Source organism: Pseudocercospora fijiensis, assembly GCF_000340215.1.
Source record: "Pseudocercospora fijiensis CIRAD86 unplaced genomic scaffold MYCFIscaffold_7, whole genome shotgun sequence".
Classification (NCBI taxonomy): domain Eukaryota; kingdom Fungi; phylum Ascomycota; class Dothideomycetes; order Mycosphaerellales; family Mycosphaerellaceae; genus Pseudocercospora; species Pseudocercospora fijiensis.
Window position 1 is genome coordinate 3,277,263 of NW_006921538.1, and position 108,446 is coordinate 3,385,708.

The 108,446-nt window shown below is 45.3% G+C and overlaps 18 protein-coding genes and 1 pseudogene across 19 annotated transcripts; 12 read left to right on the top strand and 7 right to left on the bottom strand.

Moving 5' to 3' along the window:
- Positions 1–36,205: 36,205 nt before the first annotated feature.
- Positions 36,206–37,870, top strand: MYCFIDRAFT_216226 (uncharacterized protein; the record flags this gene model as incomplete). Its single annotated transcript, XM_007931177.1, has 1 exon — positions 36,206–37,870. The coding sequence occupies one exon, from the start codon at positions 36,206–36,208 to the stop codon at positions 37,739–37,741; it is 1,536 nt and encodes a 511-aa protein (XP_007929368.1). The 3' UTR covers positions 37,742–37,870.
- An 18-nt stretch (positions 37,871–37,888) lies between these two features.
- MYCFIDRAFT_32005 (uncharacterized protein) lies at positions 37,889–39,219 on the bottom strand (the record flags this gene model as incomplete). Its single annotated transcript, XM_007930618.1, has 3 exons — positions 37,889–38,293; positions 38,381–38,599; positions 38,650–39,219. Coding segments are annotated over 3 exons (1,194 nt in total), but the record flags the coding sequence as incomplete, so codon positions are not given.
- A 774-nt stretch (positions 39,220–39,993) lies between these two features.
- MYCFIDRAFT_198667 (uncharacterized protein) lies at positions 39,994–44,247 on the top strand (the record flags this gene model as incomplete). The annotated part of the gene is made up of 1 exon (XM_007931178.1): positions 39,994–44,247. The coding sequence occupies one exon, from the start codon at positions 39,994–39,996 to the stop codon at positions 44,245–44,247; it is 4,254 nt and encodes a 1,417-aa protein (XP_007929369.1).
- Positions 44,248–44,415: 168 nt separating this feature from the next.
- On the top strand, positions 44,416–44,980 carry MYCFIDRAFT_177382 (uncharacterized protein; the record flags this gene model as incomplete). Its single annotated transcript, XM_007931179.1, has 4 exons — positions 44,416–44,421; positions 44,467–44,474; positions 44,504–44,833; positions 44,860–44,980. 4 exons carry the CDS (start codon positions 44,416–44,418, stop codon positions 44,978–44,980), a joined length of 465 nt encoding a protein of 154 aa, XP_007929370.1.
- A 10,756-nt stretch (positions 44,981–55,736) lies between these two features.
- On the top strand, positions 55,737–56,632 carry MYCFIDRAFT_110389 (uncharacterized protein; the record flags this gene model as incomplete). The annotated part of the gene is made up of 2 exons (XM_007931180.1): positions 55,737–56,012; positions 56,072–56,632. Coding segments are annotated over 2 exons (837 nt in total), but the record flags the coding sequence as incomplete, so codon positions are not given.
- On the bottom strand, positions 56,090–58,001 carry MYCFIDRAFT_204587 (uncharacterized protein; the record flags this gene model as incomplete). Its single annotated transcript, XM_007931181.1, has 2 exons — positions 56,090–57,188; positions 57,238–58,001. 2 exons carry the CDS (start codon positions 57,999–58,001, stop codon positions 56,843–56,845), a joined length of 1,110 nt encoding a protein of 369 aa, XP_007929372.1. The 3' UTR covers positions 56,090–56,842.
- Positions 58,002–59,459: 1,458 nt separating this feature from the next.
- MYCFIDRAFT_111933 (uncharacterized protein) lies at positions 59,460–60,194 on the bottom strand (the record flags this gene model as incomplete). Its single annotated transcript, XM_007931182.2, has 2 exons — positions 59,460–59,695; positions 59,894–60,194. Coding segments are annotated over 2 exons (537 nt in total), but the record flags the coding sequence as incomplete, so codon positions are not given.
- On the top strand, positions 59,947–61,153 carry MYCFIDRAFT_216230 (uncharacterized protein; the record flags this gene model as incomplete). The annotated part of the gene is made up of 3 exons (XM_007931183.1): positions 59,947–60,701; positions 60,818–60,969; positions 61,039–61,153. The coding sequence occupies exons 1-3, from the start codon at positions 60,627–60,629 to the stop codon at positions 61,151–61,153; spliced, it is 342 nt and encodes a 113-aa protein (XP_007929374.1). The 5' UTR covers positions 59,947–60,626.
- A 2,451-nt stretch (positions 61,154–63,604) lies between these two features.
- Positions 63,605–65,008, top strand: MYCFIDRAFT_189971 (uncharacterized protein; the record flags this gene model as incomplete). Its single annotated transcript, XM_007931184.1, has 1 exon — positions 63,605–65,008. The coding sequence occupies one exon, from the start codon at positions 63,605–63,607 to the stop codon at positions 65,006–65,008; it is 1,404 nt and encodes a 467-aa protein (XP_007929375.1).
- Positions 65,009–65,435: 427 nt separating this feature from the next.
- Positions 65,436–66,221, top strand: MYCFIDRAFT_78184 (uncharacterized protein; the record flags this gene model as incomplete). The annotated part of the gene is made up of 2 exons (XM_007930758.1): positions 65,436–65,502; positions 65,764–66,221. 2 exons carry the CDS (start codon positions 65,436–65,438, stop codon positions 66,219–66,221), a joined length of 525 nt encoding a protein of 174 aa, XP_007928949.1.
- Positions 66,222–67,788: 1,567 nt separating this feature from the next.
- On the top strand, positions 67,789–71,151 carry MYCFIDRAFT_198674 (uncharacterized protein; the record flags this gene model as incomplete). Its single annotated transcript, XM_007931185.1, has 1 exon — positions 67,789–71,151. The coding sequence occupies one exon, from the start codon at positions 67,789–67,791 to the stop codon at positions 71,149–71,151; it is 3,363 nt and encodes a 1,120-aa protein (XP_007929376.1).
- Positions 71,152–72,908: 1,757 nt separating this feature from the next.
- On the top strand, positions 72,909–73,660 carry MYCFIDRAFT_183555 (uncharacterized protein). Its single transcript, XM_007931186.1, has one exon. The coding sequence runs from the start codon at positions 73,253–73,255 to the stop codon at positions 73,502–73,504; it is 252 nt and encodes an 83-aa protein (XP_007929377.1). The 5' UTR covers positions 72,909–73,252; the 3' UTR covers positions 73,505–73,660.
- A 399-nt stretch (positions 73,661–74,059) lies between these two features.
- On the top strand, positions 74,060–75,362 carry MYCFIDRAFT_156204 (uncharacterized protein). The gene is made up of 2 exons (XM_007931187.1): positions 74,060–74,122; positions 74,178–75,362. Exon 2 carries the CDS (start codon positions 74,433–74,435, stop codon positions 75,072–75,074), a length of 642 nt encoding a protein of 213 aa, XP_007929378.1. The 5' UTR covers positions 74,060–74,122; positions 74,178–74,432; the 3' UTR covers positions 75,075–75,362.
- An 872-nt stretch (positions 75,363–76,234) lies between these two features.
- Positions 76,235–76,331, top strand: MYCFIDRAFT_t56 (annotated as a pseudogene). Its single transcript has one exon. The product of its transcript is annotated as a tRNA-OTHER (tRNA).
- Positions 76,332–77,323: 992 nt separating this feature from the next.
- Positions 77,324–77,494, bottom strand: MYCFIDRAFT_123708 (uncharacterized protein; the record flags this gene model as incomplete). The annotated part of the gene is made up of 1 exon (XM_007931188.1): positions 77,324–77,494. A coding segment is annotated over one exon (171 nt), but the record flags the coding sequence as incomplete, so codon positions are not given.
- Positions 77,495–77,740: 246 nt separating this feature from the next.
- Positions 77,741–79,180, bottom strand: MYCFIDRAFT_141534 (uncharacterized protein; the record flags this gene model as incomplete). The annotated part of the gene is made up of 1 exon (XM_007931189.1): positions 77,741–79,180. A coding segment is annotated over one exon (1,440 nt), but the record flags the coding sequence as incomplete, so codon positions are not given.
- Positions 79,181–93,328: 14,148 nt separating this feature from the next.
- Positions 93,329–93,822, bottom strand: MYCFIDRAFT_198677 (uncharacterized protein; the record flags this gene model as incomplete). The annotated part of the gene is made up of 2 exons (XM_007931190.1): positions 93,329–93,575; positions 93,632–93,822. 2 exons carry the CDS (start codon positions 93,820–93,822, stop codon positions 93,329–93,331), a joined length of 438 nt encoding a protein of 145 aa, XP_007929381.1.
- Positions 93,823–94,173: 351 nt separating this feature from the next.
- MYCFIDRAFT_78190 (uncharacterized protein) lies at positions 94,174–95,451 on the top strand (the record flags this gene model as incomplete). Its single annotated transcript, XM_007930759.1, has 1 exon — positions 94,174–95,451. The coding sequence occupies one exon, from the start codon at positions 94,174–94,176 to the stop codon at positions 95,449–95,451; it is 1,278 nt and encodes a 425-aa protein (XP_007928950.1).
- Positions 95,376–96,181, bottom strand: MYCFIDRAFT_212062 (uncharacterized protein). The gene is made up of 3 exons (XM_007931191.1): positions 95,884–96,181; positions 95,742–95,835; positions 95,376–95,684 (listed from the first exon to the last, which is right to left on the bottom strand). Exons 1-3 carry the CDS (start codon positions 95,977–95,979, stop codon positions 95,614–95,616), a joined length of 261 nt encoding a protein of 86 aa, XP_007929382.1. The 5' UTR covers positions 95,980–96,181; the 3' UTR covers positions 95,376–95,613.
- Positions 96,182–108,446: the final 12,265 nt, after the last annotated feature.

Here is a 108,446-nt window from a genome sequence, read left to right on the forward strand (position 1 = left end):
TAACCTCTTCTTTCTTCCTCCTATCTAGCTTTTAGGAAGGATGTTCCTTTCCTCGGTAAAGGTTGTTAGCCTTTTAGCGACAATTTTTTCTAGTACCTTGCCTATTATGTTAAGTAGGGCTATTAGTCTATAGGCCTTGAGCTGTATATAGTCTTCCTTCTAGGGCTTCCTTAGCACTACTGTTAGGGACTTCCTAAATGGTCTTAGGTAGTGTCCTAGTGCTAGGCTTTATAAGAAGATATTAGCTAGTACTAGGGCTAGCTCCTTCCTGTATACTTTTAGGAGTTTGTTATAGATCTTGTCTTCTCCTAGTGCCTTGTTACCTGGAATTTTCCTTAGGATCCTTTTAATAGTTTCGGGTTTGACCTAGGTGTCTCTTAGTATGCCTAGTAGTAGAGTCTCTTGTTCTTTCTCCTTTATATCTAATAGGTCTGCTTGTACTTTTCTATAGAAGAAGTATTAGCCTAGGGCTCTTGCTTTCCCTTCTATTATAGTCTGCATTTGTCCTTATTAGTCTATAATGTCCGGGAATTGTAGTAGTATGTCCTTATCCTATTTAGGTCTCCTTGCCTATTTGGCTATCCTCTATATCTCCTCTAGTTTCTTTATAATTATTCCTATTATAGATCTCTATTCTTATATCTTGTCTTTCTTAATCTAGATCTTCTTTTCCTAGTAGGCTTTGTTATAGTTGTCCTATGCTTCCTAGGTATAGGTTTATATCTACTGCCTCCTAGCCTTCCTTACTACTTTAACCTTCCTTATACACTCGCTAGTCTAGTATAGTTGCTAGTATAGTGAATGTTTCTTTGCTAGGGTATACTTTCTAGCTACCTGTTTTAGGATTCCTATTAGTTCTTCTACTGCCTTATTAATGTCTTCTAGCCTTAGTAGGTGCTTTGTTAAGAGTTCCTCTAGTTTTAGGTCCCTTTTTAGTTCCTCCCTAATCCTGCCCTATTAGGCACCTTTCTAGTTAAGCTTCTCCTCTAGTTCCCTTTCCTAATTAGCTTAGATATTTAGCTTAATCTGTACCGGGAAGTAGTCTAATAATTCTTCTAGTTCCTAGTTGACCCTGCATCTTGTAATCCTGTTCCTAATCTAATGTAATGCAAAGTATAGGTCTAGTATGCTACTGCTTCCTCTTGCCTCCTAAGTAATTAGTCCCTTTAGGGTAACAATTTCTATTCCTTCCCTCTCTAATATATTAATTAGTCTTCCTACTAGGAAGTAGTAAGCTAGGGTAAAGTCTAAGCCCTAGAGGGGGTAGCAGAGGTTGAAATCCCTAAGTAGGATTTAGTAGGTGTTCCCCTAGATAACTCTAGGTAGTCTTTCTAGGGTTTTCAGTTAGGTACTGCTTCTTAAGTCTAGTAGTAGGTTGTATATGCAGTAGACTTAGAGTGTACCTTAGGATGTCTCTACTTAAACTAATGTTAGGTCCCTATCCTCCTATAGTATAGCCTACTAGGTTTCTGTATCTATCTCCTTGCTAATATAGATATATATCCTTAGGGCTCCCTAGTTGTAGATAATTAGGTAGTATCTTAGGTCTTTAACTGTTGCTAGTCTCTTTATATATAGGTTGAGCTAGGGCTCTTAGATTGCAATAATATAATGTTCTTTTAGGTTTAGTGCTTAAAGGAAGCTCCTCTATACCTTGTCTTTGCTCTTATTAACATTGTACTATATAATGTTTAGTAATGTTGCAATGTTTATTAGGTTTTATCTATATTATTTCCCTATAAGTTTTCCTTTAGTCTTCCCTTACTTTAGACTAGCATTTAACTGAGCTTTGTCTGCCCTGCTTCCTTCCCTACAATGTTAAGGTATCTTAGTCTCCCTAGATACTAGTAACTCTCTTGTACTAGTAAGGCCCTAAATATAAACCTATTATCTTGTCTAGACCTCTTTTATAGCACTTAGCTAGGTTGCTTCTACACCTAGCTGCCCTAGCTTATTATATATCTTTTTAGTGTATTGATTCTAGCTTCCTTTGCCTTCCTAGCTGCCTGTATTCTTACTAGACATTCCTTCGCCTAAGAGGGGTGTCTTTTAGTATAGCATATATATCTTGCTTCTCCCTTATATGCTTTACATTCTTTAACCTAGTAATCCCCTATATAATAGGAGCAGGTATTAGTTGTCTTTGTATACTTAGCTGCTAAGTGTCTATAGTGTTGACATTTAAAGCACTACATTATCCTATAGTTGCTTCTATATATCTCTGTTTCTAGTCTTTTAAAGTCCTAGAACAACCCCTAGTCTAGTACTATATTGGCTTGCTCTGCACTCTCTACCTAGATAATTAGGGAAGACTACTTCTTAGTCTCTTCGATTTTCCTTTTAATCTATACCACTTTTGTAATCTTTAGGCCTAGGTATATAGCTTGGTTTTGTCTCTATAGGCTCTTAATGTCCTATTCTTCCTTAAAGCTTCTTATTATACTATAGGCTATAATTATAAATTGCTGTTAGGAGACCTTTACTGTTTTCCCTATCTTAGTTGTCTATTCTTTTTATGTTTCTAGCTTCTTTTTGTCCTGCTCTTGTGCTATAAACAGCTTAATTACCCCTTTACCTTCGTTCCTAGCCCTAATTACCTCTTTAACTGTAATTCTTTCTACAATCTCTTTCCCTATAAGTCCTTAGATTTCCTTTTGCTCCTATAGGTCCGTAATGTAGACTCTAACTACTATCCTCGGGGGTTTTAGCGCCTCCTAACTAGCTACTGCTGCCTAGGTGCGGTAGTTTAGGCTTGTCTCCTATTGTTTCTTCGTAATCTTTGCTGCGACTATATTAGCTACCTTTGTAATTACGTAGCTTACCTAGCTATAGATTGCTTTCAGTCCTCTAAGGAGTTCTAAGATTATTATCCTGTATGCCCTCTTAGGGGTTCTTCTATCTTCCGCCTTTAGTACCTCCTCTGCCCTAGTATATAGTGCTTTCTATTCGTCCTCCCTTCCTTCTTAACTGTCTTCCCTTCGTCTCTAATTGTTCGCTGCCATTTTTTACGCACGGTATAGACAAGATATATAAGTCTTTATTATATATAAGGATAGCGTAGTTAGAGTTAGATATTGTGTTAGAAGGTAAGGTTTGATATAGTTACATAATCGGTAGTTGTGCGTTCAATTTAGCGCGGACTAAGCAGCCTACTAGACCTACTAGGTTAGCAGCAATAGAGGTTAAGACTAGAATAAAGACCGGCTACGAGGGCGCGGCCTTTAGAAGGGAAGCGTGTATTAGGACTAAAGAGGTTATACGTAATTGGTATATAACCGGGCTCGAGTAAAGCTAGGGTCTTAATGCCTTAGGTAGGGCTTAGCGCCTAGCAATAGGCTAACTTGCCTGCCTTCCTCCCTCTCCTCCTAGCTCCTTATCGAATACTACTCGTACCTACTACTACCCTATCTACCTGCTAATATACCCTTCTTATAAGGAGCTAGGAGGAGAGGGAGGAAGGTAGGTAAGTTAGCCTATTACTAAGCGCCAAGCCCTGCCTAAGGTACTAAGACCCTAGCTTTACTTAGCCTAGTTACATGCTAATTACGTGTAGCCTCTTTAGCCCTAATATACGCTTCCCTTCTAAAGCCCGCGCCCTCGTAGCCTGTCTATATTCTACGACCTCTATTGCCGCTAACTTAGCAAGTCTAATAAGCTGCTTAGCCCGCGCTAAATTGAACACTTAACTACCTAATTATATAACTATATCAAACCTTACCTCTAAACAACACAATGTACAACTCTAACTGCGCTATCTCTATATATAATAAACTATAAAGTAATATATATCTATAAGAATTAAAGGCCTTCGACTAATTATAATACGAGCGCGTCTTCCCTACTATAATAGGTAGACGTACGAGGTATTGTAGCACTGCCTCCGTTCTAAGTAATGTCGTATTAAGTTCTTTACGTCTACTCTTAAAAGACCTAGTAATATCCGCTTCCGAGGGTTGTCCGCTTCCGAGGGTTTGTTCTTGTTATTACGAGGGCTATTATTTACTTTTTAGAAAAAACACAGCTCGTCTAGTTTCTATAGGTAAAGGCTATTATAAGTGCAGTAGTTAAGGTTCGCCTCGCTTAAATAGTTAGAAAGATCGAGGAGTAACCTATTATCTACAAGATCGACCCTAGCTAGCTTAGCTCTATAGTTTTGCCCTTAGTTAGTCTATTAGTCGCTTAATCTTTTAGGCGGCTTAAGGTTTTAACTTAGCCTTAAAGTTTTAATTAAAGTTTTAATTAAGGTACCTTAGGCTCGTAGTATAGGTAAGGTTGTATCTATAGACGTAGTAATAATAGCAAGTAATGTCGACAATAGCGGCGCTAGTCGTCTTAGCGCTAACTTTACCTTGCTTTCGATTTCCTTCTTCGACTAATAATACACTCTGCAATACCGTTACTAATATAGCCGCGCCGGCCGTGTCGCCCTTTAGTACGAGCGTAACGCTGTCGTTACTGTTATTATTACTAGCACTATTCGCCTACGCGCGTACGCGCGCCTCTATCGACCGCCTAGGCCTTAGGGTCCTAATAGGACGTAGAAACAAGAGAGGCGCTAAGAGGAGGGCCTTATAGGGTACGCTAGTAAAGAGGTAGATTCCTTAAAAGAGCAGGCGATTAGTTGATAGTTATAGTGCGCTCGTTGGTACTCGTTGCGCGTTCGTTATCGTAGTATAGTCTTATTGTCCTTTACTAACAATTGCTTGCCTCTAATTAGTTAGCTTAATAGCACCCCGGGGGTAGCATTGTCCCTAGGCCCTAGTAGTAACATTATAGCCTCTTAGCCTTCTTCTTATCCTTCACACTGGTCTAATACTCGTCTAACAACTCAGTTATATCCTTAAAAGAGTCTTTAGCCTCCTACGAGTCCTATTTAGGTAAATAGCCTTACTATCTTAGAAGGTACTCTTTCTTGCCTTGTCTAGTCCGATGCTTTAGTATACGCTCTATAGACTACAGTTCTTCACTATTAGCTAAGACTTCTTCTAACTTAGTAGGCGCTTTATCGCCTTCGCGCTAGTAGTATAGTTTAAGGAGGGATACGTAGAAGGTGTTATAGATAGTGTAATAAGGTAGGAGCTATAACTAATAGGCCTATACGGAGGAGCCCTTAACTTCTCGAATACGGAATAGGCTAATGTATCTTAGTGCGAGCTTGGGCCTTATTTTACTATTAGGTAATAGGTGTTTGCGGATGCGGAGGTTCTTAGTACTTAGTATAACTATATCGCCTTATTTAAAGGTTATTAGCGTATAGTGCTTGTCGTAGTAGGTCTTTTAGTACTCTTAAGCCTTTGTCAACCTCTCGGCTATCTTAGTATAGATTTCTCGCATCTTCTAAACCCTCTTAATAGCCGCTAGTGTTTCGGGTACTTAACGCGCTTCCCTTTCCTTACGCTCGGCCTCGAGCGATAGTAGGTCTTGTAGCATAGCAGCATTCTAGCCCATTATAGCTATATATAGTAACACCTTAGTCGATAAGTAGATACTGTTATTGTATACGAATTCAGCTAGTTATAGGAGGTTAACCTAGTCGTTAGGGTTCTCGTTAATGTAACTGCGTAGGTACTGCTATAGGGTAGTATTCTACCTCTCTATTTAACCGTTAGTCTATAGATAGAAGGCTGTTAATAGCCGATGCTTTAGTCTTAGCTACAAGCAAATCTCGCTCTAATAGTAAGATATTAGTATCGATCTACGATCGGACACGATCCCCTTAGGGGTTCCCTAATAGGTATAGAAGATATTAGTCTACAGCGCCTCTGCTATATTAATAGCAGTCTAATCCTTACGCGCCGGGATGTATCGAGCGCCTTTAGTAAATCGATCTACTATAATAAGGATAGCATTATATACGTCCTTACTGCCCCTACGCCTAGCAGGTAGAAGGCCTATAATAAAGTCTATTATTAGCTTAGTAAATGGCTTCTTTAGAACAGGGAGCGAAGACAACTCGCCGAACGGCAAGTGCTTCGGTGCTTTAACTCGCTAGTATACTACACAGGTCTGTATATACTCCTTTATATGCCGCTTACTATTTAGCTAGTAGTATATACGCGATAGTAACTCGTACGACCTCTCTATACTATAGTAACTAGCGAGCTTACTATTATAGTGCCTCTTTAAAAGCTCTTATCTAATCGATTGTTTAGCAGGGACATAGTATCTGCCCTTAAACTTTAAATAACCTTTATCGTCGATCGACTAATTACTCTTACTAGATCGAGTCGTTCGCCTACTTACAAGCCTATTAATGCGCTCGATAGTAAAGGCGTCCCTCTACTAAGCACGTAACAGCTTATCTATAAACGATTAACTATCCCTATTTGCAAGGTTATTTAATAGCACCCTCGCTATCGAACGAGGTACGTATTATATGCATCTAATAGCACTAGTAGCCGGAACTACTACAACCTCTTCTATAGTGCTATCGCTATATAGGCTATTACTATAGATAGCAATGTCTTCAATCGAGTTATTATAGCTCGAGCGATCTACGTCCTTTCTTTTAACGTATACTAGAAGAACGACAACTCCGCTATAGTATTTGTTGCCGCCGCGGGGTCCGGAAGTCCGCTTATCCTGCGCTTGCTTATTAACAATACGGGCTATAGCAATCTTATACTATAGGGTTGGAAACAAAGAATTAATGTATTAGGTCTCGCTGTCGTAATTAGGTCGCCTCGATAGGCTATTAGTAGGGTTACTTACGCCTAGCCGGTATAATATATTAAAATCAAACCCGGCGAGGTAGACGGCCTATCTAGCCTATCGACCTATAACCCTAGTAACCTTAGTAATACTACAGAGGTTGTTATAGTCTATATAGACCTAAATTGTATACTAAGTACTATCGAGATAGTAGCGCCAATACTTGAAGGCTTCTACGATTGCTAAGAGCTCTTACTCGTAGGTCTTATATCGACGTTCTATATCGATTATCTTTCGTAAAAAGAAGGCAATCGGGTACTAGTAATAGTCATCATCTGATTGCTATAATATAATACCCGATATAGCGAACTGTAAAGCGTTAGTCTCAATTCGGATCTGCTTGCTTAGTACGAAATAGTGCAATAAGGGGACATTAGTAAAGCGTTACTTTAGGCCGTTAAAAGCGGCTTGTGCTCTATTAGTCCATTTGAACTCTCTAGTTAGGTTGGCCTTGGTTTTAGTAAGCTTAGTTAGGGGCATTATATACCGTAAATAGCCCTTAATAAAGCGGCGGTAGAAATTAGCGAAGCCGAGGAACGATTAAAGTTCCTTAATAGACGTAGGAATAGGCCATTTAGTAATGGTTTTAATCCGATTAGGATTAGCCTTAATACCCTTAGTTAATACGAGGAAGCTAAGGAATAATACCTCTTTAGTAGCAAAGGTGCATTTAGAAGGCTTGCAATACAAGCTATAGGCTCGTAGGCGATCGAGTACCTTGCGGACTGTAGCCTAGTACTCCGCAATATTAGGGGAGTATATATAAACTAGGATTTTATCTAGGTAGACTATATAGAGGTGATCTAATAGGCCCGAAAGGGCCCGATTGATATAGGACTAGAATATTGCAGGGGCGTTAGCTAAGCCGAATAGTATAACTAAGTACTCGAAATAGCTATAACGAGTGCAAAAGGCTGTTTTCTATTTATCGCCCTTACGGATACGGATGCGATAGTATACATCCTTAATATCTAATATAGTATAGTAGTAAGCGCTAGAAAGGCGATCGAGGGTCTCGTTAATAAGCGGAAGTAGATAGCGGTCTTTAATAGTAACAGCATTAAGCCTACGATAGTCGATATATAGGCGTAGGCTACTATCCTTCTTTAGTACGAACAGGATAGGTGTACTAGCAGGGCTGTTACTATACCGAATTCGACTATTAGCTAGGTTTTCCTCTAGGTACTTACGTAGTATAGCAAGCTCTCGCTTACTAAGGTTGTAGAGGGGGCTAAAAGGAACCTCTTTGCCCTCTATAATGTTAATCTTATAATCCGTCTCCTTAAATATAGGCAATGTTAATGCTAGGTAGTGTTTAAATACATTAATATAGGTTTCTCGAATAGGCACTAGTATACGAGAGAGCTAATTAGGGTCTATGCTATTAGGGGGTATAGGTTTATCGTTATCTCTACCGAGAAGATTAGCTATCGGATTAGCTAAGGCAGGTATTAGGTTGCTAATAAACAGGACCCTAATATCGTTAGGGCACTCGCTAATATCAATATATTTAATATCCTCTTTCCTAGCGATTCTAAATCGCTACTTCTAGAGGCCTAGGTCTATAGCTATAGCGTAGTACTTAAGAACAGGGTTACTAATAACAATATCGGATAGGAGGCTGTCTATGTCTACTACGTAGGCAGTAAAGTCTAGCAGGCGCTCATTTCCGAGGTCGTCCTTTAGAGCTATAGGAATATAGTAGGCCCTATAGGTTAAGTGCCGAGCGTTATTAAACTAAGCAAGGGTTGGTAGGTTAGTCCTCGGCAGTTGTCGAAGGTCTAATTGCTTAGCTAGGCGATAGCTAATAAGGGCACTAACTGAATTTCCTAGATCTAGCATAACCTTAGTTTAATTAGTAGGTGCCCTTCGTATCCTATATAAGGTAGGAGCGTATTATAGCTAGCACAATATCGATAGTCTTACGCCGTATAAGGCTAACAGTTAGTGCGGCGCTTACTCTTTTTTCGACTAATTAAAAGAGCCGACTAGGGTAGCATTAGCGGCTAAAAGGTGTTTCTTATACTTAGCGGAAGCACGGTCAATTCGGGCCTAGTCCTTAGGTTTGTCGCATTAGCCTAGTAGATAGCTAGTGCTATTACAATTAAAGCACTTCAATCCGGTTAGTAGACTGCCGTAGCTATTGTTATTGTTAGCAGAGCGGTTAGCATTATAGGGATACGAGCCCCTTCTACGGCCCCTATCGCGGCCTCCTCTATATAGCCGCCGGCTACGGCCTCTTCTACGGTTATTGTTACTGTTCCTACTGTTAGTATTGTTGTCCTAGTAGGAACCTTAGTTTCCTCCGCGGCTACGGTTGCTACAGTTAGTACTAGCTAGTCGGATCCTCGATTCTAGTCGTTATTAGAGCTAAATAGCCCGTTCGGCTATTTCCACTTCGACTATAAATTAAATGCGTATCTAATTAGCTTATTCGAATATACGGCGACGGTCCAATTCGAGGATAAGTTCCTATCTAAGCTTAGGGCGTATTTCCGAGATCTATATAGAATTAGTCTTAGGCGGAAGGTCGTCTTTAAGGGTTTTCAAATAGGCTTTAAATAAGCGAGCCGATTGATTAGTCTTCTATTTAGCTCGAAGATACAGGTCCTAAGCATATTGTTACCTTAGTATAGGGTTTCTAAGGGTATCTAGTATAATAGTTTTGTAGGTCTGCTACTAAATAGCGGTCTAATCGTTAAGGGAGTTAAAATAGTTATCCTATATACGCTTTAGGTCGCTATTGATATACTGTATAGCGTATACGACTAAGGAATAGTCGTCTAGTAGCGCTCTTAGTGCGTTGCGCTAGTTGAGTTTATAGTTACGAATATAGTCGTTATACTGCTTCCGACTAGAGCTATTAAATACGGTGCAGTCCTTAAGTTTAGCATCCTTCTTTTAGATAGGTAGTAAAGAAGGTCCTGCTGTTAGCTTAGCAGTAGTTGTTAGAGATTCCTAGAGGCGGCGAATCTCGAGAAGATTATCCTTTAGCTGTTATTCTTAACGCAAGGCAGTAAGCCTGTTTTAAGTAGCTTCTTGAAGTCTCGCTACTAGTTAGGGACTAAAGGCTAGCTAGCTATATCGTCGATTAACAATATTGTTAAGAATATCGTTAACGGGCAACGATAGGTTATCCCCTTCGATTATAGGTTCTTTAGCAGGCCCTCTAGTAGGCTCTTTAGTAGGCACCTTAGCAGGAGGCACTTTAGTAGGCGCTTTAGCAGGCACTTTAGTAGGCACTGTGCTACTAGCGTTGTCGTTACTAGCGCTGCTAGCGGCAGTACGGTTGTTGTTTCGTAATAAGCCGGCTATTATAATAGGGGGTAACACTAATAATATATTGTTAGCCCCTAAGATGCGGATATAGCGGAATTAGTAGATATTAGTCTAGTACAATTGACTTAGTGTAATAGGTCGTATAGAAGGCCTTGCTTAATAATTGGTACGGTTGTTTCGATAGAATAGTACGTATAGGTCCTATTCTTCGGGCGCAATATAGTTAGATTAGTCTTGTTCGTAGCTATACCGCTAAAAGCTTGAAATAAGAACTATCTAGCTGCTGCCCTTAAAGGGTAGATCGAATACTATATAAGAAGGGTATATTAGCAGGTAGATAGGGTAGTAGTAGGTATAGGTAGTATTCGATAAGGAGCTAGGAGGAGAGGGAGGAAGGCAGGCAAGTTAGCCTATTGCTAAGCGCTAAGCCCTGCCTAAGGCACTAAGACCCTAGCTTTACTTAGCCTAGTTACATGCCAATTACGTATAGCCTCTTTAGCCCTAACAGTTTCTACTTCGACTATAAATTAAATGCGTGTTAGGTTAGCCTATTTAAACACACGGCGGCGGTCTAATTTAAGGACTAGTTCCTATCTTAGTTTAGGTCGTATCTTAGATATCTAGATAGAGTCGGTTTTAGGTAGCAAATCGTCCTCTAGGGTCTTTAGATAGGCCTCGAAGGATCGAGAGGTTTAGTCGGCCTTTTGTTTAGTACGTAGGTATTAGTCTTAGGCGTATTGTTGCCTTAGTATAGGGTTTCTAAGGGTATCTAGTATAATAGTCTTATAGGTTTTCTACTAAATAGCGGTCTAATCGTTAAGGGAGTCGAAATAGTTATCCTACGTGCGCTTTAGGTCGCTATTAATGTACTATATAGCATAGACAACTAAGGAATAGTTATCTAGTAGCGCTCTCGGTGCATTGCGCTAGTTGAGCTTACAGTTACGAATATAGTTATTATATTGCTTCCGACTAGAGCTATTAAACACGGTGCAGTCCTTAAGTTTAGTATCCTTCTTCTAGACTAGGACTAATAGTAAGGAAGGCCCTACTATCGGCTTAGTGTTAGTTGTTAGGGCCTCCTAAAGGCGGCGGATTTTAAGGAGGTTCTCCTTTAGCTATTGTTCTTAGCGTAGAGCAGCGAGCCTATTCTAGGTAGCTTCTTAGAGTCTCGCTACTAGCTAGGGGCTAAAGGCCGGTTAGCTATATCGTCGATTAACAATATTGTTAAGAATATCGTTAATAGGCAATTCTAGATTATCGCCTAGAACTATAGGTTCTTCGGTAGGCCTAGTAGTAGGCTCTTTAGTAGGAGGCACTTTAGCAGGTGCTTTAGTAGGCACTTTAGTAGGCACTTTAGCAGGTACTATGCTACTAGCGTTGTCGTTGCTAGCGCTGCTAGCGGCAGCACGGTTGTTATTGCTTCGTAATAAACCGGCTATTATAATAAGGGGTAACACTAATAATATATTATAGGCCCCTAAGATGCGGATGTAGCGGAATTAGTAGGTATCGGTCTAGTATGCTTAACTTAGTGTAATAGGCCGTATAGAAGGCCTTGCTTAATAATTAGTACGGTTGTTTCGATAGAATAGTACGTATAGGTCCCGTTCTTCGGGCGTAATATAGTTAAATCGATAGTTTTCGTAGCTATACCGCTAAAAGCTTGAAATAAGGACTATCTAGCTACTATCCTTAAAGGGTAGATCGAATACTATATAAGAAGGGTTATATTAGCAGGTAGATAGGGTAGTAGTAGGTATAGGTAGTATTCGATAAGGAACTAGGAGGAGAGGGAGGAAGGCAGGCAAGTTAGCCTATTACTAAGCGCCAAGCCCTGCCTAAGGCACTAAGACCCTAGCTTTACTTGGCCTAGTTATATACCAATCACATATAGCCTCTAACATTATAATAGACAACTTTAGAAGCTACGACTTCTTCGAGTTTGTCGACTTCGCTCGTAGATACCGCATTCTAATCTTTATACTATTACTATACACCTCTTATTTCCTATAGCCGCTAGATATAGTCTTATTCTAGGTCTATAAGCATTACTACCGGAAGGCCGTTATTGAATACACAAGGCTCGGAATAGGCGAATTTAGCGTCGCTTAGTTTATAGACGCTATCGATAGTATCCGGCGGAAGACCTTTAAGAATAGCAATATTCGGTTAGCCTTTAGGAAGACCGGTATTGCCCCTATTAACGCATAGCGAGCCCTCGACTTTCTCCGTAACGAGTACGGCACGTATATAGTCTAGTACGTAGAGCGTAAGGCGGTAGAGAAAGCAGACCTTCTTGTAAGGGATCTTAATAGCATCTATAATAGCGTAGAAACCGGTCGGCTCTTCGAGTTCTCGCATTTACTAGAATTGCCGCCTCTAGTCGATATAGACCTATTTAACCCTACGCTTACTATTCGTACTGCAAAGCGATAGATTGATGCCCTTAATAAGCGACTTACGAGGCATAGACCGCCTTTATCTCTAATATAAGGCCTTCTCGAAGGAGTTACGAGCTTAGTACTATTCTATGCTAACTAGGGCGCTTAGGCGTTGTATAACCTCTCGGAGATAGAGATTGCTATAGAGGCGAGGAAGGCACGCAAGGCTAATAATAGCAAGCAATAGAAGATAGGCATCGCTTATACGTATAAGGTTTATACTCGAGTCGCCTATCGAGAGCTTACTACTATTAAGAAGGCTTAGAAGTTAGTAGATAATAAGGCCTATAAGATACGGAAGTAATAGAAGTCCTATTATAAGCGATAACGGAAGGAGCTCGGTACGATAATAAGTAGAAGGGCACGTATAGAAGACAGGAAGCGGCCCCTTCTTAAGCGTACTATTTAGTTACTAACTGAGCCATTTCTATTACTTCTAATAGGTATTTATAAGACTAGACCGCTCGCTAGTTGCTACAAGCAGAGGCCGATTAAGAAGGTATATTAGATTAAGAAGCGTAAGCAATAGCTAGTTTAATATAAGTTAGTTAGCCGCTATCTTCCTAACGACCTTAAAGACCGAGCGCCGCTAAAGGTCTTCAAACTAGCAAATCTATAGTATAACACTAAGTCTATTAGTAACCCCTTCCCCTATTTTACTGCCGCTATACCTTCGAGGCTACTACGTGCCCTTCGTGTCCTATACAAGGCAGGGACGTATTATAGCTAGCACAATGTCGATAGTCTTACGCCGTACGAGGCTAACAGTTGGTACGGCGCTTACTCTTTTTTCGAAGGACCGACAGGGGTAGTATTAGCGGCTAAAAGGTGCTTACGGTGCTTAGCGGCAGTACGGTCGATTCGGGCCTAGTCCTTAGGTTTGTCGCATTAGCCTAGTAGATAGCTAGTGCTATTACAATTAAAGCACTTTAATCCGGTCGGGAGATTATTGCTATAGCTGTTATTGCTACTATTGTTAGTTAAGCGATTAGTACTATAGGGATACGAGCCCCTTCTACGGCCCCTATTACGGCCTCCTCTATATAGCCGCCGGCTACGGCTTCTTCTACGGTCGTTGTTACTATTCCTATTGTTAGCGTTGTTGTCTTAGTAGGAACCTTGATTTCCTCCGCGGCTACGGTTGCTACGGTTGCTAGTAGGTCGGATCCTTAATTCTAGTCGTTACTAGAGCTAGACAGCTCGTTTAGCAGTTTCGACTTCGACTATAAATTGAATGCGTATAAGATTGGCCTGTTTAAATACACGGCGGCGGTCTAATTTAAGGACTAATTCCTATCTCAATTTAGGGCGTATTTCGGAGATCTAGATAGAATTAGTTTTAGTCGGGAGGTCGTCTTCGAGGGTCTTTAAATAGGCCTTAAATAAGCGAGCCGATTGATTAGTCTTTTGTTTAGCTCGAAGGTACTAGTCCTAAGCGTGTTGTTGCCTTAGTATAGGGTTTCTAAGGGTGTCTAGCATAATGGTTTTGTAGGTCTACTACTGAACAGCAGTCTAGTTATTAAGGGAGTCAAAATAGTTATCCTAGGTGCGTTTTGGGTCGCCGTCAATGTACTGTATAGCATAAACGACTAGTAAATAGTTATTTAGTAGAGCCCTTAGTGCGTTTCGTTAGTTAAGCTTACAGTTACGAATATAGTCGTTGTATTGCTTTCGACTAGAGCTATTAAACACGGTGTAGTCCTTGAGTTTAGCATCCTTCTTCTAGACTAGGACTAATAGTGAGGAAGGTCCTGCTATCGACTTAGTGTTAGTTGTTAGGGCCTCCTAAAGGCGGCGAATTTCGAGGAGGTTATCCTTTAGCTATTGTTCTTAACGTAGGGCAGTAAGCCTGTTTTAGGTGGCTTCTTAAAGTCTCTCTACTAGTTAAGGACTAAAGGCTAGTTAGCTATATCGTCGATTAACAATGTTGTTAAGAATATCGTTAATAGGCAATTCTAGATTATTACCTAGAATTATAGGTTCTTCTTTAACAGGCTCTCCGGTAGGCTCTTTAGCAGGAGGCACCTTAGTAGGCACTTTAGCGGGAACTGTACTACTAGCGTTGTTATTGCTAGCGCTGCTAGCGGCAGCACGGTTATTGTTTCGTAATAAACCGGCTATTATAAGGGGCGACACTAATAATATATTATTAGCCCCTAAGATGCGGATATAGCGGAATTAGTAGATATCGGCTTAGTATGCTTAACTTAGAGTAATAGGCCGTATAGAAGGCCTTGCTTAATAATTAGTACGGTTGTTTCGATAGAATAGTACGTATAGGTCCCGTTCTTCGGGCGTAATATAGTTAGATTAGTCTTGTTCGTAGCTATACCGCTAAAAGCTTAAAATAAGGACTATCTAGCTACTACCCTTAAAGGGTGGATCGAATACTATATAAGAAGGGTATATTAGTAGGTAGATAGGGTAGTAGTAGGTCCAACCCGTATTCGATAAGAAGCTAGGAGGAGAGGGAGGAAGGTAGGCAATTTAGCCGATTGCTAGGCGCTAAGCCCTGCCTAAGGCATTAAGACCCTAGCTTTACTCGAGCCCGGTTACATACCAATTACGTATAACCTCTTTAGTCCTAACACTTTTTATCGAATACTACCTGTACCTACTACTACCCTATCTACCTACTAATATACCCTTCTTATAGAAACGGCTAAACGAGCTATTTAACTCTAATAGAGACTAGAATCGAGGATCCGACTAACTAGTACTAGCTATAGCAACCGTAGAGCCTATAGGGGAAACTAAGGAAGTACTCCCTAAACGAACACTACTAATAATAGAAACAGCAACGACTACTAACGTAGAAGAGGTAGGGGCCGATACCGCGGTAGAAACCCCTAGCGAGGAAGAGGACAAGGAAGGGGCTTATTTCCCTATACCCCTAATCGTTTATCTAGTTCTAGCACTAATTCGAGCGGACCTAGCAGTGCCCTAACTAGATACAAGTGCTTCAATTGTGACAGCACTACTTATTTACTAGGCTAGTATAATAGACCTCGAGACTAGGCCCGAGTCGACCGTACTACCGCTAAGTACCGAAAGTACCTCTTAGTAGCTAACGCTACCCCTATAGGCCAACCTTCGAAAAAAGAGTAAGCGCCGCACTAACTGTTAGCCTTGTACGGCGTAAGACTATCGACATTGTACTAGCTATTACGCGTACCTGTCTTATATCTAGGCACGACGCTAACTATAAAGCTAAGGTTATACTAGATCTAGGAAATTCAGTTAGCGCCCTTATTAGCTATCGCCTAGCTAAGCAATTAGACCTTCGACAATTGCCTAGGACTAACCTGCTAACCCTTGCTTAGTTTAATAACGCTCGGCACTTAACCTATAGAGCCTACTATATTTATATAGTCCTAAGAGATAACCTCGGCAACGAGCGCCTACTAGACTTTACTGCCTACGTAGTAGATATAGACAACCTATATAGGGGAGCTACTATTGTTATTAGCAACCCTGTCCTTAAGCACTATACTGTCGTTATAGACTTAGGCAGTTAACAATAGCGATTTAGAATCGCTAGGAAAGAGGACATTAAACACATTAATGTTAGCGAGTGCCCTAACGATATTAGGGTCCTATTTATTAGCAACCTGACCCTAGCTAACCTAATAGTCGACCTATTAGGGGATAACGATAAACCTGTACCCCCTAATAGCATAGATCCTAATTAGCTCGCTCGCATACCCTAGACTATTAGGGAGACCTATATCGAGGTGTTTAAACACTATCTAGTATCGACATTGCCTATATTTAAAGAGACGGATTATAAGATTGATATTATAGAGGGCAAAGAGGTCCCTTTTAGACCCCTCTACAACCTTAGTAAACGAGAGCTTGCTGTATTACGTAAGTACCTAGAAGAAAACCTAGCTAATAGCCGGATACGGTATAGTAATAGCCCTGCTAGTGCCCCTATCCTGTTTGTACTAAAGAAGGATAGTAGCCTACGTCTCTATATCGATTATCGTAGGCTTAATACTATTACTATTAAAGATCGCTATCTACTTCCTCTTATTAATAAGACCCTCGATCGCCTTTCTAGTGCCTACTACTATACTACATTAGACATTAAGGACGCCTATTACCGTATCCGTATTCGTAAGGGCGATAAATAGAAGACAGCCTTTCGCACTCGCTATAGCTATTTCGAGTACTTAGTTATACTATTTAGGCTAGCTAATGCCCCTACTATATTCTAGTCCTATATTAATTAGGCCCTATTAGGCCTATTAGATCACCTCTATATAGTTTACCTAGATAACATCCTAGTTTATATATACTTACCTAATATTGCAGAACACTAGGCTGTAGTACGAAAGGTCCTCGACCGCCTACGGGCCTATAGCCTGTATTATAAGCCTTCTAAATGCACCTTTGCTACTAAGGAGGTGTCCTTCCTTAGCTTCCTCGTATTAACTAAGGGTGTTAAGGCTAATCCTAATCGGATCAAAACTATTACTAAATAGCCTATTCCTACGTTAATTAAGGAGCTGCAGTTATTCCTCGGCTTCGCTAATTTCTATCGTCGCTTTATTAAGGGCTATTTACGGCATGTAATGCCCCTAACTGAACTTACTAAAACTAAGGCTAACCTATCTAGAGAGTTTAAATAGACTAACAGAACACAAGCCGCTTTTAACGGTCTAAAGCAACGCTTTACTAAAGTCCCCTTGCTATACTATTTCGTACTAAGTAAACCAATTCGCATTGAGACTAACGCTTCGCAGTTTGCTGTTTTAGCTATTATGTCTTAGCAGTCTAACAAAGACTATTATTAGCACCCGATTGCCTTCTTCTTAAGGAAGATAATTGATATAGAACGTCGCTACGAGACCTACGAGCAAGAGCTCTTAGCTATTGTCGAGGCCTTTAAGCACTAGCGCTATTATCTCGATAGTGCCTAGTATACTATTTAGGTCTATACGGACTATAACAACCTCCGTAGGATTACGAAGGTTACTAGGGTTATAGGTCGATAGGCTAGATAGGCCGTCTACCTCGCTAGGTTTGATTTTAATGTATTATATCGGCTAGGCGTAAGCAACCCTGCTAATAGCCTATCGAGGCGACCTAATTACGACGGCGAAACCCAATCTATTAATTCGTTATTTCTAACCCTATAGTACAAGATTGCTATAGACCTCGTAGTAAGGCAAGCGTAGGATAAGCGGCTTACCGGACTCCGCGACGGCTTGAAGCATATTAATGCTCTTACTATATTAATAGTGCGTATTAAGGACACAGATAGGAGAAGTTATAATAACTCCCTAGTCGATATCGCTATATATAGTAACAGCGATGGCACTACTGTAGTTAATCCGGCTGCTAGTGCTACTAGATGTATATAGTACGTACTACGCAAGATAGCGAGGGTACTATTAAGCGAACTTGCAGACGGGGATAGCCGAGCGTTTATAGATAAGCTGTTACGTGCTTAGCAAAGGGACGCCTTTGCTACGGCTCGTATAGATTAGCTTAGAAGTAGCCGCAAGACTAGATCTAGCAAGAATTAGTCGATTAATGCTAATAGCCATTTGCGCTATAAGGGTAGGCTCTATATCCCTACCGAGCATTCGATCCGATAAGAGCTTCTTAAGCGACACTATAATAGTAAGCTTGCCGGTTACTATAGTATAGAGAGGTCGCACGAGCTACTATCGCGTATATACTACTAGCTAAATAGTAAGCGGGACATAAAGGACTACGTAAACATATATACTATGTGTTAACGCGTTAAAGCACCTAAGTACTTACTATTCGGGGAGTTGTCTTTACTTCCTATTCTAAAGAAACTATTTGCAGAACTTATAATAGACTTTATTATAGGCCTTCCTCCCGCTAAGCGCAGGGGTAGTAAGGACGTATACGATGCTATCCTTGTTGTAGTAGATCGGTTTACTAAAGGCGCTCGTTATATCCCTGCTCGGAAGGATTAGACTTCTATTAATATAGTAGAAGCGCTATAGAACAACACCTTCTATACCTATTAGGGGACCCCTAAGGGGATAGTTTCCGACCGAGGCTCGACATTTATATCTTACTATTAGAGTGAGATATGCCTATAGCTAAGACTTAAGCATCGGCTATCTACAGCCTTCTATCTATAGACAGATAGCTAAACCGAGAGGCAGAATGCTACCCTATAGCAGTACCTACGCAGTTATATTAACGAGAACCCTAACGACTAGGTTAACCTCCTATAGCTAGCTAAATTCGTATATAATAACAGTGTCTACTTATTAACTAAGGTGTTACTATATATAGCTATAATAGGCTAGAACGTAGCTATGCTATAAGACCCCCTATCGCTCGAGGCCGAGTATAAGGAAAGGGAAGCGGGTCAACCTAAAACACTAGCGGCTATTAAGAGGGTTCAAAAGATACGAGAAATCTATACTAAGATAGCTAAGAAGCTAATAAAGGCTTAAGAGTACTAAAAGACCTACTACGATAAGCGTTATATACCGATAACCTTTAAGCAAGGCGATATAGTTATGCTTAGTACAAAGAACCTCCGTATCCGCAAACACCTATTACCCGATAGCAAAACACGCCCCAAACTAGCACTACGGTTTATTAGCCTATTCCGAATCCGAGAACCGAAGGGCAATAGCTAGGCCTATTAGTTATAGCTTCTACCCTATATTGGCTAGTAACCGGCCCTATACACCTAGGCTGAGTTTTGAGCCTATATAAGAGGCCTCCTTCTGCATTATAGATAGAGCACTAACCTCGTACAGTACATTGTTTATATCACACTTCTACAATGCCTATGTTGTAGGGCTCTAGTCTTCAGCCTAAGCAACCGTCTTGTTATCCTATTATGCTAAACATAGCTGCCTATATTGCTATAGGTTATGTTACCCTTAGTAGCCTATACTATTACTGTAGGTAGTAGTAGTGGTTTTGGTTTCCGTCCTTTATTAGAGCCGAAGGTAGGGCTATCTCTTTATATCTAATAGGTTCGGGTATATTGAAGGTGGTCTCTAGGCACGAATAGCTATAACTAAAGCGAGGGCACGATAAGAGCCTACGGTACGGACGATACCGAAGTATCTTAAGGGGCTATTACGACAAGTAGAGAAACCTCTTAACGAGGGCATCGCTTTAACCCCGAAAAGCTGCAAACCCTTAGGACTATTACAGCTTAGGGCCTAGTCTATAGCTATAGCTAGCTTCTAAGGACTCGGCTCCGGGTCGAAGACCTATTTAGCACCGCTTGCTCGAGATAAGCCCCGCCTAAGAAGGAGATAGACTAATCACCTATCGGCCTTGCTTAGTTTGCTAAGACTATTAATTAATAGCAAATACGGATTGTAGGTCGGATAGCCGGGGAGTCCCCTGTTAATCGGGTAGGGCGTCCCTAGATTCGCAGCCTCGCTTAGATAGTGCTTAGCCTTCTACTAGAAAAAGAAGGCTACCGCCCCCCTATCTAGCTAAAGGAGATACGAGCTAGTTTCTAGGATCTAGGTGTAAATAGAGATTGCAGTCTCTCCCTCCGAGCGGCTTTTGCCTAAAATCTACTAAACTAAGCTCCTAGAGGTAGTTAGGCGACCCCTAGGAGGCTAAATCCTAATACTACCCCGGGGGTAACACTAGGAGAAACAGCCTAATATACCACTCTCTCGTATAGCAACATTACAACAAACTAAACAGACCAAAGTCACTAAAAATACATTCATATAGCATTCTATTTCAACTTTATATAGCATTCTATTTCAACCATTTTAACTATTTCATAATAATCGAATAAGCTCTAGCTCTAGCGAAAACGAATATCGAGAATTAGCGGAATCCTCTAAATCCGAAAACGCCCCTAATCCTATTAACGAAGAAATCAGGCGGCGACTAGTTAATATAAGTAAGCCTCCTACGCCCTCTACGCTAGAGGCGCTCTATACTATCCTTATAAAAATGATAGAGAAGCAAACTAAGCTTCTCCGTTAAAACAAGCGTCGCCCGCTAGAGCTAGGGAGTAGGGCAAATCCCCTGTTCGAAGGGTAGAACGCTATAGTACATATTAAGCGCTTTAAGGAAGGCTTAGTTAATTACGAGCTCGACAGAGAATCCGACTAGTACAAGATTCGGTCCTTTACGAGGACCACCTCCTCTAAGCTTTACCGAACCCTTAAAACCCTAGTTAGCTACCTAGAAAAGGACGACAAGTCTAATACTAACTAGGAGACCTTTAAGATAGCCTTTATAAGGGAGTATCGGGAGCGCGATAGCCGTCGCATTAAAGGCAGTCGTGCGTAGCTCGAGTCCCTCTGCTTAGTAAGGCGTACTAAGGATAACGACCTAAAGGGGTATGTCCGCGAGTTTGTCGAGTTAGCGGATAGCATCGAATAGAGTAACCTCGAAAACTCTTAGAGAATAAGGCTACTCCTCTAGGGGTTGCCGTAGCCTATAGCTTAGCGTATCTTCCGTCGCTATAAGCTTAGCGAGGCCGATCCTAAGAGCTTTAGGAAGTACAAAGAGGTCCTAGTGTATATTAAGGCCGACATTAATAGCGTAGCCGATGCGAGGAAGTTTATCTACGGCGAAGACCGGAATAACCTAGCGCAGGTTAGGAAAGAAGCCTTAGTAAGTAAGGGACCTAAGTTCCTTCCTAAATCGCAAAGTGGTCCTAAGACCGTAACTCCTACTATTACTAAGCACTCTTAGGATGTCGCGGACTTAGCTAAATCCCTAGCCTAGCTAAACCTAAATGCGAAAGCATTATAGCGAGTTAGGGAGGTTATTAATGCTACTATACTAGGCGAAGTACTACTAGTCTACTAGGTTTTAGATCCCAACTACCCTAAAGCCCCTTTAGTAGATGTCTACGCTATGCGGAAGATCTATTCTAACTTAGATAGCAAGTGCTAGATATATAGCGGGTTCAAACATGTCTAATCGTCCTACCCTATCTAGAAAGAGCTTCTTAAAAGGAAGCTTATTATGCAAGTAAATAGCCGATTCTACTATATAGACACCGGCGACAAGATTGATTTCGAATGGGATCGGAGAGCCCCGAAGCTGCCTTAGCTAAAGACCCTTCTAGAAAAGAAGTACGGCGGCAAGATCGAGTTTAAGGACACTAGGAACAGTACCCTCGCCGCTATTACTAAACGAGAAACTTAGAAGGTTAGGGCAAAACAGGTTAAGGAGCGAAGCAGTAACGGTACTACTAAGCCTATTAAAGTTAACTTTGTTTCTTAGGATCCGGACGCAGTTACTAATGTTTACGCGGTTACTAAGAACAGTATAGATGTCTACGCTGCTATACGGTCTTAGACCTAGTCCTAAAGCAAGGGCAAGAGCCCTTAGAACCCCACTCGCCCTAGTGCGGCAGCCTCTACTAGGATACTAAAGAACAAGGCGGCCGACAAGGCTAAGTAATAGCGAGAGTCAACCGCTAAAACTAAGACTCTCTAAACAGCTACGGACCGCGCTGCCCGATCTAGCACCGCACCTAGCACCGCACCTAGTACCGCCCCTAGCACCCTATCTATAGAAAGCCCAGTCGTCCTAGAGACTCTAGAGGTCGACATAGAGGATGTTACTACCGATATTAGTAGTACCCTAGGCTTAGCTAACCTACCTACCTACAAACGGAAGTTATCCGACCTAAAGAGCTTTCGCTTTAATAGGTATATGAAAAAGTATAGTACTAGCCTAGCTAACTCCTTAGACACAAAGGTAAACGCTCTCTTCTAGGCTTTATAGTTTCTAGACCTTAAGTCTAACGTATCTATAGGTAAGCTACTAGTATACGGTTTGCCTACTAACCTGTTCTAGAGCCGAATCCCTAACGATGCTACCTTTATAAAAGACCTCGCTATCCTCCGACGGAAACAGGGACGAGAAGACTATATCGACGTCTCTTCCCTATAGTTCCTTCCTAAATTTTTAGGTGCCTAAGAGTTAGTAGAAGGCGAATCGGTAACCTACGAGAACCAAGATACTATCGATAATGCTAACGAAGAGGGAGTTAAGGAGATAGGCCGAGGGGATAGTAATAATCCCGACCCTACTCCAGTTTCAGTCTCTATTAAGGCTATCCGGTTTACTAGCTAATAAATCGGTCGAGTAGGACCTCCTCGACCTAAGGAACTTTATTCCATCCCTAATAATATAGACCTTTCCGTAGTTACCCGTTCCTTCGCCGTCGTTCCCGCTATCTATATTTAGGTTACTATCGGGAGCTATAGTTAATAGATGCTAGCAATGCTTGATAATAGTTCGGAGTCACTTATTATAAGTAAGCGTTAGGCTAAACAACTTAGGCTGCCGATAAATAGAGACATTTCCCTCGGCATATAGGGAGTAAATAGGGAGGTTGCGCTAGTAGGTGCTTGCTATAATATTATAGTAGACGCTTTCGGTATATGCTTTTCCTTTACCTTCTAGATTGCCGCCGACCTAAATACGCTAATCATTCTAGGTCGGCTATAGTCTCGCATAACTCGTAGTATCTAGCGCAACTGCGACGATGGCTCCTAAGAGGGAACTATCGCTAACTAGAAGGGCAACCGAGTCGTATTTACTAGTTATGTCGGCAATACTAGCTACAAGTCCTACGAGGATATCCTTGCTGCTTCTAGACGGTCTTCGGGAAACGCTACGGCGCGGTTATAAGACCGGCAATCTGCGCTATAAGTTAGTATAGCTTAAATAGGTTATTTCTAGAAGTGCGCCGCTCCGTACGTTAAGGCAAGTTTCTAGGTTCTGCACTAAGAAGACAAGTGCTCGAAGCGATAGCGAGTATAACACAACGACTACCTATACCTGCTATATAAGTCAAGGTAATAATGCTATCTTATACATCGTCGCCGGAGGCATTACTACCGGACGCGGGTCTACCCGAACTAACTAATCAGAGCGCGAGTCTAATACTACCCCGGGGGTATTATTACGAATCCAACGTTTTCGCCGGCGTTATAAATTAGGACTACTAGCTGTATACCTATCGACTTAAGGAAACTTCTAAAGAAGTTTACGCGCTGTTTTGTTGCGCCAATCTCTAAGCCTAGCGACAAAGGGAGCGAGCTCGGATTCGACAATCGATTAGTATATATACCCTATATAAGAGGGTAGCTAACAAGATCAAGCCTATAAAGGGTAGCGTATACATTACCGATAGGTCCAATCCTAGCGGGAATCCTAACTAGCGACAAAAGTGCCTTAATTGGGAGGCGACACTACTACCTAGGGATAGTCCGTACGATTAGAAATATATTACAAAAAAGTTCTCTACTATCCCTAGGGAGTTAAGGCTAATAGAGGAGAGGCTTGCGAAAATCAAACCTAGCATCGAGCTTTCGGATCGTAAGCTAGATTTGCTATACGAGCTTCTATACAATCGCGAGGCCGTGTTAGCATATAACTTTACTTACCTAGGCAGAATAAACCCGGAGGTTGCCCCTCCGTAGAGGATCCGAACGATCGAATATAAGCCTTAGGCCTACCTAGGTTTCAAGCTAAACCTAAGCCTGCGAGGTATAGTTAAGGACATAATACGACAGCGTATAAAGGCTAGCACCTTAGAACCTTCCTATGCCTCGTATCGTAATCTATACTTCCTAGTTCAAAAGAAAACAGCTCCTAGGGAACCAAAGAAGTACCGTCTGATTAACGCTGTATAAAAGTTTAACGCAGTTACGATTAGAGATACTAACCTCCCTCCGGAGACTAATAGGTTCTCGGAAGCTTTTACTAACTGTGTTGTAGCCTTACTAGTTGATGTTTTCTCGGGCTACGACTAGATCCCTCTCTACCCTAATAGCCGCGACCTTACTAGTTTCGAGACACCTCTTAGGCTATATAGACAAACTACCCTTCCCTAAGGGGCAACCAACTCTATAGCCTAGTTCGTTCGTATTATAAACTAAGTCCTCGCGGCCTATATCTCCTATATAGCGATACCTTTCCTCGACGATATCGGCATTAAGGGCCCTAAAACCAGGTACGACAATAAAGAAGTAGAGCCTAGCATCCGTAGGTTCTTTCTCGAATATATTTAGAACCTCGATAGTGTCCTCTACGACCTAGAGCGAGCTAACCTAACGGTGTATAGGGAAAAGCTTTAGCTCCTATACAAACGAATAAATATTGTCGGGTTTGTAACTAATAAGAACGGCCGCCATCCTAATAATATACGGGTCCTAAAGATAGTGTCCTAGCCGGATCCTACCTGTTAGAAGGATGTCCGAACCTGGCTTAGAGTAGTCTCCTACTTCCGTATCTAGGTCGAGAACTTTGCATTAGTATATAAGCCCTTATACGCCTTGCTTAAGAAGGATACTAAGTTCGAATAGACCTCCGTTTACTAAGCGGCTAAGGACGCGGTAACTAAGGCGCTCGTTAGTGTACCTGCCCTAATATCTATTAACTACTTAGAGGGTATAGGTTTAATAATTGTTGCTGTCGACTCGAGCGGGGAAGGCTATAGCGAGATACTAATGCAGTATAACCGTAAGGAGCTATCCTTGCGTTATCCTATTAGGTACGACTCCGGACTATAGAAACCGATCGAGGCCCGATACGATACTAGCAAGCGAGAATGCCTTAGAGTCTATAAGGCTCTTAAGAAGTTCTAACTATAGCTCTTTAGGGTATTCTTTCGTCTAGAAATCGATGCTTAGACGCTAGTCTATTAGCTTAACCGTATAGCCTCCGACCTACTAAACTCTGCGATAGCTCGGTAGGTTGCCTAGATCTATTTGTTTGACTTCGACGTCTTCTACGTTCCTAGCAAGAAGCATACTAGACCGGATAGCCTTTCTAGAAGGCCCGCTATAGAAGAGGACATCGCCGAGATAATAGAAGAAGAGGATGTCGATGCGGTAATTAACCGCACCTTCTTCGCTGCCTTCTGTATTAATGCTATGCTAGCGATTACTAGGCCTACTGCTAACGACTAACCTAGCGACTAACCTAGTAACTAGCCCGACGAGAGCCCTACTGCTAACGGTAACGACTAGACTAAAGCTAAGGCGGATAAACTAGAGAGGGATAATATCCTTAATAGGGTCTACTCCGACGACTCCTATTATATCGCCTACTTCCTAACCTATACGAGGAAAGCGCCTAGCCTATTAAAGAGTTAATACCGTCGGGTTATTCGCTATTCTCGACGATTCCTAGTTAAAGATCGAGTCCTTTAGCGATAAGCGATAGTTAATATACCTCTCTAGCGTGTTATTAACGACCTAGCAGCCCGACAAGAGATCCTTCGTTCCGTTTACGATAAGCTCGGCTACCGGGCGGCGGAGGGCACCTTCGATGTCCTTCGTCGGCGCTACTAGTAGGATAGCGTATAGGCTAATGTCTCCCGCTACTATAAGAGCTGTCCTAAGTGCAATTTTAGGAATAGCTACCGACGTCTAGGGGAACTGCGTATTCCTACTACCTAGTTAGTCGGAGAACGATAGTATAGCGATAGGGTCTATCTTAGTCGTAATAATAGCTTATATGTTATTCGGGAGGGTCTTTCTCGATAGCTAGAGGCCTATCATTTCTACAAGGGCTACGGCGCTATTAATGCTCGTAATATAGCTACCTTCCTGTTTAAAGATCTGTTTTGCCGCTAGGGAACACCTTACGAGATTATCTTAGACAACGCTACGAACAATATAGCTAAAGAAGTTTAAGTACTACTTGTTTCGTATAGGGCGAAAAACGTTCGCATCTCCCCGTACTATCCCTAGTCGAATGCTATTGTTGAACGTAGCTATCGGTCTTTAATTGATGCCCTATCTAAGATGACTAATAGAGGGGATAGGTCGGTTCCTATCTCTACCCGGGTCCCGGCCCTTCTCTAGGCGGATCGAACTACTATTGTCGATACGACTAGACTTACGCTAGTAGAGCTTATAATTAGGAGGGACGCCGTTCTTCCTATTAAGTTATCCTATCGCACGTATAGCGTTTACGATTAGGGGTCTGTTCGTACTAAAGCGGATCTCCTTGCCCTACGCGCTAAGGCTCTTAAGGATATAACTACTACTTCTTAAGAGGGACTTGCTCGACAACGGCGCCTTCGTAAAGAGGCTAAGTAGTATTTTAATAACTATAATACTGTTAATTAGGAGCCTCTAAAGGTTAGCGATATAGTTCTCCTATACCGGTCCGAGTTAGAGTATAGTTACTCTTATAAGCTAGCCTTTAAATAGAAAGGGCCTTATAGAGTATAGGAGGTCCTTTACGATAGTTCTACGTACCGACTTTAGGAACTTGATAGTGCCACTTTAAAGCACTCGCACCCCCGGGCTAATCTAAAGAAGGTCGTCGAGTTAAGAGAGCCTACCCGTTCTCCCCCGACCGAGGAGGAAGTTAATGCCTCTATAGGCCCTCTACCGACCTTAGATGCCTATCGAGAGGAGGATCCTACCGCGATTATAGATCCTATTCTACCCGACAACTATACGCATCCCTAGATATATCTTAGTAAGCTATTAGGAATAACTTATAAACAAAGGGAGGGTTATATACGTGTCAATTGCGCGTAGAGTATTTCCGATGTTGATTCCGATAGTAAACTAGACTTCTAGCTATCTAACTCTAACTCCGAGGAGGAGCTCGACTAGTCTAGCGACGAAGACCGCCTAGAATTATAGCTAGATCCCGAGACTAAATGATTGCTTGTCTTTCCCTGCCTCTACTGCGTTGTTTTCCTTGCCTTCTCCGCGCTATTAATATAGTACCGCCCTATAGCTTTAGTCCTTACTACTTATTCCTACGGATATTAATGCTTATAGTTGCTACCCTCTTTTGCTTTTACTTTGTCTATTGTGTTGCTCTTTTGCCCTCGAGATATTGCTGTAACTTTATTCCTTTGCTCTTGTTTTTCCTTAGATAGAACTATACGAGGCGTATTTTCCTAATAATACCCCGGGGGTAGTATTAGGAAGATGGCCGAACCTAACCCCTCTACCCTTTTAGGACTACTTCCCTCTAGATTCCTAGACTCTAGCAACCTTCCTCAAGTGACAACGACAATAAGATACTCTACTAGAGACTGTTCCTGCCCTAATTAGCACTAGTTACGTAGGATACTAAGAAAGGGAGGTTCCCTATCCCTCTCCCTTCCTAGCTCTTAGATAGACATAGCAACCTAGGCCTATAGCCTCTAAGAATAGGGACTTTAGGCTATCAAGCTTAGTATTTAGAAGAAGGAAGAAGGTAAACGCACAGACCACCCTTACGTGCTTACTAATATAAAAGGTGATGCTACATCTACAACGGCAGTACTATAAGCTAATACACCGACGAATTAGCTGCGCTAGGCCTAGGCGACTTGCTTCTCGCTACCGAGCATCTCTAGAGAAAAAGCTAATACTACCCCGGGGGTGTTATTAGTCCCGCTAGCTTTACTACTATAGATTTCTGCTAAGGACTCGAACTAACTGGTTACATTTCGAGTACGCGAGAATCTACGATAGCTAAAGGTTAACAAAGGCGCGTAGTCGCTACTAGCAATTAGCTAGATCGATTGTTAAACTTTAGCCTACCCTAACAACAAAGAAGTCTCGTATATAGCTTTACTTTTATATATAGCCGTTATCCGTTTGCTTTACTAGCGCGGAATATACGGACTACGTTACCTTCGCACTATATTTAAAGCGAGCTCCCTAAGCTCCTTCTTCTACTCGGTTACTAACTAGCTCGCTACCGCCTAAAACCCCCCTTCTATCTAAACCCTTTAATTATTATTATTAAGCAACGAACACACTTTGCAAACGCGTTTCTAAACCGCCTCGGTCGACTATGTCTTCCGGCGCCCCGAATCCGCTAGGCGCTAGTAGTAGCAACGACCTACCCGCCCCTATTAACCTAAGCCTAGCCGCCCTAGTTCCGATCGAAGCCCTATCCGACAGCGCCTTAGCTACTGCAACTAGCCTCGAGCACTGCTTCTAGATCGTTACCGCCCTTAAAGACCCTTAAGAGAAGATCTAGAACGCTCGTACCCTACTACGCGTTATTAATAGGAACATTAAGAAGGCTACTATCTTAGTTGCGTACGGTATAAACAACTTACGTTAGTCTATCGGTAAGCGTATCTTTAAGCGCGAGGTTCTTAACGATATAGATATTAAACAAGCCTTTCCTATCGTCTATAGCCTCGAGACTGCCGGTACCTAGATTCGTTTGCGCTTTAAGACCCTCGACTAGGCCTTTAAACACTAGGGAGGACTAAGCAGTCTTCCTAAGAGCCTTATTAACTTCGCCTACGGTAGATAAGAGCGTACTAAGTAGGTCTCTTCGTTCGTTAATAAGTACAAGGTCCGTCGTTAAGGCGCCGAGCATCTTTCTCGCACTATAATCTATCGTATGTCTACCGCTAGCAAGAAGGTAGGCAAGCAGTTGCTTAACTTATCCTTTACGCTTAACGACTTTACGACAGCCTACTAGAAGAAGTACTACGATGCGATTGTCTAGGTCGATCTTAACGTATAGACAACTAAGGACCTACTAAAGGAGAAGGGCTGTCGCATTAATAGTATAGGCTTTATTGTTAAAGGTTAAGAGGCGCCTATCGTTAATGTTCTTAAACGTAAGGCTCTTTGCCTAGAAACGGAGGCCGATACGGCTACTAGTCTCGCGCTCGCTACGGAGATATAGGCTAAGGATCGTCGCTCGACCCGTAACTATAAGGTCCCTTAAGAAGTTTAAGACGAGCGCGCTAAGGCCGAAGCAGCGCGTAAGAAGGCATTATATGCTCGCTAGGCCCTCCGTAAGGCTACTAAGAAATACAGCGCTCCTTCTAGTACCGACTATAGTACTAACTATAGTACTGACTATAGTAACTCGGATGTTAATATGCTAGATACACTACTAGAAGATGTCTCCTCCGAAGGCTCCTTTAGCGAGCGTAGAAATAGAGGCTTCTCGCTAATCCTGTTAACTAAGAACATTTGCGGTTCTTGTAAGGGCGACTCTATCGCGCACCTTATTACCGACATCGATATAGTTCCTAAAGCCGCAATAGGCGAAGCCCCTACCGCCCTCTCTATTTGTTAATAGCTCGACGACCTTAGCAAGCTAGGAGAAGAGCCGTTCTCTATATATACCAACTATATTAAGAAGGCCGCTAAGGTCTGTAGTCTCTATGCTAGTGCTAAGGCGAGTGTCCTCGTCGGTCGCCTATTAAAGATTAGTCGCGAGGTTCCTAATTAAGACGCCTTCGCTGCCCTTAAGGCTAATTAGGCCTATGCTAACTAGTTTCCTAGACGCCCTATTGCCGCCCCGACATCTCTAGGACTCTACGCGTTCAACCCTACTAGTACTATTACTCGCGCCCTTACGCTAACGGATCGCTAGAGCAAGTTCGTTACCGGCATTCTTAGCTAAGGCACCTCCTTCGATCGCTTTCGCTAGACTAGCAATGCTATCTTCCCTTAAGTCTTTAGTTAGTTATAAGAGCCTCGTAGAGCATATCTTCCTTTCCTTATCGACCTAATGTAGGAAGAGTTTGAGATATACCTTTAGTATATACGTAACATGCCTAAGTCTAAGCAAGAAGGCCGCAATGCCCTTTAAACTTATAGTATAAGCAACTAAATCGTCCGCTAGTACCCTACCCTATAGCTCTTAGCTGTCGCCCTTCGACCTAATTACGTATACGAGCTTATCTCCGTCCCTAAGCCTACTAAGTTCTTTAAGGTTAGCGGTACTTACGAAAACTATCCTTCTAAGGAGTCTACTCGTCTCGGACAAGATATAGTTAAGCTCGCAGCTAGCGAGGGTGCTAGTTACCTACGCATTAAGGTCTGTCTTATATCTAAGGATGAGACTAGCTGCTCTACTATTATCGAAGGTATGTATTAGCCCGAGGTCTTTGCGAACTAGGTTGAGAAGCTTAAGGCTCGTAGCCTAGTCCTACTAAGCAAGATCGGTAAGCTTACTAATAAGCACCTTACCGACGACGACCTCGACTATATATTCGATAGTTAGCCTAATAGTAAGGGGCGCAAGGCGGAGTAGATCCTTAACCTTCTAAAGGAGTACGAGGTCTCTGTTTAGATGCCGCACCTACTATATAGTAATCTAAAGACCGAGAGTAACCGTATATTAATTAACCTAGGCTACTCTCGCGTTATTAATAGCACTAAGGTTAAGGGTTACGAGAACTTAACAGTCTCCTAGGTTGCTAAAGCGTACCGCAATCTAACCGCCCTCCCGGCCTCTAACTCCTTCGTACTATTCGCTTTCCCTACGGCGATCTTAGTCGAAGGCCTCGGCTATATCTCCGACGCTCTAGTTAGTAGGATTCCTTAGTTAAGTTACGTTGTTTAGAACGAAGTTAAACAGATCCTCTAGCTTAATAACGAGGGACTTAAGGAATATCTATATAATTAGGAGAATGCTGCGACGGAAAAGGCTATTAACCTCCTCGTTAATTAAGCTTTCTATAAGGGATAGTACTTCGGTGCTAATAGCTTTAACGCATACGGAGGAGATTTCGAGAGCCGACTAGCAGATAAGGTTATTGCTAGTAAGGATTACGGTGTATTAAAGCAGCAGTAAGTTAGCGTAGTAGATTAGATGCTTAGGAAGTTGATTTTGTATATTAATAGAATCTAGGAACAATGCTACCCTAGGGGTGTTATTGCGGAGTCTCTAAAAGATGGCCTTAGCTAAGATGCCTAAGGTTACTATATAACTGTTTGTTTTAAGCGCGCAATGTGAAGCGTATCTAGTTAGATACGAAGAAAGGGAGGGATATTAGCTAGTAACCGGCCCTACACACCTAGGCTAAGTTTTGAGCCTATATAAGAGGCCTCCTTCTATATTATAGATAGAGCACTAACCTCGTATAGCACATTGTTTATATTACACTTCTACAATGCCTATGTTGCAGGGCTCTAGTCTTTAGCCTAAGTAACCGTCTTATTATCCTATTATACTAAACATAGCTGCCTATATTGCTATAGGTCATATTACCCTTAGTGGCCTATACTATTACTGCAGGTAGTAGTAGTGGTTTTAGTTTCCGTCCTTTATCTATTATACTATCTATAACACCTTCTATATATCCCTCCTTAAACTATACTACTAGCGCGAAGGCGATAAAGCGCCTGCTAAGTTAGAAGAAGTCTTAGCCGATAGCAAAGAGCTATAGTCTATAGAACGTATCCTATAGTACTGGACTAGGAAAGGCAAGAAGGAGTACCTATTAAGATAGCAAGGCTATTTACCTAAATAGGACTCGTAGGAAGCTAAAGGTTCCTTTAAGGATATAGCTAAGCTATTAGACGAGTATTAGACTAGCGTAAAGAATAAGAAGAAGGCTAAAAGCTCGTAATATTACTAAGGCTTAGGATTAATGCTATCCCCGGGGTGCTATTAGCTAACTAATTAGAGGCAAGCAATTGTTAGCAATAAGAGACAATAGGACTATACTACTATAGAATCCACCTCTTTACTAGCGCACCCTATAGGTCCCCCTCTTATTCCTTCCTTCTAACGAGGCCTCGAAGCCTAGGCGATCGGCGAAGGCGGCGCGCGCGTAAACGGATAGTGTTAGTAATAATAATAATGCCAACGGCGTTACGCTCGTACTAAATAGCGACACGGCCGGCGCGGCTATATTAGTAACAGTATTACGGAGTGTATTGCTATTTGAGAGAGGAAGGGTATAGCTATATTAGTAACGGTGTCGCCGAGTTGTTATTAGTTAAAGAAGGAAATTAGAAGCAAGGTAAAGTTAGCGCTAAGACGACTAGCGCCGCCGTTATTAATATATCAGAGTCTAGAGGTGCAGGCTGAGGCTTAGCGCTAAGACTTACGTGACTTCTAGCCTATAAGTGCGCCCGAGATCTGTGCTTATTAAGCGCGGATACTTCCGATCTTTTGTCGCGGCGTAAGACGCTAGTAAACGGGCGCACTAGTGCAGCGGTCTGACACAGTATCCGCGCTTAACGGTCTACAGGTTCAACGGTCGCGCGTTCGATTCTCGGCGAGTCGGCGCACGCTTATTGGCCGACTAGGCTGATCCTCGGTAGACGCGGCTTCGGAGGCGCCTGATTGCCTCAGGCGCGCGACTCTGCTGCAGGCGCACCTGCCTTGGAGGGGTCGACTTATAGGCAGTTGAAAAAACGTCGCTACACCGTCGTGTGTGCAAGTTCAGATTGCGACAGTTGTTTGATTGGCTGCCTCGAGTGTGGGGTATGCCAAGGCGTTGCCTGGCTGCATGTTCGGGTGCGGGGTATGCCAAGAAGACGTTCGTTGCCCGGCTGCATGTGAGGGTGCGGGGTATAACGTCATAGGCTGCGGGGGCCGCAGCCAAGAAGAGGGAAGCGCGTATTAGAGTCCAGAGGTGTAGGCTGAGGCTTAGCGCCAAGACTCACGTGACTTCTAGCCTATAAGTGCGCCCGAGATCTGTGCTCATTAAGCGCGGATACTTCCGATCTTTTGTCGCGGCGTAAGACGCTAGTAAACGGGCGCACTAGTGCAGCGGTCTGACATAATATTACCTGCTCGCTACTATTGTTAACCTTACCTGCACTACGAGCCTAAAGCACTACACTAACTAAGTTAAAAGATTGAACCTGTTAAAGGTTTAATCAAAACTTTAAGACTAAGTTAAAATATTAAGGCTTAAAAGACTAAGTTAATAGACTAACTAAGGGCAAAACTATAGAGCTAAGCTAGCCGAGGTCGATCTTGCGGACAATAGGTTACTCCTCGATCTATCTAACCCTTTAAGCGAGGCGAACCTCTACTACTGCACTTATAATAGCCTTTACCTATAGAAACTAGACGAGCTGTGTTTTTTAAAAGATAAGATAAGATTGACAATTAAAGGCTACTAAACCTAACCAATTAGGGCTAGTAAAACTACGATAGTAAATAATAGTCCTCGTAATAATAAGAACAACCCTCGGAACGGACAAACCCTCGGAGCGGACATTTCTAGGTCTTTTAAGAGTAGACGCAAAGAACTTAGTACGACATTACTTAGAACGGAGGTAGTGCTATAATACCTCGTACGTCTACCTATTATAGTAGGGAAGACGCGCTCGTATTATAATTAGTCGATAGCCCTCAATTCTTATAGCTTTATATCCCTTTACTTTATTATATATAAGGATAGCGTAGTCGGAGTTAAACATTGTATTGTATTAGAAGTGAGGTTTAATATAGTTATATAATTAGGTAGTTAAGTGTTTAATTTAGCGCGGCTAAGCAGCTTATTAGACTTGCTAAGTTAGTAGTAATAGAGGTCGAGATTAGAATATAGATAGGCTACGAGGGCGCGGCCTTTAGAAGGGAAGCGTATATTAGAGGCTATATGTAATTGGCATGTAACTAGGCTAAGTGAAGCTAGGGTCTTAGTGCCTTAGGCAGGGCTTAGCGCTTAGCAATAGGCTAACTTGCCTGCCTTCCTCCCTCTCCTCCTAGTTCCTTATCGAATACTACTTATACCTACTACTACCCTATCTACCTGCTAACATAACCCTTCTTACATATAAGCAGGCGATATTGTGTCTTATCTATAGGCTTCGTAAGCCTCTCGAAGTGCTAGATCTAGTAGAAGGCCCTATCGTCGTTTAAATAACTAGACTTAGTTACTCTAACTAGATAGTGCGCTAGCAATTTATTAAACTATGCTTCTAGTAAGACCTTGCCTTGTGCTAGAAGCATTAGCTTAATGTATCGTCTATAAGCGTTAACGGCTTCTACTAAAGTTATATGCTTCCGATAGGTGTTAGTTATAGCCTATAAGCGGCGCTTTAGGTCTATTATAACTACCTATTCTATGCCTCTAATTCTAATCTAGAAGCTAGTCTCGTCTATATTCTAGCAGTTATCGAGAGTAATCTTATAGGTCTATATTAAGCTATATAGCTTCTTAAACTAAGCACCGATAAACTAAGGGTCGTATACTTCCTTCCGTACTACTTCGATATTCTTCCGCTTAATCTCTTTAACCCTATTCTTCTACATTTATCTCTTATGCTATATCTTACTTAATAGCTTAAATAAAGCCTGTTTATTATCTAGGAGGCCTCTTCGTATAATTAACTCGGCGGTAGCGCGGATTAGTAATATAGGAAGGCTTAGGTCTATCTGTTCTCGAGAACGGTAGTATTCGAGAAAAGCGAAGCTTTAAAATAGATTAAGTCGAGCGTATAAAGCGGTACGGTTACTACGGCTACTATAGCTATTATAGCGGTAGTAGAGGCGAGAATATATATCTTTATATCGGTTATCGCGGTACTATACCTTTAGGTCGACGAGTGCTTAGTAGGTGCGCTTATATACTTGTATTTTAGTCAATTCGATCGCGACTCGGGCGTCTTTATAACGATTCTCGGTAGTAGATTTTTGCTAGGGCTATATAACGCGTTTCTTCGACTTTCGCTTTCCTAATAGCATTGTAATAGTATTAAATAATTTATTTAATGCAGTATATGTAAATTTACGGATAGGTGATAGGTTTAGAAGATAGTTTACGAATAGGTATAGACCGCTCGCTTCGCGAGCGGCATGTGACTCCACCAAAGCCGCGGATATATGCTCTCATCAACATGTCACGTTTCAGTTCAGTCCTGTTTGAAGCAAGGAGTGCCAAGTCACGCATGTGGAATTTTGTGTCGGCCTTTTTGCATGCACCATTCACTATACTACATGATGTTTCGTCACACGTTTTGAAGATGTGATGGTCGTCGCGGATCGGGATGGATGTTTGTGCCTTTCTTAGAAGGTTGTTTGTCACGAGGCATCTCTCATCATGAGAGGCAGCATTATTATTACCATTCTGAATACTCAGAGGTCGCTGGCCAAAATTCGAGGCTTCCCTTCCCGGTCCGAAGAAAAAGAAAACGGTGGATTGAACTCACTGCAGGGCAGGGCAGGGCGTTCTGTCCTCCACCTCCATATGACTGCAGTGCAGGGAGAAACACTACACTGACACTGACACATTAGCTCGGTTTCACATGGAAGCACTGCATGCCTTCTTCCCGCAGCACATTGGTTCGCCCTCATCAGCTTCAAACTCCGTCGATCGTGTCGGCCCGGCGTTTTGGACACGGCACGACCGGATCTACCTTCGACACTACGACGCTTTCCTGCAGTGATATCACGTCCGCACCTCACACCCCTACCGTTGGGTGTACTGTAGCAGATATGATGATGTCGTGTCGTGCCTCCTCCTCCCCCCCTTCTGCTGCTGTACAACGTCTCCGCTTGATTCCTTCTTCCACGATATTTGTTTGCACAGAAACCGAGCTGGGCTCGGTTGTGTTGGAGAGAACGACTGCGGCCGCTTTCTTGTTTTTATCGTCGATACTAAGGTACTCCTGCAGGCTGGTCTGTTTTCTGCAGCTTTTCAAGTCCCACGTCAGCCCAGTGGACCTGATTTCCGGATTGCACAGCTCTTTGCATGCTGAAGGAGCTGCACCTTCGCTTATCTATTTTCGAACCTCGAAGCTTGCTTTCATCGCGCGGGCCGCGCATGCAACATTCACGACAACGAACGAAGATGCCAATTTCGACTTTTCGAGCGGTTATTGTTGTAGCATAAGTTTCTGCTGCCTTGCTGGATGTATAAGCCAAAGTTGCCGAAGATGAGAGATCGACGGAATACCAATTTGTCAATTTCTTCGACAGATTCCACCAATTCTGCGGTGTCTTCTAGATCTGCAAGAGACAGTCTCAATGAGAAGCGTCACTCCAGCCCGCCGCCGCCGCCGCCGCATTCTCCGACCTTGCCTGCTCCTGTGATAAGCAGAATCAAAGCACAGCCAGTATGGAGGCGATCAATGGCGCTCAGGCTGGTATTGTTGGGTTGTGCTGTGTTCTTGCTGTGGCGCAACATCTTTGGGCGGCCATGGGCGGAGACTCGAGTGGAAAGGCCAGTCGAGCAGACCGAGGGTCAGACAGAATGGGTTGCTGGTAACGATCTGCCTGGCGAACCTACAGCATTAGTGGTGACCGACCCGACTGGCAACGAAAAATGGACGATATCCATACCTCACAACTGGACATTTCCTCTGCCGAGCCGGTACTACAAGGATATGTGCTCTCAAGGCAATGCGTTGAGGAACAGCATGAACGTCGATCGAGGGCGAACGGGAAGCAGCCACTGGTGGCGTAAGTCCGCATATTTCTCAAAAGATCAAACATTCCTGGATGTGACCGATGCAGAGGATGTCGGCGCTCTTCCGAGATCAAAGGAGATCACCTCTAATGTCTGCGAGCGAAGCATGACGTTCGTCCTGGAGTCTGACGACGCCAGCTTCGGGCAGACTTTGCTGAGACTCTGGCTGACTTACGGATTGGCCAGGGAGGAAGGTAGAAGCTTCTTTCTGGATGACTCGAGATGGGCATGGGGAAGATATACCTCATACTTCGTTCCCATTGCGAAGCCGGCATGCTCCCGTCCTCCGGCGCACCACGTTGTACCTTGTCCGCACAGCGCGAAGCACCTAGTCGTCTCCTCGGCGACAATTCCATGGACATTTGGCTCCCCATTCCAGAAAGAATTTCAAGGTCACCATAAGCATGGACTCACTTCCCAGCGGCGCATTTTCGAGCTTATACGTACAGGGTACGAGAGCCTGTTTCATTTGACGGGTGAAGACGCCCTATACGCCGACTCGCGGATCGCCAAGTTCAAAGACGACGCTGAGCGGTCGAATGGTCTGCTTGTCGGTGTGCAAATCCGGCGCGGCGACCTGCATCCTTACGAATACCAATATAAAGGAGACTACCTACCTCTCGAGCGGTATGCAGATGCTGCACGATCCTGGCTGCAATCCCAACGAGGCGCCTCATCTGACATCGGAAGGAATTCGCCTGCGGACCTCGCCAGATCGTCTTTGGTGTTGGCTTCTGACGATCCAGATATTCTCGAAGATCCAGAACTACTCCAAGCTGCCTCGCCACTTGTGATCCAAAAGGCACAGACTCGGATCCAGCTCGCTACCAAGGCGACTCTCGACCTGACATCACCTGTGCGACCTCCGCGGGAGCCAGGTTCAGCGTACGTGAAGCACATGGACGAGAATACCGGTTGGGAAGGTGGCTTCTACCGCGCGTTGTTCTTCTCGTTGGGCGGTGCCAAAGCCGGCGATAACAAGACGCTGCCTGAACAAGCTCTTCGGTTGCGAAACTTGGTTGGTAGAGCATATTTGTTGGACTTGGCAGTGCTCGGCGAGAGTGACGGCGTGGTCTGCGCAGTCAGCAGCGCCACCTGTCGTGCATTGGCGGTAATGATGGGCTGGAATGCCTTGGTCGAAGGAAGATTTGTCAATGTGGACGACCATCGGACTTGGTCCTGGGACAGCCAGAGATAGAGGGGCTTGATTCCTCGCAAGCGATGTCCAGCGCCCGCTCGACTGGACGTTCGTACACTTTTCCTGATTAGCATAGCGGCTGGCGTCACACAAGATACCCCTTGATAATGAATTGTCTTTTTTTGTGAGAGTGCCGGTGCATAGTGTTCAATCTTTCCAACGTTGCCACAATTCTGGAATTCTAGCGCTGGCTGTCTTGCTGATACACATGGCAGGATCTACTTCTTTGATGCCGTCTACGCCAATCATGCCGAGTGCAGCGAGCCCAAGGCAACTGTGATATAGATCTGGCAAATCGCCAGGAAACTTGCCGAAGCCGCCCAGGGCTGGATGCTGTGTCTTACCCAGCAAATATCGCTTCAGTGCAATGTGATTGAAAAGTCGAGGTTGATCCATCATGAAGAACGACGCGCCTGCCCACCACGCGTAGCAAGTGTCTGCAGCCTTGTTCATGCGGCCGTTCATGCCCGCTTCCTGTGGCTCTGGGCCAAACGGCGCAGTTGGTATCGACTTGTCAGGACTCTGGTGAAGTTCGCCAGCCATGGGATCAGGCTCCACGCTGCCTTTGGGCACACCATCTTGATGTGGAGCATCTTCAGGCACTTCTGCTTCGGGCCCATCTGTGGCCGCAGCATCGACATCGACTTCATCCTCAGGTTCTTCCATGTCGGTCTGTCTTTCCACAAGCCAGCGGATTGTCATGTTTGGATCGCTAGGGCCATGGTGCCTGCTCTTGTCCAGACTTGCTGTTGCTGGGGTCTGCAATCGGTTTACAAAGTTCAGTGCTCCAAGGGCGCAGAACTCGTAGCCGGCGTGCGGCTCGTGGAAAGGTTGATCTGCTATGCCACCATCATATGACTGTGAATTGTATTAGCGACATGTCTGGCCTCGTACATTCAAGCTCCCACCTCGGCCAAAGTGATGCATCGAACAAGCGCGTCAATATCAATGTCATCAATCATCGCATGATCAATCTTCAGCGGCCCTTCCGTGTCGCCTCGGAGGATGTAGCGGATGCCTGCTGCACAATAGCCAAAGCGAGGGTCCATGCCGCCTTCCACATTACCGTCTACCAGAGTCTCCCCGAATGAGCCATCGTCACGCTGCATCTTCTGGATCCATTCTAGAGTCTTCCTGCGCTTCACACGCTCGAGATCATCTCCGCTGGCCAACAAAGCGGAAAGGGCAAAATAGGTGGCAGGCACATTGGCCGGATCCCACTTGGCATTGGATCCATTCCGCAATGCACCAAAGTCGGTGCCGGGCCACATGCGAAAGCCACCATCAGGATGCTGGCAGTGGTAGATCCAGTTGATATAATCGTTCCGTTCTTGCTCGTGCGCGACGACCGTCCACGAGTCAAGAAGGTCCAGTGCCGACAGGATGAAGAAAGCGAGATACATGCGATTGCTCTCGTTGCCCGTGTAGTGATGTGGCAGGTATGTCTTCAAACATCGCGTCCAGTATGCCACATGCCTCGCCTGCGCTTCCAGAGTCAGCAAGCATGTTTCCGCGAGATGGCGTCAGAGATTCACCTTGGCCAGCACAGGCTCGGGCTCGGCAGACACACCGTCGCCCATGGCAGCGAGCAGAGCGGAGGCGAAGGCTTGGCAGATCCATGCACATGCGATGTGCTTGCAGCAACGCCGCCTCCCAAACGCCGTCGCCGTCGCCGTCGCCGTGGCCGTGGTGACCTCGCAGGTGGATTGTGCTTGGTCCTCACCAAAGTCTCCGCCACCAGGAGAACACAGCGTAAGTCCGAGATGAATTTAGAGTTTCGCTTGCGGCCCTTATCGATAGAGAGCCGCCATGTGCTGCCTCGCCTATCAACCATCGCTCCATCTCCACCACCACCACCACACTTCAACCCATCTTTCTCTCGTTACACCTTTTCCTTCGCCAAAGCGTCGCTCGCCAGACGTCCGACGATGGCGCCTCGACGAGAGCATGTTGTGACAACCGTCTTCTCCACTCAGGTCCAGTCTCACGACCACAGGTCCATCCTGGTCGAGGCCGGAGCCTTCACCCCAACGCGCTGGTTTCTCGAGCATGGCGCGCGACCCAACAAGAATCAGGAAGAGGACGGCGAGCCGCCAAAGAAGCGACGAAAGGTTCAGCCAATAGAACCCCCGACACCGGTTGCTGAAGAAGTTCCACTGTTCGATGTCGCCATCGATCTGCACTTTCCAGAATCTGTCAATTCAAAATCGGCCTCACCTTCCACTGTACGCGAAGATGTCGACTTTGAGGGAATGCCCAGCCTTCCTGTGGCACTATATGGCATCGAGACGGATCGGGAGGGCACGAGGCTGAGGCTTAGTCTGCCCCAAGGCAGGAAACCGGTCTTGCTCATCGAGTGCGGCGAGGTCCCGGAGAAGGTTCTCGCATTATTGCGCAGCATTGCTCTACCCGTTCAGCCGAGAGCCACCACATCCAGACAACAAGATCGACCGGCGTCTCTGACCTCATGCTCTCTCACTCGCTCGGCCGGACCCACCTTCACTGTGGTGCGTCTGCATGCATCTCTGAAATGGCGATCTGGGTTCTCTGCCTTCCCAGCTGGAGCTCCTGTCGGCGCTGCACGTGTCTATCCAGACTATCAGATACTACTTGACGCATATCCGGACGCCGAGCGAGAAGCCTTCGACCACAGTCAGCCATTTACCCCGCAAGATTTTTACGAAGGTGTCCACGCACCTTCCAAGGACGTAGATACACCCGAGCACCTGTATCGGGACGTTCTGGAGTCAGATCTGTATCCATTTCAGAAGCGAGCTGTGACTTGGATGCTGAATCGTGAGAGCGTTGGGCCTTCGCGTGACGTCTCACCGTTCACAGATGCGGGCATTCAGGCTAAAGATGATCCAATGCCAGACACGAGATTCTTCCACCGAGTTATGGATGCTAGCGGTCAAGAATGCTGGGTGAACCATCTTCAAGGCGTTGTGAGCCGCATGCCTCCCCAGGATGGCGCTGCCAGACTTTCGGGCGGCTTGCTGGCTGAGGAAATGGGTCTCGGAAAGACAGTCGAGCTCATGGCACTTGTTGCCCTGAATACGCGACCAAGAATGTCTCCTGGCATGGTCTTTGATCGGAACTCGGGCACCAAGATCTCTCCATCGAAGGCCACCCTAATCGTGACCCCGAGCTCTTTGACTCAGCAGTGGAAGTCGGAACTTGAGCGCCATGCTCCCGACCTCAACATCTTTCATTATGAAGGCATTTCTACGGGTCACGGCAAGAAGAAAGATCGATCGGACGCGACAGTGATCCGAGAGCTCTGCGAGGAATACGATGTGGTCATCACGACATATCAGGTCTTGGGGCGGGAAATTCACTTTGCTGAAGATCCTCCTGATCGAGCTATGCGGCACGCAAGGAAGCACGAACGGAAGCGCAGCCCGCTAGTGCAGATTGAATGGTGGAGAGTGGTTCTTGACGAAGCCCAAATGGTAGAGAGTGGTGTCACAGCGGCTGCACGTGTCGCCTGTCGCTTACCACGAGTTCATTCCTGGGCAGTCTCTGGCACTCCGCTTCGCAAAGACGTCCAAGATCTACTTGGTCTACTGATCTTCCTGCGCTACGAACCATTCGCCAACAACGGGAAATTGTGGAGTCATCTAATCACCAATCATCGGCATCACTTTCGAAAGATATTCGGCGAGATTGCCCTTCGACACACAAAGGCACAAATCAGAGACGAGCTTCAACTGCCTCCGCAGAAGCGTGTAGTTGTCACTGTGCCTTTCTCCGTCATCGAACATCAGAACTATACCGAACTCTTCGATCAAATGTGCGAAGAGATTGGCCTGAACAAGAGTGGTGAGCCGATACGAGGTGATTGGGATCCGAGCGATCCTCGTACAACTGAAGCCATGCGCTCATGGCTAGTACGCTTAAGGCAGACCTGCTTGCATCCGCAAGTGGGTGGCAAGAACAGAAGAGCCCTGGGAAGAGGCACGAATCCGCTGCGTACGGTTGCGCAAGTGCTGGAACTTATGATCGAGCAGAACGAGACCAGTCTGCGTACGGAGGAGCGGACTCTGGCTGCTTCATCACTTCAACGTGCACACATACTCGGCAACAATCAGGCAGATCAGAATCGCTCACATCAGGCCCTGGAGATATACAATGCCGTGTTGTCCGACAGCGAGAAGTTGGTGCAAGAGGCGAGGTCACGTCTAGCAGCCGCAAAAGCTGCCGATCCTGGTGCCTCCAGTGACACCGAGAATGAAGACTCTGCTACTGAATCTACGCCTTTGATTGGCCGTCTGAAGAGCAATTTACGCACGGCATTGCAGGTGCAACATCAGGCCGCATTCTACGCTGCCACTTCGTACTATCAGATCAAAAGCAACGAAAGCTTGACAAAGGCAGATTCTGACGAGTTCAAGCAGCTTGAAGCGAAAGAGGTAGAACTGTACGAAACGGCCAAGATCATGCGAAAAGAATTGATGCGGGAGACATTTCGCAAGGCGGAAAGCTTCATGCGAAGACTCCGAGATCTCGACGCCGGGAACGTGAAGAAGTTCACTCAGCTGCCAAAAGTCACGGACCTACCAAGCACAGGCGGCATCGAGAGCAGACGTATTGTGGAGAAGAGCGACGAACTGTTTGATGTCATTCGAGAACAGGTCGCCGTGCTGAAAGAATGGCGAGCCAAGATGACTGACTTCCTGATCAAGCCATTGGTCGACACAGACGATGGCCTCGTTGAAATCACCGGTGACGAATACGAAGACTCTACGAAACAGCAAGATGAGCTCTACGTCTACTTCGATGCCTTTAAAGCTGTGCATGCCGATCTCAACGCTCTTATCACGAACGAGAGAACCTCGCTCATTGATCACGAAGTTAAGGAGGCTGTCAAGAGAGCGGAGTGGGTGCTTGATCCAGACCTACCCGTGGAGCAGAAGCCGGAAGAGGTCCATGCACCCCAACTGAAACTCGACCTCTACACCATCCGGAACAAGCTCAGAAGTCGCAGGAACATGGTCGGCTCGATACGTTCTCTCATTCAGGAGGCTCGCTCACTGGAGGTAACATCGCAATTCGGCGGCGGCTCTCGGTTGGCGACCGAAGGAGTGTTGATCCAAGGCCACATCGATGCGCTCCAAGCCGTCTTCTCTGCTTATACCAAGGCCCTCGCTGGTCTTGACAAAGAGCTGCAGCTCTTTCGCACGACACAAAACCAGCGAGTGGAATTTTACAAGCAGCTGCAGGATCTGTCGGACTCGGTCGCGCCATACAAGGACGAACTAGACACTAATCTTGATCAAGATGCGCTAGGCGTTGCAATGCAAAAGGAAGAGCAGTCCTCGAGCAAGCTTCAGCAGCTTCAGATGAAAGGACGTTTCCTGATTAACTTGAGGGAGGAGGACAGTGGGCAATCTGGACCAAGGACCTGTATCATCTGCATTTCCACTTTCGAACGCGGCGTACTCACGATCTGTGGCCATACCTTCTGCAAGGAATGTCTCCAACAATGGTTTCAACAAAAGCGGTGCTGTCCCACTTGCAAGCGCAAGCTTGGTGCTCACGATCTTCACGACATCACATTCAAGCCGCAGGAAATCCGTCTCCAGGAGGAGTCGGCCCAAGCCTCATCCCCGCAGTCACCTGGAAACACTGCTGCACCATCGACGAAATCCATCTACAGTGACGTGGACTCTCGTCTCATGGATGAGATCAAGTCGATTGACCTACCCACATCATATGGCACCAAGATCGATACCCTGGGAAGGCATCTTCACTGGATTCGCGACAATGATCCGGGCGCCAAGTCCATCATTTTCAGTCAGTATCGTGAATTTTTGGACGTGCTGGGAGGTGCGCTGAGAGATTTCAAGATCGGCTTCGCTCGCCTCGGCCGCTCCGGTGCTGTCGAAAAGTTCCGCAATGATGCCAGCATCGACTGCCTTCTTTTGGACGCGAAGACAGACTCCTCTGGCCTCACACTTGTCAACGCCACTCACGTCTTTGTATGTGAGCCTCTCATCCAGACAGCCGTGGAGCTTCAAGCCATTGCGCGTGTTCACCGAATTGGACAGACTAGGCCAACCACTGTGTGGATGTATCTCATCAATGACACAGTGGAGGAAGCAATCTATGAGACATCAGTGGCTCGCCGACTTGCTCACGTGCAGTCTCGCGAGCAAAGGCAGCGAGAGAGTCAGAAGAGCAGATCAGCGACACCAGCGCCGCTGCAGGAGAACGCGATAGATGCTGCAAACTCGGAAGAATTGCAATCGGCGCCGCTCACCAAGCTACTGGTTGCAGGAAAAAGCGGCGGAGAGATGGTGGCGAATGACGACCTCTGGCAGTGCCTCTTTGGCAAGGCGCAAAAGCTCACTCACAGTGCTGCAGCGCGACAGGAAATTGGTCGGCATCTACGAGCAGAGGCAGCAGAAGCGCGAGCTGGCGCCCAGGCACCAGCGCCAGGTCCAGATTCGAATGAGGCCGAGCGAGAAGCTTTACAGATCGTGAGAAGACACGAGGAATTGTGACGATGTTCGCGCATTTGCATCTGGGCGCCACATTTGATACATGTATAGCTTTGCGGTTTTGTGCATGATGACGGAATGGGTCCTAGACTAATACATAAGATGCTAGATGTCGATGGCACTGCTCTTGCACTGCCATTCTGATTGATGACAAGCTTCCGAAGTTATCAGATGCTCGTATACAATATAGTCTTCAGGCGTCTAGTTGGTTGTTGATCAAAGGCCTGTGTGTGGAAGTCCGGATCCGGATCTGCACCAGGATGGGAGCCTCATCTGTGCGGGCCGGTGGAGCCGAAGATGAGCGAGCAATCCGAGGCGAGGCGAGGCGACGGCATGCTTTTTCCTTTCTTTCATCTCAGCCTTCATTATTCACACAGATACAGCATATGGCATGTGCAGAGACGCAGCCTTGCCAACCTTCTGCCACCGGAAACACGTGTGAAACCACTCCGAGTCCCATCACGGTGTTGCCTCACATCCACCAACCAGACCTCCCTCGCCAACACTCACCTACGATGCAAAAGCAGACGAACAAAGCTCCAAACTCACAATTCCAGATCGCGATTCAGGCACCCTCCTCATCAGATGTGTGAGGATGGAATTGCGCAATGCCAGGCCGGTTGCAAGAAACCTAATAATAAAGTTGTATCCATTATCATCAGGCTTTGTATACTTGCCACCGATTATGGCGGTTATAGAAGCCGCTATAATCTCGAGCGATTATGGTCCACTATAACCGGTTGTTGCTAGACGATTATAGGTTATTGGTATCTACATTTTAAACCTCCGCGGCACCTACGGCTCGGCGCTATTGCCTTCCTTCTCTTTTGCCTTAGGCCTTGTAGTATAAGTCGCATATAGTATACAGTAGATAGTAAGTAATTAATAGCGGTATAGAGCGGTATAGAGGTAATCGTCGTACGAATTCGGAGGGAGAAGTAGTACTCGTTTAGAGGGTAGTTTACCGTATAAATATCGACTCTAAGAAGCAGTTAGTCTCTCGCGTTATTTAGTCTATATAACTATAGTATTATAAGGCACTAATACGTCTACTTCTTAGCTAAAGACGCCTACTGCTAGGCCTCGTAAACGAGCTGCAACTAGTACTGCTCCGGCTACTACTATAAAGGACAATAAGTAGGCTCGGACTATACTATAGTACTAGACTTTAGAGCAGAATAAGTACTTTCTTAAGCAGTTAATCGAGCTAAGGAAGGTTAGAAGAGGCACCGAAGCTAATAACTTTAAGATCGACGACTTAAGGCCTCTCGCTAACCTATTAAACTAGAAGTTTAGTACTAATCGCAATACCGACGCCTTAAAGAATAGATAGTCGACAATTAAGCGAGATTAGAGTATATAGATTGCTTATTTAAAGCATATTAGTAGGTAGAATAGTATGCCGCTAATAGCCGAGTCGGACGTAGAAGACGTCTATTTCGAAAAGAACCCGAAGTATGCTCCCTTCCGCGACGAATTGCTAGAGTATTATAAGTTAATAGACGAGTTAATTAGCTAAGATATAGCTATAGGCGACAATGTAGCTACCGTAGAAGAGTTAGCGGAAAGTAGTACGAGTAAGGAGTCGGAGGTTAATAAGGGTATAGGCGAGCTCGGTAAGGCTATTATAAGGCCGTTTACTAAGGAATAGCTACTAGTTCTGCGAGCGGCGAAGGTACAAGATAAGTATTAAAAGAAGATACAGAAGGAGGCCGATCGTATCTATAAAAAACAGGACGAGGCGAGTAAGGCGAATGCTAATACTACGAGGTCGATATAGAAGGCATTCGAGCCGCTAGTACTAATAGTAGCGGAGGTTGTAAAGGAAGGAAAGGAAGATCGGATTGCGGCGAGGAAATTAGCTAAAGAACAGCGTATCGAGCGGATTGCTACTACTAGCGCTACTGCTAACGCCGGCACTACTATTAGTAAGGTTACGAAGCGCCTATTAGATAAGAAGACATAGGAGAAGATAGACATACTAATAGCAAACCGTATACTATTAGTCCGCGAGTATACGAAGAAGAATAGTAAATACGACTATACTAAAGTCGCTCGTAGTATAAACTAGGCGCAGTTCGAGGAGTATTTCCTTACTATATTAACGGATCTACGGTCTAACGATTAGCAAAATAGATATCTGCAGGGTTTAGACGGTGGATATATACTAATAGGGTATAGATAATATATTATTGTTATTAAGAAGGATTAGAAATAGCAGAAGAAGCTATAGAAGTTGTATTATATTAAACGTTATATATATAGGTTCTAGGTGTTAGGACGACTTTTCGATGTAAATGCACGCTAACGTCTATACTATTAATTTGTATAAAGGTGTTGTTAATTTTTACTAGCAAATATTAGTTACGTATAGGCGTTTATATATATAAGAAAACGATATCCTATTAACTCGAACTCTAACAATGCTAAGACTAAGCGATTTATACCCTACTAGCATTTCGATAGGAGCGATAGTAAAGTCCGAATATAACGCCTCGAACGTAGAAACAGCGCTCCTTACTAAATTCCTTACTAAAAACAGGTCCCCGCTATTTACCTTTGCATCTAGCGACTACCTCTACCCTCTACTATATTCTTCGCTATACTCTAACCGGTGCTTCTTGCTTCTGCGCCCTTATATTAAGACCTGTCCTTATTTAATACGCATTATAGTCCGCAAATATCTACTACGCTATCCTATCGCGAAAGTCTGCGTAGCATTCGTCGTTAATAGCCTCGTTGCCGTGCTTCTCGTTGTCTAGATAGACCTCCGCCGTTATATTAGCGTCCCTCGCCGCATTTAATTTAGCTTTAGTAGGCACTAAATATAGCTCCTTCGAGAGCGGTTGTCGGCTATCGGAAATGATAAAATTATAGATAATAGTATAGGCGATAATAAAGCGGTTTTGCTAAGCTATCGACTAGCTGTTTAGCCTATATTTAATAATCTTAAACCGGCGGTTTAAGACACTAAATACCCTCTCGATACAGTTGCGAAGCTAAGCGTAGCGGAGGTTAAATAACTCCTTATAATTCTCGGGTCTTGCTTCTGCCTTACCCTGCTCTCGGAGGTAATATCTCGTCCTTTAGTATAGTATAAGAAGGCGTAGATCTTTGAAGGAATAACTACCGTCGGCGAGGTAGAAGTATCTATCTAGTACCTCGAAATCTAACTAATAGGCCTTCCTTAATATAGTGCTATCGGTCGCTAAGCCCTCGTAACCTAGTATAATAAATAGGAAGCGTAAGGACGAGTTGCAAGCAGCTATTACATTCTAAGCGATAAATCCCTTCCGATACCGCTATAGATTAGCATTAATCTTCCGTAGACTAGTAATTAACAACGTACTATTAAGGGCGCCTATAACACCCTTAAAGTATAGCTAAAACTTGCTACTATCCTTACCTTCCGCCTACGCCGGTTTCTTAGTATAATCTAGAAGCTTTATCTACCGCTTAGCAATACGATATACGTACTTCGAAACCTCTCGTACGATATACGCCGCTATATCTCTTAAGACACCGATGTTACGGATCTGATTGGTTAGAGTCCTTACATAATCTTAGAGCGACGCTAAGACTAGTAGGCTAAGCTGTCGCTCTATCTTACTAGGAGCGATAGGAGCGGTCGAGAGCGATAGCGTCGCTTACGTCGCTTACGACTATAGACAAGATGTCTCCTTTATATTTAGGAACGCCGGAATGCCCTTATAGCTCGAGGCGTTTAACTTATATTACCTACTCACTGATTGGAATTACCTTTGTACCAATTATTCTGTCTCTGCCTCCCGCTTATATTAGCCTCTCTAAAGAAGCCTCGGCTTACACGTAATAAGAAGTTACCTAACGATCTGTCGCGAGTAACCGTAACACTTTAAACGCCCTTAGGATAAGTGCCTTATTACAAGTCGGAAGGGGAACTCCCGCCCCTAGCGAGACAGGCAGTACTCGACGTACTACCTCTAGTGCTAGCAATACACTCGGAACCTATACCGGAAACGATTCTCTTAAGATCGGAAAGCTAGACTTTTATTACGGCGACCGAGACAAATTCGATACCTGGGTTAGCTAGATAGATATGTATTTCATGTTTAACTAGGTTCAAGATAACTTAAAGCTAGTCTTCGCAACGACGTTTATACGAGGTAGGGCTTAGTATTAGGTTAAACCATTTCTTAGGACCTATCTAGATAGCAACGGGACCGACAATTCGGATGGAATCTTCGCAAGCTACGAAAATCTTAAGCGTACGATAAAGAAGGTCTTTAGATCTTCTAACGAAGTTGCTACCGCAGTTAGGGTTATCTAACATTTAACTTAGAAGGGGTTATATACCGATTACGCCGCTAAATTTCAGGAATACGCCTAACTTACGGATTAGGACGACGAAGCTCTTATAACAATGTATCGGCGAGGTCTTAAGGACAACGTTAAAGACGAGCTTATACGCGACGGTAGAAAAATAGATGATATAGGAACATTAGTTAAGGTTACGATCGATCTCGACGATAGGCTCTACGAACGAGCTTTAGAACGACGTTACGATTCTAAGACTTCTAGAAAAGCTAGTTATACTCCTAGATACGATAATAGACGAAACTACAGTACCTACGATAAACCAAAAGGGAACAACTACTACGGTGCGCAACTAATAGAGCTAAACGCTACCTAGAAGGGTCGAGTAATTAAAGGAAGAAAAGGCAAGAGTTCGCCTAAGAAAGTAGGAAGATTGACTTACTATACGTATAGCAAGGAAGGCTATATAGTACGGAACTGCCGCGGCAAGAATATAGTGCGACGCGAACAGTTCAATATAATATAACGAAAGGACTCGGGCAGAGAAGGCTACCGAATAGTAGTAGAGCTATACTCTATTAATAACGCGCCGAGGACCTACGTAGAGGTCGTAAAGGAAGAGCTACGACAAATCTATATAATAGCACGACGACAAGAACCCGTATATAGAGCCCTTTACTAGAGATTCTGTTACGACGACTAATACCAAATTCATTATTCTGCTAAAGTAGAAGTAGGATTTTTCCCTTAGATTAGGCGACTCGTACGAGAAGATGCGAAATCCTAGTTAGAAGAAGAAACGATTAATGAATCTTACTTAAATGCCGACGATAAAGAAAACCGAGATCCGGAAGCTTTATTCCCTCCCGGGGAGGAGTTAGGAGCTATCCTAGAAGTACCGGAGTCCCCTTAGTAAGAGGAGGAACAGCAAGAAGATTTAGAAGGAAGTCTAGATACCGAGGAAGAAACTACGAATAAAGAAAGTAAAGACGAATTCGGGATTAACGACGATACGATCCTTACGTTTATAATAGATGCACCTATAGCAGCGCGAACAATCGCCTTGCATCTAGTACGTAAATACGAGGAAATGTTTCTAAAGGTTAACGGACAACGGAAGGTCGATCCTATCCAATTTGATTATTTCTAGATAAGCTTACGGGCAAAATTCTAGAATTACCCCCGGATACCTATAGACTATGCGTACTATAACTTTATTACGGAGCGAGTACCGATAGGAAGTATAATTACGCCCTACGGATACGTCCTACCCGACGAAAGGACGATTATTACTCAAGATATACGTTAGACGGTCTAGCGATTAAATTAGCAATACCGAAAGGCTATAGCAGCGTAGGGACAAGATATATGCAACGATACCCTCGAGGAAAAATTATATGCCGAAGAAGCACGAACGGCAGGACTACGGATCCGTAACTAGTTAGAATAACGTTAGGCTACTAATCAGTCGGGAAACGGACTAACTCTCTAGATTAGAGCGTTCTAAGAGAGTTCCTTAATACCGAAAGCGCTTAAGCATTAATAGCAGTCTTCCGCATAAAAGTTATCGTTAACGGGCACCCGACGAGTGTATTAATAGATTCCGGAGCGAGCGGGAACTTTGCCTCCGAATTATTCGTTAAAAGCCGAGGGATCGCAACCCGAAGTAGAAGAGAAGGAGCGTATAAACTTATAGTAGTAGATAGGTTACCGCTACCTAGCGTAGAACGAGAAACGATACCGTTACTACTAGCTATCTAATAGCACTACGAGGAGATTGTCTTAGATGTTACTAATATAGCTAGTTATAATATTGTATTAGGTATACCTTAGTTGAGAAAGTATAACCTAGTCGTAGACTAGAGAAAAGGAGTACTTATATTTAAGGAATGCGACTGTATAATCGGCATTCAACCTATATAGCGGCAGCGTTCGTAGGTAGATGAGATTGACAAACGTAAGGCGATTCGTAAGACGTTTACGTCGATAGGAATTACGGAGAACCGTATTCAACCCGGATCGACACTACCGTTAGGTTAGGAGGGTTACAATAATAATTACGGGAAGGATAGAAGTTATACGCTATCGAAGAATAAAGCTAGAATCTCGGACCTAGACATTCCTAAAGAGTATACTAAGTAGAAGCGACTCTTTAAAGAGGAGAGAGGCAAGGCAGCCTTACCTAAACACCAACTATAGGATCATAAAATACACTTACAGCCTAGGAAAGAGCCTCTATAGGGACCCTTATACGCAATGTCTAAGAAAGAGCTCAAAACCCTAGACAAGTAGCTGAAAGAGAAATTAGAAAAAGGCTAGATACGGAAGTCGACATCCTCGGCAGCCTTACTAGTAATATTCGTTCCGAAAGCCGGATTAGACGAAGGACGGCTAGTAGTCGATTTTAGACGACTTAACGACATCACAATTAAGAATCGGTACCTACTACCGAACATCGAAGAAATGCAAGACCGATTAACTAGATTAGACTAGTATACGAAGATTAACCTACGCGATGCGTTTTACGCAATACGTATAGTAGCTAGATACGAGTGGATGACAGCATTCCGAACAAGATATAGGCTTTACGAATTCTTAGTTATGCCTATAGGACTTACAAATGCCCTAGCGTTATATTAAGACCTTGTAAACGAAGTCCTCCGAGACCTTCTAGATGTATACGTTATCGTATATATAGACGATATCTTAGTCTATACTAAAGGAGCTCTCGCGGACTATATACGAATAGTGTAGGACGTCTTTGAACGATTTACTCAAGTAGGATTTAAGACTGCACCTAAGAAATGCGAATTCTATAAGAAGGAAGTTAAATTCCTAGGATTTATTATTAGCACTATAGGAATTAGGATCGATCTAGAAAAAACCAAGTCAATACAGGAATAGCCAACGCCTATATACGTTAAAGACGTACAATCATTCCTAGGATTAGCTAACTATAATAGGAAATTCATCGAGGGCTATTCTAAGACAGCGGCACCCCTTACGGAGCTTATAAAGAAAGACAAGAAATGGAACTAGAGCACGAAGGAAGACGAAGCGTTTAGGCAGCTAAAGAAGCAATGCGTTTCTGCGCTAACGCTACGATTATTCGATAGGAGTAAGGCGGTCTAGATAGAAATAGACGCGTCGGATAGGGCTATAGGAGCATACCTTATATAGGAGTATAACGGGAAACGACACCCGGTAGCCTATTACTCGAGAAAGATGTTACCCGCGGAACAGAACTACGACATCTATAATAAGGAGCTACTTATAATAGTTGTATTACTACAATACTAGCGAGTATACGCGGAAGGAGCACTAAGTCTTACGATTCTTTCTAATTATAAGAATCTGACTTACTTTACTACGACTAAAGTACTAACCCGAAGACAGGCCCGCTAGTCGGAACTACTAGGGCAGTATAAGTTCGAAATCCGCTATACCCTAGGACGCGAGAACGGACGAGCCGACGCACTAAGCCGCCGTAGCGACTATATAGAGGGTCACGAACTAGTACAGTAGCAGATATTAAAAGCAAACTAAGACGGAAGCCTTAGTGCTAATATAAAAGAATTCAACTACATTATACGAGTTCTTTAGGATATAGAAGAACAGTTCCCAATCGAATATAGGAAATACTAAGTACCTAAGGAACGAGTTACGGAGTGTATACGACAACACTACGACGGACTAGAAAATAGACACCCTAGAGTTTCAAAAACAATAGAACTAGTCAAGCGAAGCTTCGGATTCCCATATATGCGATAACGAGTCCTAGAATATATTAAGAAATGTCCACAATGCTAGCGTAATAAGGCTAATAGACACGCTAGATATAGACATATCCAATTTAGGACGCTACTAGATAAGCTATAGGACGAAGTTACAATAGACTTTATTACGAAGCTACCGAAGTCTAAGGATCCGGTTACAGGATATAGCTACGATATAATACTTGTTATAGTCGATAGGCTTACGAAATACGCACACTTCATTCCTACTAACGAAGCAAGTACGGTAGAGCAACTCGGATACCTCGTACTAGATAGACTTGTACGATACTACGGATTTCTAAAGACCTATATTACGGACAGAGATAAGCTCTTTACGTCAAACTACTAGAAGACGCTTACAGCGACGCTTGGAATTAAGTATAAGCTATTAACGGCATACCATCTATAGACAGACGGCTAAACGGAAGTTAAGAATCAGGCCTTAGAGGTATACTTACGGTACTACGTCAATTACGTACAAAACAATTAGGCATCGCTATTGCCTATAGCACAACTTGTACTAAACAACCAACAATCTAAGACTACGAAAGAGACACTATTCTTCGCTAATTTTAGGAAACATCCGCAGCTGTTCGGGGAATAGTATTTATAGCATCTATACGCGGATAAAGCGATAGTCGCTTTAGAAGACTTAAAGTAGGTATATAAGGAATTGCAAAGGGCAATTGCCGAGTCTCAAGAAAAGATTACGGGGCTATATAATGCTAAACGAAAAATAGCACCTTAGCTAAAGAAGGGGGATAAGGTCTACCTCCTAACAAAGAATCTAAAAACCCGGAGATCGACTAAGAAACTAGATTACGTTAAAGTCGGGCCATTTTTGATTAATAAGCCTAAAGGACTAGTTAATTACCGACTCAAACTACCGGACGACGCGAAAATCTACCTAGTATTCTATATCTCTATACTGGAACCTATAGACGCCGAAACACCGTATTAAGAAACATTTCACTTCTAACCTAAGGAAGAAAACGAGTTTAAAGTCGAGAAAATCCTAGATTAGTAAGGTTAGAAATACCTTATCAAATGGAAAGGATACCTACATTTAGAAAACACCTAGGAACTAAAAGAAAACCTACAGAACTATTAGTAGATAATCAAAAAATTTTAAAACCGAACAAAAAGGAAATAACTAGTGTAGGAATTGAACCTACGACCTCTTAGACCCTATCGATTATAGCGCCTTAGAGTTCTCAACGACCTAGGGCAGTGTAGCTCGAGGAGCGGGGACTCTAATAGCGTACCTAGCAACTATGTCTTTTATAGCTAAGAATTATACTACTAGACCAACTAGCTAGAAGATAAAATAGATAGGAAATATTGAAAATATATACCTTTAAGACACTAGACTCTCGGCACTCCTACTAGGAATTTTAGAGGTAGGCTAGGACGTCCTATCTAGACGACTCCAGTTATAAGGCGACATCTATAATCGGCTATCTAGGGGAAACGGCTCGTTAGCAGGTAACGAGAATATTATCGGCTCTATAGGCGAAGAGCCTAGCTCTCTTTCGAGCTCCTCCGCCTATTGAATAGAGGCTTCCTCTACCTTAAGAGCTTATACCTCCCGATCTTCCTTTATACGTAGCGACTTGCGTAAGCGACGGACCTTTACGCGATGCTCGAAAAGCTTCCGCGTAAGGAGGTCTTCCTCCTCTTCGGCCGCTTCGAGATCTTTAGCTATCTTTAGGCGCGCCTTCCGGATTTTTTTATACTCTATACGAGTAACTTGTATATTATAGGACTAGCCGTATAGGGCGCACTCGGAGCAGCGGCCGGAACGGAGATCGACTTTGTAGGATTTATCGGCCTATTCGTAATAAAAGCAGCGGATCGGCATTTCGAGGCAATCGGTAAGGATGTTATTTGCGATATTTTCCTTACGCTAACGAGAAGATAAGTCCTTTAATAACTTTAGTATAGCAAAGAAGTTAGAATTAGAAAGTTCCGGAATAAGGGACTATCCCGCTTAAGGAGGGGGATAGTGTTACGGATCTAATTGGTTAGAGTCCTTATATAATCTTAGAGCGACGCTAAGACTAGTAGGCTAAGCTATCGCTCTATCTTACTAAGAGCGATAGGAGCGGTCGAGAGCGATAGCGTCGCTTACGTCGCTTACGACTATAGACAAGATGTCTCCTTTGTATTTAGGAACGCCGGAATGCCCTTATAGCTCGAGGCGTTCAACTTATGTTACCTACTTACTGATTGGAATTACCTTTATACCAATTATTCTGTCTCTGCCTCCCGCTTATATTAGCCTCTCTAAAGAAGCCTCGGCTTGCACGTAATAAGAAGTCACCTAACGATCTGTCGCGAGTAACCGTAACAACCGAAGTCGTTAGCTAACTCTAAGTAGGTGCTATTATAGCTAATATATACGAGAAATATAACTACTCTTGCCTCTACTAAATACTTCTTAGACTTTAATCTACCGTATTCCTTTAATTCCTCGATTAACGATAGCAATACCGGTTACCTAAGGCGCGTTCTTTCTAGACAATATCGTAACGGTCTATTTAATACCTTAAACACCTCTTTCTCGAATTTATTGCGCTCTATCTAAGTCGTCGCGCGGCCGCTCGGTCGATAGTGCTCGCGCCTTCGAAATCGCGGTATCTCTTCGAGGAAGAATAGCGGCACTACTAAGACCGCCGCTACTGCTAGAACGACCGCTAATAATCGTTCTATCGTTAACTATACCCTTATAATCGCTATACTATTAGAAATACGGCTTTAAAAGAGGTAGATATAGCGGCGGCGCGCTAGAAGTCTACTTAGCGTACGGATAGCTACAAAACTACCTCGAGAGCCGGTTTTGCAGATCTTGCTATATATAGCAATATATCAGCGAGAGCGAGACACCTACGATTATAAACAACGGTTACAAGCGGACAATATTGGTTGTTAAGAGTTAGCGATAATCGGTTATACAACTACAGTGGATAACCGCCATAATCGGTGGCAAGCATACGCGGCCTCAATCACACTTTATGCTTTCGTACTCCAACCCCTGGTTCTTGCATTTACGAAATACGAAGCATGACGAGCTGGCCGACCGGCCGCAGATGTCATCACAAACAACAGGAACAGGAACGTGTCGCGCCTGTTCTTCCTTCTCTGCTAAGTTACGGACAGTATCATCATCATTCTCCTTGGAAATGGCCATGACATCTCTTTCTTGTTGATATTATTGATGCCTGATAACTAGCTGAAACTGGGATGTTCCTCGAACCTCCAGGTCTAGACGCTGCAGGACATTATTGTTGCGCCATTCCAACTTCAAAATAGCCCTTCTCTTCTCATCACACACCCATCCTCCCTCCTCCCCCCCATTCATGCGTAATCATCAGCAGAAGACGCATGTCCGAGCCATCGAGCAGCACTGCTACTCAACGCTATTCTCCTCCTTTCGCGACACTCACAGACGACGACCACTCGGCATGGATTGTGATTGCTGCTTCACTGGCGTTGGCGCTGACTCTGGCATTTGCCGGCATTCGCATCTTCATTCGCAAAATCATCAGTCCTGGCGTTGGGCTGGATGACGCGTTGCTGGCGGTCGCGACCGTGTTCAGCGTTGTGGAGGCGTCCCTCGTACTCGGAGCATGTCGTGTGGGGTTTGGAAAGTCGGAGGTCTCGCTGTCTGTTGATGATTTGAACACGGTACAACAGGTGAGTAAGGTTTACTTGACGTGCATACGGTTGAACGGTGACTGAAGTGTATTCACAAGCTATCCTATGCTGCGACACTCTTCTTTGCCCTCGGCGTTGGACTCTCCAAGGCCTCCGTCGCTGCGTTTCTGCTTCGGATCGCACCTTTCAATCCCTACAGGAACACCGTCAAAGTCATCTTCGCTCTCATATCAGTCTGGACATTAACCCTGGTGTTCGTACTGTCGTTCAGATGCGGCTTGGACCGACCGTGGCGCGTGAGCACCGCCAGCTGCAGTGATGCAATTCTTCTTCGATGGGAGATCCTCGATGCATTTGGTTGTCTATTCGAGCTTGCCATGGTCGCTATCCCCATCTGGCTCGTCTGGGGTGTTTCTGCACTGAGCTGGAGTCACAAAGCAGTCGTGGTGGTCATGTTCGCTTTTCGCCTCCCAGTCATTCTCTTCACTGTCCTCCGCCTGCTGAGCTATCCGGATGCCAAACGATGGGATCCGAACCTCCTTGAGGCTGAATTCGTTTCGTGGAGTCAGGCAGAGCTGTGTTATTCGCTGATAGCATCTACCATCTTGGTCATGCGGCCTTTCATCACCAACTTTGTCACCCATGACGGCGGAAGCGGGAAGGCTGCTCCGCGGAGAGAAGAACAGGCCCATCTGATGCTACCAATGATGTTCGGAAGCGTCTCAACTCCTCCGCGATCCGACAGCGCTCCGAGTTTTGTTCTAGACTCCGAGCGAAGGGACCGCGAAGCAACACTAGCGAGAGCTGTGTTGGTAGGAGGAATTAAACAGACCCGGCAGGCCAGCGTAGTATAGCATCGTGTGGCTGTATTAGAGTGCTATGCTTGCAGGCTGCGTCGTGCGCACCCATTCTGTTTCGACCCGGAAAAAGACCCACACCCATCGTCGAAGAATTTCTACGATCTCCAAGAGGAAGACGCCACCTTCTATGCCATCCAGGGAGACCAATGCCAATGACAGCTTCCAAGACCAGGCAAAGCGGAGAACAAGGTCGAAAGCCACGACCGAATAGTAGAGAAGCGGGAGCCTGAAGACACGCTGTTGGCGTAGACCGAATGGCGAGCGATGACGGTACCGAGAAAGTAGCGTCAGGTCCCAATCCATAGACACATCCCACCAGAAGCTGTATAGAGAGTTGACCAGAGCCGCTAGGCGCCTGATAAAGTTAGTGTCCATGTATGATAGTTATGAATGATGTCTCTTACCATATCACTTTCCACGTTGGATCTTTCCCCATCATAGAGCTGAGAATGATGACGGGAAAAGCAGTGGCGTACTTGGCCGCGTTGGCCCATTGTCCCTCCTTGATGCACTGTCTCAAGCGGATCACGAATGGCCAGGCGATCGCCAATGGTACAATGACTTCACGCCCGCATGCGCGATCAGGCTTGTCCGTCGTATGCATACCCTTGAAGAACATGCATAAAGTGACAAAAATCTCGGAAATGGGTTTTGAGTAGGAAGTGAGAGCATCTGCCAGCAGAACATCTCCAAACTTTTCTCCCTTCGCCTTTGCGATCCCGCCGGGCGCACATCGCAGCAGTCCGTAGAGCAAACGATGAACACCATGTGAGCTGGTGCTGCCGAATATGCTCCGTGTCCATGGCAGGCGTGGCGCGAACAGAACGGCGAGGATGGCCAGGAAAAGCAGATTCGGGATCCAGTGGTAGGCAATCACCAGATCTGCTTGGCCGTGCGTGAAGTTCCAGAAGAGGATGATTGCGCCCATGCACATGCCCGTCAGCACCGTTGCCAGCCGGTATGTCGAGACGTGTAGTGCTGGCTCATCGTGAGTGGGCCGGGCCGGATAATGTATCAAAGTGAAAATGTCGATGTCCAGGAGGTGAAAAGCATGAAGATTGAACGCCCAGAGCCAGAATCCCAGTACGAGCTCGAACTGAAGACGGAAAGGAAGAGGCAGGACCCGGCTGAAGGTATCTGGGCCTTCGACCGGGCTTGCAGGGTCCATTTGCTGATGATTGTGGAATATCGAGATGTTGTTTTCACTCAGAAGCCAGTCGCGGAAGTTAGCTGTTCGTTCCTGACCCCTGCTTACATAAGGAGGTCAAAGCGCCAAACAGTGATGCGTGACAACTTCGCGCTTTCTCCTTCATCAAGAAATTGAGACAATGAGACTTCAAGACCGCGGTTTTGCTCCCTAGATCTTGCTATACAGAACCCAGGATTCTTTGACAGCCAGAGGGGACGAGAGAATAGGGGAGCCTTCACACAGCAGGCATTCGACCAAGCGAGGGCCTGAACAGCAAGAGAGATCTTCACCCAACAGGCGTAAACAACGCCCGTCAGGTGAGGCCTTTGGAAACAAGAAGAGCGAGGGCAAGCGAAACGCAGCACTGAAAGCACAGCAAAGGAAATCAACCCGGCGACCGTCAAAGACTCCTGCGTATCTTACCCTCGAGAGCTCGTGCGTGGTGCAGGAGGAGGCAAGTCTCACAGTGTTTGTTCGGGGTCCAATGGTGGCAAAAAAAAAGAAAGAGATATCGAACCACGCATTCCGCAAGCACTGAGGCGACGACTGAGTCGCCTGTACAGGTCACCTAAGGGAAGGTATTGATTTCCCCCATGAGGTCCCGCGCCCCAAATTCCTGCCTATCTTACCAGACGCGCTTGAGGTGGTTGGATGGAAGAGGAGCACTTTTTTGCGACTTGATTAGTTGCTGGTCAACGTGAGACCGCTCGGAGGTACGTGCGTGGTTTAGTATGCAAGTCTCACACTGTAGGTGGAGTCAGCTTTCACATGAATGATGCCAAGACTCAAGGATTATTTTTCGGCGCTCAATAGGTGGCGACTCTACTTTTGCGAGATATCTGAGTTGTGTTGCCGCCTTCTCGCTGACATGACTACGGCCAGTCGGTGGGCATGAGAGCAGCGAGTGGTAGTAGGCGTGATTTCATGGATGGTACATTGTGTGAAGAATCGAGGCAGGGATCTGAGACAGAAAGCATGGTGCTGTGACTGAAGCGATTTGCATTGCATGACAGGTATTCCAACCTGTATTCGAGATTCTCAATTTGATACTCATACACTTTGTGCCAACCAATCCGTGTTACCAGCCAGTGCCAAAAGAAACTTCCCGCTCTCATACATTTGTGTCCCCGATCAACGATCTCATCAGACGGACTCCTTCGAATCTTTTCATTTGCTGAATTCGCAAACGTAATATGCTGTGCTTCGTGACTTCGTTATATGCCCATTCTGCCGTGGCGCCGACCAGTTATTGATTTTCCTGCAGTTTTGGTGGCCAAAAGGTGAATTGCCCGCCTGTTCATCCATTCCAGTCGCTTTCAAGTAGTGTTCGAAGCAGATTGTTTCAATACCCATGTCTTCACATCAAAGCTTTCATCCACCACAAGGACGCCTGTGCCAAACCGTATCCGCCCAAAAACCATTCCATCTCTTCAATTCTTAGTCCATGTAAAAGTCGCCCTTGAGGATTCTCTCCTGGAAGTGATCCGGCCGAACCTGCTCCTTGGGCTTCGGCATCTCGCGAGCTGGAGGCTCCATGACCGCAACGCTCTTGCTCCTATCCTGTCGGCCAGGCGGTGAGCTCTGGCCAAATCCAAAGCCGGAAGAGCCCCCTCCAACCCAAGAACGCTCGGCACGTGTACGGAAGTTTTCGGACCAATTAAATCCTTCAGAGCCTGCGAGGACACGATATGTCAGCACGATTTCGGGGAAATGGTAAGCATGAAGGTGATGGTGGAGCGAGGGTGTCGACAAAAGAAGGTGTATTTCAGACAAACCTCGAGCCTTGGAATCTCGGTTCGAGATCGTCCCGTTCTGTGCTTTCGGTGCATTGTTCTCGGAGGTGGCAGTAGCAGAACCAGGCTTACTAGTACCATTCTGACTGGGACTAGTTGTCCCTCCTGTCCTCACATCTCGCAAAGCCTTTGCTCCAAACGACATGCGCCTCGCGAATGGTGTCTGCGGTGCTGCATTGGCAGGGCCAGGCTCGTCCTCGATGGCGGATTCGTCGATGCTATCGCTGCCGGCAGTGCCGTAGCTGTCTCGTCGGTTGTTGTACGAGCCGAAAGGAGACGAGTTGGGCGATGCAGAGAGACCAAGCGTGCTGATGGACAGTCTCCGTCGCTGAGCCGAGGCAGCTGCATGAGCGATTGAGCCTGGGTAGGACTGAACCGGCTGTTGACCGGTGGCATTAGTATTGGCCTCACTGGCAGTCCTGGACATGCTGCCGCGGTGGCCCGAGCCAAACAGATTGGCAAGGGTCTCGCCTGCGAAAGACGAGCGACGTGCCGAGCGTGGCGATGAAGACGAGGTGTTGTCGTCGGTCATGGTGGGCGTAGTTTGGCGTGCGACTTGGCGGTGTATCAAGGACGTATCGGCTTCCGATGCAAGTGTGGTGTTTTGGACTGGGTGGCACTAAGGCCAACGACAGTCCGCGTGGTTGTTCGCGATGCTAGTCGTAGCGCGCTCTTATCACGGTCGTTCCTTCCCAGTTCGTTGGAAGCCAGGAGGTGTTGTGAGTTCGAAACGCAGTCTCGCAGATCGTCAGGAGCTGGGCTGGTGTGGTATGAGTGCGTCACCAAGCGTCTCCAGCGCGTGTCGGCACCGATGTTCGATGGATATTCTTTCCTTCGTCGTGAGCCAATTCGGGTCCAATCTAGGCAGTACAGCCGAAGCAGAGAGGTATGTGAGGGTGGGAGTGTTGCAGCAGTTCGAAGGAATAAGCAGCACGAGATGAGATGGCCAATCTACTTCTTTGTTTAGCCTCCTCTTGACTCTTGACACTACTCACTCCGCAGATTGCGGGGAAGGACCCTGTCCAGCATGTGATTGGTCTACATGCGGGTCCATCTGCTATCAAGCTTCCAGCTCCTGTGGTGCTTGACCTCTGGAGAGCGATACGCAGTTACACCGACATGCTTGCGAAGCTGCCGAAGCCGCTTGGGCACTTGTGTGTTGCACTTGTCCTCCCTATGCACAAAGCACCGAATGACATATTGTGTTGACATCATGATAACAGCTGCCGGCATGGCATTATGCACACCACGAGAAAGCTCGAGGACCGTCCTGGCTGCGACCTACGTACCGACAGACAACGCGATGCATCTCGTGATAATACCTCCAAGAACGTCTGATATATCAGCAGATTGCTGGGGCGGGTCAGATTCGCCGTCAGAAAGGTACGATACTGTATGATTGCAAACGATACTACTCCAAGGTCGGGACACACGATGTATCATCGGGCTGAGAGCAATAATGGTGCGACAATAATTTCGATGCCGCAAGCTTACAGCCCATCGCTCGATCAAGACCTGTTGCGCCACTGACAAGGTAAGTGGGTGCCCAATCTGGGCCCGCGTGTCGCAACCACACTGTGCGTATCAGCTCTCGGACTGGTACATATAGGGGTCCGCTGGCAGGCAGGATTTGTGCATGTGAAGTCAGTTCTCAGTTCTGTGCTGAGTGAGTTTGGGGCGGAGAGGACGAGATCTATGAACGCTCGACGGCCTACTAAGATTGTTTTCCAGGAAGAAAAGATTCTGTTTCGTGTTTGGATGCTAATGTCTGCCCACCCAGTATTGCTGAGCCCAATGCGCCAACTTACCGATCAAGGATGTGTTCTTTCGAGCTGCGATCTTGCGCTGCTCATGTCGGCTGAAGACTTCAACTGCTTTTTGGCAAATGTACTGCAGCAAGAGGTCTAGATCTGCTCGCAGCCGTTCGTGCTGGATCTCGTCGCGGAAAAGAGGTGGTACAGGAAGCCCTTGGTGCGCCAGACCTACCTGAATCTCCGATCTGACATGATGCACCATGACCAGTGCATCCATGCGCGTGCCATCTCTAGTATCGAGAACGTCGTACAAGGCACGTAGCACACGGCACCAATCGCGGAGCTCATCCTCATTATATGGACGCTGCAATGCCTGGGCATATCCCAGCAGCAGATTGCCCATTGTGATGATGTGGTGGCCCAAACGGCGACTATCTATGATCGCAGGCCCTGCCGCATTCGTGTGATGCTGCTCTCCCAGCCAGAAGTTCGCCGCTGCCGTGGCTCGCTGGATGTCAGACACACTCCACCTTATGCCTGTACTGAATGTGTGGAACTCGCCAGTCAGCAATCGGGAGTTCAGCAATGCCTCGTTCATGGCGACGACCTGCTCTCGAGTTCTGGCGATCGGCCCGCGATCGCTGTCATTCAGAGCGAAGAGGACTCGTCGACATGTCGGGCAGGTATTCTTCGATCTCAGTGATAGCCATTGACAGATGCACTGCCTACAAAATGTGTGGCCACAGGCTTGTATCTTGACGGGCTCAGTGTATTCATCTGTGCACACAGCACAATCTTCGCTCTCTGGCACAGTGCCAGTGGGTTCCAGCCCGGTCTTGAGAAATTCGGCGCGAGTTTGCATATTTTAAAAAGTGACCCTTGCTGCCAGCGCTAAGGTGTAATGATTGTTTGCTAGGCGAAAAGAAAAAAAGTCAGAGGTGCCATGTAAGTAGACATTGCTCAGAGCAAGAGACAATGTAGAATGTCTTTGCGTCCTTGTTCCATTCTTGGAGCCAAAGGCTGAGACCTTTCATGGAGAGTTAAAGAAAGACAATGACGACAAACGTCTCATGCGAGTGTGGTAGGGATGGCAATGCCGCGGGTGGATGTTGCTTCGATCGTGGATACGGATACTGTAACGCAAAACACAGTACGCTTCGACTTCTACACTCTGAGGTTGAGAATAGCGAGACATCGCATTTTTTCGAGACGTATACTAGATGTATCGTACAGAGCTATTATGAAGAAAAGATAGATAAAAGATAAGTAAAAAAATAAATAAAAGATAAAATAAAAACTAAATAAAAGATAAATAGAAGATAAGTAAAAGATAAGTAAAGGATAAATGAAAGATAAATAAAAGATAAGTAAAAGATAAGTAAAAGATAAGTAAAAGATAAGTAAAAGATAAGTAAAAGATAAGTAAAAGATAAGTAAAAGATAAGTAAAAGATAAGTAAAAGATAAGTAAAAGATAAGTAAAAGATAAGTAAAAGATAAGTAAAAGATAAATAAAAGATAAATAAAAGATAAATAAAAGATAAATAAAAGATAAATAAAAGATAAATAAAAGATAAATAAAAGATAAATAAAAAAATAAATAAAAGATTAATAAAAGACAAATAAAAGACAACTGAAAGATAAATAAAAGATAGGTAAAAGATAAATAGAAGATAAATAAAAGATAAATAAAAGGTAGGTAAAAAATAGTTAATAGATAAATAAGAGATAAATGAAAGATAGGTAAAAGATAGGAGAAAAGATCGAGAAAATTACTATTACGCTATCGAGGAAGTATTTTTTAGAGAACGTATAAAAATCGAGAGGCCTTAGCATTCTCAACCTTAACGTAAAACACAGTAGGTGGTTGTCGAGAACGACGAGAAGTCGAGTCGAGCATGGCGTGAAAGCTTGGCATCTCCGCGGCCTGTCCGGAGTCCGCTCCGCTGCTGCATCATCAGCCACTCCATGCAATGCCATGCAATGCTTCCATTGAAAGCAACGTCCCAAAGATGCAGTCGCCAATGCCGCGCTCAATGTGTCTGCGCTGTCTCAAGCGCTCATTGAACGCCATCGAGACAGCTGCGCCAAACCATGTCATACAGCGGTCCTCATTCTCCACATCGACGTCCCTCTCCGCGCAACCGGTACAGAAGAAAAAGGGTGTAGTCGCGAAGCCAGCATCCCGAGCAGGACGAACATTACGTCTCACCAAGAACAAGCGCGCATCACCAACTAGACCCCCAGCTGTTGGTGAACGTAAGGCACTTCGGAAAAGGGTTGTGCTCAGCAACACCAATGCTCTCGAGATCCAAGGCCTTCCGGATCTCGACGTGGGAAACATAAACAGCGAAGTCCTTCAAAAGTTTCAAGGAGCCGTCTTGGGCCTCAATAATCCTACCGTCGATGCGCTACGAGCAGCAGAAGCCTTCAAACCTACACAAGGATGGAGTCTTTTTCGACGACCGGCGACATTGATCCGGAAAGAGACCGTGGACCTTGCTGGTGACATAGAGTGGGTCGCGGCAGTAAAAGCAGCAAGAACCGTACGGAAGGTCATTCATGGTGAGCGCGACAGCGGTAAGAGTGTGTTACAGCTTCAAGCCATGGCCATGGCTTCACTGAGGAAATGGGTTGTCGTGCATATACCAGAAGCCCAGGACTTGGTCAATGCTCACACTTCCTATGAGCCCATCGAGACGGAAAATGGAACCATGTACGTCCAGCCACACTACACCGCGAAGCTGCTGGACAACATCGCCAAGGCCAATCGCAACACATTAGAAACATTGAAGATGAAGCAGCAGCACAAGCTGCCAATTCCTCTCCCGGCGAACAGCACACTTCTGCGGCTCGCAGAGTTAGGTGCTCGAGATCCAGACGCTGCATGGCCCGTCTGGCAAGCATTCTGGGCTGAGCTTAGTGCGCCAGGAGGCGACCTTCCGCCAGTGTTTTACAGCTTGGATGGCTTCGATCACGTTTCGCGGCTGTCCGCATACTTGGATCCCGACGTTCAGCCAATTCACGCACACGAACTCACACTTGTGAAGCACTTCATCGACTTGCTCTCTGGCAAGATACCTCTTCCGAACGGCGGCATGGTCCTCGCCGCAGTGTCTGAATCGAACAAGGCAAGCGCACACACTTTACACCATTGTATCAAGCGCAATGAAGCCATTCAAGGCAACAAGCAACCTCAGGCGGGTGACCCATACGTCGCTTATGACAAGTGGGTACAAGATGCAATGGCGACTGTAGGCGTCACAAAACTCCGTGGTCTGAGCAAAGAAGAAGCTCGGGGTGTTATGCAGTACTATGCGCAATCGGGAATGCTCAGGAACGGTGTCACGGAGAACCTCGTGAGTGAAACCTGGACACTCTCTGGAGGCGGTATCATCGGTCAGATTGAGCGAGGCACTGTACAGGCATTGCGTGCATGAGCAGGGTGGATCAGGCCGTAGACTGGCCTTGTGAGTAGCGTAAACTACACTGTATATTTAAACCCGAGATGATATCTCACTTGAGCGGGCTGTCAGTGTAGTAATGTGTCATGCTTCCACCATATATATCTTTCTCGTCATAGACATTGATGCGCTCGTTCTCAGATCGACTCGCGACCTGTCACCTCACCCTGCAGTGATAACCCTTGCATTGCCTGCGTCTCTCATTTCCCACCGCACCGGTGTGTCGTGTTCTTGAGCATAAACGTTCTCGAGAAATTCGGATTGTGATCATAAGTCTCATCCAGAAAAGAGCTGATCCGAGGCACCCAACCCCGTTGTCACGGCCACCATTGGTTTCAGTAGCAATGCTGCCCTCAAATTGATGCTCACTCAGTCCCAGCGCCAGAAGCACTCGAAGGACACGATGACGGGTCCAGACCCAAACTTCCCGACAGACGACGCGCTCCTCCAAGCAGTTTCCGAGATTCGCAGTCCGCATCCTGAGCTGGGAAGGTCAAAGCTACTTGCGACTCTTCGCACGCAGTACCAGTTCACAATCTCCGAGCAGCGACTGAAGAAAGTGGTGCCATCGGTCAACGCGCTCCACGCGTCTGGAGGGCAAGCCTTATCGCTTCAAACGATCGCAAAGCAGCTGGGCATTCCCCAGAATGCATTAGCAGCGCAGACCAAGTACGGAGAGGAGAGTACTCGAACCTTCAAGATCTATGGGCGTAGGCAGTACAACTAACGAGTCACTCTCAATGCTGATATGGCCATCTTGTTCGATGTCTCATACCAGCGAGTCAAGAAAGTCGCACCGGTCTGGCATCCAGACGATCAAAAGAAGCTGGCAGATGCGCCGGTCCTGCAAAGCATATGGGACTATTACGTGGCCGCAGCGAACAAAGTCGGACTGCGGAAGGAAGAGATAGGTGCTCAATTTGAGATGGAGTATGGTGTGCCATGGACACTCATGCCGAAGGCTAAGTCGGAATGGACAGGACCGGAAGCGCAGGCCCTCAAGGCTGATTTCAAGAAGGAGGGCTTGAAGGTCAAGAAGGAACTGCTGAAGATCCCGGGAGCAAAGCAATACATCCCGACAGATGAGAACGGCGAGATCATATGGGATGAGAAAAAGAATGGCCAATTCGCTGTCTTGGTTGTCAAGATTGACAAGCAAGATGGTTTGACAGAGTTTGGAGAGGTCTAAGATATTCGCGCACTCCTCAACTCTGCTCTCCGGCCATAAAGGGCCGTCTGGTCTGTTTGACTGAATGCGTCCATACCAAGCATTCGCATCCGGCCTCCTCTCGTTCAGACGACCTGTTCTGACTGCCCTGAGCATCCTTATCATGCAGCTGAAAACCCGAACTGCATTCTCGTTGAAGGAGTGCCGAATCCCTCGATCCTTTCACAGCGCTTGAACTTTGGGCTTTTGCCCTATCATCACGCTGTCAGCTTGTGCACCAGGGCAACGAACAGATTTCCAGGTTGGACGACACATGATCCAGCTGGCTGGAGCTACATGAACCTTGGTAGGTATGCTAATGTTTCGTTCAGCTAAACTCTCGCAACTTCATTCTCCACTAAGACAGCACTGATCATAAAAATGGCGATGACCTCGAAACGTAAAGTACCAATGCAAGTGCTGGTGCTCAGTCCTCCGCGAAATGGACACTTACGATGTCCACTGCACTCAACGAAACTGCTCGGAGCACCAATCTAATATCTCCCCACGGAGAACACGTAAGCGTGCTCCTGCTTGGTCGTGTTGCGGTGTACCGTTAATCAGTGACTGCAGGCCATCTTGCAAATTCTGGCTGAAATGCATCGAAGCAAAGTATGAAGGGAAGGGCAAAGTCTATGGTCGAGAAGAGTTCGACAAAGGCCTATGCGATTTTGCCGGCGTTGTAGATCTGCCTTCGTGTTTTCTGTGGAGGGAGCTTGTGGATACCTAGGCCGTGTTGGTCAATCGTGACTACGACGCCTGGTCGAAATTTTTTGAATATACAGCTATCACCAACGGTCTGTTCCACTGGGCTACTTACATCGTGATATGGCTAGAGCCCTGGATCGGTACATTTGCCGCGACGGTGAGCCAGAAGCAGGCTTTGGGCTATTTCGATGCGAGGAATTCACGTGAGATCCTGCCCAACATGAAAGCTGTGCAGAGCAGACATACGACGACATTCTCAAGGCCTGCGAGATTACCCCTGGAAGACTGCTCTAGATGACCATCGACGAAGGCTGGAAGCCGCTGTGCAAGTTCTTTGGCAAAATTTCCGAAGACGAATGAGAGGGCAGCCCAGCAGTCCAAGAAATATCGATACAGGAAAGAGAATGTGATCGAGGGAGTCCTCGTCGCCGTTCCACTCTCTGGCGTTGGCTTAGCAGTGGTCTGTCGGAATGCCTTCAGAATGGAGAGAATGAGGGACACGATTTGCCAAGCATTGGCCACATTCCAGCATCGACAATCACATTGTGTCATAGGCTTGCAGCATTCCTCTGCAAATCTCGAGTGCATCTCTCTCCGAGCGCATCGCTGTCGGTCATGTACTGCAGCTGCTAGCGTCGAATAGAGCATTTCGCCAGAGTGACAACATCCAAGTCTGCACTGAAAGCATTCAAGAATGGCAATCTGCATGTCAGGCCGGATGCGGACATGGCAGAACAAAGACCTTGCTGTCGCTTTCGAGCGGTCGGTCGAACGACTACGTACACTGTCGCTGCTCACGCCTTCAGAGGGTATCGCGTAAGCATTTGTTTGAGCAACAGCCATGAATGTCAGAACGAGAAGCCGGTATGTCGCTGGCGACGACGACCTTTCGCCAGTCGTTGCAACCCAAGACCCCGAAAAGATCTTGGCGCACAAGGAGCAGGAGGTTGAAGAAGTCGACACCAAGGAATCAATCCGGGACAGAGCAGCGGCCAAAGCCGAAGAAAAGGCGGCCAAAGCTGAGAAGAAGGATGCTGAAAATCAAGCTTCAAGCAGCAAAGGAGGAAAGAAAGCGACCAGGAAGAAGGCTCCGGCCAAGAAAGCGGCAGCCCCAAAAGCCGCCGGAGTGAAGAAATCAAGCACCAAGAAGGGGGCCAAAGGGAGAGCGAAGAACGGCAAAGGCAAGGCCAAGGCCACTGCACTTGCTGCTGGAGATCCAGAAGAGCCCGCAGGACCCGCAGCAGACACTGCTGAGTCGGCTGGAGTACCAGCGGCGATCGCTCAAGATGCAGCTGAGCCAGGATCTGGATCGACGTCAGCCGTTCGGCCACCAGCACAGGATGGTGCCGGAACGAGTTTGATCGAAGGAGATGCAGGTCATGCAGGCAACCAAGCCGTCGCCGCCGCGCCTGAGACTGAAGTCTCTGGTCTCCAAGGTACAAGCGCGCAGACCGAGCAGAAACACGAAGACACTCCCGCTATCACTCCAACTCCGGCAAGAATTGCTTCAGCCTCGCCACCTGCCCAGAGAGAACCTGTCGCCGCTGCACCAATCACACCCTTGCCGAGAGTTGACAGCAACCAAGCACGAGAGGCTTTGGGAGATATTCCACACACAATCCCTCATCAAAACTCCTTCACGGGTGAAAATGCGGCCGCGGCCCACACCACAGCGGCAAATTCTGAGGCCCCTTCTGGCGAACTTCCTCTCTCAAACGCCACCGAAGTCGAGCCTAGTAGGTCTATATCATCAGCACAGGAAAAGCAAACGATGGCGAACGATGCAAATACGTTGTCTTCAGGAGCTTCACCCAGTGGCCAACCAGCATTTGGCTATTCCGCGACGGTCTTCCCTGGCGCCTACACACAATCCCGCAGGCGCTCCAGAAAGTCTTCGAAGGACGATGGGGATGATGCTCCGAAGCGCAAGAAGTCTGGAGGCGACGGAAATGATACCGGGAGTTCAGGGCAGATGCCGTCCGGGTCGGTTGACGATCCTTGCAAAGATTATCCTTCTCGACTGCAAGAGCTTGTGCGCCGCCGTACAAACTTCAAGACCACGGCTGAAGATCCAGTCGTCGAAGGACAGTTCCTTCTGGATGAAACACTGCAACAGGCGATCGTGTCAGTGGCCGAAGCCGTTACTGAGAAGAATGAAGCAGTTCGTTTTGCTTACCTCCCTCCTGCGGGCATTGTAGCTCTAAGCTTTCCTGGGATGCCAAAACCGGGCCAGCAAACGGCGAGACCAGGTCGTCCGGTTCTGTTTCCATTCTCGACGATGGACAATGCAAGCGGCCGGGGACACCACTCTCTGTTCGTTTTGGACCGTGGAGAGAATCAAGATTTCGAAATCTACCACTACGATAGCGCCAAGCGTACAGGGCATACACAAGACTTTCAAGAGCACGTTACCAAGTTCAAAGATCTCCTCAGAGACCTGGGATGGGCACGTCATACGAATTTCTCAATACCTGAGACGGCTCATCCGAGGACAAACCAGATCCGACAGAACAGCGCATGGGAATGTGGACTACACACTGTTTTCAATGCATGGGCTATCGCGCTCGGGCTTGAAATTGCGTCTGGTCCTGCCACCGTGCTACGCAACTACAAAAATTTCCAACGAGATGGTGTTCAAATGATCAATCTTACCCGCGAATCCAAAATGGACAGCAAAACCATAGAGGCATTCTTGAAGTGCTACGGGTTTGTCGCACCCACTGCCAGCGTGCCGGCAGACCGCGCATTTGAAAAGACGATACCTATCTTAAGAAATCACGATTTGAATGTTTTCATCGATCGTCTCCGGCTGGATAATGATCTGGACGAATGGAGAGTGAACGATGCGAGCATTCCAAACAGAGCTAAGCTGGAAGAAGCTCTTCGCGACAGTGGTCGTTCCCCGTCCGAAGTCGAGTTTGACATTCAAGACTCTTCGGAGACACTTCTCGCTCGATACAGGGCCATTGTTTATAGTCGGACACAAGATACGCAGGAGAGATCCGCTCCTGGTCCGGCCTCTACGTCAGACAATCAGCCCCAGAATGGAGGTTTCACCAACAAGGACGACGGAGACAACTATGAGCCAGAGCCGCTCGATGGTTCTGACGCCAACATCCAGGGTGCTAATCCGCAGCTCCCACCGACAGTCGGCCCTCAAGCAGAAGATCAGGATGTGAGTGCGATGGCCGACGGTCGAAGTCAAATTGCAGAATTCATCAACCGCCATGGAACCCCCGAGCAGCGTCAACGTCAAAGAGAAGCCACGCACCAAGATCAAACACGACGCTTTGGAGGAAGTGCCTCGATGGTCGGCGGGTCATCTGCAGCAGACATATCAAATGTGCCTTCTCTTTCTCATCCGCCAAACACAGCAGTTGTCGGAGCAGATCTCTCATCGCCAGTGCCCAACACACATCTCAATTCTGATCCTCTGACCTCCATTCAGATGCATCTCGCCCAGGACGCACACAGTCGCGAAGCCGCCGCAGCTGCAACAACTACACCGACCACTCCGCCCAACACGTCGGCTCTTGTGGACGTGATGTCAGGCAACCGCATACCAACTCCAGAACCTCGAAGTGCGCGAGAGGCCGAAGCAGTCACAACAATCCTTGAATCAGTCGCGCAGCCAGATCCTCTAGATCGAGAAGAGCGCGCAGCTGGACCTCCCGCTCTTGATCCGAATCCTTTGACCGAACCTGAAGATCCAGGCTTGCGAACGGATGATGATCTTTTCGGCGAGGATGGCGATGATGATGAAGAAATCACAATCACGACTTCTCCGGTCGCGGCTACAGCTCCTGCCGCACGGAGCCCAACGGGTCTGGCTCTACCACCCACGACGCCAAGAGGATCTCCCCAGACATTCTTACCTGGGCTGCGTCCTCCGCAAGGGTCTTCGGGTCAGCGGACAGGTGAAGCTCCTCCTGCTTCGCCCCCAAGAGGCACTGTCCGACCTCGTGAAGATGATGAAAATGAACCTGGGGCAGAGAAGCCGAACAAGCTTGCTCGCTTCTTGAAGGAGACCGAGACGCATGAGGAACCTCATGATGAATTGGATGACATTCTGAGAGGTGGATATGATGATGACGAGGAAGATAATGAGCAAGGCAATAATGAATATGCTGAGATGTTGAGGAGGCAGGGTGTGAACGTCGCTGAGGAGGATGGTGACGGAGAAGAAGATATTTATGGGGATTGAGAATGTAATGAGCGATGTCGATGATAGGTTCTGACTGAATCGCATAGCACGCAACTAACTGTTCTGGCTGAAATCAGATCTCATCACTGTAAGGCCATGCGTACAACATGAATACAATCCCCGCGCGTGGCCCGATACTCGCCCCAAGCGATCTTCCAACCAGACCCGTGTCAGACCATACGGGTCTAGGGATCTTGGCCTACGAGAGAAATTGACCAACTCCTAACACTGTATACCAAGCAAGAACAGTACTCGCCCTGCGACAGATGTGCGAGACAAGACTACTGTCTCCGACCAACGAAGCACTTGTTGACGCGTACGGCAGAGTCGATTTACCGAATGCTGGCCAGGTGGTGCAGGTGAAAGGTATATATACCTTTTGCCATTTCACCGTTCTCGAGAATCTTTCTACCAGTCTGCCACCCGTTCTTAAGAGACGCCGTGTTCCGTGTAGCGGATGTTGCGATTGCAAGAATCGAGTCGAATCAGGCTCAGTGCGAGAGTCTGGGGTTTGGAGTACTGCTAGATGTTGCCAATTTTGCCGGACGAAATGAAAGTGACAGGTATTGTGAGAATTGAGCGGGTCTTGTCATTCAAGTCGTAGTATTTTGTCGCTTGATCGAGAGATAATCACTGCTGTCGACATCACGACCGTCTATTCCATTCCCTCGGATCACCACCCTTTGTCACAAACTTGCCACCAGCGTTGTCGCCATCATACAATTTGCTCTTCGTCAAGCCCGCCTTATTCATAATGCTACCCCAGGTCGTCATCCTCGTATCTCTCCACGATGAATCACGGTCCCGATCGGGAAAGATACTGCTGAGTCGATTGCTCCAAGCTTTGCCTGCAGCAGGATCTACGGAAAGAAAGTCGTGCTTGTTGACTTTCAGCGGCGCAGGCTGACTTGGACCATAGTTCGAAGGAGTGTATGGTGATTGCAGCGTAGCGCCGATGTTTGCGACATTACTGTTTCGGCCCGGTCGGGTGGGTGTTTGGTAATTGTGTCCTGGCTCCTCGTCGATGGGTGTCGATTCTTCGCTTGAGACACCAGAGGTCATAGTCTGCCAGCTTCGCGATGTGAGCGGCTCTGGATTTTGTGGACGAAGGTTGCGAGCAAGCATCTCTTCTGGGGTACGGCCAAAGCTGGTGGGCGGAAGTTGAGGAGCGTGCTGATCCGGGGTCGCCATTGCGACTTTGATCGTCTCCGTGCTTTGCCTTCGAGCAAGGCTATCGGGTCTTCTTGCATCGCGATCATCGGCTTGTCGGCGGAGCGAGTGCATGCTTCTCTGCTTCTTCAGGCCACGAACCGGGCTGACTTTGAAGGAGAGTGTGCCTCGCTTGAGGTGACTCGGGATCGGTGAATGTGTCGGTTTGGGGGTTGAGACTTGGTTGACGAATGGCGAGCGCGAGAACCAGCCTTTCTGTCTGGCAGGCTCTTGGGGCGAGACTGGTTCTCTTGGCGGAGATGTCACCTCCACCACATATCCTGTAGCCCCATCAAGGCGGATGCTCTTTTGACTTGGGGGCGAATAGTTGAGGAAGTCAGTACGATGAACAGCGCTCGTGTCGACCGCAGGTTCTGAGATCGATCGACCATGTACGGTTGGGCGGCGGTACAGATCTGGAGAGAGATCTGTCAAGGTGTCTCGTGCGGACGATCTGTGCTTTTCATCGCCATAGCTCCGATTCTGGCGCTTTTTGCGGATGCAGAAGATGACCAAGGCCGCAACAAGAAGGCCAATCGCGATGCCCGGAACGAAGCCAGCAGCGAATGAGCCACCTGAAAAGCCATGTGAAGACTTGTTGGAGTCTGTAAGATCAGCTGGTGCAGAAGCTGCTTCGCTCGCAGGAGCCGTCGTCGATGGCACGTTGACCGAGATCGACGCTGTAGAGGTTGGCAATAGTGAAGAGATTGACTTCGTGGACGCAGTGACCTGGCTCGCAGTCAACGCTATACAATTTCCGCCCTGACACTTGTATCCCATGGGACAACATGCGTTCCCGCAAGAGTCCAGCTGGGTAGGCGGATCCGAATGCAGTTCGGAACTTGGTGTAGCAGTTGCGTTCTGCAGACCCTTGTCACAACTGACGGTACTAATGGTTTGGCAGTCCTGGCCAGCAGGACAGCATAGTGCGGCCGTGATTGGAGACGTGGTGTTTAACGGCAGACAGTTGCTGTTCGCGCTGCAGCAAAAGCTCGACGGGAATCCAGTGCCGCATGGCGTGAGATTTGGGACGCCGCCGCATGTCTGCGCGTCTCGTCTGGCAACAGGAGTGGATGCCTCGGGCTGCCAGAAGGCTGCGTCGTTCTCGAGTTCTCTCGGGATCCAGAGTGCGCTTGCAAGATGACAGTCGAGCAGGAAAGCAGCCGCGAGAAGGTTCGTAGACAGCATGTTGGAGCGCTTGCGCAGGAAGCCGCGCGGGGATCTTGAAGAGAAGCAGAACAGAAGTAGGAAAAGAGACAAGGAAATGCAATGCAGGCCGATCCACGCTCGCAGGCAGGCGAGACAGAGGTGAATGTAGAAGACAAGGGAGTGGAGTGAAGGGAGATGGAAATGGGACAGGTGACGGTCAGCAGGTCTTACCGTGTCTTGTCTTGGGGATGAATGGACGTGGAGCGAGCATGTCGACGACGTGGAGACGCGCTGGATGACGGAGGCCATGTGCTATTTCGCGGTGACACCAGCGGCAGTCTGGAGGCATTGTGTGGTGGTGAGCATGTCTTGGGAAGTCGGGCAGAGTGAAGCTGAAACACTTGGGCGCGCGTTTGAGGAGCGGTGCACGGACAGCAAACGATTGGCTGTGAGTGCATCGGAGAAATCGAGCCGAGACGGAGGTGAAGTTCGACGTCGAACGTGCAGACCACACCCGACATTCACATGCAATCCACGCTTCGCCATGATCACGAGACGCATATTGAGGCCTGCGAGTGCCTGCAAGCTCCCGCCGTGGACATGTTCTTCATGCGTGCGTCCTTTCCATCAATGCCAATGCCAATGCCGACGTACTCACCGTGCTGCAGACACGCACCTCCATCCTCCCCCGATTACAACCGCAGCGACAACAGCAACGACACCTGCATAAGGTACCTGTGTTGGGATTCGAGGAGGCTTTCACGGTGGAGGGCGTGCGTGGTTTGTTCGCTGCGAAAGGATACAAATTGGCATGGACAGAATACCAAGCGCACATCATCCAGAAGCTCAATGACCTCGTCGCCGGCGAACCCATCGAAAACCTCACTACCAAAGACCTCATATTATCATTCGCACGAGATCCTATGAATGCCGCCGTCTTCAACCACGCAAGCATGGCATTCAACAACCATTTTTTTTTCGGCGCTCTCTCCACCCAGCCCATCCCTCTGACTAAGGCGCCCCAGATGGTGGAGAGCTTAGTCAAGACTTTTGGCAGCATCGACACTCTGCGCGCAACCATGATCGATACCGCCGCGAGTATGTTCGGTCCAGGATTTGTGTGGCTGGTTTGGGCACGAAAGGTGGATGCCGCAGGAAGGTTGAGCAGCAGGAGCGGGCAGTGGCGCATTTTGAACACATACTTGGCTGGAACCCCGTTTCCAGAAGCAGGATACAGGCAGCAAGGCGTGGACATGAACACCAACAACCCATACTCGTATCAGAGATACTTGAACGCTCAATCGCAAATCCCCGCGAACACAGCCGGCGCATTTGGCCCACACAGCCAGCAAGGCAGAGGCCAGGCCAAGATTCCGCCAGGAGGCACGAGCCTTGTGCCGGTGCTCTGTGTGAACACTTGGGAGCATGTGTACATGTATGACTATGGTGTGGCGGGAAAGAGGAAGTTCTTGGAGGACTGGTGGGCTGCGGTGGACTGGGGTATTGTGCAGGAGCGTGCGCCAGCGGAAGCGAGGACAACTGTATCCTTCGAGAGGGCCTACTAGTGGCTGATGGCGGAAGCATGGAGACACACGAAGAGAGAGGAGGCATGAGAGCTGATCTATGACAAAGCTGTAGCAAGCTTTTACATCTCGTCACGGCGCTCAGAGACCTACGTCACGGCGATTCGTCTACAGGTGGTCGCCTGCGCGGTCGCCGTCATTGCCCGAAACGAGGCGCAACACAGCATTGAAGCGTTGCTTACATCAATAAGAAGGGATGCAGCGCGGTCACTGCCGAGGCGCGAGAACGATGTACAGTATAGAAATGTATCAAAAAGCATCACAGCGTCGACACTTAACTTCGCCTCTCAGACTACCCCAAGCGATGAATCCTCTCGACTCACAACCGCCAAGGTCACGTCGTCGCTGCAACTGGAACTCCAGTCAGGAAGTCAAACACGAGTTTCATGCCTCCAACTTCGAGACTCTGGTCATCTCTGAGCTACTTGCCAAGCATTCCATTTGATATCATCTGCGACCTGACGAGATCAACCCAGCTGAGTACTTCAAACCTCGACGTTCACCTCGAGCCTCATCAGGAAATTACTAGTATCCCTCAAGTACTAGCACTGAAGAAAAAATGCTTGCTCGTCATTCACATCATCAAATGACAGCCCAATTTGTCCCATGATAAGACGCGTAAGAGGCTCTTTTGGGTACTTCCCATGCCCCAAGCGGGATGGCGGTTCAAGTCCATGGCTGAGTGTAGTCAAGTCCTACTTCTTGCAGCTTCTAAGGGCTTCATCGCCATGTTGGTTTCGTGAAATGAAATTGATGCTGTTGAAGCTAACGTCCACACTCCCGAAGAATGCCTCATCGTGTCACATGCAAAGAGTCCAAAGGAACACAATCCCTTGAGCCTACACAGTACAACAGCCTCGTCATGTCCGCCATCCAATCAATCATTCCAAGGGCGTCTGGTCCAATGGTAAGATCCGTACGAGCATCTTGCGGTCTATGCCGATCCCACAGCTCTGTGATGGATGATAGTCTCGAGGCTGAAGCTCCTCGTAGCATATCCGCTCGTACGGGATCCGGGTTCGATCCCCGGGATGTCCAATGATTCTTTTTGCTCATGTTCCGGTCCAAGATCTGAGTCGAATATGACTTTTTGCTCTTCAGCATGTGAAAGCGTGGCACCAACCATAGGCATCCAATCAGAAGGGGACGTGGTCTAACGGTAAGATACACAGAGGTGTCTTTTGTGGGTCCCTCCCGCCCTTCCTCTGTGAGATGCGAGTTCGAGTCCCGCCGTCTCCACTATCTTGTTTTTTTCCTGAAGGCTGCTGAGATTTCCGATCAAACTGAAGATCATCAAGCCACAGCTTTGGACCCCCAGAAGCGAGGCACATCATCGTCGAAATCGTTCGGACACCGTGAGCTCTGAAATTGAAGCATACATCTGAACGAAGTACGTGGAGACACGAGTTTGAATAAGATATGTCTTGTGTCGAGCACCATCTGTATCCACAGGCTTTTGTACGAATTCCCACAGTTCAGTTCACTGTTACCTCACATGTAAATCAAACCCGAGCCTTCCTATGACTGGATGTAAGGCCGACGATTTTTGGTTGTTCTCACAGTCTGAACAACAGCCGTCAGAGGTTGATGCTCAGAAGCAAAAAGAAATAATCGTCAGATGCCGACCGCCGGATTCGAAACACGCATCCCCTGCCCTGATCGCCCTGGGATACTTGCAAGAGAAGCACGCCGTTGAGGGAGACGGCGACAGGTATCCTACCATTGGACGAGATCAGCCGACGTGACGCACTTCTCGATGGTATATGAAAGCTGCGCGCAAGGACTTTGCGCTCGCAAGAATTCAACACTCTCGTCCGATGGTAAAATCCTCGCCGCTCAATCGTACCTACTTGGCGCGTTTGGTGCTATGCGGTCGTTTCTGAGCATCTCATGCTTGGACAGTCAATTCATTTCCGCTACGGCTGGTGAGGGATTCCAGTTAAGATCTCGACTTCGGCAGAAGACTCTTTCTATTTTTGCTCAATCTGAGACCTCGTGGGAACTATTATCTTGGACCTTGTTCTCCAATGAAATGAGTAATCAAGAAGCAGATGACATGCAGCTTGGCGGCATGCAGCCATAATCACAATAGGGCAGGTTTCCAATCCCAAGGTGGTATACCACAAGGACTCTCACTTTGCCAGGAGCCTATCCAGATTCAAAAGGGCATGGCTTTCCAAGAACTCTCTTACTTCGTTGTTCATGCCCGTGAGATTCTGCTGTGGCATCCGCAACACACTCAAACCCTCCAGACTCCGCGCACGAGACAGAGCGACATACATCTGCTCCTTCTCGAAGCTGCGATACAGGTCAATCTCAACTCTGTCCAGGGTCATGCCCTGGGATTTGTGGATGGTCACAGCCCAGGCAGCGGTTAGTGGGATCTGTGTTCGACCAAGCAGGCTGTAAGGCGATTCACTGCCGACGTCTCTAATCTGGCAGCAGGGTCCGATACCTCGAATGCGTCCGTTGCCGAAGTCCACCACCGGCACATCTTGGCACTGTTGCCTTGTCATAAACTCGCGGACTTGTTGGTCTTTGATCTCCATTATCTCCTCCGTTCTTGAGTCGATATTGCTACCGCTAGCGCCCTTCCCGCTGCGCTTCTTTGGTGAGTCGGGATCTCTGCGGTGCATGGCATCGGCTACAGGATCCCAGGGCTTGAGATCCACTATCTTCCCTTGTGTACCATTGACTAGCTTGGCTTCAAAGTCAAGGTTGACGAGCAGCAAAACCAGAGTTCCAATCTTCAGCTCAATCTTCTCCTCGAAACGTTCAGTGCTCAGTGCTTTCAGAGGACCATCTGGCCTATTCTCGTACTTGGGCTCACCAAGAAAGGCTGTGGTAGGATCTTCCGAGTTCCGTCGGTCAAACATGTCGAGGCAGTCCAGGAAAAGCGATCTTTGTCTTAGTCGACGCAAGCCAGCTTCATTCTCTCTTTGCACCTCAGCTCGTGTCGGCATGAGCTTGACGGGATCTGCAAGGCTTTTCTGGCAAAGCAGGCGTCTTTCCTGGGGAGGAAGGTGGACACCAAAGCGGCATTTCTGGAGGAGCTTAATGAACGCCAAGTCGTTTTGTCGATGGATTTCCTTGAGCTCGAAATACAAGAAATCGGCGCCAGCCCAAGCTGGACTCTTGAATGCCCACTTGTCTTCGTCCTTGTACACTCGATGACATCTTTTGCATGTCTTGGGCCCTCCTCCAGAATTGTTCAATGTCTCCATCTCGCCACCATCGCAGTACAGACAGTATTCGAATGGCTTGACTGGAGGAAGCTGACAAAAGTCTCCAGTCACCACAATCTGCACTCCGCCGAAGGGCAGTCCGCCGTCACGGCGAGAAAGGACAGCCTTATCACGTGGCTTTGTCCAATAGCTTCTCGCCTCTCGCATAGCAATATCGAGCCGCGTCAAGAGCTGAGCCTCTACCATTGAGATCTCGTCGATGATGAGTACATCTGTGGCGCCGATGCGTGCCTGAACCTTCTTGCCGTGTGCTTTGCGTCGGAACTTTTCGAGATCAAGCCTGAAGTCGTCTGGCCTACAACCCATGTAGCTAAAGAATGTGCCTCCGCCAACGTTTACAGCAGCAATACCCGAAGGTGCAATGATATCAACATGTTTTCCCATTTCCTTGAGTTTCTTTACATACGCTTTGAGGACAGTACTCTTGCCTGTACCTGCCGATCCGGTATAGAACACATTGTAGCCGTTCATTACAGCGTCGACAATTTCGCGTTGCTCTGAATGGAGTGGAGGCTCATGGTCCACAGGCACTACCACTTCGGCTTTTACGCCTGTTGCGAGCGGGTTCTCAAGGTAAGAGACAGGGGCAGCCTTGATGGGGGTGGAAGGCCTGAGCTGACTCTGGAGATGGGAGCTCGGAGCTATACTCGCCGGCACGCTGCGACATGATCGACAATGCCAATTAGTGTTGTCTGGATACTTCGCAGCATTCGCTCGTCCCACGCATGTCTTGTGGTAGGTTGACACGGTACATTGACGTCCTGCGCAAACGATGAGGTCGACGGGCTTGTCGCCAGATGGCTGCCGCTGATTCTTGTAGACACAAAATTGCGGATCACACATCTCATCCTCGGAGTCTGAAGAGATAGAGATCAGTGTTGAAACAGACGCTGTTCCGGATGTCAGCCATGGTTACGCACACAGAACAATAGCGGCTATTCCCACGAACCGACATGAGCCTTAGTAATTGAGCGGTCCAATCTCTCGGAAGCCGAAACATTCATTCTCTGTTTTTTGCGCCTTGTGTCTTGTCCATAGCTCTCACATGGTGGTGCCTCGTGCTTCGACGCCATCACGCGTCTTTCCGCGTAGAAACGACACCTTACACGACTAGTAGCACTCCAAAACCGCTGCCGCTATCTTTCATCCACCATGACGCGCGATGACGGTTGCCTATGATACTGTTGAGCACCAGAGAGCAGGTCAAAAGGGGGTTGAGGTGTGACGCGTCAGCTCAGTCACATGACAAGCACGTGACTTCTTGGCTTGAAGAATTTTCATTGTATTTTAGACTATAGAATAGAGCAGAACATAGGCAATTAACGAAGCGAATTCAACCGCCGGCAATACAGTATTACGTAAGTAATCCACTACGCTATACGTAATAGTTATAAGCCCGGATTTAATCCGCGGTATTAGAGACTTCTATAGTAGGAAAGAATTTTCTCTATTCTACGAGACCTTTAATAATCGAATCGACAGTCTTAACGGCACTACAAACTACAACCGCTTTAAAGCAACGTTAGCATATCCTTAATAGCCCTCTTATTAGCTAGTCGCCTCGGTAGCAGCAAGCTTATTATCCTTCGTAGACCTAATAATTAGGATCGATAGTTTAAGCAAACTAAGACATACCTAACTAGATATAAGACCTAGGTCCTAGCTAACCTATATTCGACTAAGCTAACTAAACTAGTACAACCCCTTCTCCCGGAATTCGATATAGAACAACTTATAAGCAACCCCCTATATTAGGCTAGGGCAAAGCTTACTAAGGAACACTTTAATATAAGGAAGGCGGAGTTTGAACGCTTTAAGATAGCTCGTAATAAGACAATTGAATATCTAGCTATAACTGTAGACATTCGCTATCATTTAGAGATTACTAATCCTAATATAGACAACGTAGCACCAACTATACGGCTTATTCTAACTCGATTAAAGAACAAGCTTGCACCTAATACTTAATAGTAAAGGACTGCCCTTAGCAAGGAGCTTTACCGCCTTGTAAATTCTAAGTAGGTAAAGGACCCCGAGTACTAGTATAAGGAATAGCTTAATCTTTATAAGACAATAAAACGTATACAATATCCGGAATTTAATAACTTAGTAACCTACCTATATACTGCAGTTACAAATGTAGATAAGACCTATAGTAAAGGGCTCTATATAATGCACTAGGTAGGGCTATCGGTTAACAACTTCTATTAACTTATTAGCATAGTACGAGAATATGCCCGCAATATGCTAGGTACTTCTACGAAGAAGGGTTCATCTTTTAGCATCATCTACGAAGAAGGTAAAGCTAGTACTAACGCCGCTCTACAAGCTACAGACGATAACGACAAACCTAATAAGAACAAGGGCCGCAGTAATAGTAGCAACCGTATACTAAAGACATATACTAAGCTTACTAGAGTAGGCGAGAAGAAGGCATATAAAAACCGCGGTAAATGCACTGTAGTAAACTACCGCCTTCGAGAACAGGTTGAAGAGAAGGATAAGGACAATAAGTAGAAAGGAAAACTGAAGTACTTCGAGTCCTATCTACGCAAGAACAAAGGGTTCTACCTAAGACAAGCTAAGTTCTTCAAGGACCTACTAGCTATTAAGATTGTACAGCAATACTATAGACTTTCGGCTAAAGATAGTAGAGACGATGCTAGAACAGGCAATAGATTAGACAAAGTCTTACTAGCCTGCTTCTTTAAGGCAGACACTCTAGACCTATTAGCCTTTGCATTAGTTACCCTAGCACTAACTACTAACCATCTATTAATAGCTACAAACAGGAGTAAGAAATAGAACCCCTTTATTGCCCTAATATACGATAGTGGATCTAACTACAATATTGTTAACTACCCTAGTCGCTTCAACTTTCAGGCAATATTTATTCCACCGCGAGCTACTATAGTAATAGGAACTAGATACAACAAAGTTATCGCTATCGGAAGGGCATCTTTTACAGTCAAGTTAGTAGTAGGTAAACCCCTAACTATTAAGCTGAAAGAGTGCCTCTATGTCCCTAATTTCTATACTAATATTGTTAGAGGGGCAATCTTCTATTACCGTAGGTTCAAGTATAATAAGCTTAATAATGTTCTCTATAACCTATAAGGGAAACCACTAATCCCTCTTATTAGACCGGACAACTATATGCCCTATTTCGATATTACCTGTAAAGTAGATAGTAAGCCTCCGCTTGAATAGCTAATAGGGGATGAAGGTAAGCTACATTTATACCCCTTCTAACTGTCTTAGTCATCCTACGCAATAGCCCGTCGCTCCGTACGCCCACTACCGCTAAGGAAGCTTACACTAAAGCAAATACATAAGGTGTTTAGGCACCTAGGTGCTAAAAGAGCAGAAGAGCTAGTTAATAGGATTGATAGGATAATAAGAGATTACACACATAACAATAAGGTACTAAGAACACTACTTTGTCCTACGTATACATAAGCAAAGGGAAAGAGGCTTATCTCTAGGAGGCTAAGGCACTATAATGTATCGATACTGACTCTATATAGACACCTTGCAGCCGACCTGATGTAGCTGGATCTAGCCTATAATAGTAATTAGTATATGTTCTATATATACGATCTGAATACTAGACTTCACTTTATATAGACAATCGGTAATCGCTAGGAATCAACTCTCCTTTAGTGCTAGAACTAGTTAGCTACCTTCGTACGTAGCATTAGCAGAGACATCATTTGTTTGTTATCTAATAATAAAAGGGGTATATCAGGATTTCGGTTTCGATCCTATCTACGCAATAACTATACCACTTAGAGGCTAACAGCCCTATACACATTAGAGCAGGACCTAGTAGAGCGAGCAGGCCGTACTATTATTAAGGTAGCTCGAGCCTTAATAATACACGCCGGATTTCCACACAACCTATAGCTAGAAGCAGTCTATACAGCAACCTTCCTAGCTAACAGGTTACTAAGATTACGCACTGCCGACCTACTAATACGAACTCTATATAAGATAGGTACTAGCTATAAACCAAATGTAGCTTATATCTACCAGTTTGGAGCGAGAGCATATCTAGTAATCTACGGAACAGAGACAACTAATAGCAAAAGGAAGGCTATACTGCCAAATACTATGAAAGTGGCCTTACGCACCTATATTGGATACCTATATAGATATAAAGGACACTCTATCTATAGGATATAGGTACCCTTACGAATAACAGTGCTACGTACAAGGGACGTTGTATTTGATAAAACCAAGTTCTACAATAGCTACAATAATAACCTAGGTGTTGTTATAACTAACTAAGAGCTTTCAGAAGAGTATAGTAATCTCGAAGAGCTACAAGCACCCGCCTCGGAGCATCAATTTAACGAGCTTCGAGAAGTATACGATACACCTTAAGACCTTGTTAGGTTTAGAATTAAGGGGGTGGATATACTAATAGGACCTAGTCGACTTATAATAGTTAACTCTGTAAGGCTAGCAGATAAGCCAGTTGAACCACCTAAACAATCACTATAAGTACTACTAAGCGAGCTGCAGCTTATATAGGTGCTGAAAAGGCTATTTCCAGAGCCTTAACTATAGGAATAAGACTTTCCAATTGATCTACGCGAAGCACTAGAACCGCGTAATAATATGCTAGATAGGTTGGTAGAACCAACTATCAATTAGCAACCTTAACAACCTAAGAACAATACTAGCAATAAAGCCCCTGCTAACAATATAGACGCACTAGGTTATACAGATAATATAGACTTCAACTTGCTACGTACAGAGCTTGCTAAATTGCTAATGCTAATTAAAGCAGCTAATGTATCTTATCGTTACTTACTAAATATAGGAGGTCTATACTATCGTATTAACAATCTAAATAAGCGACAACGAGTAGCCGCGATCCGTTACTATATCAACGACCGAGACTAAGCGAGAAACCTCCTTCTATTTAGCAACCTATATATAGTAGCAGAGTACGAAGCTAGGTCAACATATAGTAACAGCGCCGATAATAATTAAGCTAGCAGCGATCCACCTAATTCCCTAGAACCGCTACTACTTCTACGCGACGAATATAATTTAAGCCTTACACCGAAGATCTTAGACCTACTAGCAGAGCCACGTAACTAGCGATAGGTACTCAAGAGCCGGTTTAAGGAACAATAGATACATACTGCAAGAGTTAAATTCAACAAGGCACTAAAGACACGTACCTTTAAATAGGTAGATCTAAATACACTAGATAAGCCTGATCTTCTGCCTCTTACTTAGGTATTCAAATACAAGGGTAATGCTAATAGCCGACTAATTAAGTTCAAAGCAAGAGTATATACAAGAGGGGACCTTTAGAAGAATACACACTTAGACACCTATGCCTCAACACTAGCTGTACGAGTATTCAGAGCTCTTATAGCTATCGTAGCTAAGTTTGACCTAGAAGCTAAGCAAATGGATGCAGTCAATGCCTTCCTTAATACTATATTCCTATATACGCTTTACCTTAGGCCGCCTAATAGATTTAAGCAGAAGGGCAAAATATTGAAACTACTCTAAGCGCTCTATAGTCTACAGGAGTCACCTCGGCTATAGTATAACCACTTTACTACAATACTAGAGAACAAGCTCGGAATACAACCCGTTAACAATGTAGACTGCCTGTATATAGATCTAGACAAACAGGTATTCATCTTCTTCTACGTAGACGATTGTTAGGACTAAAGAGGTTACACGTGATTGGTATGTAACTAGGCTCGAGTAAAGCCAGGGTCTTGATGCCTTAGGCAGGGCTTGGCGCTTAGCGTTGGGCCAACTAGCCTACCTTCCTCTCTCTCCTCTTAGATCTCTATCGAATACTACACTAATTCACTACTACCCTATCTACCTGCTAACATAACCTATCTTATACAGTATTCGATCTACCCTTTGAGGGCAGTAGCTAGATAGTCCTTATTTCAAGTTTTTAGCGGTATAGCTACGAATAAGACTAATCTGACTATATTGCGCCCGAAGAACGGGACCTATACGTACTATTCTACTAAAACAACCGTACCAATTATTAAGTAAGGCCTTCTACACGGCCTACTATACTAAGTTAAGCATATCAGACCGATACCTACTAATTCCGCTACATCCGCATCTTAGGGGCTAACAATACATCATTAGTGCTACCCCTTATAATGGCCGGTTTATTACGAAACAACAACCGCGGCGCCGCTAGCAGCGCTAGCAATAACAACGCTAGTAGCACAGTGCCTAAAGTGCCTACTAAAGCACCTGCTAAAGTGCCTCCTACCGAAGAGCCTACTATAGGACCTGCTAAAGAAGAACCTGTAATTCTAGGTAATGATCTAGAACTGCCTATTAACGACATTCTCAACAATATTGTTAATCGTCGATATAGCTAACTAGCCTTTGGCCCCCAGCCGATAACGAGACTTCAAGAAGCTACTTAGAACAGGCTTACTGCCTTACGTTAAGAACAATAGCTAAGGGATAACCTCCTCGAAATTCATCGCCTATAGGAAGCCTTAGCAACCAATGCTAAGCTAATAGCAGGACCTTCCTTACTAGCTATTTAAAAGAAGGATGCTAAACTCAAGGATTGCACCGTGTTTGATAGCTCTAGCCGCAAGCAGTACAATAATTACATCCGTAATTGTGAATTGAACTAGCGGAATGCACTAAGGGCCCTACCAGATAACTATTCATTAGTCGTCTACGCTATATAATACATTAATAGCGACCTAAAGCGCACCTAGGATGACTATTTCGACTCCCTTACTAATTAGACCGCTGTTTAGTAGCAAGACTACAAGACTATTATGCTAGATACCCTTAGAAACCCTATACTAAGGCAACAACACGCTTAGGACTAATACCTTCGGGCCAAACAAAAGACTAACCAATCGGCTCGCTTATTTAAGGCCTATTTGAAGACCCTCGAGGACGATTTGCTAGCTAAGACCGACTCCATCTAGATTTCCGAAATACGCCCTAAATTGCGATAGGAATTGGTCCTTAAATTGGACCGCCGTCGTGTGTTTAAACAGGCTAACCTAATACGCATTCAATTTATAGTCGAAGTGGAAACAGCCGAGCGGGCTATTTAGCTCTAGTAACGACTAGAATCGAGGATCCGACTAGCTAGCACCAACCGCGGTAATCGTAGTGCCCGCGGAGGCAATAGCTAAGGGTCCTACTAAAACAACAATGCTAACAATAGAAACAGTAACAGCGACCGTAGAAGAGGCCGTAGCCGGCGGCTATATAGAGGTAGCCGCGATAGGGGCCGTAGAAGGGGCTCGTATCCCTACAATGCTAATCGCTCGGCTAACAATAATAGCAACAATAGCTACGGTAGTCTACCGACCGGGTTGAAGTGCTTTAATTGTAACAGTACTAGCCATCTACTAGGCTAATGCGACAAACCTAAGGACTAGGCCCGAATCGACCGTACTGCCGCTAAGTACCGAAAGCACCTTTTAGCAGCTAACGCTACCCCTGTAGGCTAACCTTCGAAAAAAGAGTAAGCGCCGCACCAACTATTAGCCTCGTGCGGCGTAAGACTATCGACATTGTACTAGCTATCACACGTACCTGTCTCATCTCTAGGCCCGATACTAACTATAAGGCAAAGGTTATACTAGACCCCGGAAATTCAGTTAGCGCCCTTATCAGCTATTACCTGGCTAAGCAATTAGACCTTCGACAACTGCCGAAGACTGACCTGCCAACCCTTACTTAGTTTAATAACGCTCGGCACTTGACCTATAGGGCCTACTATGTCTATATAGCCCTAAAGGACGACCTCGGAAATGAGCGCCTACTGAACTTTACTACTTATATAGTAGACATAGACAGCCTCCTATCTAAGATTGTTATCGGCAACCCTATTCTTAAGTACTATACTATAGTTATAGACTTAGGCAGTTAACAGTAGCGATTTAGAATCGCTAGGAAAGAGGACATTAAACACATCGATATTAGCGAGTGCCCTAACGATATTAGGGTCCTATTTATCGGCAACCTAACACCTGCCGTAGCTAACCTAACAGTCGACCTATTAGGCGATAACAATGAATCTGTACCCTCTAATGATCCTAATCAGCTTGCTCGTATACTAGAGTCCATCCGAGAGACCTACATTAACGTGTTTAAACACCACTTGGCATCGACATTACCTATGTTTAAAGAGACGGATTATAAGATTAATATTATAGAGGGCAAAGAGGTCCCTTTTAGACCCCTCTACAACCTTAGTAAACGAGAGCTTGCTGTGTTACGTAAGTATCTAGAGGAAAACCTAGCCAATAGCCGGATACGGTACAGTAACAGCCCTGCTGGCGCCCCTATCCTGTTCGTACCAAAGAAGGATAGTGGCCTACGCCTATATGTTAATTATCGTAGGCTTAACGCTGTTACTATTAAAGACCGCTATCTACTCCCGCTTATTAACGAGACCCTCGATCGCCTTTCTAGTACTTACTACTATACTACATTAGATATTAAGGATGCATACTATCGCATCCGCATCCGTAAGGGTGATAAATAGAAAACAGCCTTCCGCACCCGCTATAGCTATTTCGAGTACTTAGTTATACTATTCGGCTTAGCTAATGCCCCTGCTATATTCTAGTCCTATATTAATCGGGCCCTTTTAGGCCTATTAGATCACCTCTATATAGTTTACCTAGATAACATCCTAGTTTACACACACTCACCTAACATTGCAGAACACTGGGCTGCAGTACGAAAGGTCCTCGACCGCCTACGGGCCTATAGCCTGTATTGCAAACCTTCCAAATGTACCTTTGCTGCTAAGGAGGTGTCCTTCCTTAGCTTCCTCGTATCAACTGAGGGTATTAAGGCTAATCCTAACTGGATTAAGACTATTACTAAGTGGCTAACGCCTACTAGTATTAAGGAGCTTTAATTATTCCTAGGTTTTGCCAACTTCTATCGTCGCTTTATTAAGGGCTATTTACGACACGTAATGCCCCTAACTAAGCTCACTAAAACTAAGGCCAACCCAACTAGAGAGTTCAAATGGACTAACAGAGCATAAGCCGCTTTTAACGGTTTAAAGAAGCGCTTTACTAAAGTCCCCTTGTTGCACTATTTCGTACTAAGCAAACAGATCTGTATTAAGACTGACGCTTCCTAGTTCGCTATATCCGCTATTATGTTACAACAGGCTAATAACAATTACTAGCACCTAATCGCCTTCTTCTTACGGAAGATGATCGATATAGAACGTCGCTACGAGACCTACGAGCAAGAGCTCCTAGCTATTGTCGAGGCCTTTAAGCACTAGAGACACTACCTCGATAGGGCTCAATATACAATACAGGTCTATATAGACTATAACAACCTCCGTAGAATTACGAAGGTTACTAGGGTTATAGGTCGACAGGCTAGATAGGCCGTCTACCTCGCTAGGTTTGATTTTGATGTATTATATCGGCTAGGCGTAAGTAACCCTGCCGATAGCCTATCGAGGCGACCTGATTACGATAGCGGGACTTAGCAATCCATTAATTTATTGTTTCCAACCCTGTAGCATAAGATTGCTATAGCCCGTGTTGTTAATAAGCACGCGCAGGATAAGCGGCTTACTAGACTCCGCGACGGCTTAAAGTATATTAATGCTCTTGCTATATTAATAGTGCGTGTCAAGGCAAGGGCTAAGGACACAGACAGGAGAAGTTATAATAACTCCCTAGTCGACATCGCAATATATAGCGACAGCGATAGCACTAATGCAGTTGATCCGGCTACTAGTGCCATTAGATATATACAATACATACCTCGTTTAATAGCGAGGGTGCTGTTGAATAACCTTACAAATAGGGATAGTCAATCGTTTATAGATAAGCTATTACGTACTTAGCAGAGGGACGCCTTTGCTACGGCTCGTATAGATTAGCTTGTAAGTAGGCGAAAGACTCGATCTAGTAAGAGTAACAATTAGTCGATCGACGACAAAGGTCACTTAAGGTTCAAGGGCAGATACTATGTCCCCGCTAAACAATCGATTAGACAAGAACTTCTTAAGCGACACTATAATAGTGAGCTTGCCGGTCACTATAGTACAGAGAGGTCGTACGAGTTACTATCGCGCACATACTACTAGCTAAATAGTGAGCGGGATATAAAGGATTACGTAAATACGTGTGCCGTATATTAACGAGTCAAAGCACTAAAGCACTTACCATTTAGCGAGTTGTCTTTACTCCCTGTTTTAAAGAAGCCATTTACTAAGCTTACAATAGATTTTATTATAGGCCTCCCGCCTGCTAAGCGTAGGGGCAGTAAGGATGTGTATAATGCCATCCTAGTTGTCGTAGACCGGTTTACTAAGGGCGCTCGTTACATTCCTACCCGAAAGGATTGGACGGCTATTGACCTAGCTAAGTCGCTATAGAACAATATCTTCTATAGCTATTAGGGGACCCCTAAGGGGATAGTCTCCGATCGAGGCTCGATATTCATATCTTACTATTAGAGTAAGATTTGCCTATAGCTAAGACTCAAGCATCGCCTGTCTACAGCATTCTATCTACAAACAGATAGTTAGACTAAAAGGCAGAATACTACCCTGTAGCAGTACCTACGCAGTTACATTAACGAGAACCCTAACGACTAGGTCAACCTTCTACAACCTGCAGAATTCGTGTATAACAACAGTGTACACTCATCTACTAAGGTTTTACTATACATAGCTATAATGGGCTAGAACGCCGCCTTGCTATAAGATCCATTTACCTCGCTCGAGGCCGAACGTAAGGAAAGGGAAGCGCGTTAAGTACCAATACCTAAGACGCTAGCGGCTATTAAGAGGGTTTAAAAGATGCGAGAGATTCACGCTAAGTTAGCTAACAAACTAGCAAAGGCCCAGGTATATCAGAAGGCCTACTATAACAAACACTATACGCTAATAACCTTCAAGCAAGGCGATATAGTCATGCTAAGCACTAAGAACCTCCGTATCCGCAAACACCTATCACCTGATAGCAAAACAAGGCCTAAGCTTGTACCTAGATACATTGGCCCATTCCGAATCCGAGAACCGAAGGGCAATAGCTAGGCCTATCAGTTATAGCTCCTACTACACTATACTATCTATAATACCTTCTACATCTCCCTCCTTAAACTATACTACTATCGCGAAGGCCCTAAAGAAGCCCCTGCTAAACACGAAGACATACTAGCGGATAGTGAAGAACTATAGTCTATAGAACGTATCCTACAGTACCGGACTAGGAAAGGCAAGAAGGAGTACCTGTTGAGATAGTAAGGCTATTTACTAGAATGGGACTTATAGGAAGCCGAAGACTCCTTTAAGGATATGACCGAGTTGTTAGATAAGTATTAGACTAGCGTAAAGAATAAGAAGAAGGCCAAAAGCTTATAATGTCACTACTAAGACCTAGGACTAATGCCACCCCCGGGGTGCTATTAGCTAACCAATCGGAGGCCGGCAAACTAGGACAATAAGACTACACTAGGCGCGCTACTACGCGTTAATCAATCAGTTACTGCTCTTTCAAGAATTCCACCTCTTGTTCCTTTATTTTATCGAGGCCTCGAGGCCTAAGCGGTCGGCAAGGACGGCGTAGCCGGCGTAGCTATATTAGTAACGGTATTGCGGAGTGTGTTGCTATTTAAGAAAGGAAGAAGCAGCTATGTTAGTAACGGTGTTGCCGAGTTGTTGTTAGTTAAAGGAAACTAGAAGAAGGTGAAGTTAGCGCTAAGACGACTAGCGCCGCTATTGTCAACATTACCTGCTCGCTAACATCGCCAACCTTACCTATTGTCGCTACTGCACCTGTAAAACAACCTTACCTGCACTACGAGCCTAAGGCGCTATACTAACTAATTAAAGATTGAACCTATTAAAGGTTTGATCAAAACTTTGAGGCTAAGTCAAAACTTTAAGCCGCTCAAAAGATTGAGTAGACTAATAGACCGACTAACTAAGGGCAAAACTATAGAGCTAAGCTAGCCGGGGTCGATCTTGCGGATAATAGGTTACTCCTCGATCTATCTAACCCTTTAAGCGAGGCGAACCTCTACTACTGCACTTATAATAGCCTTTACCTATAGAAACTAGAAGAACTAAGTTTTTTAAAAAGATATAATTAGTTGACACTTAAAGGCTGCTAAACCTAGCTAATTAGGGCTAGCGAAACTACGAACAGTAATAGTCCTCGTAATAACAAGAACAACCCTCGGAACGGACAAACCCTCGGAGCGGATATTTCTAGGTCTTTTAGAGTAGACGCAAAGAACTCGGTACGACATCACTTAGAACGGAGGTAGGGCTGCAATACCTCGTACGTCTACCTATTATAGCAGAGAAGACGCGCTCGTATTGTAATTAGTCGAAGGTCCTCAATTCTCGTAGTTATATATCACTTTATTGTATGCAAGTATAGCGCAGTTAGAGTTAGACATTGTGTTGTATTAGAGGTAAGGTTTAATATAGTTATATAACCGGTGATTGCGTGTTCAATTCAGCGCGGACTGAGAAGCTTGCTAGACCTACTAAGTTAGTAGCGACAGAGGTTGAGAATAGAACATAGACCGGCTACGAGGGCGCGGCCTTTAGAAGGGAAGCGTGTATCAGGACTAAAGAGGTTACACGTGATTGGCATGTAACTAGGCTCGAGTGAAGCTAGGGTCTTGATGCCTTAGGTAGGGCTTGGCGCTTAGCGTTAGGCTAACTAGCCTGCCTTCCTCCCTCTCCTCTTAGATCTCTATCGAATACTACACTGATTCACTACTACCCTATCTACCTGCTAACATAACCCATCTCACAACGATATAGTGTTGCTATATTACTATTAGTACAGACAAAAAGCTCTTAACTTTAAGAAGAGACTAATAAAGGAGTATAAGCTTAGTAACCTAGGGAAGCTCTTATAGTTTCTCGGTATTGAAGTTATACGTAATAGACAGAACAGGAAGCTATAGTTGTTACAAAAGGCATATACTAAGAAGATAGGTTAGCGTTATAGAATTGATCCTAAGACTAGTAGGCGAGCAGAGGCACTATTGCCGACTAGATACGAACTATACGAGAAACCCACTAATAAGGAGACTCGTTATATAGACTTATTAGCAATACTGGCCTACTAGAGCCGTATAGGATTACTTAACTTTTCAGTAGTTTAAACTAGGCCGGACATAGCTAAAGCAGTTTCTATGCTATTAAAGGCCCTTTAGAACCTACGATAAGAGGACATAGCCGCAGCCAATTAGTGTGTCAAGTACCTGCTATAGACAAGGTACCTATGCTTAGAGTACAACGCCGATGGACTAGCAGTTACCGCCTATTTAAGCCAATAGCTTTACGAATTTTACGGAGCTTCTAACGCTTCCTATAGCGACTATACGGGTACGAGACAGTTATTAGAAGGATGGATATTCAGTCTATTTAATAGACTAGTTAATTAGAAAGCAGCGCGACAGTCAACTGTTACTAAGTCTACGACTAAAGCCGAGCTGCTAGCTGCCTTATATACAGGCTTAGAACTGATCTGGTAGAAGCGCTTCTTTAGTAATATTAGCCTTACCTTAGACAGTATACCGGTGCTATACTGTAATAACACACAGACTATTCGAATCATTAAGGCGGATGCTAGCAAGTTAGACACCAAGCTCAGGCATATAGACATTCATTAATGCTAGCTACGCTAAGAACATAAATCAGGTCGCATACAATACGAGTATCTAGCAATATAGGACATACTAGCTAATAGGTTAACCAAGCTCTATAGCCCTTAGAACTAGAAGAGGTTCATTGAACAGCTAAGACTAACTAGACTACCTAACCTAACAACTAACTAAGATATACAGTTGTAAGGGTATATAAGGAAGTAACTCTTCCTCTAACAACCTCTTCCTCTTTAGTAACACGAAGACAACTCTGTATAATAGGTAGTAGGCGCCGCCCCCCCTATTAATTGTAACTAAGTCGATTAAGAACATCTTTATTAATTGGCGCTAACAAAAGTGTCTAATACGATAGCGACGACCAATTAGGACAAAGGATTTAACCTTACTTCCTAATACGTTATTATCGCCTATATTATTACTTCGAACGTCACTTCTACTAACTAATAACAAGTCTACGGCGATTGTATTAGTGCTAGTAATGATAGTGCAGTAGTCTTAGCTAAGGGTGGCGTCCTTAGTTAAGTTACCTATCCTAATTTATTAAATCTGTTTAACTAATGTATATCTTACCTGATCCTTTATCTAATTAAATAGACGCTATCTATACGATTGATATAATAACCGATAGTAATAATGTAACGGGCTTAGTTCAGCTAAACTAACTTTACTATACGACACGAGTACTTAGATAAGGCTTAATAGTGTCGGTCTATGCTTAGACTACGTAGGAAGACAATAGTTCCTAGTAACAGGGACTATATATGAAGGTGCATATACAGTCCGGATTATATAACGATATCCTTCTAGGGTAATCGGGGTATAAAATAAGACTCTCTTATATATAGTGTAGATTCAAACCATTTTTTTAGTATTTTAATAAAGCACTATATAAGGAGTTGAAAAGATTAATTTTTCTTTTGTTTACATATAAAGAAGTATTAACTACCTTGCCTAAAATAGAAGGCAACCTCTTTTGCATAAGCTAAGGGGGTATATAACGCGTTAGCTCAGTTACATAACAAGTACGTAACTTCTTAGCTTGAAGAATTTTCATTGTATTTTAGACTATAGAATAGAGTAGAACATAGGCAATCAACGAAGCCAATTCAACCGCCGGCAATGCAGTATTACGTAAGTAATCCACTGCGCTGTGCGTGATATGAGGGCAGAGTGCAGGTGTGCCCAAGCGTTCAGGCTCGGCTCGATCCGGAAGTGTGCATGCTTCCAGAAAATGGATAGAAGACTTCCAGTTCTTCATCTCTCTCCAGTCTTGCTTGTATCCTGCGGATTCATCGAGTCTTCACCGTGCAAGCCTAATCATACTCGTGGTCATGAAATTGCTTTTGCACCACCTTCTGCTGCTATCCGTCCTCTACGACGCTGCGTTCCCACCGCCGCCTTATCGAATTCGTTCTGCTTCTTTGCGGTGACGTTTTGGTCACTCTTACGCCTAGGCTTCGACTCTCGCTTGCTGGTCACCTTCCTCGCCGCTTGGGGCTTCTTCGTGCTCCTCGCTCTTGCAGCATTGTGGAGCTGAGTGTCAATGCTCGGCGTGATATCGTCGTCGAAAGTCAGACTGCGATTGGCTCAGTTCTCGCACACGGTAAGACTCAGCACAGCCCGTGGACGTACTCTGACAACCTCCGTGGCAGAGGAGTACGCTTAGCTGCGATCACGACCGCTCTCCTCTTCAGGACCATTGTCTCCTCCGAGTTGAATAGCTCCGCATCTTCAGCTTTGCGCTTCTTCTCCAAGAGCTTCTTCATGTTTGAGTCGTTCTCCCAGTCGTGGCTATTTGAGCCCTGCTTGGAAAGTGGCGCCATGATGTCTCAGATCTGGGTATAGTTCAGCACTTTGTTGTGCTCCGTGCGGCATTCGCGTTCACATGAAGGTTTGATACAGCGGAATCGGCGCCGGCTTGGCATTGGCGGGGCAATGTTCTCTTGATCAACAAGGATTAGTTCTGAAGGATGGATCCCAACAGCACTTCAGCTTCAGCCAACGGTTCTTGCCGATGTATCGCCTCCTCAGTCTTGGCCGGATGGCGAAGGAGTTGAGATCGGGCGGGGTGTGAAAAGAGAAGCATGCGTTTCAACAAACAGGTCCAAGACAGGACCACAATAGCCACACGCGACAGCTTGACCTTTCGTCTTCGTCATGACGGGGCCGTGACGATGACTACGAAGCAAGACCTTCTCGATTTGATCAATGCAGAATCGGACAAACATATCGGCCTCTTGCGATCTCTTATCCGAGCGCCGACTCCGAATCCACCTGGAGACACCAGGCAGGGCATTGACGTAGTCAAATCTCACTTGGAGGCAGCCGGCATTTCATTTGACATTATCGCACCCAAAAGAGAGTCACCAAATCTGGTCAGCATTCTCCGAAGGGAGACCGAATCTGACCACAAGAAGAGCATAGTTCTCAATGGTCACATCGATCAATTTCCGGTAGGAGATGCAGGTCAATGGCAGCGTGATCCGTACTCTGGCGATGTCGAGAATGGCCATGTATATGGTCGCTCCGGAGTCGACATGAAAGCCGGCACTGCAGCCTCGATAATAGCTTTCAGCTATCTGCACAAATTCCGATCCCAGCTCTCAGGTCGTGCCACTTTGGAAGTCGTGTCAGATGAGGAAAGTGGTGGAAGATGGGGCACTCGGTACCTCTTGGAAGATGATGGCTCAGAAAACTGGAGTGGTGACTGTATCTTGATAGGAGAGCCAAGCGGCCTGGGCAGCATTCGTTTTGGCGAGAAGGGAACATTCCGTCTGACTTTCACTGTCACCGCTCAAGCCGCTCACGGTGCTTACATTCATCGTAGCGAAGGAGCCATTCGCATCGCCTCCAGGTTGATTGAAAGGCTGGTGGAAATGGAGAAGCTTGCAGACCTGGGCATGGACAAGAAAATTAAGAAGCACATGCAGCAGCCTGATGTCCGCAAGGTTGCCGATGAGATCATGTGGCCAGGAGCAGCAGACGCTATGCTCATCCCGACAGTCAATATTGGCACGATCAAAGGCGGCGACAAGATCAACATGATCCCTTCCGAATGTATCTTCGAAGCTGACATCCGCATTCCTATTGGCGTCAAGACCGACACGATTCGGAAGTATATCGATGGTATTCTACAGGACTTCCCTACCGCTTCTTATTCCGTCCATGAGGACCATTCGCATATTTCCACGCACAGTCAGCCTGATCACGAAATGGTTCACCTCCTGCAAAAGAACGTCAAGCAGCTACGCGGCGAGGAGCCTGTGGCGATATGTTCACTTGGCGCTACGGATTGCAAGCATTTCAGACGGCACAACGTTCCCGCTTATGCTTATGGGCCGCATCCGAAAGGCATGGCAGAAAGGGATGAGAAGGTGAAAATTGAAGAGTTCCTCGATACTGTCAAGGTACACACCTTGACTGCATGGGACTATCTTGGGGGAGAAAGCTAGTATCAATTTACCTGCCCATCAACCATAGACGTCGCAAGGATCGAGTGCCTTCCATGTGCAAAGAACTGCGACGCCAGGTCGCCCGTCCATTCGTTCGTGTTCAGCTCCAAGCCTCTCGACCTCTCCGGTGATCAGGTGTGGTTACTTAAGGCCTTCCGCGCTTTACTTCTTACTGGCCGGAGTGTAGTTGCTGGAGCCGCTACCGCTGTTGTAATAAGTCGAGCCGTTCGGGTCTGTCATGCACATCATCAGTAACGCATTTCATGTTCTGGCCCCACAGTCGCCCTTACTGGAGTAGTAGTAGCTACCGTTGGAGTTGCTGTAGTGGTAGCTGTTGGAGTTCGAGGCGGATGAGCCGTAGTCGCGCGAGCAGTAGTGGTTGCCCTGCTGGTAGTCAGTATGCATCAATGCTCCGGTAGCAATACTACTTACAGACGAGTTGGTGCCGCTGGAGGAGACCGAGTAGTTTCCGCCTTGAGTGCTACCGGAGCCACCGGAGCTGCATGAGTTGGTATTGTTGCTTGGCATGATGGATGGAACTGTTTGTGTGTTTGAATGTTGCGGTTATGGAGAACCTTGAAGTAGGGGAAACTGCTGTCGTTTTATATGACAGCAGCGGTGAAGTGGTCCGTTCCTGAGCAAACCAGAAGACCCCGCGTAGAGCTATGACTTCTTTCGAGAGCAAGCAACCCCCGGTTTTGAAGAAGGTGCAAGTGAATGTTGGTTCCCGTTAGTTACTGTAGGGGGCCGATTCAAAGGGAAGCTATCAGCTTGATAAGGAAAGGTTTAGGCAGCAACACCACTGAAAGACGACTATTCATTAACATAGCTCTCACAGTTTCCACTTTAAATGCCGTCTGAGACATGCAATGCTTGGATACAAGCATGTCTGAGATTGATCACAAACGAAGCGCCGAATTATGGCCACGGAAAGGCGCATGAAGGTTCCGGTTGCGTTGCGTACAGCAGCGGCAAGAGCTGAGCGATTCAAGAAGGGTAAGGATGTCATATTCCCCCACTCATGTGTATTACGCTATTCAATATGTCGCGCTATGCGCTCGGAGGACCATGGAACTTGCTGCGGTGTGGCTGCACTATAATTAGTATAGAATTAGCTTCTTAGCGGTTTCCCACCTCTCTGCTGAAATGATACTATACCTACACCTCGTCGTCGCTATTTCTATAGTATACACCCCTCGAATGTGTTGTTAATAGCGCGTTTGCTAGACTATTAGCTTAATAAGATTAAGCGCCTCTTCGACGAGGGCGAGTTATCTAATATTGCTATCTCCGAGCTACTAAACATCGCTAGGCGCAGTATCGACAAGATCTATAACAATTATCGCCTATTTAGTATATTCTATATTAAAGACCTCGCGAGGTTAGGTCGTCTATAGTCGCTATTACCAATCTTTAAGGATATAGGTATCGCTAAGCGCGTATAGTCGCAATTTGACTAACCTACCCTATTTGTATAGCGTATCTTCGAATTCCTTAACGACCGACCGTATGCCTATTAAGATAAGGTAGTATAGTATCTGTACGACGAATACGACGTTATTATTAGCTAACCGACGGTGTCGCGAGTTTTAAAGAGGCATAGGTAGACGAGGAAGAAGGCGATACGGTTTATAGCGGAATAGAACTAGGACCTTCGAGACAACTTTAAAATAAGGCAAATAGACATGCCAGCGCAGAAGGTAGTATATATAGACGAGAGCGCGTCTAATAAGCGCACCGGATAGCGGAAATATAGATACGGTCCTATTAACTGCCCTGTTTTTAAGGAAGGGTCGGCGGTAAGGTTAAAGCGATAGAGTGTCTTGCCTACTATCTCGGTTAATAGCTATCTCGACGGTACGATTATTTATTAAGGCTCTATAACCGCGGAGATCTTTAAGGCGTAGTTACAGTATATAGTACTACCTTAAATAGAGCCTAGTATATTCCTTGTTATAGACAACGTATTAATCTACCGTACTTAGCGTATAAAGGATATAGTCGCGGCGGCTAGAGTCCACCTTCGATACCTGCCTCCGTATTCGCTAGACTTCAACCCTATTAAGTTGTCCTTTAACGTACTTAAGGCATAGGTTAAGAAGCATATTAACGAGGCTAATTGCTTCGTAGACTTCGGCAAATTTATACGGTATGCTATTAACCAACTAGACACTTAAACAATAGCAGGATCGTAGTTCTAGCGAGCAGGTTATCGCTAATATTAACAGTTACTCCCTTATAGTCTCACTTATTCTAACGATTGTCTCTAGCTTAGTAATACGGCTTCTTAACTCGTCTATCTCCTGTCTCATTCCTTCTATAATAGCACGCGTAGTATTAGTAGCTTGCTCCTTCATTATAGCTTCTATATACTATAGATCTGGCAATACTAGCTATAGTAATAAGCTTTTTGACTAAATAGCTAACGATAGTAATACAGTTGTCGGTGATATAGTAGTAGCATCTCGGATAAGGTCCTCTTCGTCTTCTTAACTATCGGCAATCTACGAGGAATTAGCAAAACCTATAAACATACCCAATCGGTGTACCTCTAATGCGCTACCGGTAGCTATTGCGATAAAAGAGCTTGGAATTTGGTAGGTTCTGTGCCGTTTCTATCGCTAGTGTTACCTTAGGTTTATCGAAGGCGGCGTAGTTAGTATGTCAATATATTCGTATCGCAATCGCGTATCGATCCGGAGAGTACAGCTTCGAAAGCCGGAATCTATACCTACCGATAGGGTACTACTACAACACTACTATAATACGTCTTTATTATTGCTTCGGTAGGATATAATACTATCGATACCGCTAAGAAACCTCCCGTTGTCCGTTTTAAAAAATATGCACCTCTAGTAAAGATATAGGCTCGCTAATGTATTGGAAATTCGCGACTACGAGCGCTTCCTCTATGCCGAGACTGCCGAAATTTCGGCTTCCGCTCGGCGTAGGAGCTTAGCGGGTCCGGACTTAAGAAGCTGATTTTAACTATACTAACACGACACTAGCGCAATACTATAACGCATTGCTTTTTATTACTACAAGTATAAAGAGGCGAGACTATATCTATCTAATGCTCCTCTAATTTATACTATACAAAAATACGTAGTATTAGTAGACTAAGAAGCGACATCAGTTAAGCTAAATATTAGCTATTAAGCCGCCGACCTATAACCGGAAATCCTCGCTTCTCGCTTCTACACTAAAACAGCGCTTCTGTAGCGCTTCTACGGCTAATTAACGAACAGACTATCGTCCGACTTATTAATACGAGTAAGTCGCTGCTTACGGACTTCCTTACTAATATATCGCCCTACTGCGGCGATAAATCGAGCGTATTAGCCTTCCTTGAGTCTATAGCGGACCTAATCGCTCAATTTGACCCTTCTAAGCTGTTTGAGTAAGAAGTCGCCTTCCTCGTAGATACGCTTAATCTTAGCTATATCGGCGTATCGCTTAGTCTAGCTGCTAGTTAACTCTTTACGCAACTAGCTAAAGAAGCCTATCAATTCTATGTCGGCAGTGTAAGATTAATAGGAAGCGATTGAGCCGCTAACTAGACTTGATTGCGGCGGTGGACTAGAAGCCGGTAGACTAGAAGCCGGTGGATTAGACCTAGAAATGGCGCCTCTACGACCCTTGCTATTAGACTAGCTATAATAGTTGTGGATTACTACTAGGGTTGGCGTTATTAGTGCGACAGCACGTCTACTACTACTAGCTTATTGTCTAAATGGATTAGACAACTGCTTGTCTCGTTGCTTCTATATCTTTAATGCTAGTGCCGCTCTAGGGTCGTCGATTGTTAGCCTTCTAGCTAGATTAGCCTCTCGAGTCCCCTTAACCTATCTAGCGGCTATTTCCGGATAGATCTTGCAGTAGTCTTCTGCTCTGTCTAGACCGCTAAACTAGCACAATCTACCCTTATTCGGGCAGTATCTGTTCTTATAGGGCTACCGCTAAGCAAGGGCGTATCGCAGGTCCGTTAGTAAGCTAGTAAGGTCGTCGCTATTATCGTTAGGAGCCGCTTTATCTTCCGAGCGACCTTCAGCTAGCAGGGCAGCCAACTGTTGCTAAGTCGCTATATTCCGCGGTCTCTAAGAAGCCTATTGAGTCCGCCGTAGTTGTTGAGTTGCAGGCTCGTTAGGAACACTAGTTAGCTTAGCTATAACGGTCAATTTAAACTCGAGGCGCAAGCCTGTCTTGCCTTGACTATTCTAGATAGCTAGCATAGTATATGCGCGCTCAAAATTGAGGTCCGTTATACTAGAGCTACGGTAGAAGTGTTTAGCCTTTACCTTGTCCGTAGAGGCTATTATAATAGCACTCTTAAGACTGAATATAAGCCGGTTGTTGCCTTTGTCGCGCTAGTCGTTAAACTAGTAGTCTACGGCTTTATAAGGCGACTCGTAGCTCAACTCGCTTAGATAACACTCGCTTAGCAAGGCTTCCTTCTGCTTGTCCGTATATAGGTTCTACTACATAGTGTATTCAAAGACCTCGACTTCTTTATTGTCGCTAGAAGTATAGTCTTCTTTATCTACGGTGTCTTGGCGCTAAGAAGTCGTTGAATCTAGCAACTCGTCGTTAGTATCTAGCTCTTCCGGACTATCACTTGATAGTAGTGGCTCTTTACGTCGTTGTCTCTTGGCGGTAGCGGCTTTAAGGGCTTCCTTCTTCTTCGTAGTAAGCTTATATAGTCGCTTCGAGGCTCTCGGCATACTAGCGTAGCAATAGAATAGACGAGAGGGTGCTAAAATAGCTAGCTCTTAACCTTGAGGCTCACTAGGAGGTTGTAAATGGATAGAGGTAAGAAAGGCTTTCGCACCGGATCGCATTCTATACCTAATTTGTATAGTGCGGTAGATACTCGGCAAAGATACAGATACGCGCTAATTTCCATCCCTCCGAGCGTATAGCGCGACTTATTAAATAGCATAATAGTGATTTAGGTCCCCACTTACGCACTGTGGTCACATGCTTACGAACACTACTAGGAAGTGTTATAGACTACTATCGCGTTCCAAGACTGGCAGCTTGCAATGTATTTGTTTTGATTACTAATCGTATATATATCTCGACTACCGAGGCTAGTAAACTTCGATAGCTAAAGGCTCTTAGACTCTACAACTATAGGCCTAGGTATCTTTATATTATATATAATATAGCTATTTATAAGGTTCTAGGAATACAATACTAGTTTTAGAGAATATTATAATTTTAGTCTCTATATATATCTATGCCCTAGTTTATAAAGGGAAATTTACTAATCTTACAATTCTTAGTTATAGTTATGCTTTTTTAAGTTATATAGTAGTTTGTTCTAGCTATAGTATATAGTTTAGTAGGGCTTAGTATAAGTACTAGTATCTAAATAGCAGTTTGCTACTAGTCTAGACGCGCGCTATTAATTCCCTTAGACTCTTAGTTAGTAGGCTTTAAATATTTAGTTAGAAAATTAAATATATCTATAGCAAATACTAAGTACTACTTAGCTAATTGCTATAGTAAGAGAGAATAGGACTTTAGCTATATACTAACATAGCGATTTAGACTTTAGTAGTAAATTTACTAGTAGTAAAAGTTATTAAACTTAGCTTAAAATATATAAATAAAACTTAATTATTTAGGCTATATATAGAATAGATACTAAAAGAATAGATATACTACCTTAGTAGAGGCCTAGATATATTATGTGTAACCCCCTAATTACTAGTAGTTACCCTCTAGCTAGTAAGTCTAGTAGTATAATTCTTAGAGATTAATAGCTTTAAGCTATACTATCTAGCTATTATAGATTTAGCTATTATACTAGTTATTTCTTGTAAAGGGCTACGCCCTAGGTAGAAAGCGCTAGCCTTAGGCATTCGGCCTACGCGACTCTAACCTACTACTTAGCGCTTAGCGCACTATACAAAACCATTCGGATTTACGTAGATAGACTTAGCTCTTTATCGAACCTATTAAGTCTTATATCTAGCATCTGCGTACGCGTTGCTTACCCGTAATATTAGGTTCGATCTTTAATATAGGAAACGCTAAGGTTTATTAGGAACCCGAGCAAGATAGCTAGGGGAACGCTGCCTCTACCGTACTAGAGATAACTAGGGACGAGATTTATCGTACCTTCGAAAGTCTCTATACTAGATAGTAGACGATAGAAGCCTAGCTATAAGCTACTCGCTCCGCGCTCTAATACGCGGAAGCGTCTCGCTAGCCCGGGCCTCCCGAAGCTAGTTTAGTACGAGACTAGTCTACGAACGAGATCCTAAAGGGACTGCTAGAAACTCTCTCGGCTACCGGCTAAAACGTAACGGCGTCCCGCGAGTAGAAGCTACTATCGTAGGATAGGAAAGCCGAGTCGTTCCGGGACTACCTACTACGACTAAGAAGTTCGTACCGAGTTCGTTCTAGGCTAAAACTAAAGCTCTCCGAAGATTACTACTAGGATACTGTATACGATACCCTACCGGCAAAGGAACGCGCTAGGATACGTTACTTCTAGAAAAGAGGAAGCTTTACGAAAGGAAAGGACCCCGAAGCTTTCTTCTAGTAACTCGAGGACGTCTTCGCGGATAGTAACGAAGCTATAAAGGCGCTAGAGCAACTCTAAGCCTTAAGGTACTCCTAGGGATAACCTTAGTACGACTACTAGCTAGAATTCGACGGCCTCCTACTAAGCGTAGGCGGAGACCGTTAGACCGACGATACGAAAATTAGGTATTTAAAGAATACCTTCTCGAACGCGGCTAAGACCTATACTACCGCCGTACTAAAGATTAAGAATTACTACCTCTATACGGAGGAGGTCGAATAGATTATAACGAACCTCGAATCGATAGATTAGTTTAAATAGGCTACGAAACGCTAGTAAGAAAGGAAGAAAGAAGCCGCGAGTCCTACGGTCGTTATCCCCCCCTATACGGCCCTCGCGGCGAACCCGAAGGTCGACTCTAATAGAGACGTAGTTATAAACCCCGCTTAAACTAACGCTTCCCGTAGAAAGAACCGCGGAGCCTAATAATCGATAGCGGGGAAACCTAGGGCTAAATAGGTCGACTCTATAGAAAGAGAGAAGCGTAAGGAGAAAAGACTCTACTTCCGCTACGGAGTAAGCGGATACCGCATTCGAGATTGCCCGTACGCCTCGCCGGCTTAGCCTACTAAGATTAGTATCGCCTCCGTACAACCTATTCTAGAAGATACAAAAGAATAGTCGGACTTAAGTAGTTGCGACTTAGGAAAAGAGTAACTCTCGCTCGTAGTTAGGAGTTAGGAGTAGATAGAGTATAAGTAAAGAAATAGGAAGAAGTTAAAAAGGATATAAACGGGAATCTTATATATACCGATATAGTCCTTAAAAATAACGTCGGAACTTCTACTCTTATCGACGAAGGATGCTAGTATTACGCTACAATTAATACAGGCCTAGCTAAAGGCCTCGGACTTAGCTATATTAGCCGTAAGTCCCGAGAAGTAAAAGGAGCGTCGTCTACGATATAAGACGCGAAAATTGTAGGAGTCGTCGCCTTTTAGATAGAAATTAACGGATTCTAATAAATAGTATACGCTTACGTCGTACCGGGATTAGCTTTCCCCCTTATCTTAGGGAATCTATAGAAGGCATATAACAAGGTTAGGACCGCGCCCGAGAAACGACGGTACTACTACGGGAGGGCTCGGTATTAGATTAAAGAAGGGCGCTATTACCGCGAGGTCGATATAAACGGGAATATCGCTACGATTAACGCCGTAAGAAGCCTACTTACTACGACAATTGCCGAGGATATTAAAAAGGCCCTAAAGACGAAGGAATACCCGACGATCGAGGAGCTAAAGAAGAAATTGCCCCCGGAGGTTCGCGATATAGCTACGCTGTTTTGTTAGAGGGAAGCCGATAAGTTAGCGCCCTATCGTCCTAATATCGACTATATAATAGAACTCCGGGAGAAACTAGACGGATCCTAGCCTTAACTCCCTTAGAGCCCGCTCTATAGTATATCGAAATAAGAACTCTTAGTCTTACGGAAGTCGCTAGACGAGCTCCTAAAGAAGGGGTTTATAAGACCTACGAACTCCGAAGCGGCGGCGCCTGTACTATTCGTTAAGAAACCCGGAGGAGGACTACGGTTTTACTACGACTATAGAGCGCTTAATACCCTTACGAAGCAAGACCGATACCCCCTCCTACTAATCCTAGATACTATAAGGAACCTAATAGAAGCCCGATAGTTAACTAAGATCGACGTAGTCTTAGCCTTTTATAAGATAAGAATAGTAAAAGGATACGAGTATAAAACGGCCTTCCGTACTAGGCTAGGCTCGTTTAAGTAGCTAGTGTGCCCGTTCGGTTTGTCCGGAGCCCCGGCTACGTTTTAACGGTATATTAATACTCTTCTATAGAAGTACCTAGACGATTTCGCGTTAGTATATATAGACGACGTAGTTATCTACTTAAGCGGGACGAAGGAAGACTATTTCCGTAAGGTAAGGGCCGTTCTTAAGAAGCTTTAGGACGGAGGCCTTTACCTTAATATAAAAAAGAGCGAATTCGCCTAGAAAAAGATTAAGTACCTAGGATTTATCGTCTACGCCGACGGAGGGGGAGTATTAGTAGATCCCGAAAAGATAGAAGCCGTATAGAAATAGGTAGCACCTAAGACCTAGAAGGAAGTTCGTCGTTTCTTAGGATTTACGAACTATTACCGTATATTCGTGCCGAACTACTCTAAGATTTCCGCACTATTAACCGCGCTAACTAGTAAAGGAACCTCGTTCTCCTAGGGGGAAGAGTAGAATAAAGCGTTCGAGACGCTAAAGGACAAATTCTACCGCACCCCGGTACTTACCTAGTAGGACCCGTCCCTTCCTACCTTCCTTAAAATAGATTGCAGTAGGTTCGCGATTAGGGGCGCCCTTATTTAAGAAAAGGAGGGGATCCGCCGACCGGTAGGCTTCTTTTCGAAGAAACTAAATAAGGCGGAGATTAACTACGATATCTACGATAAAGAAATGCTCGCGGTCGTATCTAGTATTAAGTTTTAGGACTCCGAGCTAAAATTATATAGCCCCTTTACGATTTAGACGGACTATAAGAACCTAGAATACTTTATAGTAAAGCGCTAGCTATCCGAGAGATAGATCCGATAGTAGGAAGAACTAGCAAAGCACTAGTTTACCCTAGTCTACCGGCCGGGAATCGAGGCTATCCTACCGGATACCTTATCGAGGAGAGAATAAGATACGTTAGGCTAGGACGATAAGCTTTCGAGGTTCCGGAGATTTCTAGATCCGGACCTCTCCCTAAACTAGCTAGAAAACGTCTAAATCTCTAGTGCTACGATCCGTAGCTTCCTACGCACTACTAAGGCGGGCCCGTTATCCTTACTCGCGAACGAGACGGAACCCGCGTAAGCCCTACCGGAAAGCGCTAAACTATTCTAGGACCTAGAGATAAACGAAATATAGAAAGGCATTATCGAGAAAGATACGGTATACTAGACGGTATTACAGAAAGTCCGTAAGGGATATAGGATATTACAACCGGAAATTAAAGCGAAAATTTAGATCGGGGATTATACGATAGACCCTAAGGGGTTCCTACGCTATCGCGGCAAACTCTAGGTTCCTAGAGCCCTAGCTATAACGGAGGCCGAATACAAAGATATAGGAGCCGAAGAACTGCAATAGGATATACTACGTACGAAGATTATCTAATCGATCTACGACTTACCGCTCTACGGTTACCCTAGCCGGGATTCTACCGCTTCTATACTAGGTCGCGAATTCTACTAGCCGCTATAGTCGAAGCAGGTACGATAATTCCTACGGAATTGCAACTATTGCGGACGTAATAAAGTATAGAGGGAGCACAAATACGGCCTCCTAAAGCTACTACCGGTACCCGACCGTTTATTCTAGAAAATCTCGATAGACTTTATAACCGACCTACTAGAGTTAGACGGGAATCGATATCTCTAGGTAATTAAAGACCGCCTTAGTAAGTAGATTGCCCTTATCGGTACTCCCTCTATAAAAGCGGAGGAATACGCAGTTTTGTTTCTAAAATACTAGGTTAGGCATTACGGACTGCCTCGTACTGTTATATTACGGTTACTCGCGACAGATCGTTAGGTAACTTCTTATTACGTACAAGCCGAGGCTTCTTTAGAGAGGCTAATATAAGCGGGAGGCGGAGGCGGGATAATTAGTACAAAGGTAATTCTAATTAGTAAGTAGGTAATATAAGTTAAACGCCTCGAGCTATAAGGGCATTCCGGCGTTCCTAAATACAAAGGAGATATCTTGTCTGTAGTCGTAAGCGACGTAAGCGACGCTATCGCTCTCGACCGCTCCTATCGCTCCTAGTAAGATAGAGCGATAGCTTAGCCTACTAGTCTTAGCGTCGCTCTAAGATTATATAAGGACTCTAACTAATTAGATCCGTAATACTATCCCTCTCCTTAAGCGGAATAGTCCCTTATTCCGGAACTTTCTAATTCTAACTTCTTTGTTATACTAAAGTTATCGAAGGACTTATCTTCTCGCTAGCGTAAGGAAAATATCGTAAATAATATCCTCGCCGACTGCCTCGAAATACCGATTCGCTGCTTTTATTGCGAATAGGCCGGTAAATCCTACAAAGTCGATCTTCGTTCTAGTCGCTGCTCCGAGTGCGCCCTATACGGCTAGTCCTATAATATATAAGTTACTCGTATAGAGTATAAAAAAATCCGGAAGGCGCGCCTAAAGATAGCTAAAGATCTCGAAGCGGCCGAAGAGGAGGAGGACCTCCTTATACGGAAGCTTTTCGAGTATCGCGTAAAGGTCCGTCGCTTACGTAAGTCGCTGCGTATAAAGGAAGATTAGGAGGTATAAGCTCTTAAGGTAGAGGAAGCCTCTATTTAATAGGCGGAGGAGCTCGAAAGAGAGCTAGGCTCTTCGCCTATAGAGCCGATATTATTCTCGTTGCCTACTAACGAGCCGTTTCCCCTAGATAGCCGATTATAGATGTCGCCTTATAACTAGAGTCGTCTAGATAGGACATCCTAGCCTATCTCTAAAATCCCTAGTAGGAGTGCCGAGAGTCTAGTATCCTAAAGGTATATATTTTTAATGTTTCCTATCTATTTTATCTTCTAGCTAGTTAGTCTAGTAGTATAATTCTTAGCTATAAAAGACATAGTTGCTAGGTACGCTATTAGAGTCCCCGCTCCTCGAGCTATACTGCCCTAGGTCGTTAAGAACTCTAAGGCGCTATAATCGATAGGGTCTAAGAGGTCGTAGGTTTAATTCCTATACTAGTTATTTCTTTTTTATCTAGTTTTGATATTTTTTGATTATCTGCTAATAGTTCTATAGGTTTTCTTTTAGTTCCTAAGTGTTTTCTAAATATAGGTATCCTTTCTATTTAACAAGGTATTTCTAACCTTACTAGTCTAGGATTTTCTCGACTTTAAACTCATTTTCTTCCTTAGGTTAGAAGTGAAATGTTTCTTAATACGGTGTTTCGGCGTCTGTAGGTTCTAGTATAGAGATATAGAATACTAGGTAGATTTTCGCGTCGTCCGGTAGTTTAAGTCGGTAATTAACTAGTCCTTTAGGCTCATTAATTAAAAATGGCCCGACTTTAACGTAGTCTAGTTTCTTAGTCGATCTCCGGGTTTTTAGATTCTTTGTTAGGAGGTAGACCTTATCCCCCTTTTTTAGCTAAAGTGCTATTTTTCGTTTAGCATTATATAGTCCCGTAATCTTTTCTTAAGACTCGGCAATTGCCCTTTGCAATTGTTTATATACCTGCTTTAAGTCTTCTAAAGCGACTATCGCTTTATCCGCGTATAGATACTATAAATACTGTTCCCCGAACAGCTGCGGATGTTTCCTAAAATTAGCGAAGAATAGTGTCTCTTTCGTAGTCTCAGATTGTTGGTTGTTTAGTACAAGTTGTACTATAGGCAATAGCGATGCCTAATTGTTTTGTACGTAATTAACGTAGTGCCGTAAGTATACCTCTAAGGCCTAATTCTTAACTTCCGTTTAGCCGTCTATCTATAGATAGTATACCGTTAATAGCTTATGCTTAATTCTAAGTGTCGCTATAAGCGTCTTCTAGTAGTTTGACGTAAAGAGCTTGTCTTAATCCGTAATATAGGTCTTTAGAAATCCGTAGTATCGTATAAGTCTATCTAGTACGAGGTATCCGAGTTGCTCTGCCGTACTTGCTTCGTTAGCAGGAATAAAGTATGTATATTTCGTAAGCCTATCGACTATAACAAGTATTATGTCGTAGCTATGTCCTATAACCGGATCCTTAGACTTCGGTAGTTTCGTAATAAAGTCTATTATAACTTCGTCCTATAGTTTATCTAGTAGCGTCCTAAATTGGATATGTCTATATCTAGCGTGTCTATTAGCCTTGTTACGCTAATATTATAGACATTTCTTAATATATTCTAGAACTCGTTATCGTATATGTAGGAATCCGAAGCTTCGCTTAACTAGTTCTATTGTTTTTAAAACTCTAGGGTGTCTAATTTCTGGTCCGTCGTAGTGTTGTCGTATACACTCCGTAACTCGTTCCTTAGGTACTTAGTATTTCCTATATTCGATTAGGAACTGTTCTTCTATATCCTAAAGAACTCGTATAGTATAGTTGAATTCTTTTGTGTTAGTACTAAGGCTTCCGTCTTAGTTTGCTTTTAATATCTGCTACTATACTAGTTCGTAACCCTCTATATAGTCGCTACGGCGGCTTAGTGCGTCGGCTCGTCCGTTCTCGCGTCCTAGGGTATAGCGGATTTCGAACTTATACTATCCTAGTAGCTCCGACTAGCGGGCCTGTCTTCGGGTTAGTACTTTAGTCGTAGTAAAGTAAGTTAGATTCTTATAATTAGAAAGAATCGTAAGACTTAGTACTCCTTCCGCGTATACTCGCTAGTATTACAGTAATGCAACTATTGCAAGTAGCTCCTTATTATAGATATCGTAGTTCTGTT

What these genes read in the sequence shown, in the direction of transcription:
- MYCFIDRAFT_183555 (XM_007931186.1), top strand. Translation starts at nt 73,253, where the DNA reads ATGGTTTGGCAGTCCTGGCCAGCAGGACAGCATAGTGCGGCCGTGATT.
- MYCFIDRAFT_156204 (XM_007931187.1), top strand. Translation starts at nt 74,433, where the DNA reads ATGAATGCCGCCGTCTTCAACCACGCAAGCATGGCATTCAACAACCAT.
- MYCFIDRAFT_212062 (XM_007931191.1), bottom strand. Translation starts at nt 95,979, where the DNA reads ATGCCAAGCAACAATACCAACTCATGCAGCTCCGGTGGCTCCGGTAGC. An exon ending in CCAGCGGCACCAACTCGTCT is followed by an intron (nt 95,836 to 95,883) that starts GTAAGTAGTATT and finishes GACTACCAGCAG; the next exon opens with GGCAACCACTACTGCTCGCG. An exon ending in CGGTAGCTACTACTACTCCA is followed by an intron (nt 95,685 to 95,741) that starts GTAAGGGCGACT and finishes TGTGCATGACAG; the next exon opens with ACCCGAACGGCTCGACTTAT.